Below are 144,179 nucleotides of genomic sequence, written 5' to 3'. Positions count from 1 at the left end.
ATTAATAAGATAATTAATAATTCGTAAAAAACAAAGAATAGCATTCGGCAAGTTACTATATATTATTTTAACCTTTCGTAAAAGAAAATTAATTTAATATTTAATTAAAATACGTTTGAACCCTGCAATAATGCTTGGAATAGAATGGGACGAGGGAAAATTTTAAATGTATTATTAAAAATAATATTTTATTAATTTAAGCGAATCATTTCCAACCGATCATATCATATCCAACCTATCCCACTATAAGCAGTATAAACCAAGAAAACAGGTGTACAGTGTACTCATGCTTTTGAAGAACCTGAGAATGACATATGCTTCTCTGATTTTTGGGAGAGAGAGGATCTTAAAAAGCCATGAGAGAATAAACACACTGAATTTTTTTTTCTTGATGATCTTACAACATAACATATAGAGTAAAGCGTAGACATATGGAGGCTCCAGTTAGACAAGTAGAGTACATTAGGTTAGAGGATAGAAAGAAAAGAAAGGGTAGACCTAAACTGACTTGGAGGAGAGTAGTACAATATGACCTAGAAGCATTACACATTTCGGAGGATTTAATCCAAAATCATTTAGAGTGGAGAAAGAGAATCTATATAGCCGACCCAAAATTTTTGGGATAAAGACTTAGTTGAGTTGAGTTGAGTTGAGTAAATCTTACACCATAACAGACTCCCTCTTATATAGGAGGAGAGGGAGGAAAAGCCAAACTACATATAGTAGGATTCTCTGATCCTTTATAACTTTTTCATGTGATAAAAGCAAACTTCAAACTTTTAGTATAGACACTAACTAAAGTATAAAGCAGACACACTAATAAAAGTAGAGCAGACACTGACTATTCTAGCCCTTGGATAGGAATTAGTAAAGAAATCTAAGAAATACATTCTTTACCCATCTATGAACTTGCCTTGAAAATATTGGTAAAAGAAAGAGTCAAGGAACGAAAATCAGATCTTCCTCCTCCGGTGCTACCCCTTGTAGTCCCGTGTATGATGTTTTTCCAAGAATCTTATGATGACAATTTTCCTCCTCTCAAGCATGGTATTGATCCTGTCTTAGGAATCACCTCCCTACCTTTTGTTAAGCATTCAGCCGTGAATGCAAATGGTAAAACTACACCACTCACTTTGTTGAGAAGTTCTAAATTATATAAAAAAAAATCATTTTATATGAAATGAAATGAATTATAAATCACTTTGAATTAATAAATCCATATTAATTTTATAGAATAAATCAAATTTTGCCATCTGCTTTTTAAAAAATAATAATAAAATTTTGCCATCTATATGTATTAAATGCTTTTTTTTTCTTATTATATTGTCATTGAAAAAATATTCCTTTTTTTATTTTAAATAGGGGCTTGCGGTTTCGGTTTGATTCGGGTCTACTTAGAAATTAGAACTGAACTGATATTTTGATACAATTTTAGTTCGGTTTGTCATTATTTTGGTTTCAGTTCGATACGATTCTCAGTTCTTCAATTTCGGTACGATTTCGATTCAGTTCTCAATTCTAAACACAATTTTATGTAATAAATTTTTTAAAAAGGTAATATTTGAATTAGCATTTAAGTTTTGAATTGGGTTATTAGTGTATAATATATCATGTAATATATCTTTTAACTATTTTTAAATTATACAATCTTTAACTATAAAGTGCATATATAATTTAAGAATAAGTATATTATATAATATAGTAATATAAGTATATAATGTAATATACATTTTAAATATTTATTAATTATGTAATATTTAACTATAAAATACAAATATGATTATGAATTAACATATATAATAGTATCTTTATAATTAAGAATTATAAGGTAATTTAATATATTTATGACTAAAATTATTAAGAAAATATACAGAAATAAAATATATTATTAGATTGTATTTAGTTCATAATTATATATCTGCCCCTTTTTTATTATGACAAACAATTAATGGATAAGAAAAATTAATCATAAGTGAAGTATGTGTTTTTCAAAAGTTCTCCCTCTTAATGTGCTCCCCCTTTCAAAAATAATTTATGCTTTAATAACTAGAATTTAGAGAACACATAAGAGAGATTTTGACTCAATGAATCCTAGATGAATGATGATGCAAAGGTTAAATTACAATCCAATCATATAAATATACAAAAAACATGGATAAAGGTGTTTCTATTCAAATTTTATATCAATAATATGTGTTACATTCACTATCTACATATCTTTCCCTTTTGGCATAATCAAAATACACTATCTGCATATCTCCCTGACAACGGCACCAATTTTAGGATACCAATTGTAGGATCAAACGCTTACTACTGTGCCAAAATCTTAAGCTTAGCATCATTCAAAAATTATTTTAGTTGTAAAAGAGTCAACACATATCAAACTGTATAGTCAATCCAGTAAGTATAACATTATCAAGGTAACAAACTAGTTGGTGAGATTATTAGCATTTTAGGAAAAAAACACAATAGTATGCATAAAATAATATCAATGCCTAAGAAATAATTTAACACAACTAATTGCGCAAGATATTTTCAAACCAACCAACTATTTAAAAAATATATATCTAACCTTAGCAGCTATAAAACTAATTGTGAAGATATAAAAAAACACATGACAATATATGAAGATTACAAGAACACTTTATATAATGACAAACTTATAAGGTGCATTTCCAAGACAAGGCATAACTTATTTAATTTGAATCCTCACATGAGTATAAGTGTATTGATGAGACACTTAAAACAAATATATAGTGAATGCTCAATCTAGAGGCAGTATACTAAGCAACTATTTTCAAGAATATCTTATAATGAGCCAAGAAGATCACAATACAAATTTAGTAATTTCATGTGAATAGGACTTGTAAAACCATCATGGAGTCTATTCAAAGTAACAAATAGAATTTTGGCAAATAACTTTCTTAGAATAATCAAAGAGAATAATCTAAATTAATGAGAAGTAGTGTTGTGATCATGTGACAGCCAAAAAGAATACTAGTATTTGTTCATGTGAACAGTAAATTATAATATGTCTGCAACATCATAAAGCAAGTCCAAGTATGAACCATATAGGAATAAGAATTCTAACTAAAAATAAGAAGGATCAATAATTTAAATTAGGCAAAATCTAAATATTGAATTTTAATGTTCATAAAACTATAAATATAAATATACACATATAGTAGCCGATCAAACAACATTATGCTAACTCAAATCAATTAACATTGTATAACATGAAGATTAATTGAAGAGAGTGCATACTTACCCAAAAATTAAAAACTCAAAATGAAGGACAAAAAGCAAAAGGGAAACAAAAACCTAGTTGAGAGAGAGAACCACCAGTAGAGCAGCCAACACTCTATGAAATTGAGTGAATTAAGGTGTAAAACAAAGAAAAAGTTGAGTGAAAATTGAATATCTAAGAGGGAGAGGAAAGGTTGTTTAGAATAGATGATTTGAAAGTGAAGTGCAAAGGAGAAAGAAATAAAGAGCTGCCAAAAGTGTTGAAGAGAATGAAAGAAAGGTTTTCATAAACTCCAGGTTCGACTGCCCAAAGTGCCTCTGCCTGAAATTTTAAAACACATTTTCAAGATCATTTCTACTATTACAAACTTCTCCTTTTTGAACAGTTAGAACTTGTACCCATAAAGATTTTAAAACATTGAGACAAACTTTAAAAACACAAATAATACATCAATTCAATAAGAATTTTCAAGAAGCATATACACATTCAATCATCACAATTTCAAGCATCAAAGTTATCAAGTATACTTAATTTTCTCTTAATGAAATTAAACCTATCTTCACATAAAATTTTTGTAAATATATCAACTAATTGGTGATTAGTATTAATAAACTCAAGAACAACATCACCATTCAAGACATGATCACGTATAAAATGATGTCTAATGTCTATATGCTTGGTTCTAGAATGTTGTATAGGGTTTTTAGTCAAATTGATTACACTTGTGTTATAACATCTAATAGGAATGTGATCAAGACACTTTGAAGTCCCTTAATTATTATTTGATCCTAATAATTTGGCTACAATAAAGACCTATAGCTACATATTCAGCTTCAGCCGTGTAAAGTGTAACTAAGTTTTGTTTTTTGCTACACCAGGAAACTAAAGAGTGTCCTAGGAGTTAACAAGTACCTAAGGTACTCTTCCTATCAAGGATGCTTTCGACAAAGTCAGCATCCGAGTAGAAACATAAATCAAAAGATGCATTTCTAGAGTACCATTGACCTAAATGTAATGTACCATTTAAATATTTGAGAATGCGTTTAACATCATACATATGAGACTCTTTAGGACATGATTGAAAATGTGCACATAAACATATAAAAAAATATAATATCTGATCTACTAGTCATGAGGTATAAGAGACTACCGATCATACCTCTATAGAGCTTTTTATTAACCAGTTTTCCTTTTTTATCCTTTTCAAGTTTGATGTTTGTGCTCATTGGAGTTCTACTTGGCTTGCTATTCTCCATCCCATACCTCTTGATCAATTCTTTGGTATACTTGGCTTAGTTAATGAAGATACAATCCTTAGCTTGCTTGATTTAAAGCCTAAGGAAGAACTTGAGTTCTCCCATCATGCTCATCTCAAACTCACTGTTCATGGTGTTAGCAAACTCTTCACACAAACACTCATTAGTAGTATCAAATATAATACCATCAATATATATTTACACTATAAGGATGTCATTTTCATAATTTTTAACAAAAAGAGCTGCATCAACTTTCCCTTTTAAAAAACCATTTTGAAAAAAAAAGTTACTAAACTTTCACACCAAGCTCTAGGAGCTTATTTCAAACCATACAAGGCTTTAGTCAATTTAAAAACATGATTTGAAAACTCATGGTTTTCAAAACCAGGAGGTTGCTCAACATATACCTCTTCATCAATAAAACCATTTAGAAAAGCACTTTTAACATCCATTTGAAAGAGTTTAAAATTCATTTATAATGCATATGCAAGCAAAATTTTAATTGCTTCTAAACACCCATGTATGATGCATATGCAAGCAAAATTCTAAACACCCATTTGGTGCCTATGGATGGATGATCCTTTGGCCTAGGAACTAAGGTCCAAACTGATGTGGCCCAACCGCAAGTGCACGGGTCGTACAAGTAATATAGAAAAGATATCGTTCCCACGAGGAGTTGTGTTAATGATTGAATTTTTTATATAAAAAGTTGACTAAATTGAACTATTTTTGAAATTAAAGCAATGAATTAATGGGTATTGGAGTATGAAATATATATGTGCAAAATCAATAATCTATTCAACTATGTAATGATTTAACTAAATTTGCATCAAATTAAAATAAGAAAATTCAAATATGGCAATATTCAAAATGGCAAGTAATTAAATTTGATTAGAAATTAACAATGATAAAAAGGCGATTCCGAAGTTCGGGATTTCATATTCAAGCTATTTTGGGATTTTAAATTGGTTATCCAATCTTGAGAAACTTACGGGTTTTAAGGAGATTAATTCTTAAATCCTTTGAATACCCTTTCGAGTGAGACAAAGAGTGCCTTAATTAATCTAATCCTACTTTCGTGGAGTTAGAGTTAATTAAGACCCATTAGGTTCTTTAATTAATCTGTGAATCCTCTTAATCCTTAGCCTATTTCTAGGTCTAAGTTAATTAAGTCCAATTTCTTGATTATCTATCACAAGGCCTTCTCCTTTCGGTGCCTCAACCATGGATTAAGAACATCACTTAATGGGATCCTACACTAAGCATGTCATTAAGCACACAAACAATAAATAAAACTCATTAAGACCACAAAATATGGATTACCCAATCAAAATCCACAAAATATCTCAAATATTACATCCCTTACTCCAGAATCAAAGGTAAAACTACTCACTATCCATAATGTTTACAAGATAATCTGAGTTTATATGAAATTAAAGCTTTAATCTAAGCTAAGAAACAGGAAACTAAACACTAGAAATGTAGTAAAAATATATGAAAAGAAAGAAATCTCCAAATCTTGGTTGAAAATGGTGTGAAAGGTGAAAGTGACTCTTCAGTTGCTGCCTCCCCTATTCTTTTTCTTCCTCTCCTTGCTTCCTCCTTTCTAAAATGGGAAATGGGACTATATATAGCATTTTCTGACATTGAGCCCTAAAATGGTGTGTTTGAGGAGGGATTTTCTAAGGGAATCTTCTGCCAGCTCATTAATGAACTCTTTGTGGGACTACATAAGTGGACTACATAAGTCATGCAGTCCCTTATGCAGTTTTCGGCTGGTTTCTGGTTCACTTATGCGAAACTGCATGACTTGGCGCATAGGTTATGCACAATTCTGTGAGAGTGCATAAGGGAGGCGTGAATCTGCATAAGCTATGCACTCTCCTTATGCACAATTCGGCAGGTGTTGGAACAGTGTTTCTTCTCCTCATGCGGATCTGCATAGCTTATGCGGCAAGTTATGCGTAATTTTGTCAATGCATATTTCAACTTGAAAACTTGTTTTTGACATCTTTGGCTGTAGAAGTCACTCCTCAATGGCAAAATTTCTTTTCAGTCCTTCAAAAACACCATTTTTCCTACAAAACAAAGTAAAAATTACAAATTAATCCAAAACTGACAATTATGAAAAACTAACTAAATAACTAATGAAATTAGCTAAAAGTAACTAATAATCAAATAAAATGGCTATGAAATTAAACCTAAATGATTATGCAAAATGTATGCATCAAATACCCCCAAACTCAAGGTTTTGCTTGTCCTCAAGCAAACTTTAAAATGTGATGCAAAATTTTTAGGGGTGCTTTATCCAAAGAGCTATGAGAATCACCTATTAAAGTAACTTAACACCCCTTTAGCCATACCAGCAATCCATATACCCATCCTTCAAAATGCAAAGAATCTAATGCTTATCCAAGCTTTCACCGCTTAGCCATCAAGTCAATTATCATTCAAAATTCCCAAACCAACCAATCAAAAGAGAGAGTCATGCTCAAAAGGAATTCTAGGACAATCAATAGTCAAAGTGTCTCTATATGGAATGATGGAATTGAATGAATGAATGAATAGTTTTCCAATCCCATAGGCAAATTTCTTATTCCTATCTCCACTAATGTAGCAAATACTATCAAGACATCAAAGGTCTTTTTAGGGATGTAATGGGGCCATGGGGTTCAAAATGAGGCTAAAAAGAAAGATGGGTAAAAAGGATTCAAAGCATGAGAATATCTTTAATCTTGACAACATAAGGTACACTTCTTATTTTATTATATTTTTTTCTTTTTCTTTTTTTTTTATATATATATGGAGGAGAGAAATACACAATGAGAATTGTCAAGTGCTAGCATAGTTTACAAAACACATAAAAATGGAGGGACATTTTTGATACTTTAAACTTGTATCTTGCATTTTCTTTTGATGATTGTCCCTAAAAATGCCACCCCCAAACTCATTTCTTTTAATACTTTGGGTGGATTTCTTTCATTTTTGAATGACAATAGTGAAAAGCACATATACTAGCATTTTTACAAGATGACAAGCACTTCTTCTCCCTTTTATTGTATATTTTTTTTCTCTTTTTTTTTATCTCTTTATAAAGTGTACCTAATATTCAATTATCCTCATGAAAAGGGTTGGAGTGTTTGGTTCATTGGCTAGGTAGCAATAGGGATTTCAAGAAAAATTAGGGATAAAAAGGCTCAAAGGGGTTTGCAAGGGTCAATTTTAAAATGAGAAGGTTTAAATCAAAGAATGCCTAATCATCTCTCTCATCAAGTACAAGCTGGTATTTCGCCTTGAAAGGTTTAGAAAATTTGTTCTAGGATTGGTGAGATATCATTTGACTACCTTATATCTAATAACTCTCTCTAAACGCTCCAATCTCTAAAGGACTGGTTGGGTGGCTTTTTGGCTAAGAAGATATAGACAAGGGATAGACACTTCAAAACCTTGCACCTCTTAGGAAACTTTCAATCCACAAACCCAACTAAAGGTAAGTCAAATCACTCTCATAGGTAACTTTTCAATACTCAAGGGATTTGGCAAAAGATTTTAATGCATGATGCATGATTCCTAAAAATGAACAATGCATTAACTAAATGGAGGAAATCTATTTGTATGAAATGTGTACAATTTCTAAGTGATGTATAATGTGTGTGTAAATGTGTTATGTATATATATGTAAGGATGTATATGTAAAATATTTACAATATATGTAAATGGAATGGGATGAGATGCTCCTATACTTAAAATGTGAAAAATGAAGCAAAGCGAAAATCAAAATGTGCACCCCCAAACTCAAAATTAGACATTGTCCTCAATGTCTCAAGCAGTGTAGTATAAAAACTCAAAGGGAAAAACCAGGATTAGTGAAAATTAAGAGCAAAAAGAAAGAGTTACTTGGTATAGAGCAGATGAGAATTCAAGCTATAAAGGGATGCATAAGAAGCTGCACAGGTTATGCAGAGTAAAGTGCTGTCCAGAACATGTGCATAAGTAGGGTGCATAAGCCGTGCGGTTCTGCATGAGTGGCAATAAGGGGTGCACAGGCTATGCAGGACATTTGCATAAGGGGATTATAGCCTATGCAGTTCTGCATAAGTGGCATAAAGGGCTGCACAGGCTATGGAAAATATTTGCATAAGGGAGTTCACAGCTTGTGTAGTATATTCAAAAGCTGCTGCATGATGATTAGCAAGGAAAAATATGCAATCACCAGTAGAAGCATGCAAAAATATACAATGTATGGACAATTATGCACAAAAGGGCAGTAAAGGCAATGAAAATCAATGAAGAACTAATGTAATGGCCATCCAATAGAACTTTAAGAAAAACAGAATTCAAAACAAACTAATTCAAAACAAAAAAAAGAATTCAAAACAAACTACAATTGTTTGGACATATTTACAAAGAAAAAGTCCTACAAGTTTGAACAAAAGTAAAACAAAAACTAATCTAGTTCTATTGTTTTGCCCTTGTCCATAGATGTAGCTAAGGGGCTGGTTGCATCTGGCTGCTGTCGAAATGATGGTGCTGGAGGAGGTGATGGAGGTGGAGGTGGCATTCCCAGAAAAATCATGAGTTACTTCATCATCTCCTTCAATTCTTTCTGCTTGTCCCTGGTTTCCATGACAAGGTCAAATAGTTGATCATGACGATCCTTGAGGGTATCATGACCAGTGTCAAGCTTCCTATCCACAAAGTATATATCATCACTAAGCCTTTCAAGATAGGTGAATAAGGCTTTAGTGTTGAAGGCAGGAGGGGCTGTGGATGAAGAAGGTTCAGCTGCAGGAAGTGTAGGTTGTGCAGAAGCTGCTGGGGTGTCCTGTGCAGGCTGAGAGGGTGGGGTAGGTTCAGCAGAATGCTGTTGGACTGGTGGGACAGATGGTCTCTCTGGTTGTGGAGTGGGTTCAGTTTCTGTTGCTGGTTGTGGAGTGTCAGAAGGTGGCAGGCTAAATCCTGTTTTGGATAGGTGTGTAGCATCAAAATATAAGGTGTCTACAAGTGCTGGTATTGGATGCTCTTCAGGATTAAAACCAAAATGCTTGGCTATGACAGTTATGAGCCCACCCAAGACAATGTCACCTATGGATTTGGTGGCAATATGCAACACATGCTCACAAAAGAAATAACCAGGAGAAACCTTGACCTTGTGAAAAGCACACCATAACATGAATAATTCAGATTTCCCAACAAAGACACGTAACTAGTCCCTCTGCCCAAGATAATGCTAGCAATCAGCCTATGAATAAACCTAAGTGCAGGGTCTAGTATTTGAGAGGTTTTTGATCTGCCAGCAGAAAAAGTCTGAGGTTAGTTTGTGATAATTCTCCAAAATTGAGCAGCATTCCAAATACCTTTGTTTGCTACCTCTACCCCTGTATATGGCACTCTAAATAGCCCATCAATTGCAAAACCAAGAATGCTATGAAATTGATCCAATGATAACTCTCTATTTTGCCCCAAACATCTAAATTTCATAGTTGGCTTAAAATCTACATCATGTAATTTCAGGGTGGCAGAGAATGAGGAGATAAATTCCAAAACTAAAGCTGGATAAACAATTTCTTGCTTGTGCACAAATTCCATCCAACCCATACCATCAAGATAGGCAACCACATTGTCAAATAAACTAAGTGATTGGAGAGAGTCAGCAGAAATATACCTAGTGGGTTGCACCCTCCTTTCCTTAAGTCTTTTAAAGGTTGCCTTGTGAGTTGTGTCCTGAAGGGGCCAAGGTAATTTTGATACCTGGGATGCTACTGATGTTTGCTTTTTGCTGGAAGAGGGTGATTTGGCTTGTGTGGTGGTTGAAGTCTTCGGATTTTTGGGTGGAGGTTCTGACATTGGGGTGGTGGGTGGTTCTTTACGCTTTGAGAGAGGAGGTGCAGAAGCAATGGGTCGCATAGATTTCGACCTAATTTTCCGCTTGTAGGTGGCTGTGGAAGGTGGTGGTGGTGTTTCTTGTGGAGGGGAATCAGGGTTAGGAGGCCGCATTGACAGGGGCGAAACTTGGAGAGGGGAAGTTTGAGGGGAATGAGGAGGCGACTCCATTGGTTCCCGATGGTGAAGATGGAGGAGGTGAGGGAGAAAAGAAAAATGCAGAGAGAAATTAGGGCAAATGTGGCGAAAAGTGAAGAAGAAGGGGAGAGGAAGAGTTATGCCGGAATAAAGGTCGTGGGGGGAAAAGGGAATGAACAGGGATATCGGGAAGTGAAGGTGGGAAAATAGTGCCGAAAACTAATTTTGATTTGAACAGGGCATGTGTTAAGGCTGCATAAGTGAAAAGTGAGTGTGCATAACTTATGCACTCTCTTATGCATGTTTCGGTGGGTGATAAAAAAAATGTGAAAAACTGATTATGCAAGAGTGCATAGCTTATGCGCTAACTTATGCACGTTTCGGCCTGTTTTGGATTTCAGAGAAGTAGGTCATGCGGAAGTGCATAAGTCATGCACCCTCCTTATGCACCTCTCGGCAGGTTTTGGTATTCAGAAAATGTGGTCATGCAGTTGTGCATAAGTCATGCACCCTCCTTATGCAGGTCTCGGCAAGTTTTGAAATTCAGAGTTTGTGGTTATGCAGAAGTGCATAAGTCATGCACTCTGCTTATGCACCTCTCGGCAAGTTTTGGGATTCAGAGTTTTCGGTTATGCGGAAGTGCATAAGTCATGCACTCTCCTTATGCAGATTTCGGCAGAGAGAAAAAATGCAGGATTTGAAGTCATGCAAAAGTGCATAAGTCATGCACACACTTATGCAAGTCTCGGCAGACATGAAATTTGACAAAAATGTGGCTATGCAGAGTTGCATAAGCTATGCACTCTCCTTATGCAGTTTGCAACAGGGATGAAAATGGCAAGAATTGTGGTTATGCAGAGTTGCATAAGCTATGCAGTTGCTTATGCACAATTCAACAAGATTGAGATTGCAATGGAAAATGATTTGCAAGTGTGAAAAATACCCTAGAATGAAGAAATATAATTCTATGAAGTATAAATAATGAGAAATTGTCATAAAAAACACATCAGTATATACAAAGTCCATCAAAATTGCATCACACAAGCTTGTAGAAGTAAATCCTGCATAAAAGTCCTTTGTGAACCATGCCATTTTGACTCAAATTCTGCAAATCAATATTTAGCACATTAAGACTCAATAAATTCTGCATAAAATTGAATCTATCCACAAATGAGAAATGACTCCCCAAGTTATGCCAAGAAAATGCAGCATATCCACTTTGAATCCCACAACCCAAATAAGTTCAAAACTGCAAAAATGACTCACTTACCACCATATTAACATTATAAGCACAAATACTTAAAAGTTACACACCCAACCTCACCAAGAACATAAGTCATCTGCTGCAGACCCTTTCTTGCTGCAAAATGTCATTTTTTTGCTCTGCATAAACCAGATAGCAACCCAAGAACATAATTCATCTGCTGCAGACCCTTCCTTGCTGCAAAATGTCATTTTTTTTCTCTGCATAAACCAGATAGCAACCCTGCACAGGTTATGCAGTAAAAATCAATCAGTTTTTGGGAGAGTTTGAAGGACAAAATTTTGAGGTTAAGAATCACTCCCCAGCAGTTCACCAACCTTCCTCCATTGAAATACATCTACAAGGGACAAGATTCAACAATGTCAAAAATTGAATTTGGGGAGATTTAAGATAAAAACAAAAGTAATGTAAATAAAAATAAATCAGCAAAAGCAAAATAGAAGGACTTGGGATGCCTCCCAAGAGGGCTAATTTATAGTCCTTAGCTGGACTTTTCATGTATTTCACTGAAAAGAGGTGAGGGATTGGAGAGCTTGTAACAGCTTGCTCCTTTAATTGGGTCTCCAGTTATGTAATGTTTCAATCTATGCCCATTGACCTTAAAATTCCCAAATTTTTCACTCCAAATTTCAATTGCTCCATATGGGAAAACCTTAGAAATTCTATATGGACCAGTCCACCTTGATTTAAGTTTTCCAGGGAACAATTTCAATCTTGAGTTGAACAACAAAACTGAATCACCCTCTTTGAATTCCTTTTTTCTAAGGTGCTTATCATGCCAAACTTTAGTTCTTTCTTTGTAAATATGAGCACTTTCATAAGCATCCATCCTCAATTCTTCAAGCTCATTAAGTTGCAATAGCCTTTTCTCACCAGCTTGCTTGAGATCAAAATTCAAGGTCTGAATGGCCCAATATGCTCTATGTTCTAGCTCCACAGGTAAATGACAAGACTTACCATACACCAACCTAAAAGGAGTAGTTCCTATAGGGGTTTTGTAAGCAGTCCTATATGCCCATAGAGCATCATCTAGTTTGACAGACCAATCTTTCCGAGAATTGCTCACTGTTTTCTCCAAGATATGTTTGAGCTCTCTATTAGAAATTTCAACTTGTCCTGAAGTTTGAGGGTGGTATGGGATAGCTATCTTGTGCACTACACCATACTTCCTCATTAAGCTCTCAAATTGCTTATTACAAAAATGTGAACCACCATCACTAATTATAGCCCTAGGAGCTCCAAATCTACTCAAGACAAATTTCTTCAAGAATTTCACTACCACTCTAGCATCATTAGTTAGAGTTGCAATAGCTTCCACCTACTTTGACACATAGTCAACCCCAACTAAGATATATCTATTACCATATGAAGGAGGAAATGGCCCCATAAAATCTATTCCCCAAACATCGAATAATTCCACTTCAAGAATATCATTTAGGGGCATTTGATCTCTTTTTGACAAATTTCCACTCCTTTGACATTTATCACATTCCAACACAAATTTTCTCACATCCTTAAAAAGATTTGGCCAAAAGAAACCAGCTTGCAAAATTTTACTAGTTGTTTTAGAGATTCCAAAATGTCCTCCATAATCAGAATCATGGCAATGATGCATAATACTCTGTGTCTCCTCATCAGGAATACATCTCCTTATTAAACCATCACAGCATCTCCTAAAGAGTAAAGGATCATCCCATCTATAAAATTTTACCTCATGCAAAAACTTTTTCTTTTGTTGCCATGTCATACCTAGAGGTAAAACTCCACAAGATAGATAATTCACCAGGTCTGCATACCAAGGTAATTTAGCAACAAGAGAGAAAAGTGTTCATCCAAGAAAAACTCATCAATAGGGATTTCATCCATTTCTTCTTCATCCAATTTCAACCTACTAAGATTATCAGCAACTACATTTTCAGCTCCTTCTTATCTCTAATCTCCAAATCAAACTCTTGTAGCATCAGAATCCACCTAATGAGCCTAGGTTTAGCCTCCTTTTTACGGAGCAAATACCTGATGGCTGCATGATCTGAAAATATAACCACCTTTGAGTCAATAATATAAAGTCTGAACTTTTCCAATGCAAAGACAATTGCTAAAAATTCCTTTTCAGTTGTTGCATAATTTGTTTGAGCCTCATCCAGTGTTCTACTAGCATAATAAATAGCATAAACCTTTTTGTCCTTTCTTTGACCAAGAACAGCTCCACTTGCATAGTTGCTAGCATCACACATAATTTCAAAAGGTAGGCTCCAATCAGGTGGTTGCATGATTGGTGCAGCGATAAGAGCTTGCTTCAACCTGCAAAAGGCATCCAAACATTCTTGATCAAATACAAATGGTGTGTTTTGACTTAACAAATTAGACAAAGGTTTGGCTATTTTAGAAAAATCCTTGATAAAGCGTCTGTAGAACTCGGTATGTCCTAGAAAACTTCGAATTCCCTTGACATTGGTAGGAGGAGCCATCTTCTCTATCACTTCAACCTTGGCTTTATCAACCTCTATTCCTCTGTTAGACACCAAATGTCCAAGCACTATCCCTTCCTGAACTATGAAATGACACTTTTCCCAGTTTAACACTGTGTCAAGATTCGCACATCGCTGCAAAACTTTAGAAAGGTTAGCCAAGCATATGTCAAATGAAGATCCATAAACAGAAAAATCATCCATAAAAACCTCCATTATGTCTTCAATGAAATCTGAGAAGATTGCCATCATGCACCTTTGAAAAGTGGCTGGTGCATTACACAACCCAAATGGCATCCTCCTATAAGCAAAGGTTCCATATGGACAAGTAAAAGTAGTTTTCTCTTGATCATTTGGATGGATAGGGATTTGAAAAAAACTTGAATATCCATCTAAATAGCAAAAATAAGAATGCCTAGCCAGTCTTTCTAACATCTGATCAATGAAAGGAAGTGGAAAATGATCTTTTCTAGTGGCTATATTTAATTTTCTGTAATCTATGCACATTCGCCAACTAGTCACTGTTCTGGTGGGAATTAATTCATTATTTTCATTTTTGACCACTGTCATTCCACCCTTTTTTGGGACAACATGTACTGGGCTCACCCAAGTACTGTCTGAGATAGGATATATGATCCCTACATCAAGCAACTTCAAAATTTCCTTTTTAATAACTTCTTTCATATTTGGGTTCAACCTCCTCTGATGTTCAATAGATGGTTTACAATTTTCTTCCAAACTAATTCTATGCATGCAAAAGTGTGGGCTTATTCCCTTAATGTCATCTATGGTATATCCTAAGACTTTCCTAAATTGTCTCAACACTCTTAACAACTTATCAGCCTCTAAGGTACTTAAATTTGCATTTACAATTACTGGATAAGTGTTATTGGTGCCAAGAAATTCATACCTGAGTTGAGAAGGAAGTTGCTTAAGTTCTACCTTAGGTGCATCTTCTTCTTTGAACGATGGTTGCTTAGATTCGACTTTTTCCTTTTGTGTGAGTTGAAAAACTGGAGCAGAAATGAATGGTGGACTTCCCTCTAAATGTTGAGCATATGCAGCCACATGAGGGTTGTCATAGTCTATGCCTCCTCCATGAACCAAGCAATTTTCAAGTGGATCTTCTGGATATTTCTTTCTGAAGTGTTCTTCAACCAACTCATCAATAATATCAATTCTCAAACAAGTATCAGCTTCAGAATGATGCTTCTTCATAGTATTATTAATATTGAAAACCAATTGTTCTTCACTAACTCTAAGAGTCAATTTTTCTCCCTTAACATCAATCAATGCTCCTGCTGTAGCTAGAAAGGGTCTTCCCAAGATGATTGGGATATTAGAATCCTCTTCCATGTCCAAGATGACAAAATCAACAGGTATATAGAACTTCCCAACCTTCAGAGGCACATTCTCCAAAATCCCTTCAGGATACTTAATTGATCTGTCAGCTAACTGAAGAGAAATGTGGGTTGGTTTAAGATCTCCCATATTGAGCTTCTCATAAATGGAGAGGGGCATAAGGCTAACACTAGCCCCTAAATCACATAAAGCTTTTGTAGAACATGATTCCCCAATGTGACATGGAATTGAAAAACTCCCTGGGTCCTTGAGCTTTGGAGGAAGTTTCCTTTGGAGGATAGCACTACATTCTTCTGTCAAAGCTACAGTTTCATGATCTTCAAGTTTCCTCTTGTTTGAGAGAATTTCTTTCAAGAATTTTGCATAAGAGGGCATTTGTGAAAGAGCATCAACAAACGGCACATTTATATAAAGCTTCTTCAAAACCTCTAAAAACTTTCCAAATTGCTTGTCAAGCTTGGCTTTGTGAAATCTTTGTGGGAAGGGAAGTTGTGGCTTGTAGGGCTCTGGAGGTATATACTTCTCTTCCTTCTCTTCAATTTTCTCTTTACATTTTTCTGCACTCTCTTGTTTTTCACTCTCATCAGTTTCTTTCTCATTTTCTCTCTTCTCACTATTTTCACTCTTCTCATCACTTACAACTTTCCCACTTCTTAAAGTAATAGCTTGACATTGCTCTCTTGGGTTTTCTGGTTGACTTGGAAGTTTTCCAAAAGACTTGGTACCTGAGGAAGACGCTTGTTGTGCAATCTGATTTTCCAGCATTCTGTTATGTGTTTGCATCTGTTCTAGCCTTGTTTTCATCTCTCTCATCTCTTCATCATGCTTAGTTTGGTTAGCAAGAATCTGTTGCAATAAAGCTTCTGTGGTGGAACTTTGTTCTTGTTGTTTTGGTAGAGGATTCATATTTTTCTGCTGAAAATTAGGCAATGGTTGCCTATTTTGCTGATATGGAATTCCTTGTTGCTGTTGTGGTTGAAAATTCTGATTTGGAACTTGACCTTGCTGATTTCCCCATGAAAAGTTGGGATGATTCCTCCAAGTTGGATTATAAGTTTGAGAATAAGGATTCCCCATTTGTTTGTTTCCATAATTACCAACATATGCAGCTTGCTCTCCATAGTCTACTCCACAGCTTGTAGTTCCCTCTGCATAAGCAACTTGTTGTGAACTTCCAGATGATGATGATGAACTAACCAACATACTCAAATCTTCCATCTTCTTAGCCAAAACATTTGTAAGTGCATCAAACTTTGCATTAATCATGTTGAATGGATCAAGGTCATACATTCCAACAGCTTGCCTCTTTTGAGTTGGAGCTGGTCCTCTTGGACTACTCCAAAGATGAGTATTCTTTGCAATTTTCTCCAGTAGCTCATAAGTTTCATCTTCATGCTTCATAATAAATTCTCCTCCTGTTTGAGCATCAATAATCCCTCTGATTGTAGGAGTGACATTGGTGTAAAAATTCTGATTTATCATCCATTTCGGAATGGCATGATGTGGGCATTATCTCTCTAATTCCTTCCATCTCATCCATGACTCATATAGAGTTTCATCCTCTCTTGGTCTGAAAGCTGTCATTTGATTCCTCAATTCTTGAGTTTTTCCAGGTGGAAAATATTGTGCAAGAAATGCATCAGTGAGTTGCTCCCAATTTGTAATGGAGTTGTGAGGTAAAGAATCAAGCCAATCTAATGCTCTATCTTTCAAAGAGAATGGGAATAGCTTCAATCTTGCTGCATCATCAGACACTCCCGGTTGTTTTTGCATATCACAAATCATAGCAAACTTCTTCAGATGTGTGTGTGGATTTTCAGAAGGATGTCCCCCAAATTGAGAATTTTGAATCATTTGAAGAACTCCAAAATCCATCTTGTAACTATTTGCATCAATCCTTGGTCTTGTTATGCTTTCTCTCAAGTCATCAAAATGAGGAAAAGCATGATCCATCATACTTCCCCTAGGCACATTAGCATTTACAACCTCTTCACCTTGGGCTGCATTTTCATTGTTTCGATCATTTCCAGCATTACCACCACCAATTCTAATTCTTTCATCAGCCATGTCTGCTTCTAATTCAGTTTCTCTCAATGCTTCTTTTCTTCTTCTGGTTTCTTTCTTGTTGGCTTTACAAAATTTCTCAATTTCAGGATTAAACAATAAGGATGTGTCACTTGTGCTTCTAGCTCTTCTCATAAAAGATTAAAAATGCCTGAAAAAGAACAAACAAACACAAAATGAAAAGATAACAAAGATAAAACTATAAACAACTAAAATAATCAAGAATTCAATCTTAAACAAACAACTCCCCGGCAACGGCGCCAAAAACTTGATGTGGCCCAACCGCAAGTGCACGGGTCGTACAAGTAATATAGAAAAGATATCGTTCCCACGAGGAGTTGTGTTAATGATTGAATTTTTGATATAAAAAGTTGACTAAATTGAACTATTTTTGAAATTAAAGCAATGAATTAATGGGTATTGGAGTATGAAATCTATATGTGCAAAATCAATAATCTATTCAACTATGTAATGATTTAACTAAATTTGCATCAAATTAAAATAAGAAAATTCAAATATGGCAATATTCAAAATGGCAAGTAATTAAATTCGATTAGAAATTAACAATGATAAAAAGGCGATTCCGGAGTTCGGGATTTCATATTCAAGCTATTTTGGGATTTTAAATTGGTTATCCAATCTTGAGAAACTTACGGGTTTTAAGGAGATTAATTCTTAAATCCTTTGAATACCCTTTCGAGTGAGACAAAGAGTGCCTTAATTAATCTAATCCTACTTTCGTGGAGTTAGAGTTAATTAAGACCCATTAGGTTCTTCAATTAATCTGTGAATCCTCTTAATTCTTAGCCTATTTCTAGGTCTAAGTTAATTAAGTCCAATTTCTTGATTATCTATCACAAGGCCTTCTCCTTTCGGTGCCTCAACCATGGATTAAGAACATCACTTAATGGGATCCTACACTAAGCATGTCATTAAGCACACAAGAAATGAATAAAACTCATTAAGACCATAAAATATGGATTACCCAATCAAAATCCACAAAATATCTCAAATATTACATCCCTTACTCCAGAATCAAAGGTAAAACTACTCACTATCCATAATGTTTACAAGATAATCTGAGTTTATATGAAATTAAAGCTTTAATCTAAGCTAAGAAACAGGAAACTAAACACTAGAAATGTAGGAAAAATATATGAAAAGAAAGAAATCTCCAAATCTTGGTTGAAAATGGTGTAGAAGGTGAAAGTGACTCTTCAGCTGCTGCCTCCCCTATTCTTTTTCTTCCTCTCCTTGCTTCCTCCTTTCTAAAATGGGAAATGGGACTATATATAGCATTTTTTGACATGGAGCCCTAAAATGGTGTGTTTGAGGAGGGATTTTCTGAGGGAATCTTCTGCCAGCTCATTAATGAACTCTTTGTGGGACTGCATAAGTGGACTGCATAAGTCATGCAGTCCCTTATGCAGTTTTCGACTGGTTTCTGGTTCACTTATGCAAAACTGCATGACTTGGTGCATAGGTTATGCACAATTCCGTGAGAGTGCATAAGGGAGGCGTGAATCTGCATAGGCTATGCACTCTCCTTATGCACAATTCGGCAGGTGTTGGAACAGTGTTTCTTCTCCTCATGCGGATCTGCATAGCTTATGCGGCAAGTTATGCGCAATTTTGTCAATGCATATTTCAACTTGAAAACTTGTTTTTGACATCTTTGGCTGTAGAAGTCACTCCTCAATGGCAAAATTTCTTTTCAGTCCTTCAAAAACACCATTTTTCCTACAAAATAAAGTAAAAATTACAAATTAATCCAAAACTGACAATTACGAAAAACTAACTAAATAACTAATGAAATTAGCTAAAAGTAACTAATAATCAAATAAAATGGCTATGAAATTAAACCTAAATGATTATGTAAAATGTATGCATCACAAACCTTATTTCTTTTAAATTGGTTGAGTTCCTCTTGCATTGCAAGTATCTAACCCTCATCATTTATGGCCTCGTCTATGCTCTTAGGTTCTATTTGAGAAATGAATGCAAGGTTATTACATATATTTCTAAGAGAGGATCTAGTTGTTACCTCTTTTGATGTATCACCAGTGATTAGGTCCTTAGGATGATCTTTCTTTAAGGTCCATTCTTTAGGTAGATCTTGTTGAACTCCTTGATGAGAAACTAGTTGACTTTGTTACTCTTGAAGCTTAACTTCATCATCTCCCAAATCCTTTAAGAGATCTTCCTTGAGTTGATCTTGATTTTCACTAGATTGAAGATCTCTAAGAGTCAACTAATCAAAATTACCTACAATATCATCATCACAAGAAATGTCCTTTCTAGGACTAAAGGGGGTTATCTTCATCAAATACAACATGCATTGAATCTTCAATAACTAAAGTTCTCTTATTGAATACTCTATATGCTTTACTAGATATAAAGTACCCTAAGAAGATACCTTCATCTGTTTTGGAGTCAAATTTATCTAGATTAGATTTGGTATTCAGAATAAAACATTTACAATTAAAAAACTCTAAAATAACCTACTTTAGGTTTCTTGCCATTCCATAACTCATAGGAGGTTTTCTTCAAAAAAGGTCTAATCAAAACTATATTTGAAACATAACAAGCTGTATTAATGGCTTCTGCCCAAAAATAAGTAAGCAAGTTATATTCACTTAACATAGTCCTCCCCATGTCTAAAATAGTCATATTTTTTTTTTCAACAATACCATTTTGTTGGGGAGTCCTAGGAGAAGAAAAGTTGTAAGTGATCCCTAGTGAGTTACAAAAATTTTCAAATCTCTCATTTTCAAATTCTCTATCGTGATCACTTCTAATAGAAGAAATTTGAAAACCTTTTTCATTTTGTACCTTTTTTGAAAATCTCTCAAAAAAATCAAAACATTCATCCTTATGAGCAAGGAATGCAACCCAAGTTTACTTAGAGTAGTTATCAACAATCACAAAAGCATAATATGCAACACCTAAGCTAGCTACTCTAGTAGGACCAAATAAATCCATATGCAACAATTAAAGGGGTCTAGAAGTAGATACCTTATGAATAGATTTAAAAGAGCTCTTGACTTGCTTACCCATTTGGTATGCATCACACACCTTATCTTTTTGAAACTTAATATTTGGTAGCTCATCAACTACCTAATCCTTGTTCAAGTTTGCAAGAAGGTCCATGCTAGCATGTGCAAGCCTTCTATGCCAAGTCCAAGAGTTATCACTAATAGAAACAAAGCACTTGACATCTTTGTTAGACAAAGCATGGAAATCAACAACATAAATATTTTCAATTCTTTCACCAACAAACAACATTTTATTATCACACATTCTAGACACAAAGTAAGATTTAGACTCAAAAATGACTCTACAATCTTTATCACATAATTGACTAACACTAAGCAAATTAAACCATCAATCAAAAGTACTTTGTCAAGAATTGAGGAGTTTTCTTATCAATCTTACCTATCCCTATAATTTTACATTTACCATTGTCACTAAAGGTCACTCGCCCACCTCTATCTTTCTTTTCAAGTGAAAGGAAAAGGTTAGCATTTTGGGTCATGTGTCTTGAATATCCACTATCCAAATACCACTTGCTTTAAAGCTTTGAGGATTTCAAACACACCTACACAATATAATTCAATTTACTTTAGGTACCCAAATGTACTTGGGACCTTGGGGGTTAGTAATTCCATCACTTGAATCAAATATTTTACCAAATCCAAGATGGACTTTCCAAATGGCACACTTATAGTTGGTGTGACCAAACTTGCCACAATAATGACAATGACAATTAAACCTTATCGATCTTAGTTTATATGCATGAGAATGTGCATATGGTCTCATGTGACCATTCTTTTTTAGTCCATTATGTGCATGTGAGCATGAGGCATGGTGAGTGTGATGATAGTTATGAGGCTTAGTAGCATATCCCCTATGAAAGTTTGGCCTAGATGCAACTCTTCTAGATTTATATGTCCTATTTACATTTTGTCTAAGACCATATTGATGAAATGAAGTCTTTTTAGTTTCATTTCCACTAGATATCTTTGGTTCTTGTCCTTTAGGATTAGACACCTTTAAACTAGGCACTTGGGGACTAGGCCCACTAGAACTAGATGCTTTAAAAAATGGTCTTGGAAGGAGGTGCTTGGGCAAATTTGCTATAACCAAGTCCATACTTGATGCTAGGAGACCTTTGAGAGCCTAAAATTACATCAAGTTTGTCCTTTCCTTTGGCAAATTTGGAAAGAGAATTTTTTAGCTCAGTAATTTCATTTCTCAACTTCTCATTTTCTAATGAGAGCTCATCTAAGGATTTTTGCGTATTACTATCTAAAGGTCTATCATCCTTAGATAAGGTCTCATTTTCCTTCCTTAAACTAGCAAGCTCACTTTTCAAAAGTTTATTCTTCTTACGACTTAATTCTAGTTCATCATTCATAACTTTAAGAACACTAACTAGTTCATCATAAGAAAATTCAACAACATCATCATTTAAAGTTACCTCATTGAAGCTTTCCTCCATTGCCATAAAGCACATTTGGGTAACTTGATCACTAATCTCTTCATCTGTAGAGTCACTTAATTCATACCATGTTGCTTTAAGTGCCTTCTTCTTGAACTTCTTGAAAGGCTTTTTCAATTTGGGACAATCCATTCTAATGTGACCCAGCTTATTGCATTCAAAGCATATGGGATGATCTCTTTTGCTACTTTCACACTTGTCCTTCTTGAAGTTCCTCTTTCGGATGAACTTCTTGTTTTGGAAGAGCATTTTCCTTATTCTCCTTGTCACTAGAGCCAACTCTTCCTCATCAAACTCATCATTTTCATCACTTGAGTTTTTGGAAGATACTTTGAAGGCAATGTTCTTCTTGGCTTTGTGGGTCCTCCACTTGCTCTCCTTTAAGGGTCATCTCATAGTCAATGAGATTTCCCAAGAGCTCATCAAGTTGTACCTTGCTTAAGTCCTTGAAATCCTTGAGTGAAGTTACTTTGGGTAGCCACCCCTTAGGAAGACTTCTTAGAATCTTTTTTACTAGCTCCTCATTCGTGAATGTCTTCCTAAGGGATTTAATTCCTCCTATAATCTCCACAAATCTATCATACATTTAACTTATGGCCTCATTTGATTTTATCTTGAACAACTCATATTGATAGATGAGAGAATCCATCTTATTCTCCTTCACTTGACTAGTACCCTCATGAGTAACCACCAAAGCATCCCAAATTCTTTGGTAGTAGACTTCACACATACTTTATTATATTCACTTCTACTTATTGCACAAAATAAAATATGAATAGCTTTATCATTTAGAGCTACTCTTTTTTTTTCTCTTGCTCACTCCATTCACCCTTTGGCTTAGTTAAATGCACACTATCTAAAATTTTAGTTGCGGTGAATGGCCCATTCTCTACAATATCCCACATGTCAACTCCTTCTAATTCAAGAAAATAAAACATTCTATTTTTCCAATATAAGAAGTCATTCCCATCAAAGAAGGGAGGTCTTACCACCGATTAGCCTTCTTGTGCATTGAGAGTTGCCATTGATCTTTGCTCCAAGATGATTAAGTCTTTGGAGACATACTCTAATATCACTTGTTGTCCCTTGTAGCAATCCAAGAGAAGGGGGGGGTGTTAATTAAAAAGTTTGAAGGCTAAGAGGGAATTTTGAGAATAAGCACAAGGAAGAGGGAAAAGAAGAATGAACACAAGAAATTTATAGAGGTTCAGTTATCCCAAGCCTACGTCCTCTCCTCAAGGCCCTTCTTGAGAGTTAACTCCAATAAAATTCTTTTTTGAGTGAAGAATAAACCCCTTATAATCATCACAAGAGCAAACCCTTACTCTTTTACAAATCCCTTTACACTTAAGAGCAATTTAATGTTCTATCACACTCAAGTTATAATGAATGCTCGCAACAACCTTGAACTAACTCTCAGAATAAAGAAATTACAGCTCAAAATATCAAACTCTCAATAATCAATTATGGTAGCTCAAGTTCTAGAGAGAGAGAAGAAGGAAAAATCTTTTGAACACAATCAATTATCAAGAAATAGTTGTTATTTTCTTCCTCCAGTCATAAATGGCTTCTATTTATAGTTTTGGCAAGAAAATGACTGTTGAGGGTGCATTAAATGCAAATATGGCTATTCAACCATCCAAAACTCTATTTTATAGAGTTTCAGAAACCCAGATTCGGCTGTCGAAAGTTGGAGCGCTAAAAAACACCATTCAAAAAGTGAACTTCAGCTGCTGAAGTTTCCACTTTCGACTGCCGAAGTTTCCACTTTCGACTGCCGAAGTACTCTTTGGATAAAAAGGGCTTAAACACTCAAAAACCATCATTTAAGGAGTGAATTTCAGCTACCAAAGTTTCCACTTTCGATTGCCAAAGTGCTCTTTGGACAAAATGGCACTTAGGCTTTAAAAACTCATAACTTTTTGACCCATACTTGGATTTTCGATCCCTTTGAACCGTTGGAAAGCTAATGTGATAAATTTTTCAATGAAAGCACTTTCAAAAACAAATTTGCATTTCTCAAAAGTGAAAATTTCATTTTACTCTCCTTGATCAAGAAAAAGTTAAAAATAGAGACACTCAAAACTTTAGAGATTCACAAACTCATAACTTTTTGACTTAAACTCGGATTTTTTATCCGTTTGAACCATTGGAAAGCTAATTTGATAAATTTTTCAATGAAAACACTTTCAGAAATAAATTCGCATTTCTCAAAAGTGAAAATTTCATTTTACTCCCCTTTGTCAAGAAAAATTGAAAATAGAAACACTAAGAAATTTAGAGACATCTAAACTTGAGTCACCATAACCAACCAATTGAGATTCACAAGATAAAAGAAAAATTTACATTGTAGTATCTCCTTGATCTTTGCTTAAATTTCTTACTCTCTTTCAATCTTGATTTGAAACAATTTCTCAATTTTGAACTTGGAACCTACAATCTTAATACAAACACTTACAAAGTAGATTAGTAGCACACTAATTGTTTATTATCATCAACACATGGATTAAGACCCCTAGGTCCAATAATTAATATATATATATATATGTGTGTGTGTGTGTGTGTGTGTGTGTGTGTGTGTGCGCGCGCGCGCGGGTGTGTGTGTGTGTGTGTTAAAGGCATATAATACATCTAGAAAAATAGGAAAAACATATGTATGAATTTGGTTCTTGGTTTGATTTCGGTTCGGTATAATTCTGGTTTGGTTTTGATACGATTCTAGTTTGGTTTTTAATGAAAAACTAGAATCGAACCAAAGTATTAAAATAACTTTGGTTTCGCATGATTCCTACCGATTCGATACAATTCTTTAGTTTAATTCAAAATCTCAAGAGTTGTGCTAAATATGCACTTTTTCTCGCATTTAAATTGGAAATGTTATTCAGGTAAAGGCGGATTCCAATTCCTATCTTGCAGGTAAAAATCGACAATTAATTCAACCACTTGTTGGTAGAAAAAATTTGTTTTAATTAAAAAAAAATCAAAATATCAGCAACGATTACAAAGCACAACCCAAAGACTTCTTAACCAGAATAAAAATGAAGCCTACATGATCCAGAGTAGGGCAACCAAACGAAAGAAGCAAAGAACTCTTGTATCTTTTTCATCTTCTCCACCACTCACTCATCTTCTTGATAGATGACCATCATTCAGTGGTCTATAGCCACAAAATTATTAAAAAAAAAAGGGAGAAAAGATTGAATTCTTAATGAAACATTGCGGTCACTATAGCAACTGTAAGAAATGCCACATTATTGTACCCAGTTGAATTTACTACACCAGAAAGATCCTTAGGAACAGTAGGACTCTCCACAGTAGGAGCCTTCTCGATAGAGTTTTTTGGTCCAGATGCTGGAGCCGGAGCAGGGGCTTAGGGGTAAAAAGGTCCAAAGGAAGTAGTACTTTGTCAACTTGATAAATAGCAAGCTGATTATCTATGTATACTGTTCCAGAAACGCTTGCATTGGTGAGCCCTGTAGCTATGTTCACTAAACTCCCTATTGTGGTGACATTAAGTGATAATCGGCCACCTGTTCCTGCCTGTGTCCTTACAGGGTTACTCACAGTCTGGAACAAAGAACTTGAAATAAAAGTAAGAACTACATGAAACTTGACCAACTCAACCTTCTGTCCATCGCTTAAGGATTTAAGAGTGTTAAGTATCATGTCTTTGAATTTGTCAACAAATTTAGTTTATGTTCTATTCTTTAGGAAAATAAACTAGTCAAATATTAGTTGAGATTAGGTTGATATGTAGCGGATTTTTCTGCATTTTAGTTTCAACATTACGCTATATAAATTGGTGGTTTCAATACTTAATAAAGTATGTGTTTCTAGTAGTTCAAAATATATTTTCAACTCTTATTACTTAAAAATTGGTATTAGAGCTACATCTTGAGGGACCAAAAACACAACCCATAAACTTTCCTCCTGCACAAACACAAAACTATAACCCATTGAAGATGAATTTAGAAACTTCATTCACTGCGATTGCTCCCCCAGTGTTCAAATTATCAGGTATGGGCTATTAGAATGGAAGCCTATCTTGATGCTATTGATGTGTGGGAAGCTGTAGAACAGGAGTATGAAATTCCTCCTTTGCCGAACAATCCAACCGTTGCACAAATCAAAAGTCATAAAGAAAAGAGGCAAAGAAAATCAAAAGCAAGAGCAAGCTTGCTTGCAGCAGTCTCTTCCATAATTTTCAATAGAATAATGACTCTCAAAACAGCTAAAGAAATATGGGATTTCTTGAAGCAAGAATATGAAGGTGACGAGAGGATTAGAGGAATTTGATTAGAGAATTTGAGTTGCAAAAGATGAAAGAATCAGAAACAATAAAAAAATATTCAGACAGACTACTCAGCATAGTTAACAGGGTAAGACTACTGGGTACTGACTTTTTTTATTCTAAAATTGTGTAAAAAATCTTAGTCACGATTCATGAAAAGTTTGAAACTACAATATCATCTTTGGAAAACTCAAAAGATCTGTCAAGCATCACTGTAGCAGAATTGTTGAATGCATTACAGGTGCAAGAACATAGGAGGTTTATGAGACAAGAAGGAACTGTAGAGGGTGCTTTGCAAGCCAAATCACAAAATTACAATGGTAGCAAAATAAGAAAAGCAACAGCAAGCCTGAAGGTTCTGCTGACAACAACAACAACAACAACAAAAGTAACACTCAGTTTTTCTATCTTGTCCTTATTGCAAACAGGACAATCATCCACGAAGAAGATGTTAGTGGAGGCTTAATGTTAAATGCAATAAGTGTGGTCAGTTAGGACATATAGAAAAAATATACAAGGCTCAATAGCAACATGAAGAAGCCAAGGCTGTTCAGAATCAACATGAAGAAGAGAAGATGTTGGTAATATCATGCCTTACCACTAGTAGCTCAACCGAAAGTTGGCTTGTGGATAGTGGTTGTACCAACCCCATGACATATGATTGTGAACTCCTTAGAGAGCTTCATAATACTGCTATCTTCAAAGTCAGAATTGGGAATGGAGCATATATTGCTGTAAAAGGCAAAGGAATTAATTTCAGATGTTTTATATGTTCCTGAAATTAATCAAAATCTTTTGAGTATTGCTCAGTTGTTGGAAAAAGGATATAAGGTGCTGTTTGAAGATAAAAGTTGCATTATTAAAGATGCCGAAGGCAGAGTTGTGTTCAACATTCAAATGAAAAACAAAAGTTTTACCTTAGATCTAATGCAAGAAGCACAACCAGTTATACATGAAGAAGACAACAATACAATGCTTTGGCACAGGAGATTGGGGTACTTCCATCATGCAGCTATACTTTTTATGAAGAAAAACAACCTTGTCAAAGGCTTGCCTCAGTTGGGAAAGGAGCTTTCTACATGTGCTGCTTGCCAATATGGGAAGCAAACAAGGCTTCCTTTTCCACAAAATAAAGCTTGGAGGGCAGTTCAAAAACTACAATTGATACACAGATGTAGCAAGACCCATGAGGACATCATCTTTGAATGGCAATAAGTATTATATTGTTTTCATTGATGATCACTCAAGATTTGCTGGATCTATTTTATGAAGCTTAAATATGAAGTTGCTGACATTTTTTGGAAGTTCAAAGCCTTTGTGGAAACTCAAAGTGGCTACAAGATGCAGGTGATCAGATCAGACAATGGAGCTGAATATAGCTCTAAAAAATTTAACAAATTTTGTCAAGATGCAGGCATTGATCATCAGTTGACAGCACCTTACACGCCACAACAAAACGGTGTTGTAGAGAGAAAAAACAGGACAATTATGGAGATGGCAAGGTGCTTACTTTATGACAAAGAGCTACCAAAAAGATTTTGGGCCGAGGCAGCAAATACAACAGTTTATCTACTAAACAGACTTCCAACAAAAGCTTTGCACAAAAGAACTCCATTTGAAGCTTGGTACAACTACAAACCAGAATTTATTAATCTGAAAACTTTTGGTCGCTTGTGTTTCTCTTACATTCATTAGGTTAAGAGAGACAAACCTGAAATTTTTGTAGGCTACAACTCAAGCTCAAAAGCCTACAGAATCTACTTATCAGAAAATAACAAAGTTATTATCAGCAGAGATGTCCAATTTCATGAGTCAGATAGCTGGAGCTGGGAGATTGTGTGACACCTCTTACCCATCTACAGTGTAGTCGAGTAAGGCATGCCACACAATGTACCGAAGCGTCTTAACTTATCTCATTATATACTTGGTTATCACATTTAATTTTATTTAAATTCATATCTAATTATTTTATCGGAGAAACTGACAGAGTTTTCCCTAATTTCTTAATAATTTAACGATTTTCCACCTGTGTGAAACAATCATTTTCATATATATATATATATTCTCAAATCCATTTTCTCATTCAGACCATCAATAAGTATCACTCACCAGAATCCATATGGCATTTCCATCATATTTTCATTCATACACAATTTATACATGAAATTTCAAACTTCATTAATTTACATCATGTGCATATTTAATGTATAAAAATATATAATTTATATTACATATCCAAAATTTTAATTACAAGGATCAAAAATAAAATACAAACTGGTGGACTCTATCAGAATATGTACTGCTGAGGAGGTGACACTCGAGACCCAAATGCAGATAAAAAACTTCTAACTCCCAGTCTATGGTCTACTGGGCTCTGAGTCCAAATCTTCAGTACCTACGCGTGGCAAAAAGCGACGTGCTAAGCATAAAGTTTAGTAGTGCCAATATAAAATAAAAATAAACTAAAATAAATAAATATGCAGGTATTATATTGATATTTTATGTAACCTAAAATTTTGATAATTATTAATAATATTATCAAGTTGGTACTTGTTATGTTCACTATTTGATAATAATTTATTAAATCTTAATTTAGTTGCCCAAGTAACCTATGCAAATTGACCGGACTGGATAAATGGGTAAACTGGCATTGGATATCAAGTACCTCGGCCCATCACATCATCGGTCACAAAGTGTCTCCAGGTGTACAACAGAACAGCTAATGAGCCGTAATAATCATTGGGCACAAGGCCAAGTGTATCAAGCATAGCAGAATGGCCATAGACCATAATATTATGAAATGGCATTAAATGCCATAAATCATAGAATGGTATAAAACCATATGCAGTACTGCTATCAGAACCCTATTGGCATACCAACTTATCCAAACCAATCATTCTAGGCATACTAGGGCATTTTATAAAGTTAATTATTTAATTTCTTGTTTTTGAGGTTTGATAGTTACTATTCATTTTACTATTTAAACACAATTGTTGAATTTTAAATATATAATAGATTTGTTATTTCTAATTTCACCTAGATACCACATTTTGAACTTTATACTTGTTGGCACTAGTTGCCAAACTCAATTCATATCCCATTGGTTGTTATTTCAAATTTCCAGATTTCATGGTTCATGTTCACTATTCCATTGGACTAAGCTACAGTGGGAATTTGGCTAAACTTTCTTCATGAAAGTTGTTTCTTAATGTGTCTTCTTTAATTCCCTTTTTGAATCACTTCATTTAGAGTTTTGTAACTCAAGTTATGGTATTTTTACCATAACTGGCCAGATGGTCATTACTCAAAATTTCTGGGCAGAAGTGGTGCTGGCAGTTTTGGTGTCCTAATTTTAGTAGACAATTTCATTAGGTTATGGTCAGAATTTGAGTTTATGTTCTTCATGAAAGTTGTTTTAAATTGTCTTAGCTTTCCATTTGCACAAAAATCAGGTCATTTGGACCTTTCTACACAAAGTTATAGCCAAATGAATGTTCATTTGGTCACTTTTATCAAGTCCAGAATTGGTTATCCGGATTTGGTCAATTTTTAGGTCATTCTAAGTTAGTTTTCTGGACAGAGTTTTTTCATCAAAGTTGTGTCATTATATGTCTAGTTTTACCTTCAATTGGCCTTGTACCAATTGAAGTTACACACATCAAGTTATTGTAACCTAACTACACTGGACTCAAGTCTAGTAATTCTAGTACATTAGGGGCAACATACCAAATCAAGTCTTAATGCCACAATTCACTTCAATTTGTAGTCAAACATTACCAAATGGTCATTAATTGACCATTAAAATGTTCATTCACCATTACATGAATAAAACCCTAATTTTTCTCCAAACCTCAATTCCCAAATTCCAATTCATGCAACATATATCACTTAAACATGTTAATTCACTATCAATTCACATCTACACATCAAATACCATCTCTACCCCACTTTAAATCCATCAAAACCATTAAAGTTACCACCCCCATAATGCTGTCGAAATTCAATGAAATCCAAACATGCAAAATTCACAAATTCTAATCTAATTTATGCTCCTAATATGAAATTTAAAGAGAAAGGAGGAGAGAATGGCACTAACCTCTATTTGAGCTAATCCCAAGCTTGCAAAACTTCTTAATTTCTCCTTCTTTTTGCTATCTAGAGGTTGTTCAAGATGTAAAGAGCAGGTTTTGTGAAGCAAGCTTGTGGTTTTATGGTATTTTTACAAGGGATTTCTAGTGAGAAGGAAGAATTAAAATGGAGGTATGAGAGAGAAGGGTGGTTCGGTTGGTTTGGGAAGATGAAGTGCAGATTTTCTTTTCGATTTTTTCTTATTTTATCTCTTTTTAAATTGGTTTATAATGGCTTGATGCAAGGTGATTGGTGGAGAGCTTTTTAATTGCATCATGCTTACTCAAGCATGATGTAATTATTAAGCTTTTCTTTCATTTATCTTATTCTTTCATTTATACTCATTTTTAATTAAATTTTTTTGTAATATTTATATGTCATATAATTTACCTACTTAATTGGACAAGTTGGTCAAAAATCATATCTGAATGTGAAATGACCAAAATGCCGTTCGATTTGCTTATCGGACTAAAATTGTCTATACCGATTTAGAAAATTCTCTGAGCATTTTCTTGGCATTCTAATGCCATCTAAAACTCAATAATTCTTCACTAGAGTCCTAAAAATTATTTTACAGGGTTTTCCCATGGGTATAGGGTCAACAACTATCTTCACAGTCACTTCCCATTAGGGTTACCCATCGCTGTGGCTATGGCTCATTTAACTTTTTTTTAAAATTGTATTACTTAAATTTTTCCTAAATTTTTCTTATCTTCATTTGATTTATTTATGACTCCTCACTCTGGTTTAAATATAGTTTCAGACATTCTAGCTGTCCGGACAAACATTGGTCACCGGAACAGTAGGACATACGAACTATCTAAAGTGCGGGCATTACAGATAGACCAGCAGACTGAGCCTCATGTGGAGAACGATGATGTCGATGATGAACCTGTTAGAGGGACCCGAACACTTTCTGACATTTATCAACGGTGTAATGTTGCTGTGTTGGAGCTTGCAGGATATGAAGATGCAGCAACAGAACAAAAATGGATAGCTGCAATGAAGGAGGAGCTTAAAATGATCGAAAAAAACAAATGTGGGAATTGATGGACAGACCGAAAGATAAGGAAGCTATAGGAGTTAAATGGGTTTATAGGACCAAGCTCAATTTTGATGGTTCTATAAACAAGTATAAGGCAAGGCTTGTAGTCAAAGGGTATGCTCAAATGTTCGGGGTAGATTTTTCTGAAACTTTCGCACCAGTTGCCAAGATGGATACCATAAGGATGTTACTAGCTGTTGCCGCACAAAAGGGTTGGGTTGTAAACCAATACGATGTCAAATCAGCTTTCTTAAATGGGTATTTGGAGGAAGAAATATTTGTGGAGCAACCACAAGGTTTCGTTGTTCAAGGACAAGAAGAGAAGGTATATTGGTTGAAGAAGGCTCTCTATGGCGTAAAGTAGGCGCCAAGGTCATGGTACAGCAGAATTGATACACACTTAGAGAACTTGGGCTTTGAAAAATGTCTAAGTGATTCTACTTTGTATATCAAGAATGTTTATGATGAAATACTTGCGGTGTCTCTTTATGTTGATGACTTGCTTGCAACAAGAAGTAGAAAGGAGCTGATTGACAAGTTTAAAGAAGAAATGAAAGATGTCTTTGAAATGACAGATCTTGGCAATATGACATTCTTTCTTGGTATGCAGATACAACAAAAGCAAAATGAAATTTTTGTGTGCCAGCAAAAATATGCAAAAGAAGTACTCAAAAAACTTAATATGGAGGAATGCAAGTCAACTGCAACTCCAATGAATCAAAAGGAGAAGTTTTGTCAAGAAGATGGTGCTGAAAAAGTTGATGAAAGGATGTATAGAAGCTTAATAGGCTCCTTAATGTACTTGATTGCAACTAGGCCAGATATCATGTATGCAGTAAGTTTGCCATCCAGGTATATGCACTGTGCTAGTAAAATTCATTTTCAAGCAACGAAGAGGATTCTTAGATATGTCAAAGGCACAGTTGATTACAGAATAAAATTCAATCAAGTAAAAAATTTCAGTGTCCATGGTTATTCAAATAGTGATTGGGCTGGATGCATTGATGATATGCGAAGCACCTCAGGTTATTGCTTTAGCTTTGGTTCTGGAATTTTTTTTTGGTGTTCGAAGAAACAAGAAGTCATAGCACAATCCACAGCAGAAGCAGAATGTGTGGTAGCTGTTGCTGCTGTGAATCAAGCACTTTGGATTAGAAAACTTCTTATAGATTTGCAAATGAAGCAAGAAGAAAGCACACAGATATTTGTGGATAACCAAGCTGCAATTTTGATAGCTAATAATTCAGTATTTCATGGCAAAACAAAACATTTCAAAATAAAATTTTATTTTCTAAGAGATGTACAAAAAGAAGGAGAAGTGCAGCTGATCCATTGCAGGACAGAAAATCAATGTGCTGATATTTTAACTAAGGCTCTGCCTAAAGCTAGATATGAATTCTTAAGACAAAAGCTTGGTGTATGCAGCTCCAAAACCAATGAGGAGTGTTATGTATCATGCCATTGAATTTGTCAATAAATTCAGTTTATGTTTTGTTATTCTTTAGGAAAATAAACCAGTCAAATATTAGTTGAGATTAGGCTGATATATAGCAGATTTTTCTGCATTTTAGTTTCAACATTACTCTGTATAAATTAGTGGCTTCGGTACTTAATAAAGTATGTGTTCCCAGTAGTTCAAAATATATTTTGAGCTCTTATTACTCACAAAGAGTTCCTGCTTTGAGGCTTGAAAACGAATTATCAGTTGGAGCAAAGATGGTTACTCCATTGTTAGCGTTGTTGAGCTCTGAAAGTAACTCAGAATTCTCTTGGGTGGCTTTTAACAGGCGTACTAAGATAGTGAAGTGACCAGCTTTTCCGAGGATTTTGACAACGTCGGAGGGCCAGGAGATGCCGCTACCTGTACTCCAGATGGTGCTTGTGCGGGGGGTGCTGGCGGTGGTTGTAATGGGGCAACTGGCGGTGCCTGCACTGGGGCGGCTGCTGGTGATTGAGCCAAGGTTTTGGTTGAGTGGAGGTAGAGAATAAGAAGAACAAGAAGTGAAAATGAGAAAAAAGATTGGAGCTTCATCTTTGTAGTATAGTTTAATGGTTTTGGGCTGCGCTGATGTTAAAATGATAATGAAAATCTTGCCTTTACAAGTGCTTGATGTGTAAAGAGCTGATAGAGTGGGATTTTTATAAATGATAAAAAGAAATTTGGTGTGATAGTCGGTGAGAGAGATATGATTGCTAAAAATGAACTAGTTAGCTTAAAAAGCAGGGGAAAAAAATACAGGAGATATATTTTGAAGTTGGTGTGATTTATCCTGGAAAAAGAAAGATTTCAAGTGCGTGTGTGGGCAAATGAATCTGTGCATGGATGTGAAAAATGGGCTTTGTCCGCATCAAAAAGGAAGGACAACATTTTCACTGGGACGTTTTAGCTGAAAATTAATGTGCACGATTCACTCAGTTTCAGCAGTCATAGTCCAACCCACATGAACAGGTTTGTGATAGATTCAGTTTAGCTCAATCAATCTATAAATGATTATAGATTCAGTTACAATGATTGGCAAATAGCCTAACCTTTTTACCCAAGAGAGATGCTGCGCAATACCTTTCTCAACTGGGGCTTGCTGATTTATATTGTCCATTTTGTATAATTCACTCCAGTTTTCAGCACAGTGTATCTGATGGCTTGGAGGCCTTCTCAACAATAGGAAGTCCTAATGTTTTATATTTTTTATTTTAATTTAAACATATCAACCTCAGTTAAAATGTCAGATTGAATCAGTTAATTCTCAACCCCTTTTTCGCCAAGCTAGCTGCATTAGATGATGATAAATATATCAAATCTTCACCATTACAATATCCCCTTGGAAACAATTTCATGATCTCATTAATCATTAATTTTGTAATGTTCCACATCAGTGGGAATGAGTTTGTGAAAGTGTTTAGATACTCCAGGCTTCAATTGCAAACAAGAATTAATTATTTTTTGAAGTTGATGAATTTGAAATATTACAAATTTAATTATAAATTATCAGCAACTCAAGGATTTTTTTTTATGTATGGTGTGATTCATTTATTAAATAAATAAGTATCACATGTATGTGTCTTGAATTCATAGTAGAACGAGTCTAAATAAGAATTTTCCAGGAAATCAATTTGATTTTTTTTTTAATAAAAGTAGAACTCAGTTTGAATATAACCAATAACATGGAAATGACCACTATAAATTAAACTGCAATTTTGCACTTAATTTTGGTCCATACAGCAAAAACATAGGTTCCACATAATACTGTTGGATTCAATGATGTAATCCTTCATCAACATCTTGCACTTTAATTGGCTTAGTCCATAACTGCTAGAGCTTTTTTTTTACCTCTTGCCCTTTTCCCTGACAAGTAAACCCCACTTTGGGTTAATAGACGAGTTAATTTCAATCTATTAGGCTCCATCAATTTCAATCTACAAACATAAATAATTACTTTTAATTTCATGGTAACAAATTCTTAAAAAAATTTATATAACAGAGATAAGGACTAAAATGAAAAATGATCAAGTAAATTTCATTACATATTCTCATACATATAAAAACTTGAAAAAAAAATGAGAAAAAGGATAAAACCTCAAACTCAATCCTAAATAATCAGACTCAAAACGATACAGATAGGACTGAAAGGAAAAATGGCAATTATTCAAGAGCACTCACAATGCTGATCACCACCATTCAATCCAATTCAAAAAAATGAAACCATCAAAACCCTTTTGTGCATGGTTACAGAGAAAATATTGCAGCAAATATACCAACAGCGAGGAGAACCACATGATAATGCGCACAACTTACTGCACCAGAAGTATTCACAGTAGTAGAAACAACAGGAGTATCAGCTACAGGGGCCTCCTTCTTGGGCTTTTTCTCTGGTGCTGGTCCTGGTGCTGGAGCTGGAGGCTTGGGAGTAAAAATGTCCATTGGAAGTAGCACCTTGTCGACCCTGTAAATGGCTAGCTGGTTATCTGTGTACACGGTGCCAGAAATGCTTGTATTGGTAAGTCCTGTAGTGATGTTCACTGAATTGGGATAAGTAGTAATGTTGAGAGCTACACGGCCACCACTTCCAGCCTCTGTTCCTACTGGGTTACTCACAGTCTGGAACTGGGAAGTTGATAGAAATGTAGGAATTACATGAAACTTCACCAACTCAGACTTCTCTTCATCGGTTAGGGAGTTGAGAGTGCCTGATTTGAGGCCTGAAAACGAGCCATCGCTTGGTGCAAAGATGGTTAGACCATTGTTTGAGTTGTTGAGGACAGTGAGCAAGTGGTTTTCCTCTTGGGTGGATTTTAGAAGGCGGATGAAGACTGTGAAATGGCCATCCTTTTCAAGGATTTTAGTGACATTGGTGGGGGCAGTTACTGAAGCTGGCTGTGCTGGGGATGCAGCTGGTGGCTGCGTTATGGCTGGAGGAGGAGGGGATGCAGCAACCGGTCCCTGGGCTGGTGAAGCAGCCGGAGACTGAGCTAGAGTTATAGTGCAATGAAGGAAGATAACAAGAAGTGAAAAAGAGAAGAAAGACTGTTGCTTCATAGTTGTGCAGGAGTTAGAAACAAATGCAAAAAATGTACAAGGAAACCAGCCCTAGCTAGTGCTTGTGCAAGTGCAAGTGCTTGGGGTACAAAGAGGGGGTAGGGAGGGTTTATATTGTGGTGAGGGAAGATAGCAATCATAGAATCAAGGTGTAAAGTGCAATTTTAGTTACACAAATTAGATTTCTAGTACCTCATCTTACTTCAAAAGGTGAAGGGTATATCAAATTATTAATGGAGAGGGATATACTACCGTTGCAGCAACTAGCTTGCTTGGAAATGCAGAAAGAACATGAGGAGATTTCAAGTGGGTACATTGGCAAATAAGGATTGTGCATAATTGCTAGCTGATACGAGGCTTGTCATGTATCAAGCAGGAAGGATGGCTTTATCATTGAGAGAGTCTCTTCTGTGACGTTTTAGCTAAAGAAAGTGTTCGATTCACTTCAGTTTCAGCTGCCTCAATCCAAATCCCTCAGATTATTTGATGAGTAGCAGAACAAGAAATTAACCCTCAAGTTCTACCTTTTATCCAAATAAGCTAGCACAACCCGTTAACCACAGTAAGTCACAAACTACAAAGCAAAACTCTATAGCAGCAGAGGATTTGGATTGGCAATTTTCCACGAGTTTCTAAGCATGCTGCAACTAAGGCAAGCTAAGAGATTGACTATATATATATCAGCTACCCAATAATTTCTTCTAATGGGTTCTGCCCAGGTGAGCATCTTTCTGTTTATTATATGCCAAATCAAAGATAGAATGTCAAAGCAGTGTTATGATTAATTTCTTATTGGAGCCATCATGCATGTTCTTTCACTTTGATTATCATAATAGCAAAGAGAAATATAAAGTAAATTTAATAATGCTAATGAATTAATCATGCCACAAATCATTTGTTCAATAGATTAATATTACAGCATAATGGAATGCTTAAACACAGCATTTTATTTTAAAAAAATTAATTAAATACAAATAGAAATTTGCTGCATTATTCAGTTTTTATAATCAAACAATAACCTACAACTTTACATAAGTATACTTATGAGGCAGGTAAGTCCTTCAACATTGACAAATTTCTATTATTTTTGGATGAGACTAGATTAATAGTTTCAGTAATTGCATATGGATCCAATCAATCGAAATATATACACATACATATATACATACATACATACATATATATATATATATATATATATATGAAATAAAAATGATATTTATTAGTGGATTAGATTAGATTAACAGATCCAAATGCTGCAATCTCAAAAGTTGCTGCAATCTCAAAAGTTAACTTGGGGTTTTTCTTTTTCTTTCCTCCATAGTTGAGAAAGGGCCTATGGAGAATTTGTGTAATGTTTCCACGTCAGTAAGATAGCAAAGATAAAATGGGTTAATATAACACTTGACTCTAATTACTAAATAACTTGGATTAATCATTTTTAGTGCATGTGCATGATTTAAAGCCTAGAAGTTATTTGGATCAAGGTAGGATGTTGGTCCTTCGGGATCTCACATTGATTGTGAATTGAGTGTGTGAGTGGCTTATATAGAAAAACAGACTGTTAAAACTATCATGATTTTAACAGCAGTTCATTCTCGTCACTGAACCTTTTATGTGTCTTTTGTCTACGTAAAAAAAAATGGAACCTGAGTGAAAAGGAGGGAATCGTAAGTTCGATGTGGTCTGTGGGTTGAGGTCCCCGAGTGAGCCTGTCGTGTCCCATGAACTGATCCTTCGGGATCTCACATTGGTTGTGGATTGAGTGTGTGAGTGGCTTATATAGAAAAACGGACTCTGTTAAAATTGATATAGTTTTACCACCGGTCCATTCTCGTCATTAAGCTGTTGTATATCTTAAGTCTACATATAAAAAAAAAAAGCAGGATGTTAAAATTTGAACACAAGAGCTGTTTTTTCCTTGTATAAATCATGTTAAAACTATTAGTTTATTTATTGCGTTATTTAAGGCACACCTCTACTTCCTTCACAGGCTGGGTGGAGTCTAATATACTGAAATATGGCAATTATTTTGGCCCTCTGGCCTATGACATTGTAGGAGCTAGTATGCAAAGTGCAACAAATTTATTGATAAGGCTTTGCGGTTCTGGTAAGAAATTCACCGTCATAGTTAATGATTCCAAATGATGTGTACCAAATAAGAAACCAACAATTCTATGATTGTGTCCTCAATAATTTATGCTTCTCGAGTCAACGAGGTATACACAACCAGCTTTGTGAACCGAATTCCCTTTAATAGTCTGAGTAACCCTGCTAGAAATTTCTTCTAATCACAATAGTTTTCTCCATATATTTTCTAAGAGTTATTATTATTATTATTATTTCTTAAAATTCGATTCCATTCATATTCTATTTTTTTTTAAGAATACAAATGAATTGTATAGGTATGTTTTGTGTAATTTGATACCTCAAAAATTTTTATTAAGAAAAGAATTATCAGACTATTAAGGTTTGAATTCATATCCTTTTACACTATACAATATATACATTTAATTATTAAATTACTAGCCTAATGGCTTACATGGTTTATATGTAACAAATAATTTGTATGACTTGGGAAAAATAATTTATATATGAAATATTTTTTATAAAAAATAATTTTAAAAAAATTATGAAAATATTTTTTTATTATTTGATTGTAATATTAAACAATGATATGTATTTATATTATATATATGTATAAATGTTTTCACATTTTAATAATATTATTAAAATTTTAAAAATGAAAAATGATTTTTTCTTATTGAAAAGAGCGAGTCATTTTTTTTAAAAATGATTTAGTTTTCACTTTGTCAAAAAAAATATATTTTTTATTTGCCTATTTTCTTGAATATCTCAAATACTAGAAAATAAAATATTTTTCAGAATGAACAATTATGGGAAAAAAAGGGCAATTGATGCATAATCTTTTTCAAACTAACTGAGTTACAAAATTCTCAAAGAACATTAAATATGAAAATGAAAATTGGGAATAATTAAAATCCCAAGAGAATAGAAAGAAAAAAGAAAACATAGAAATTCAATCTTGATCACCAACTTAAATGATACAATTGATTGGGGAAAAAAAATTATACAAAAGCACTCACCATATCTTGATCATCATCACCACCATATTCATCAACCCAACTCAGCAAAATCATAAACCACTGGGAAACTGACCTTACCCCAACATGCCTCATCAAAAGCCTTTTGCGTCACAAAGAAAGTATTGCACTAACTATACCAACTCCAAAGAAAACCACATTGTTACTCACTATAAAGCTTACTTCTCCAGAAATATCCTTAGGAACAATTGGACTCTCTGCACTCTTAGCCTTCTTCTTCTTAGGAATCTCCGGTGCCGGTGCTGGGGGTGGAGGTTTAGGGGTAAAAATGTCTATAGGAAGTAGCACCTTGTCCACCTGATAAATGGCAAGTTGGCCATCAGTGTAGACAGTTCCAGATACACTTGTATTAGTAAGTCCTGTAGAGATATTCACTGCATTTCCTGTGGTGGTCACATTAAGCTGAAATCTGTCGCCTGATCCTGCCTGTGTGGTCACAGGATTGCTCACAGTTTGAAACTGGGAGCTCGATAGATATGTTGGGATGACATGAAACTGCACAAGTTCAGCCTTTTCTTGATCATTTATGGAGTTGAGAGTGCCTGTTTTCAAGCTCTGAAAGGCACTATCACTTGGTGCAAACATGGTTATCCCATTATGAGTGTTGTTGAGCTGACCATTCAATGTGACATCCTCTTGGGTTGCTTTCAGAAGCCTAATAAAGACAGTGAACTGGCCGGCCTTTTCCAGGATTTTCGTAACGTTGGTGGGGCCAGCTGGTGCCGGAGCAGCTGCCGGACCCTGAGCAAGGGCGGTGGTGCAATAGAGGAGGAAGAATAGGAGAAATTTTGCCACCATAGTATTTTTTGGCTGTGGTGGCCTATATTACTAAAAAGAATGCAAAACTATATGTAGTCCTAACTTGCAACACTACAAGAGTTTGATATGTAAAGAGGGCAGAGCAGAGGGTTTTTATAGGAGAGAAATAAGTTAGGTATAATGTATCATTTTTTGTTAGAGAAACTTAGCTGGAAGTAGCCTTATCTTTCTTAGAAAGGTGGTGGGGGGGAATTAGTAGAGAGAGAGAGAGAGAGAGAGACTATTGGAGCAACTAGTTTGCTTGGAAAAGCAGAAAAAACAGGGAAGATGTGTGTGTGGGCAAATAAAGACTTTGCATGATTGCTTTGCTTTTACTTTGTTAATGTATTTTGGGTAAATGCCTGATACTGCTTGCCACATTCCTACGAAATAAGCTGTTTTGGAGTTTTTCCCTTTTGTAATGATATAGTTATTTTGATGAAGACCCTAATTGGTGGTTTGTCAGTCGGGTAGGTCCTACTGGCCCACCAAAAACCTTCAAGTGTATCCTCCGACCCATGTTTCATCCTCTCATTTCTCATCGATATTGCGGGCTCCCTCTGCTCCATAGATCGATTGGAATCATAGCAATTGGAATAAAGAATGTAATTTAATTCCCCATAAGTAAATAATGATAATAATGATCATAAAGAGATAATCAGAGGCTTTGGTAAGTGTATCCGCGGATAATTGCAAGTGAAATTCATAGAGCAGGAACAAATGACCCCCGTTAATTAGTCCCCTCCTGTACAGAGGTGTCCAGCCAACTTCATCCTACACACCATCACCAAGGACCCAGATATTAGTTGGCCAGATACTGGGATACTAAATCTAATCTTAAAGCTAATTTTTTCAGGGAAATTAGTACTTCGAAACACTTGGGTGGCACTAAATTTCATATTAACATGAAAAGGATGTCATCTTAATACCGACATTGGTTGGCCATGCAGGAAGTGTTAGGGACCAGAGACCCGCTAATCCTAGAATGTGCAGCTTGTCCAGAAGCAGTCCTTACGGCTAAAGCCAAAGGAATCAGGAGTTACTTTTGAAGATTTATTTCCCAACATGATTAATTTAATTAATAAAAAGCTAATATTTAATTGGACTATATTAGTATTTATCTGTTAGCATTTCAATCATGATTTTAAATCACTAATCATCCAACACTATTAATTTGAATTTTGAGCAGTAGTCCAAACTTTTGTATATTTATCAAATGCTCCAAACCAACAATTGAGAGCTCAAACAACCATCTAACAAGCTACTAAACGACTGGGTTTGGATGAAAGTATAACAGATTAGAGGCTTAAATTCCATTCTCCAGGCTGTTATTAACATGCACTATAACTTTTAAAAAAAGCACTATACCATTTTTTTTTTTTTTTTTTTTGAGGCTATTACCATAGGGAGAAAGGGAAAAAGAACAGAATGAAGGCAATGATTCAACAATTTAAGATTCAGTTGAAACAGAAGGAAATTCCATCAGAACAGTTGTTATATATATGGAACTAGGGTACCCCATGGCTTGAGATCAACTGCAGGGCATCATTCAGCAGTGGGTCATATCAGAACCAATTCATCGCAAGACTTGGGTGCATGCTTCAGCAAATAAAAGAGAATTACACAATTTTTCACCAACCAAACATGAAAAGAATTCAATTCACAGACAACAATGGTTTATGCTGCATCAACCCTTCTTCTTTTGTAGCCTGAAGAGCAAGATGTGCATACACATGGATCCCATTGAATCACTAGGAATCAATACCATTACCTGCTAAATACACGGCCAATTGAAAGCAAAAGGAAAGGCCTAGAAAATAAGAATGACTGTCCAACCTAACTTGGTAGCAAGGAATTGTTTTCATCAACAAAATACAATGCCAATTGAAAACAAGAGGCAAGGACTAGGAAATGAAAGAGAATAACCAATCTGAGTTGTCAGAAACTGATGCCTTTCCCCTCTATAATATACAACCAATTGAAAACAAATGGAAGTCCTATGAGATAAGCATGATTTACCAAGGAAAATGAGTAAGAGCAAGGATTATAATCTTAGCGTGTTACCAAGGTCCTATCCTTGCCTATTCTCCACCAATTTTCTCTGTGCCAAGGCATCCTCAGCTTTTAGTTTCTCAGGAACAAAATCTAAATGCACAAAACATTATAGATAGATAAATAAATGCAGGGCTGTGAAAGTAATAGCATCATCAAATAATGATAATACCAGGCAAGATAGGTAATAACTCGGTCCATGCCAGAAAAGTTTATGTTTAGGCATTAAACAAGAAAAATGCAACAAAGCATGGGGAAGAATTGTAAAACGTACCTGAAAGAAAATCAAATCTTCTCTGCTTACTAACAGCTGATGCTGAAACCAGAAACAAAAAGCCAAAAAGAGAGCATCTCAATACCATCTCGATTAATGAGGGAATACAATTTCGCAAAGTGTAGTATAATCATTTTATGGTCTTTGACTTTAACTATGTAAGCCACGAAAGTAGTACACAGTAACTATGTAAGCCACGAAAGTAGCACACAGTTCCTTAGGATCTAATGTTATAGTAAAGCCAAAACATAAAATGATTTACTGGTGGGTTGAATGGCTCTACCACTACATGTAGACAACCAAAACATCTATGAATTTTCAAGCTGCATACAGGTTGCTAGTATCTTTCTACAAGGAAGACTTCATACCATGGTAGCTCTTCCATGGCAAAATTTCCTTCAACAAATTAAATCAGGATAACAAAATAATAGTACCAAATACCATAAATGACCCAGAATCCCATTATAACACACAATAGCATGAATTCCCTACAGTAAGGAACCTCAACAGATGAAAATATCAGAAGAACTCATTACTACAAACTCAAGGTACCTTCCTAAACTTTAGTTTTTAGCGATCACAAATTGCAAACTGTTTCTGACAGAGTATTAAAATTATGATAAGACACATAGCCAAAGGCGCTTAATAGAGCAGATAAGAGTTCCCAACTTCCCAATTCTCATGCACATTCTATATCACCATTGCAAACCATTCACCAAAAACAATTAAAATTTTATGCTTGACAGGGAAAAAGTTGATGTGAAAGAGAGATTACACAGGTGCTTGTATGCAAGATAGTTCTTTCGATCTCGAACTGAACATCCATATGCTTCCTCGCAAAATTGTTCGATGAACTTCTCCTGTAACCAACCAACAAACTTATAAAGACATTTTTTGTTAAAAAAAAAATTAAAAGAAATCTTCATATGCATACCATAACTGAAGAAAATAACTAATTTCATTTCTCACAAGAAGTTTAATTACACCTCAAACAATTTCCCTAACCATCAACACGATTAGTCCTAAATCATTTCCTACCAAATCAATAAAGTCAAAAACCAAGAAAAAAGGAACTCAAACCCTAACCCTAAACCTAACCCTGCAACATATCAGAACCCCAAGAGACCGAATTGGGAAGCAAAATGATAATGTACCGTGGCTTTATTGACGAGAAAGACGACATCCTGAGTGAGTTGCAAACCAGGGTCTTCGCTCTTTATTATCCTCTTTATCCTGGCCATTGGGAACCGACACATCGTCCCGTCTTCTCCATCCTCATTATCAGCTTCTGCTTTTTTTTTTCTCTTGTTGCTTTTCTTGGGTTTGGGGCTTTTGCTGCTTTGATTCTTGGGCTCGAGACTCTTTGCATTTTCTTCACCAGTCTCATCTTGTGATTCTTGAGAGTCGCAGCTCGAGGACGGGATCATCAAGACCTCAACTGGTTCGCTTATTGTACCATTGGCAGTTTTGTTGTGCTTCTTCTTCTTCTTCTTTTTCTCCTTCTCTTGCCTAGGTGATTTTTCAGGTGTTTTCTTGATGGGTGATTTTGAGGTCACTGCTGCTTCTTTGTTCTTCTTCTTCTTCTTCTTCTCTTCTTCGTGTTCAGATTTCTTGGTGGAGGCCATTGCTCAGGAGTTGCAAGCTCCCAGTTCCAGGGCGGTTTCTTTGCTCGCTCCGAGCGAGAGATTCTATATATATGGGCTGATTGTCCTAATTATACGGATTCTCCGTGGGCCTTGGGTTGTATGGAATGGGTTTCAATACTAGCTATCAGTTAGTGGGAATAATGTCCAATTTACATCCCGCATTTATTAATAGGGTTCAATTTAATTTATTTTTTATTTTTAATCAAATTAATTTTTAAAATTTTCATTAAAACTCAAAATATTCTAATCATATAAAAATGACATACACACTAAATTAAATAAATATTTAATAATTTTTTATTTTTAATAATAAAATATTATTTTAAAACATAATTAATTGCAATTAAAAAAAAGGCTATTTTTATATTCTCATATAATTAAGTAAATTTATAAAATTAAAATTGAAATTTAAAATCAAATTTGTTATGTTAACAAATAATTAAATTAAAAAGCATAAAAATATTATATTTATATTTGCATATAACTAATTAAAATTCAAAAAATTATAATAAGTGTTAACTAACTAAAATTAAAAATATAAAAATATTATTTTCAATATAATTACTTAAAATTAAATAATAAATAATATTTTCATACTTTCATATAATTAATTCAAAATTAAAATTTAAAAATTTAAAATTAATTATAATTAAATAAAATAAAATATAACAATTATTTTTATATTTTCATATAATTAACTAAAATTAGAAAAATAAAATAATTGTAATTATAATTATAATTATAAAAAGCACTATTTTATATTTTATATAATTTTTTAAAATTTAAATTTAAATTAAAATTCATTGTAAATTAAAAATATAAATTAAAATAAAAGAAAAAAAAAAAGCTTCTCATGCGCCTCTAAAAGTTTGTGGATTTCATGCATATCCATTTTTGGACAATTTGAGTTTTGATGAAAACTTCAGGGTTTATTCGGTTTAAAAATAAAAAATAGGTTAAATTAAATTTTTTTTAATAAGTATAAGAGGTAAATTGAATAATATTTCGTTAACTAATTATTGAAATTTTATATATTATATTTAGAGTATGTGTGTATGTAAATTATATAAGAATAAATAATTAATTAAAATTGATATAATTTTAATAATAATTAATATTTATTATTAATATTTGTGTGCGTATGTTTTATTTATTGACAAAAAAAAATTCAATGACAATAAAGGAGATTTATCCCTTAATTACTTCATAAACTTCTATAATTAAGTCAAGCTTGCATTTTTTTCAATATTTTTTTTTATAGTTTGGCTTCAATTTTAGAGAGAATTTAATTATCATTAAATTAAAATTTATTAACAGGTTTAAATAATTATCAATAATTTTAAAGTTAGATAGTGAATTATTAATCATATGGCCTTACAATTTTTTCATGTGATTCATATCCTTATGATTTCTCTATAAAATAAAATTTATTATTTTAATTAGAGTGAGTTCATAAATTCATTCTTACCTTTTACTAAAAAAAATTTAAAAACATTTTTAACTTTTAAAAGTTCTAACCCATTTGATCGGTGAGAGGGAAAATAAAGAAAAAAAAATTATTAAATTATTAAATTGACTTATATTTAGCTTTTAAATAGCAACTTATTTTTTTATTAAAAAAAGCAATTGAATTTTAATTTGTCAATATAAAAATTAAAATAATTAATTTTTTATTTAATTTTCATATATATTTAATGATAATTATGTAGTTTTAATGTTTCACATGAAATCATAATAAATAAATTATAAATTATTAAAATTAATATAAAATTTAAAATAACTAAGCAACAACAAAATTAAAATTTATATTTATTTAAATTTTTTTTAAATATTTAGAGGTAACTTTTTATTATCCCTCGTCATCTTCTTATATTTATTCGTGTTTAGAGTCTTACTCAAAAAAATTTTACCCATACTCAACATATAAATAAATATATGAAATTTATATATTTAATAGTTAAATTCACATACATCATATGTTTTGAGTTCTGTTATAAATCAAGTCTTGGCAAGAAAATTTCAAAAACTTATATATATATATATATATATAGAGAGAGAGAGAGAGAGAGCAAAATAAACTATTGATTGGGACCATGAAAATTTAGAAGAAGAAGATATTAAACTGAACTGAAATTTCTGTTGAGTCGAAACGAGAATGATTGTCCCACAGATAAATCATTCAGCAAATAGCAATAAACAGAGCATCATTCTTTTTGAACCAAGCAAAGCAGAAAAATGTGTACCACAAATATCAAAATTGAGCTTTCCATGATTTCTGCCAACGTTTTCTTGCTTCTTTTCCCTTGGGACTTCTCTACCGACATATTGCATTCTTTCTTTAATAGCGGACCACAAAGGTTGGGATTGCCCAGATAGCTGGAATCATCAAATGTGCTGAATTGTGCCACTAGTGGTGTTGGCCCAGTCAGATTATTGAAAGAAACATTAAAAACTTCAAGAAAGTCCAAAACTATGAGCTCGCTAGGTATGTTACCAAAGAACGCATTATGGGAAAGATCTAACCTCTCCAGGATTTTTAATTTACCCAGAGATGCCGGAATTTGTCCAGTGAGCAGGTTATTAGACATGTTTAAGAATCTGATCATTTTCAACTCCGCTACTTGTATGGGAATTGTTCCTGTCAATTTGTTCCTAGAAAAGTCTATTGCATACAAGTAGTTGAGTATCGATCCCCTATAGCAGTATAATGAACCTCTTATCGTCAAATCAACGAAAGATGAAGAACCTCTTAGATTGAAATCAGTGCTAGAAGATTCTTCTGTCAAAGAAGTAATGTTGTCGAGGCAAGTGGGAATCTCACCTGAGAGATCATTTTCTGAAAGATCTAAAACATGCAAATGTTTCATTTGGCACAACTGGAGGGGGATGCTCCCTTTCAAACGGTTCCTTCTAAGACTAAGCCCTCTTAATTGAGCAAGAACAGGAAAGCTTATCGAAAGATCACCTGACAAATCATTATGGTGAATTTCAAGAAATAGTAAGGAAGAAAATTTTGATACGCCGTCTGGAAATGATCCCGTGAAGCCATTTCTGTCGAGATATAGCCATTTCAAGTTAGGCAGACTGGAATTCCTAGGAAGTGCTTTCCCTTGCAAGTTGTTCCTGGATAAACTCAAATATTCCAGATATGTCGAATTGCTCATTATTTCATGGGGTATCCCTCCTTGAAAATTATTATTTGACAAGTCCAGATATCGAAGTTGACTCAATTCACCAATAGATTGGATGGTGCCATCGAACATATTGTGGGAGACATTTAGGCGTGCAAGATGGGGAAAATAAGATCTGATATCTGCAGGAAATAGCCCAAATAGATTATTGTCAGAGATGTCTAGCGTAGCTAACTGCGAGCTCATGTTTCTTCCGATTTTGGGAAATGGACCGCTCAAATTGTTGCCTCTTATCCACAATTCTGAAGAAATATTGTAGGGCAGCCACGAAGGAAAGCTCCCAAAAAGTGAATTATAAGACAAGTCTAGGGATTGCAAATGGTTCTGCATGGATAAGAAGCTGGGAATATTTCTACCACTTCGCCTATTGAGGTTACACCCGCCTAGTCCAAGCTGATTTAGGCTGAAAGATGGAGACCACGATGGAGACTCTGTTTCAATTTCTAAATCAGGATTATATGAAATGTCAAGATAAAGGAGTTTCGATAGATTGGCAAAAATAGAGAATGAAATCACATCTTTGAACCGATTATTCGAGATGTCCAAAGATTCGATATTTGTCAGGTTGTGAAACAGTAACGAAGGAAATGTTCCATAGAAGCTGTTATCAGACAGAGATAGATGTTTTAGAGAAGTCATATTACTGAGGCACCCATCGATGTTTCCTTCCAGTTCGTTGTGAGAAAGAATTAGCTCAGTCATAGACTGACTGTCACAAAGGCACTGTGGAATATAACCTTGTAGTTTATTTCTTGACAGATTGACGTAGTGAAGAGTAGGTATATTTCCCCAGCAGAGAGAACTGTTATCAATCACATTGTCCTGGAGATCCAACTTTTGCAGGTGCTTGAGTTTGTACAGTGCTGTAGAATTTATTTTGCAAAAGCATGTGTCAGAATGCAATATTATATGCCTAAAAGATAAAAGATGTTAATATTATGTTAATCTGGAAGCAATTATTAAGTTCAGCCAGCTGGTGCTACTATAGGCAAGCTATTTCAGAACCTGAGCAGCCTCAAAGGAGTATAACAGTATAACAAACAGAGGAAAGAAAACCAAAATTATAACAAGACACAAATCTAAGGTACACAATCACAATATAGAAAAAGAACAAAGATCAACATATATGATTTACATGGCTTAACTATAAAGTCTATGTTCACATGCCAAAAAAATTATTATAATGAAAAGAACAAGCTACAATCTCTTTGAACTCTTTAATTTCTGAGCAAGCTACAGTAAAAAACATATTTGCATACAAGCCACATCATAACACAAAATTTAGACTTCGCCTGCGGTAGCTATTGAACTACGGATAACATTGACATAATATAGATAACGAGGGGAGAATTATGTGCCAAACAACTAAAAAGGGAAACAAAGAAGTCATTTTTTTAAATGAAAATAGCAAAACCTAAACTTTCGTGAAAAAAAAAATCTTTGTTTTACCATTAAAATTGAAGTTCTATACCTGAGTCCAATAATATTCATCTCAAGAGATTAATAATAACAGAATATGGGGATCAATGTCAAGTATGAATTCAGTTGATGAACGTGACTGTTTACTCAATTGTAAAACACTAAACGTGACTAGTTTTAGTGAATAAATCTGGAGCAAGTGGCAAACCAGTTTTGTCAAAACTTCTTATTGAATTGTTGATTGCATTGAGACCATGCAGAAAACATCATATATAATTATGATTCCAAATAGCTAAATGACTAATTAATACAGTCGAAAATATCTTAAGAGAAATATTGGGTATGGAGTAATATCTACAATAAACAGCAGCAAGGTCAAAATATAAAGTGAAGTGTTTACCATTAGATGATATGAATCCGCCAATTCGATTCCCTGGGAGATAGAGTTCTTGCAAGTCTTTGAACTGAGTGAATAAGGTTGCATTTGGATACCATGCTTCAGACTTTAATTCCTGTGCCGTCCTGAGATACTGGAAAATGATCCGGATGACACGAGAATTTGATTCATCGCATTCTACACCCTCCCACTGGCAACAGTCTTGTCCATACCAGCTCGAGAAAGCAGTTCCCACTGGGCTGTTTATTGAGTTTTTTATTTGGAAGAGAGCGTCTCTTTCTTCTTCATTGCACCCTTCACAGTTGAGAAATAACAGAAAAGCCGGCAAAGCTAAGTAGAGAATTACGATCCTCATGGTTGGATTCTTGTCTGCCAATGACTTAATTTTCTGCACAATAACTGGAAATCCAAGGCTTTTTATTGCAGCACAAATATTTCGGGTAATCTTCCTCGAAAAAACATGGATTGTTATTGATTTATCAGATTTCATATGTTATTTAATATTTATTTGATAAATATTGGCCACATTAATTTCAAGGAAAACCAACAACATAGAAAAATTGCTTTAAGAAATTTCCCAGAAGTCTATTTACTTTGAAAGAAGACACAAGTGTTTCTATTCACTTTGAAAGAAGATGTAAGTAGAGAAAAACGATCCTCATGGCTGGATTCTTGTCAGCTAATGAGTTAATTTGCTGCACAATAACTAGCAATCCTATGCTTTTATTGCAGCATACGTGAATGTTTCAGGTAACCATCCTCGAAAAAACGTGGATTGTTATTGTTTTATCAGATTTCATATGGTATTTAATATTTATTGGACAAATATTGGCCACATCAATTTCAACGAAGACCAATGACAAAGAAAAATTGCTTTCAGAAATTTCCCAGAAAGCAACCAAACACATAAATTTTTCAAGGGGGACCAGTCATTATTCACTTTGCAAGAAGATAAGAACTGTGGGCTTGCCTTTAGTTACACGATATCACCTTCAATTAAATTTACTTGTGGAAAATCAATCTTTTGACATAAAACCTTCAATCGACTCAACTTTACTTGTTTTATCTCACATCAAACAGCTTGAATTCCCAAAGAGAGGGAAGTTATGTTAGAACCTAATTCAAATACGATTGATTTAGTATTCACCAGTATCCTACAAGATTTTTAAGATAATAGTTTTTAATGTTGTTGCATTTCAATTTGAAAATAATAATTTAATCTTGACTAGTGGTTGAGATTTAAATAAGATTTTATTTTATTTAGTTACGCTTCAATGCTATACAAATAGTACAATTAATTAGTTTTTGAGTCAATGGAGTTGTATAGATAGTTTATTTCTGTTCAATAAAAATGTTATTTATTCTTTTGCATTAATATTTGTTCCAACAATGGTATCAAAGCCTCAATGATCATATGGTTTGTTGAAGAGAAGTGCTTCAAGAAAAGTTTTGATGGAAAAAAAAAAAAACATAAAAAGATCGAGAAGTGCACCAATAATGAAAAGATTAGAGAGAAGGGCTCCAAAATGATCAACACTATGAAATTGGTGAGAAGTGTACAAAAATTTTCAGTTGGAGAGGAATGCTCCAACACACAAAATTGTCAAGTTGAAGAGAAGTGCTCCAACGCAGAATTGTCAGCATTTCTATTTTAAATTAGTAATCTAATCTTGACTAGTGATTGAGATTTACATAAGATTTTATTTTTTTTTTACACACTTTAATGCTATATAAATAACACAATTAATCAGTATTAATTTTTGTTCCAACAAGTTCAAATTGCTCTTGTGAAAGTTGTGCCTTTCTGATACGGTGTGTCCGCAAGTGCACGGGTCACAGTAGTATAGTTTTAAAAATTGATATCGATCCCACAGGGAATTGTACTTAAATTGGAAATAAAAGTATAAGCAAATTAGAATGACAAAAATTAAAAGATATTAAAAATAAAATCTAAAAATTAAAATTAAGACAAAAATTAAAGATGTAAAATGAAATTTGGAATTAAAATTGGTATTTGAGGAATTAAAACTAGATCAATCAATTAACTAAAATTAATTAAACTAGATTACCCAAAAATTAATTTGAAATATCTATTTATGAAATTGAGAGGAATTAAATCTAAATTCAATAAAAATAAAAATAAAGTGATTATAGAAATTAGATTTAAATTGGATTTAAATTTAAATTGCTATTTATGAGGTTTGGAGGATTTATATCTAATTTCAATGAAAAATAAATTGATTCTAGAGATTGGATTTTCAATATTGTTTGCATGTGATTTTTCCCTAATTTAGCCAAACACATGAGAATTGCAATTTTGAGGGAAATCAATTCTTAAATTTTTGAAACCTTTTTCAAGCATCTCAAAATTGGTTTTCATTAAATCAAACCCTGTTTTCACGGTATTTCAAATCTAACAAAAACCCAATTAATGCTCTAATTGATTTTTGGAAAGTTCCCCTTAATCTTCTTAGCTTATTTCTAACACCAAGAAAATAAAGTTTATTGCAAGATTATCCATCCCCAATATTCACTTTTCAGTCCATCTATTAAGGATTAAAACTTAACTTAATGAGGGCCCATTCATCAAGCAAGGAAATAAGCACACAAGCAATAAATCAAAATATAACAATCTTCATTTAAATGGCTAAATCAGTTCAAAACCACAAAACAAATCAATATTTACAAACCCATCTCTAGAATCTCAATCAACTACTCACAAATCATTGTTTAAAAATAAACCCAAATGAAGAAATGAAGAAATAATGGAAATGTAAGCTAAAAGGAGTAGAAAAACCCAGCAAATTGCAGCAGATTCTGCTGCACAAAAGTGCAGAAAACGTGATCTGCAGCTGCTGGAAAAAGATGTAGAAGATGCTCCTCCCTTTCCCTCTTTCTATCTTTCTAAAAATGACTCCCTTGTTCTCTATGGAAAGAAAGTGATAAAGGGCACTTTATATAGGCAAGGGGACTGTTCTAGAATGGGTAAAAGGGGGAAGGATCCAGAGAAAGTGAGGTAAAAAGGCTGGAGTAACGGAAATGCCACGTCAAAAATTTTCCAGTAAAAACGACATAAGCCGAGTCAGTTGTGTCGCGGGTTGTGTCGCTCTCGGCGTGAATATCTGACGATCGACACAACCTGCGACATGAGCTAATTCGGTTGTCTTTGCGGTTGTGTGTCGCTCTCGGCCATTTTTTTTTTTTCTCAACTTCAAAATTTTTGCAATTCGATTTTAATCTCCTCCAAATGGCTACTCTGATCAAAATACATCAAATTTCTCCAGATTTAACCTACAAAACAAATAAATTCCAAAAATTAAACTAAGAAATGTGAAAATTGTAAAATTGACTAAATATATACTAATATCTAAAATAATAGCTATGAATAAGGGTAAATTATGTGCAAAAATTACTCCTAAATGATGATCTAAAATGCATGCATCAAATTCCCCCATACTCAAACTCTTGCTTGTCCTCAAGCAAAATTTCATTAAAACTCATTTGGAAGGGAATAGAATCAGTCTTTGAAAACTCAAAAATTCACTAATCCAAACTACCAACTTACCTCTAGCCACCAACATTCCAAATTCCCACCAGCAAAAGCACAAAGAATGAAGCAAGCACTCTCAACTATTACAGAATAGCTAAGAATTAACCAATCAACCCAAGCAACAAATACCAACCAACTACAAGAGTCAATTGTGCCAAAACAAACCTAAATGAAATAGATAGCCAATGTGTCTCAAATAGATGGTGAGTAATGTATGGAAGATTATATTGCCAAACCCATATGCAAGCATAAAAGATCTAACTCTACTAATGTAACGAGCATTTTTCAAAGAATCATTAGGTCTTTTTAAGGGTTGTAATGGGGTCTAATAGGGTAAAATTGTGGTTAACAAAGAAAGGGAATAAGGTAAACAAAATATGAGAATAATATTAATCGTGAAACTCAAAGTGCATCCATTTTTTTTTTTTTTTTCAAGTCAAGAGGAAAGAAATTCACAATGAATCTCAAGTGCTAACACAATAAAGGGACTACTTTTATAATATATTTTTTATTTTGTATGTGTCCCTATTTCATGTCACACCCAAAATTACCTTTGGGATATTTTGGTGACCTTTTCAACTTTTCACAATTACTCTAGCACTTTTCAAGATGTTTCAATCCTCCGAAATTTTTTTTTTTTTTATGCATTTAATTGCTAAAATATTATTCTCATAGATAGGTGGTAGTGTTTAGGTTTTATGGCTAGGCAAATGATTTGGGTTCCAAAGAAATTAGGGAATTAAGGTTCAAGGGGGTTTGCAAGGGTTAAAATGAAATTAAGGTAGGTTAAGGCTAAATGCGAGGTTTAAAATATGAAGAAATGCCTAAATCATATTCTTATCAAATGCAAGTTAAAAATTTCGCTTTGAAAGATCTAAGATGCTTGTTCTAGGAATGGTGAGACGACAATGAACATTTTCTTTCTTAAAGGCTTATCGGACACTCAAAACTCAAAATAACTAATCGAATGCATACCTAGATGAATGTATTAAATTTCAGCTATTAAGTAAGAGAAAGAATAATGCTTAAGACTTTGTACCCAGCTGGAACTTTCATTCCACTAACCATCTAAAGACAAGTTGGATTGCTTGAATAAGTGGCTTATGGAATCCAAAAGTAGTTTAAAAATTCAAAAATTTTAAATGAATGAATGAAATGCATGAGTGTAAATGAATAGTCAACCTATATGTAACTAAGTATGCTTAACTAAGTATATATGAAGCTATATGCAGTGTATATATGTGAATATGTACAAGTATGAAGTAATGAATGAGTATGTCACTATATGCAAATGAAAAAGGAAAAATAATTTTTGCAAGGAAAAATAATTTTTGCAAAAAATTTACCCTCTCCCCCATACTCAGAATAAACATTGTCCTCAATGTTAAAAGATTGCAAGGAATGGGATAATTTGGCTATATGTGCATAAAGAATTATTACCTGTTGCATAGCGATAGCACAACTTGTGTTGAAAATGACACAAGCTGAGATAAGAAGTGTTACCTCATTGAAGTGCAGCCAATTTAATTAAATAAAATTTGGACAGCTGCTGCACTCATTACAAAAGAAACAGTGCAATGGAATCCATTAAATCAATTAAACTCAAAAAGTTGAAATAGGAAGATAAGCGCAAAAATATAGCCATCAAGTGTAAATCCGAAATAGCAAATCAAAGCAAGTGAGCAATTGTACTAAAGATATAAAAGAAAAATGTATGTTATGAGGAACTAAAAAAAAACTGAATAAGTAAATGGTTAAAATAAAAACAACACAAGCAAAATATTAACAAGTTCAAAATACTAATTAACGAAATTAAAGACATGAAATGTAAATGGAGAATAAAAGCTGGTCAGTCGGGTATGAGAAGTCCTTTGCCCTTGCCATCTTGTGACGGTGGTGGTGCTTGTGGTGGCTGCTGTGGAGAGAGAATGTTCAAAATCAGTGCTTGGGTTGTTTCGATCTTCTCCAGCTTAGCTCGCACGACTTTCAATTCATCTTGCATTTCAGCACTTCGATCCAAATATATGTCAGCTAAATCTCGTAGTGTCTGAAAATTGACCTCTGTAATTTGCCGAAAAGAATAGATCTCATCACTGAGATTCTCCATGAATGTCAAAAGAGTTGCTATGGATGGTCCAGAAGCTGTTGATGAAGCAGGTTGAGCGGCTGGTGGAGCTCGGCGTGAAGGTTGTGTGGGAGGCTGCACAAATGGTCGCTCAGATGCTGAGGAGGAACTAATGGCAGTGGGAGAACCAGGTGGTTTGTGCATTAGTGCAGAATCTCATCGCTTGGTAGTTTCATTTTTGATACAAAATTTTTGGTTGGCTAGATGAGGTCCATCCAAAAATAACAAACCAGTTGGAAGAGCAGGACACTTGTGCATTTGAGGATTAAACCCAAAATAATGTGCAATAGGTGTGACTAATCCTCCAAAGACAATATTACCAGTACCCCTAGTGGTCTGGCGAATCACATGGCGGCAGAAATAATAACCAGGGGAAGCCTTTCTGCCAGTTTTTGCACACCACAAAAAGAAGAGATCATATTGTGACATTGTGCCAACACTGGATCCTCTGCCTAAAACTGTATTTGCAATTAGGCGCTGAAGCAATCTCAAGGCATGATTCTCAATTTTGGAGGCCTTACTGTGTCCTGGTTTGAAATTGCCTGCTGAAGGTGCAATGCGCTTCCAAAATTCATACGCATTATAGTCCCATTGGTTAGTAGGTATTTTGAACAGACCATCAGGTGGAAAGCCAAATATATGGTGAAAATTATCCATAGACAGCACCCTATCTTGACCAAGGCATCTAAAATGGATCGTCAAGTCATTGTCCAAAGCAATTTTATGCTCATTAGTGGACAGGGAGGCCAGAAATTCCTGCACTAAAATGGGGTAGACCAGTTCCTGTTTATGTGCAAATCGCACCCAACCTAAAGCATCTAACAGAGACTGCATTTCATCATAAATCTTCAAGGTTTTAAGTGTAGACACATCCAAATACCTTGTTTGAATCATTTGTCGGGCTGCAACCCTTGCCTTATTTTTCTTCATTTCGGCAGTAGGTAGTGTCCAATGTGTAGCAGTAGGCAAAGAGGAAGGGAATGCAAGGTTACCTCTAGATGTACCAGGGCGTTTGACCGCAGATTTCGGAATGCCACGTCGTTCAGCAGGCGCGGCGGGCATTGGAGGCGGGCTTGGGGGTTGTTGTGCGGCTGGTTCGGGTTGTTTCAGCTTGACGCCGGCCATCGATTTGTGAGGTTTGATACTTTTCGCCTTTTTCTTTTTGAGTGTGGCGATCGGAGCATTAGCAGAATGGGCCGGCGATGGGTCGGCGTGCATGGGTGGGGAGGTTTGGGGGTTGTTGTGTGGGGAGTGGGGAGGCGAGTTTTCGAATGATAATGGAGAGTCGGTCATGGCGAAATGGAGGGTCGTGATCGGGGAAAGAGAAATATGGGAAGAGTTGCGGCCGGTGAAGGTGACGGGAAAAATGGAGGTTACGGCAGGGAGGGTTGTGTCGGGGGCGATGTCGAGAGGAAGATGAGGGTAATGGGCTATCGGGTTAGGGTCTTTAGGTTTGGGTTGTGGGCTTGGGTATAGGCTTTTGGGTTTGCTGCTGGTTTTTAGGTTTAATTTCGGGCTTGGGCTGGTGGGGTACGGTTTTTAGGGCTTTGGGTTTGCTGCTGGCCCATTCCGGTGAAGAGAGTTTTTATTCCAAAAGGGTGCCCAGCGAACACAAGCGGCGACACAAGCAAAATCCGGTTATGTAATCTGCTGCCCAATTTGACCAAATTTCATAGCACCTAAAAAAAATTGAAACAAAATTAGATTTCAAATGATTAAACCTTCATAACATGAATTCTAATTGTTCAACCTGTTATGTTCATTAAATACTTACACAAAATAATTTTTCAAAGCACCAATTCACACACCCATTTTCAAATAATTTTCTTGTTAAACCAAGATGTTAAAATTTGGAAAAATTTTCTCTTAAAATTAACCAAAAGGGCAATGAATCCAGCAATATGAACCAGCAAATACTCAACAAAAGAGAGATGAAAATTATAAGTGAACAAATTAAAAACCTAAAATTTAAAGCTAAAATTTAAAGCTAAATAAAATTTTTATTGCTCATTTGCTTGCAATGAATTGCATCCCATCTGCACAAGGAAATTAGAACAATGTTAAACTCTGAATAAGGAGTATAGAAAAACTTAAAACAAATGAAAGAAAAATTGGGAGTTATGCACAAAAATGCTAAGTTTAGGTCTTTAGCTTGACCATACTCACTCAAGATGTTATGGAGAATGAGAGAGATAGCAAGTTGCTATCTTCTCGATTGGCTCACCAACTGAATAGTGCCTCAATCTTTGTCCATTTACCTTGAAATTACCAGATTTTTCACCAAAAATTTCCACAGCACCATGAGGTAAAACTTTCACAATTTTGAATGGACCGGACCACCTTGATTTTAATTTTCCTGGAAAAAATTTTAACCTTGAATTGAATAAGAGAACCAAATCTCCTTCTTTAAAGTCCTTTTTCTTGATAAGCTTATCATGCCATTTTTAAGTTCTTTCTTTGTAGATCCTAGCATTTTCATAAGCATCAAGTCTCAATTCTTCTAATTCATCAAGTTGCAAAAGTCTTCTGTGTCCAGCAGCTTGTAAATCAAAATTGATTGCTCTAATGGCCCAATAAGCTTTGTGTTCTAACTCTACGGGCAAATGGCATGATTTCCCAAAAACTAACCTATAATGTGTAGTTCCTATGGGGGTTTTAAATGCTGTTCTATATGCCCAAAGAGTGTCATCTAATTTAAGGGACCAATCTTTTCTGGACTTATTGTGATTTTCTCCAAGATTTGCTTGATTTCTCTATTTGTGATTTCTACTTGGCCATTTGTTTGAGGGTGATATGGTGTGGCAATCCTATGCTTTACCCCATATTTTCTCATCAATTTTTCAAATTGGTGGTTGCAAAAATGGCTACCACCATCACTGATTATAGCACGTGGGGCACCAAACCTGGTCAAAACAAATTTTTTCAGAAATTTCACCACAACTTTTGCATCATTGGTAGGTGTAGCAATAGCTTCTACCCATTTAGATACATAGTCCACCCCTACCAAGATATATTTATTCCCATAAGAAGATGGAAATGGCCCCATGAAATCAATTCCCCATACATCAAACAATTCAACTTCTAATATGGACTGTTGGGGCATCTCATCTCTTTTGGAAATGTTGCCTACCCTTTGGCACCTATCACACTTGCTTACAAAGTCTCTCACATATTTAAACATATTAGGCCAATAGAAACCTGATGTCAAGACTTTTCAACAGTTTTGAGACACTAAAATGACCACCATATTCAGAGGAATGACAATGGTAAATAACATCATTTATTTCTTCCTCTGGTATACATCTTCTAATTATTCCATCATTGCATCTCCTAAACAAAAGAGGTTCTTCCCAAGAATAAAATTTAACATCATGCAAGAATCTTTTCTTTTCTGCCAAGATAAATCAGTGGCAAGACACCACAAGACAAGAAATTCACAATATCGACCAAACCATGGAAGTCAGAATTCAACACATACAATTGCTCATTCATGAAAAATTCATCAATTGCCACAATTTCAACATCTTTATCTACAGTTTTTATCCTATAATCGTGATAACCCACCACTTTTTCAACACCATTTTTATCTCTTATTTACAAATCAAATTCTTGAAGTAACAATATCCATCTAATCAACCTAGATTTAGCTTCTTTCTTGCTCATTAAATACTTTATTGCTGCATGATCAGTGAAAACAATTACCTTTGAGTTGACCAAATAAGAACGAAATTTATTGAGTGCAAATACTACCGCAAGGAACTCCTTTTCAGTTGTGGCGTAATTGACTTGAGCTTCATCAAGGGTTCGGCTTGCATAGTAAATGGCATAAGGTTTTCTATCTTTTATTTGGCCAAGGGCGGCTCAACGACAAACTCACTTGCATCACACATGATTTCGAATGGCAAAGTCCAATCTGGGGGTTGCATGATAGGAGCTGTTGTTAAGGCCGTCTTTAACCTGCAAAAAGCAACCATACAATCTTGATTAAAATCAAATTTAACATCATAATTCAAAAGATTTGTTAAGGGTTTAGCAAGTTTAGAAAAATCCTGAATAAATCGCCGGTAAAACCCGGCATGTCCAAGGAAACTTCGCACTCCTTTGTGATGGTTGGAGGGCATTTTTCAATAATTTCTATTTTAGCTCTATCCACTTCAATTCCCCTATTGGAGATCAAATGCCCTAAAACGATCCCCTCTTGGACCATAAAGTGGCATTTCTCCCAATTCAACACCAGATCATTATCAGCACATCTCTGCAAAATTTTAGACAAATTAGTCAAACATGAATCAAAATTAGTGCCATATACTGAAAAGTCATCCATGAAGACCTCCATAATTTCTTCAATAAAATCCGAGAAAATGGCCATCATGCACCTTTGAAATGTGCCAGGCGCATTACACAATCCGAATGGCATCCTTCGATAGGCAAAGGTGCCATAGGGACAGGTAAAGGTAGTTTTCTCTTGATCATCAGGATGTATTGGAATTTGAAAGAAACCAGAATATCCATCTAAGTAACAAAAGAATGAATGCTTGGCTAATCTCTCTAACATTTGATCCATAAAAGGAAGGGGAAAATGATCTTTTCTTGTGGCATTGTTCAACTTCCTATAGTCTATGCACATTCTCCAACTGTACTTGATTCTAGTGGGTATCAATTCATTATTCTCATTTTTAACAACTGTCACCCCACCTTTTTGGTACAACATGCACAGGACTAACCCACTCCTTTATCGAAATAGGGTAAATAATTCCAAAGACTAGTAATTTTAGGATTTCCTTTTTCACAACATCCTTCATTGTAGGATTCAATCTTCTTTGGTGTTCAATGGAAGGTTTACTATTTGGCTCAAGGAAAATCCTATGCATACAAACTGTTGGACTAATTCCCTTTATATCATCAATTGCATAACCCAAAACTCTCCTATATTCTCTCAAAACTCTCAACAATTTGTCAATCTCAATATCAGTCAAACATGCATTAATTATAACAGGATATGTTTCATTGGGTCCAAGAAAAGCATACCTGAGGTTGGAAGGAAGAGGTTTAAGATCTACCTTTGGGGCATCCTCTACCTTTAATGATGGTGGTTTGATCTCCAAATTTTGCACTCCTTCAAGTTGAAAAATTGTGGCTTCAGGATGTGGTGGAGAACTCTCCAAGTGTTGTGCAAAAGCAGCTATGTTGTGATTATCATCATCAATGCTCCCACCATGGACTAAGCAATTTTCAAGTGGGTCTTGTGGATAACTTTGTCTGAAATGCTCTTGAACAATCTCATCAATAATGTCTACCCGCAAACAAGACTCAACTTCTTCATGTTTTCTTTTCATGGCTGGATTGATGTTGAATATCATTTGATCATCTCCCACTCTAAGTGTCAATTGCTCACCCTTCACATCAATTAATGCACCAGCTGTTGCCAAAAAGGGTCTTCCCAATAAGATAGGAACTTTTGTGTCTTCTTCCATATCTAAAATGACAAAATCCACCGGAATGTAGAATTTCCCAACCTTGATAGGCACATTTTCAAGAATGCCTTCCGGATACTTAATTGAACGGTCAGCTAATGAAAGATACATGTTTGTGGGCTTCAATTCTCCCATATTCAACTTCTCATATATTGAAAGAGGCATTAGGCTGACGCTAGCTCCAAGGTCACATAAAGCATTTGCCACACAATTATCACCAATATGACAAGGAATGGAAAACACACCCGGATCTTTGAGTTTGGGAGGTAACTTTTTCTGAATTATAGCACTGCATTGCTCTCCCAAGTTGATGGTGTCATAATCTTCTAGCCTTCTCTTGTTGGAAAGAATCTCCTTCAAAAACTTGGCATAACTTGGCATTTGGGATAGTGCCTCAGTGAATGGCACATTGATATACAACTTCTTTAGCACTTCAAGGAATTTGCCAAATTGTTTGTCTAGTTTATGCTTGATGAATCTTTGAGGGTAGGGAAGGGTGGGTTTGTAAGGTTCAGGTGGGATGTATGGTTTCTCTCCTTCATCTTGCTCACTTTTGCTTTCTTCTTCTTTTTCATTTTTCTTGCTCTCGACTGAATTTTCTTCTTTTGTGCTCTCTTTTTCTTCTCTCTTGTTTTCACTCTCTTGACCAACTTTTTTACCACTTCTCAAGGTTACAACCTTACATTGCTCATGAGGGTTTTGTGGTTGGCTAGGTAGTTTCCCATAGGAATTGCTTCCTGATGAGCTTGCTTGTTGCGCCAATTGAGTCTCCAACATGCGGTTGTGGACTTGTAATTGATCCATGGTTTGTCTCATGTGTTGCATTTCTTCCTCCAATTTGCTATTCATCTTACTTTGTTCAGCAAAAAATTTCTCCATCATGCTCTCCAAGGTTGGCTTCGGTTCATGAGGTGGAAGGGATTGTTGTGCTCTTGCTTGATATCCAGGTGGTGGCTGCCTTGTGGGCTGAAATTGAGGCTGAAATTGAGGCCTATTTTGCTGCATAAACTGCTGGTTATGAGCATAATTTGAGCTTTGGCCTTGTTGAGCAAAAGTTGCTTGTGGTCTCCATGTTGAGTTGTTCACATTAGAATAAGCATTTCCCATAGGTTTCTGTTGATAACCTCCTGCATAAGCAGCTTGTTCTTGCAAATAATCATCACTATAAGAAGAATAATCAACTCCACAACTTTGAGTTCCATTTGTGAAGGCAACTTGTTGCATAGTTGTAGGAGTTGAGGTTGTTGCCTTTGTGCAAAAATCACTAAGAAGCTGAGTCAACTGATCAAATTTTGCATTCATGTAGTTAACTGAGTCAAGTTCATAGATCCCAGCTTTCTTTGGCTCAAGTGCTCTAGGATTTCCCCATAAATGGGTATTATGAGCAATCTTCTCTAATAGATCATAGCATTCTTCACTTGTCATTCTCATGAAATCTCCTCCTGCTTGTGAATCAATTGTGTTTCTTATGGCTGGAGTAACTCTGGTGTAGAAATTCTGAACAATCATCCATTTGGGTATTTCATGATGAGGACATTGCCTTTCAAGCTCCTTAAATCTCATCCAAGATTCATACAAAGTTTCATCATCTCTTGGTTTAAAAGCTACCATCAAATTCCTCAAATGAGTAGTTTTCCCAGGTGGGAAAAATTGAGATAGAAAAGCTTGAGATAGTTGCTCCCAAGTAGCTATAATAGCTTGTGGAAGTGAGTCATACCACTCCAACGCTGAATCCCGAAGAGAGAATGGAAATAAGGTAAGCCGAATAACTTCATCAGAAACTCCAGGTTGTCTTTGTGTACCACATATCATCAAAAATTTCTTCAAATGAGAATGAGGATTTTCAAGTGGGCTACCTCCAAATTGTGAATTCTGAACCATTTGAATAAGACCAGTTTTTAATTCAAATTGATTAGCTCCAATAATAGGTCTGTTATCTCTCACATCAGTACATCTAGGAAAAGCATAATCTAACATGGATCTTCTTTGAGGATCATTTTGATTAACCACAGCATTTTGCCTGTTTTGCTCGTTTCCTCCATTGTTTCCACCAATAGCTCTATTTTGATTCTCCATATTTTCAATGGTCACCTCTTGCTCAAATCTTTGTTGTTCTTCTTTTTCTGCTTCTTTTCTTCTCTTGAATTCTTTTTTGTTGGCTCGTGAATTTTTCAATTTGAGTTGAACAACAATTGATGTCACTTGTGCTTTTCGATCGTCTCATAAACAAGAAAAGTACCTGAAAAACACAAGGAACAATAGTGAAAATAAAAGAAAATAAAAATTCTAATTAGCTTAAAACAATTAAAATCCAACTTAAAAACAAACAATTCCCCGGCAACGGCGCCAAAAACTTGATACTGTGTGTATATCCGCAAGTGCACGGGTCACAGTAGTATAGTTTTAAAAATTGATATCGATCCCACAGGGAATTGTGCTTAAATTGGAAATAAAAGTATAAGCAAATTAGAATGACAAAAATTAAAAGATATTAAAAATAAAATCTAAAAATTAAAATTAAGACAAAAATTAAAGATGTAAAATGAAATTTGGAATTAAAATTGGTATTTGAGGAATTAAAACTAGATCAATCAATTAACTAAAATTAATTAAACTAGATTACCCAAAAATTAATTTGAAATATCTATTTATGAAATTGAGAGGAATTAAATCTAAATTCAATAAAAATAAAAATAAAGTGATTATAGAAATTGGATTTAAATTGGATTTAAATTTAAATTGCTATTTATGAGGTTTGGAGGATTTATATCTAATTTCAATGAAAAATAAATTGATTCTAGAGATTGGATTTTCAATATTGTTTGCATGTGATTTTTCCCTAATTTAGCCAAACACATGAGAATTGCAATTTTGAGGGAAATTAATTCTTAAATTTTTGAAACCTTTTTCAAGCATCTCAAAATTGGTTTTCATTAAATCAAACCTTGTTTTCACGGTATTTCAAATCTAACAAAAACCCAATTAATGCTCTAATTGATTTTTGGAAAGTTCCCCTTAATCTTCTTAGCTTATTTCTAACACCAAGAAAATAAAGTTTATTGCAAGATTATCCATCCCCAATATTCACTTTTCAGTCCATCTATTAAGGATTAAAACTTAACTTAATGAGGGCCCATTCATCAAGCAAGGAAATAAGCACACAAGCAATAAATCAAAATATAACAATCTTCATTTAAATGGCTAAATCAGTTCAAAACCACAAAACAAATCAATATTTACAAACCCATCTCTAGAATCTCAATCAACTACTCACAAATCATTGTTTAAAAATAAACCCAAATGAAGAAATGAAGAAATAATGGAAATGTAAGCTAAAGGGTAGAAAAACCCGAGAAATTGCAGTGGTCTGCTGCACAAAAGTCTTGAAAACGTGATCTGCATGCTTTGGAAAAGATGCAGAAGATGCTCCTCCCTTTCCCTCTTTCTATCTTTCTAAAAATGACTCCTTGCTCTCTATGGAAAGAAAGTGATAAAGGGCACTTTATATAGGCAAGGGCTGTTCTAGAATGGGTAAAAGGGGAAGGATCCGAGAAAGTGAGGTAAAAGGTCGAGTAACGGAAATGCCACGTCAAAAATTTTCGATAAAAACGACATAAGCCGAGTCGGTTGTGTCGCGGGTTGTGTCGCTCTCGGCGTGAATATCGACGATCGACACAACTGCGACGACATGAGCTAATTCGGTTGTCTTTGCGGTGTCGCTCGGCCATTTTTTTTTTTTTTTTTTTCAAATTCAAAATTTTTGCAATTATATTTTAATCTACACCAAATTGCAACTCTGATCAAAAAAAATAAAAATTATACAGATTTAAACAACAAAAAAAATAAATTCCAAAAATTAAACTAAGAAATGTGAAAATTGTAAAATTGACTAAATATATACTAATATCTAAAATAATAGCTATGAATAAGGGTAAATTATGTGCAAAAATTACTCCTAAATGATGATCTAAAATGCATGCATCAAATTCCCCCATACTCAAACTCATGCTTGTCCTCAAGCAAAATTTCATTAAAACTCATTTGGAAGGGAATAGAATCAGTCTTTGAAAACTCAAAAATTCACTAATCCAAACTACCAACTTACCTCTAGCCACCAACATTCCAAATTCCCACCAGCAAAAGCACAAAGAATGAAGCAAGCACTCTCAACTATTACAGAATAGCTAAGAATTAACCAATCAACCCAAGCAACAAATACCAACCAACTACAAGAGTCAATTGTGCCAAAACAAACCTAAATGAAATAGATAGACAATGTGTCTCAAATAGATGGTGAGTAATGTATGGAAGATTATATTGCCAAACCCATATGCAAGCATAAAAGATCTAACTCTACTAATGTAACGAGCATTTTTCAAAGAATCATTAGGTCTTTTTAAGGGTTGTAATGGGGTCTAATAGGGTAAAATTGTGGTTAACAAAGAAAGGGAATAAGGTAAACAAAATATGAGAATAATATTAATCGTGAAACTCAAAGTGCATCCATAGAAATATGAGAATAATATTAATCGTAAAACTCAAACTGAGATTTCCTTGGTAAATATATCTGCAACTTGCTCGTCAGTCTTGCAAAATTGCATAGAAATTTTCTCCTTTATCAACAAGCTCTCGGATGAAGTGGTGTCGTAATTCAATGTGCTTTGTTCTGTTATGGAAGATTGGATTCTTCGTCATTGCAATAGTTGACATGTTGTTGTAATAGATCATTGGAGTCTTAATGTCTTGTTGTAAATTGTTGCACTCATTTCATATAGATATTTTAGGATAGTTTTGCATTTATTTTGTCCTTATATTTTATTATATTTTATGTTTTTAACTTTATTTTATTTTGTTTATTAATTTTAGTTGCTTTATATTTGATTTTTATAATTTTAATGTGTTTAATAAGTTTTGTGGTAAATTGAAGGTCAATGAATGCATTAGGAGGTGATTTAAGAAATTTGGAGCTCTTTAAGCATGAAGAAAAGTTGAAGAAATTAAACCTTGAAAAATTAAATTGGTTGAAATTTGTTTGAGATCTTACTTATGATGTTGTTTAGGGTATGTCATACTGCTTAACCTAAAACCTCGAGCAAGTCACAAGTCAAGTGCAACTTAATTGCAACATATTTTGAGTTTTCATCTCTAAACTTGTCGAGATTTACTTAAGGTCCTACTTGAGATCCTGCTTAAGGTACGCGACTTAGGTTAATCTAAAAGTCAAGCATGAGCAAAAAAAACTCATTTCAATGCAAACCTTTTGAGATTTGCTGAGGGTACTGCTTACCTTATGTAGACAGGCTATGCATAAGTTTAAATTTGCTTAAGATGTTACTGAGGGTAAGCATTACCCTAAGCAGACAGCCCAGAATGTGAAAAACTTTGCTGACCTAAAAATTTTTATACTTCATCTCCTATCCACTTATTGGCTCTTATCCATTTTTAGACCTACTTTTGGGCAACTTTTGGGATCATATAAAAGCATCATTATCTAGTTTTTTGCCCTAAGAAGTAACAAGAAGAAAGAGGGAGGAAAAATCATAAAAATAGAAAGGAGAGGGACGCCATCAATTCTAGAGAGAGGAGTTACTGTTGCTATTTTTTGAAAGCTCCAAGATTAAGAGATTTTAGGTTTTCTATCTAGGTTTTTCTATTTTCAGCCCCTTATCATGTTTCCTTTATTTTTTCATCATTTTCTCCTGTAAATATCAACATGAGTGATCAGAATCTTTAGATTTCAGAGTTAGGAAATATGTTTTAAATTAGTTTGTGGATTTGGATTGGTTTATCCCAGATTTTATTTAAATAGGAGTTTTGATTCTTTCCTTATACGCCTATTTTACTTGCCAAATATTAGTACCCATTGGGTATTATCTTAATCTTTCATTGAATGATCGAAAGGTGAAAATCACTGATAGATAATCAACGATGAGAATTTAAAATCACCTAGATTTAGAAATAAACTAGAGCTTTAAGAGGATTTATTGATTAGTTATAAAACTTAATAGGTTTTAAATTAATCAAATATCGTACGAAAGTAGGCTTGATTTTTTTAAAATACGTTTTGGTTTACTTGAAAAAGATATCAAAGGATTTTAAAATCAATCACCCTTCAAACTTTATTTTCCTTTAAAATTAGAAAAATCAAGACAAATCCCAATTAATTTATGCATAAACCCCCAACTCTGGAATCATTTTTACCATTAATTAGTATTTGATTTAAATTACTCATTGTTAATTTAGTATAATTGCATCTAGATTTAGAGTTTCTTTGCTTACTCTTTACTTATTCTGTTTAGCTTTATCAATTTCACTTAGTTTATTTACATTTGCACTTTACTTTCATTAATCATTAGCCCAAATAATTGCTTCATTCATAGTTTGGTAATCAAACACCAAATTCTCATGGAAACGATACTTGACTTATTACTTTATTACTTGATACAGCCCATATACTTGCAGATCACACGCATCATAAATCTTGTAGGATCCTTCTTAACCAAACTACTTCACATACGATGCTCGTAGTTGCAATATATTCGGCTTCAGTTGAAGATAATGCCACTGTCTTTTGCTTTCGAGATGACCATGAGATGATTTTTGTTCCAAGGAAAAATGCATATCCGCTTGTGCTTTTCCTGTCATCAATGCTTCTAGCCCAATCACTATCTGTGTAGCCGACGAGATTTGAATCTTCCTCAAACTTGTAGAGAATGCCAAAATTCTTAGTTCCTTTGATGTAGCGAAGTATCGTCTTTACAATAGTGGAATGTGTCTTGCTCAGTTAACTCATATATCTTGAAACGATGCTCACAGCATGGATTATGTCAGGTCTTGTGTTGGTGAGATAGACAAGTGATCCAACTAAACTTTAAAAGGTTGTCTCACTTGCTCTTTCTTAATCGTCATTCTTTGTCAGCTCATCATTTTGTGCCAGAAGCATTGCTAATGGCTTGCAATTCTCCATGTTGTATTTCTTAAGTAGATCTTCTGCATATTTTTATTGCTTCACTTGTAGCTTCCCCTGAAACTATACTGCCCTAAAAAAAATACAATCCTAAAATCAAACTGCTCATTCATGAGTACCATAGAGTCCTTGCACAATTTGAGAACTTTATTCTCTGCATGGTATCTGAATCCATGAGAGTCAAGTGTCCCAAGAGAAATTAGGTTCCTCTTTAGTCCTGGAACATGCTAGAACTTTATAGTTCTGACAACGTCATCAAACATCCTCAATCTGATGTTACCAATTCCTTCCACAGATAATGCGCGATCATTGCCCAGAAACACTTTACCACTCATTTGTTTGTAAGAAATAAACCAGTTTCTGTGTGGACACATATTATAAGTAGCAACAGTATCAAGAATCTAGGAATTTTGTCCATGATCTGAACTCATGGATAAAATTTTCCCAGCACTGTCATCATTATCAGAATTGATAAAACGATTAACCACATTCGCAGAACTGTTTGGTTGCTTTGCCCTTTTATTTTTTAACTTGGGACAATCTCTCATGTAGTGAGCTTGCTCTCCACACTCAAAACAGTTAGTCTTTTTCATTCTTGACTTAGATCTAGCCTTAGAATTCTTCTTGCTGGAAGAACCCTCCCTTGCATGTGTTCTTCCCCTACTCACCAAACCTTCTCCCTCAAACCTTCTCTATTCTCTGGAAAATTCTTTTTTTACTCCTTCAATAGTGAAATATTGTCTTCCCATACAACAGAGTATCAACAAAAGTCTCATAGGAGGGTGGCAAAGAACATAACACAATAAGGGCCTGATACTCATCATCAATCTCAACATCAATATTCTTTAGGTCCATAATGATTGAATTAAATTCATCCAGATATTTTTTTAATGGGCATACCTTTTCTTCAGATACAGGCGGTTGGTCAATGATTTAGCAGAGTACAACTCCTCTAATTTCTTCCATACCGTAGACGCTGAGCTTTCACCAGCAATATCACATAGGACATTATCAGTTACACTTATGAAAATCACACTCAAGGCTCTTTCCTCCAGATTAGCTTTCTTTGCCTCTTTCATACCTTTTGAAATGTTATCCTCAATTGCCTTCCATAAACCTTGTAGGATCAAGGAAGATTTGATTTTAATCTTCCACATACTGAAACTTGATCCATTATTAAACTTCTTCATCTCATACATCATTGAAGATGACGCCATCTGTAAACCCTAGGTTTTTCGCATAAAGCTCTGATACCAGTTTGTTATAACAAGCACGCAAATCTAAGGCACACTTGAATCGCACAATCACACAGTATAGAAAAGAGAAGGAGAATAACACAAGATTTAACGTGGTTCAACCATAAAGTCTATATCCATGGGCAAAATAAGAGAAAAAAGTTTACTATGATAAAAAGAGCAAGATATAATCACTCAGAACTCTCAAACTCTAACTTAAGTATGTTTTTCAAATATCTCACCACTTTACCGTAAATGGTAGAATATTACAATATTTATACCTATCGGCCTGTGCCCTTCGCTATCACCACAGATCTCACTTTTTATCTTAATCGGGTCGCAGCGCTAAACTTTAAGATCGGATCACAATTCGGGTCCATAAAGACATATCCAAAATTCAAGCCACATAAAAAAAAATAACAAGTAAGGAAGAAAATTTTGATACACCGTCCGGAAATAATCCCATGAAGCCATTTCTGTTGAGATATAGCCATTTCAAGTTAGGCATACTAGAATTCCTAGGAAGCACTTCCCCTTGCAAGTTGTTCCTGGATAAACTCAAATATTCCAAATATGTCAAATTGCTCATTATTTAATGGGGTATCCCTCCTTTAAAATTAGTATTTGACAAGTCCATATATTAAAGTTAACTCAATTCACCAATAGATTGGATGGTGCCATCGAACATATTATGGGAGACATTTAAGCATACAAGATAGGAAAAATAAGATTTGATATCTGCAGGAAAATAAAATTTCATATCTGTAGGAAATAGCCCATATAAATTATTTTCAGAGGTCTCTAGCGTAGCTAGCTGTGAGCTCATGTTTCTTTCACTTTTGGGAAATGGGCCACTCAAATTGTTGCCTCTTATCCACAATTCTAAAACAAAGGAAAGCTCTCAAAAAGTGAATTATAAGACAAGTCTAGGTATTCCAAATGGTACTGCATGGATAAGAAGCTAGGAATATTTCTACCACTTCGCCTATTGAGGTTACAACCACCTAGTCTAAGTTGATTTAGGCTAAAAGACGGAGACTACGATGGAGATTCTGTTTTAACTTATAAATCAGGATTATGTGAAATGTCAAGGTAACTGATTTTTGAAAAATTGGCAAAAATAGAAAACAAATTCACATCTTTGAACTGATTATGCGAGATGTCCAAAGATTTGATATTTGTCAGGTTGTGAAACAGTAATGAAGGAAATGTTCCATTGAAGCTGTTATGAGACAGAGATAGATGTTTTAGAGATTACTAAGGCACGATCAATGTTTCCTTTTAGTTCGTTGTCAAAAAGAATTAGCTCTATCATGGACTGACTGTCACAAAGGCACTGTGGAATATAACTGTTATAAATCTGGGGAGCCCAAAGTACCTGAGGAGAATCCTTCTTGATGGGTCTTACAAAAGAGCACACTCATGGGCTTGACACCATATCCAACCTAAAGCCTTAAGGCAATGAGTCTATGGGTCATTCTCATTTTTATGTCTCTCACTCATCTCATCTTTTTCTGGTGTGAGAATTCCACACTTGTATATTCCCAACAATCTCCCCCTCAAGTGTGAATTTATTCTACATTGGCCTTACCGGGCCTGCTCCCCCTTAAATGAAAGCCTTTTTTCTTAACTCAAGTATTACGGTGTCACTAAGAGCTCCAATTACTCTACCAAACCCACTCGAGCATGCACCTTTAAGAGACATGCCATAGCCATCACATGTTCCACCATCACATGTACCGAGAGTTCCTACTCTATCGATATGCTCTTCCCCAGAAGAGTACCTTCCTGCTCCATTGGGCCTACCAGGAGTCACCTAACTCTTTCATCCACATGTCAAAGCATCACAAGAATCATTAACCACCAATTTTATACTCGTCCCTTGCCAAACCAAGGCTCTGATACCACTGGTTATAAATATGGGGAGCCCAAAGCACCTGAGGAAAATCCTTCTTGATGGGCTTTATGAAAAAACACACTCATGGGTTTGATACCACATTCAACCCAAAACCTTAAGGCAATGAGTCTATGGGTCCATCTCACTTATATGTCTCTCACTCATCCCATCTTTTTCCGATGTGGGAATTCCACACTTGTATATTCCTAACAATAAACTTATAATTTATTTCTTGACAGATCCACATAATGAAGAGTAGGTATATTTCCCCAGCAGAGAGAACTGTTATCAATCACATTGTCATAGAGATCCAACTTTTTACAAGTGCTTGAGTTTGTACAGGTGCTTGAGTTTGTACAGTGCTGCAAAATTTGTTTTGCAAAAGTATGTGTCAGAATGCAATATTATATGCCTAAAAGGCTAAAAATACTATGTTAATCGGAAAGCAATCATTTAGTTCAACCATTTGGTGCTACAATATAACAAATAGAGGAAAGTGTCAAAGTCCAAGTTAAATTGGAATTAGGATATTAGATAAAATAGAAAGTTTAGTAGAATTTAAATTATAAAGTTTAATAATTAGAGTTCGCAAAAAACTAATTTTTTTAGTAACATATCATAAAGAACTCACGAAGTGGTGAAGTGTGTATAATTCTGTGAGTTTTGTTTGAATGGTTTTGAGAGTGAGAAAAATAATTAATAGTTGTATAATTATTTTTTCTTTGATAGTGGATTTGTTGATAGAGTATACTTACTCCAAACCACGTTTGTGTTCTTTAACTTGTGTGGATGTGGTTTTTCACAACAATTGATATCAGAGCTATGATTTGAGATGTCAAAGATGGTAAATACAAAATTTGAGGTGGAGCCATGCGATGGGAAAAATAATTTTAGTCTGTGATAAAGTACTGTGAATGATGTCTTTGTACAACAAGAATTAATTAAAGCATTGAACGAAAAAAAATTGGCGATCATAAAAGATGATGATTAGGAGGAGTTTTAATAAAGGGCGGTGAGTATGATTAGATTGATGAGCCCCCTGATGATGATTAGATTGACAAGCCCCCTAAGGTGAAGTACAATGTCTTAAAAAAGACTTCGCCAATTGTTTTGTGGAAAAAATTAAAGAGCTTGCACATGTTAAAGTCACTCATAAATCACTTGTACTTGAAAAAGGAGTTGTAACAACTTAGAATGGATGAAAGTACTGATATGAGGGATCACCTGAATGTTTTTATAAATTAATTACCCAATTGGATAGTGTTGTTGTGAAGGTTGATAAAAAAGATAAAGCCCTCTTACTGCTAACATCTCTCCGATAATCTTATAAAAGCTTGATAACAGCCTTAACAATTAGGAAGAAGACTTTGAAAGTGGGGGAGGTTGTCGTAGTTATTTTGGATGATAAAAAATTCAAGAAGACAAGTAGTAGCAATGAAGGTTGACATTTTGTTGCTAGTTCTAGTCATGGTAGAAGTAATCCATACGAAAACAATTAGAGATAAATAGTAGATCGAGCCCGAGACCACGGGTAGACCTTGAAGATAAAGAATACTACTACTATCATGAGAAGGGCCACATTCAATACTATTGTATGACGATGAAGGAAGATCTTACAAAGTTTAAATAATTTAAGAAGAGTCGCAGAAAAGAAAAAGAAGGAACTATTGTAATTACAATTGATGATGGTACTTACATTGAATTTTTGAATGTAGATGATGATAAAGAAAAGGCAAAAAAATCTATTACAAGATGAGTGGTTAATGAATTCTACTTGCCTATTCCATATTTGCTAAAACAATGAGTGGTTTGTTGTGATTGAAGAAAAGAAAAGAGAAAACGTGAAGCTAGTCAATGGAAACAAAATGGAAGTTAAAGGTATTGGAAGAGTGAAAATCAAGCTACATGATGATTGTATGAAATTGTTTGATGAAGTGAAGTATGTTCCTAAATTTGAAATGAACTTAATTTCCTTGGGTAAGCTGGTGATTATATGAAATTGTAACACCCCCGTTTGCATAGCCTGATAGATTTCACTGTTCCGGTGACCGATGTCGGTCCGGATAATTAAGGGGATTAGAACCACACTTAAGACAACTTGAGAAGCCATAAACACAAATAATTAGTAATGTTTAATTAGTTAACTATAAATAAGAAAAACAGAACATAAGAAGTTAAACGAGCCGAGAGTCACAGCGATGAGTGACCTCCTCGGGAACGACTGCGAAGTCGTTTTAAACTCAAATTTCGAACCGTAAAAAGTGACGCTGCGGTCCTTAAGACCCTTATGGACACAGTGGAAAAGAGAAAATCACGAAAAAGAACTGTTAAGTCAGTCAAATAATTAGGTCAGGGAACCGAAAGAAATATGGAATTATTTGCAAACCGGGATGAACCGGCGAGGGGCAATTTGGTCAATTGACCCCGAGAGCTGACTTCTGACCTAACTGTCAAATAAAATCGGAGAAAAGAAAATTTCGGAATCGAGAATTAAATTAAAGAACTAATAGAAAAATTAATGAAAAAGAAAAAAAAAAGCTTTATTTCATCATCTTGATGACATCACAAATGATGTCAAAATAAAAATTAATTTTGCCTAATAATTGACCAAGTCAAATGGCTAATTTAAGAGATAAATAACATAAAAAAACTAAAAGAAATTCATTTTGCTTCTTTCTTTCTCCTTATTGCCGATTCCTCTCTTTCTCTCATCTCTCTCATTTTCTTCCTCCACCATGAAAGCTTGTGTTAAGCTCTCACAACCCTAAAAACCTCCATTAATTTCACAACTCCCTTAAGAAAAAAATTTCCCTTGAGCTTTGATTTGAAGATTGAAAAAAAAAAGATAAGGAAAATTGAAGGATTGAAGAAGTGGAAATTCACAAATTTAGGTAAGTCCATTTTCTCTTTTAAATTAAGTATTATGAATGGATATGAGGTTGAATAAGTGTGAATTGCATGGAAAATATGAAAAGAAAAACAATTGTTGAGGAACTATGTATGAAATTGGACAGCTAGGGTTATGTTTGAAATGGATGTTTTGATGCAAACAATAAAGTTGTTAAGTGTAAATGAATGGATGAGTATCACATATACAATTAGAATTCAAGTAAATGCAAAAATTAGTGAAGTTAGGGTTTGAATGCTAGGGTTGTGAACCAAATTTTGGAGAAATGTTTAAATGATGATTTTGGTCTATTGTGAGATGAAAAATGGTCATTAATGACCAAAAGAGATGTGTGGAAATTGTGAAAATGAAAACCAAATTCGTAGGTCCAATGGTCATGCTGCTGGCAGCATGACCAAACCCACTTTGAAGGACCAAAACTCAAATTTTACAAGTCCAATTGATATGCCACCAATTGGAGATGAAAATAGACATAAAAGAGCACAATTTTCATTAAGGAACCATGCCCAAAAACTGACCAAAACTGGGTGAACAAATTGACCAAAGTGAAATGAGAGCAGGCTGCCACTGCACCAAACTGACCAAATGAATAGTAACTGTTCATTTGGTCATAATTCGAGCTAGACAGGTCAAATTGACCTGAAGTTTTACCAGCAATTAGATAGGACATAGGTCTAAAACTTTCATGAAGAACACCACCCCAAATTATGCTATTAACCCATTCAAATTATTGAGCAAAGTTGAGTTACCAAACCTGCAACTCTGCAGAATTTCTATTGAGCAGTAATGTCTGAAGGGTTATAACTCTCTCTACAAAAATCCGATTTAGGCGATTCTTGAACCGATGGAAACCTAAGACATAGTAGAACATTTCATATGAAGAAAGTTAGACCAAATTATGAACTTAACTTAATCAAATTACTGACCAAAGTTGGATCAAAATCTGCCAGAACCCAAAATCTCAGCATGAACAGTGCACGTGAACAGTAATTTTATTTTGGCCATAACTTGAGCTACAAAACTCCGATTGAGGTGATCCAAAAATGAGAATACACTTAAGACAATAAGGAACATTTTCTATGAAGGAAGTTTTGTCAAATTCCAACAGTAGATCGACTAATAGAACAGTGCAACTTCGGAGCACCAAAATCGAAAATTTGCAATTTTGCCAAAATGACCTAAGCTTTGAGAAAATGACCAAAACCAACAAGTTTAATGACCAAAATGTGGTATGTGGGTGAAGTTGGAGTTCCCATACCTATTAAGTCTTAGAAAGTCAACTATTTGACTTGAATAGTGCAGTGAATAGTAACCCGAAACACAAAAATTTCGAGAACGTCGAATTTAACACGTTAGAGCTAGGTAATTGTGAAGCTAAATTTATTTTGGATTTGTGTTAAGTTCTAGTACTGAAACATTATAAAATTGTGTGTTTCAGTTGAAAAGAATATCGGGAAGGAACCCGAGGAACCGAGTCGAGGCTAAGGGACGACACGTTTGAGGTTTGTGCATAACATCACTATGCTTTAAAATCCATTGATAAAGTGAATGAAATATGCATTTTACTTTTGCTTTGAATTGTGAAAGTTTATTGTGACCTTATTTATGATGTTTTGCTTTAAATTGTGAAAGTTATTGTGTATATTTGAAATGACAATGTTTAGCAAATTGTTAAGATAATTTTTGAAACTACAGTATCATGACCATATATTTGAACACCTCACTAGCATGACTAGTGGGGGTAATTTGTTTCGAATTTTGATTCCTTCTCTGGAGAAGTGTTGAGGTGTGCCAGTAGAAGAGGATGTGAATGGATATCCATATATTTGAGCTAGCTAACCTTGTGATGTGATTTCTCTTTAGCCTCTGGCTATTGAGATTCTATTTGTTTCGAATGGCGTGATCTAACTGTGGGTTTTATGAAATGTGTTTTGATACTTTGAAATGAACCTGGTTTGCATTAAAATCTCATAATTTATGTTTTGTGTTTAATGCTCATGTTTAGTCAAATTTTTGAATAAATGTGATTTAAGTTTTGCATAAAGATTATTTTAGTATGTTGTGCACCACTGAGTCCTAGTACTCAGCGATAGCTTCTATTGCTGTCGTAGATACAGATACTAGAGGAGCAGCAGACTGAGCTGCTGAGGATTGAGGATCGTTCTGCTTTGAAGCTATCAAGTATAATTTATACCCTGATCGTAAATATTTATTTTGATGTATGTAATGCACAGAAATGTATGGACATGTGAAGATGAGTTTTGAGCAGCTTGTACAAAATCTGTATAAAATTTGTAATAAACTTTAGTTTGAATTTTCTTAATGTAAATTTTTGTATGATGTATACATAAATTATTTATCTTTAAAGAAATATGAATGTATGAAATTGATTGACTGTACCTTGAGGACTATTGAATTTTGAACTTGAGAAATTTATTGAAATGATTGTGAAATTGATTGAGTTTGATTGTGAAACCGAAGCAGTTGTTGAGAAAAATTTTTAGAAGTGCTTTTTACAGGTATTTGAAGAACGGTTTTCTCAAAACACAGAGGAAACTCTGTCAAAATTTTTATAGAATTTGCGGAAAACTAAATGGACCAAAAATATTAACTAGTTTTAATTTTAACTAAATGTTTTAAGTACTTACTAGAAAATGCTCACCACTTGTCAAAAATAAGAAAATTGTTTTAAAATCCCTTGTAGGGTACCTAATGAGTTATCGGTAGATGAAGTTCGGTAGTTCATTAGGTATTCTACGAGATCATGTTATGCCTTACAGAGGGGTAAGGTGTGACATGTTTTAGTGGTATCAGAGCAAAATTTTGAAGTATGTTTTAAATTGTGAATTTGTGTATTTCCTTGTTAAGTACAACTGCTCAATGTCCATAATTGTTACATACAGTGCATTACATCATGAATATGAACTAACGGAGGGAAATCTCCATGTGTTACTTGTTCAGGAGATACCCTAATTTCAGACTGAAATGGAAGAAGGGGATCGCTCAGTTGAGCAGTCTGTTGAAGTTAAGGCACAAGGGGAAGCCCCAGCTTTGCAGAATGTTAGTGGGTCAGCAGCACCAGCCCCAAAAATGCCGCAGTTTCCTGCACAATTCGCACAGAAGATGGCAGCGATGTTTCAACAAATGGCTGGGGGTATGCCTGCTCAAGCTCCACCCCAACCACGTGTGGCACAACCACTGCCTCCAGCCAGACAATATGATAAATTACTGAAGTATGGGGCTGCAGAATTTAAGGGTACAGTGGACCCTTTAGAGGCAGAGCAATGGCTTGAAAGAATGGACAGAGTGTTTAAGAAATTGCACTGCCCAGATGAGCTGAAATTTGAATACTCTGTGTCGCTACTGCAAGGGGATGCGTATGACTGGTGGAAGACCATCCCCACGCCTTGGTGAACCACTCTTGACACAGGGATGACTTCATCGAGAGTTCGCATGTAAATACATCCCAGACGCATATGTTGATCAGAAGTTGCAAGAATTTTTGAGTTTGAAACAAGGAAATCGATCAGTGCCAGAGTATGAGAGGGAGTTCTCCCGCTTGAGTCACTATGCGGAGAGTCTCCTTACTACCAGTAAGGCAAGGTGCAAGAGATTTGAGACAGGTTTGAAGCCCAGCATAAGGATGCAAGTTGTGGGATTTCGACACAGCAACTTCTCAGAACTTATGTCTCAAGCACTTGAACTGGAGAGAATTGAATCAGAAGCAACCCCAAGGAAAGAAAAATCAGAAAAAGCTGAGAAATCAGAAAAAGACAAGGGGGAAAAATCAGTTGAACAGAGTTCTGGTGCTACCTCTGGAAAGAGAGAAGTTTAGTGGACCCAGCAGGGGTCGGGGTGGAAGATTTAGTAGAGGCAGATTTTCCGGACAGAGACCCCCTAGGTCTGGTCAGCAGTCGAGCAGGGGTTCACATTCTGCCCGCCCCTGTGAGACTTGTGGCAAGATTCATAGGGGGGAGTGCTCGGGCCACCGGAGCCTGCTTTTAACCGGTGGTGGCAAGGGCCATATAGCTAAAGACTGCACTAGTGCTCCGAGATATAGTCCAGCTCCTACTCGCCGAGGGATCTATCTGCAGTCCCGCTCTGAGGTTCACGTCATTTGGCAGAGGAAGAGGCAGAGGTAGAGACACCGCTTGTGCAAAGAAGGGTACAGATTGGTCAATCAAAGACAAGGAAGTGCTTCACCAGAGTCTACACAATGAGACAAATGAGAAGAGGCTGAGACTTCTGATGTGGTAGCTGGTACATTCTCTATCTCTGATCAAGAAGTATTTGTATTGTTTGATCCGGGTTCAACCCATTCATATGTTAGTGCTAGCATAGTCAGTTCACTTGCTGTTCCATGTGTGCAAATGGGTTTTGAAGTGCTAGTAACTAGTCCGTTAGGACAAGAGGTCCAGGTTAACAGAATTTATAGAGACTATCCTTTGGTGATCCAAGGACATGTTTTCCTGTCAGATTTGATTCAAATGCCCTTCAGAGAGTATGATATCATCTTGGGCATGGATTGGTTAGCCAGGCATCATGCCATGATTGATCAGATCAAGATACAGTCACTTTTGGTCTCCCTTTGTACGGTGATGTGGTAATACACTGGGAGAGGCATTTACTGACATCAAACATCATTTCGGCTGCATTAGCCAGAAGAATGATCAGAAAAGGGTGTGAAGCATATTTGGCACATGTGATAGACACCCAAGTGGGGAGTCCAACACTAAGGGACATTCCTACTGTATGTGACTTTCCGGATGTGTTTCCTGATGAATTGCCAGGATTACCTCCAGAAAGAGAGGTGCAGTTTGAGATTGATATTATGCCTGGTGTGGACCCAATCTCCATAACGCCATATAGAATGGCACCTGCAGAATTAAAAGAGTTGAAAGTACAATTGCAAGAGCTGCTTGACAAGGGCTTTATCCGCCCTAGTGTGTCACCTTGGGGAGCACCAGTGTTGTTTGTAAAGAAGAAAGATGGCACTCTCCGCTTGTGTATTGATTATCGGCAGTTGAATAAGGTGACAATAAAGAATAGATATCCATTGCCCCGCATTGATGACTTGTTTGATCAGTTAAGGGGTGCAGCTGTGTTCTCCAAAATTGACCTGAGATCAGGTTATTATCAGTTGAAAGTACAAGAGCAGAGTATTGCCAAAACTGCCTTCAGAACCCGCTATGGCCATTATGAGTTTTTGGTTATGCCATTCGGGTTAACTAATGCTCCGACTGCTTTTATGGATCTGATGAACACTATCTTCAGACCATACCTCGACCAGTTTGTTGTGGTATTCATAGATGATATATTGGTCTATTCGAGGAATGTAGAAGAGCATGATAGACATCTGCGGATTGTACTGCAGACTTTGAGAGAGAAACAGCTATATGCCAAATTGTCGAAATGTGAATTTTGGCTGAAAGAGATATCCTTTTTGGGGCACATAGTATCAGCAGAGGGTATTAAGATAGATCCAAGTAAGATTGAAGCTGTCCTTAATTGGAGGCCACCCAAAAATGTCACAGAGATTCATGGTTTTTTAGGTTTAGCTGGATACTACCGTAGATTTGTGAAGGGATTCTCCATGTTGGCATCTCCATTGACCAAGCTGCTTAGAAAAGATGTGAAATTTTAGTGGACGGATAAATGCCAACAGAGTTTTGATGAATTGAAGAAATGTTTGATTGAAGCTCCAGTCCTGACTTTACCTACACCGGGTAAAGAATATACAGTTTATAGTGATGCTTCTCACAATGGGTTAGGTTGTGTGTTGATGCAAGATCGAAATGTCATTGCCTATGCATCACGCCAGCTAAAACCGCATGAGAGAAACTATCCAACACATGATTTGGAGCTTGCAGCTATTGTGTTTGCTCTTAAGATCTGGAGACACTATTTGTATGGGGAAAAGTGTTACATTTATACAGATCATAAGAGTTTGAAGTATTTGGGCACCCAGAAAGAGTTGAATTTGAGACAGAGGAGATGGTTAGAGTTGATAAAAGACTATGATTGTCTGATAGACTATCAGCCAGGAAAGGCTAATGTTGTGGCTGACGCCTTAAGTCGCAAGACTATGGCAAGTCTACGGGTTACTCCTTTGTCTTTGGTACATGAGTTGAGATCATTACATGCCAGCTTAGAGATTAATGATGATGGGCAGACAGCAGTTGCATGGCATGTACAGCCAGTGTTGATTGATCAGATTAGAATGGCTGCTCAGAATGATCAAAAGTATCAGAAGTTGATGGAAGAAGTCCGGCAGGGCAAGAAACCAGAGTTCTCAAACAGAGATGATGGTTTACTGCTACACCAGGGCAGAATATGTGTTCCTAATGATGTTGAATTGAGGAAGATCATTTTGAAGGAAGCACATGAGTCTCCTTTTGCCATGCACCCTGGTGGCACAAAAATGTATAGAGGGCTCAAGGAACATTACTGGTGGATGGGTATGAAAAGGGATGTGGCAGAGTTTGTATCTAAATGCCTAACTTGTCAGGAAGTGAAGGCAGAGCATCAAGTACCCTCTGGGTTGTTACATCCACTACCAGTACCATAGTGGAAGTGGGAGAGAATAACGATGGATTTTGTGATGGGACTTTCGAGGACACAGAAGAGTCATGATGCAGTTTGGGTTATTGTTGACAGACTGACTAAATATGCTCATTTTCTACCAGTTCGGATGGACTACAGTTTAGAAAGATTGGCCAAGTTATACATTGATGAGATTGTGAGACTACATGGAGTGCCAGTATCTATCGTATCAGACAGAGATCCTAGGTTCACTTCTAGATTCTGGGGTAGTCTTCAGAGAGCCCTAGAAAATAGATTGAACTTCAGTACTGCATTCCACCCACAGACAGATGGCCAGTCTGAGAGGGTAATTCAGATCTTGGAGGACATGCTACGGGCTTATGTGATTGAGATTGAGGGTAGTTGGGATATACACTTGCCTTTGATTGAGTTTGCTTATAACAACAGCTATCAATCAAGCATTGGGATGCCTCCATATGAAGCTTTGTATGGCAGAAAATGTAGAACCCCGTTGTGTAGGGATGACGTGGGTGAAAGAAAAATGATTGGACCCGAAATAGTTCAACAGACTGAAGAGAAAATCTGGGTGATCAGAGGTCGACTTAAAGTTGCATCAGACCGTCAGAAGTCCTATATTGATTTGAAAAGAAGGGATATTGAGTATACAGTGGGTGAGAAAGTGTTCCTCAAGGTTTCTCCTTGGAAGAGGATTATGAGATTCGGCAGGAAGGGGAAACTAAGTCCTCGTTTCATTGGGCCATATGAGGTTCTGGAGAGAGTGGGTCCTTTGGCATATCGGTTGGCACTACCTCCAGAGTTGGAGAAGATACATAATGTCTTCCATGTGTCTATGTTGAGGAAGTATCGATCAGACCCATCTCATGTACTACCAGTAGAAGACATAGAAGTGAATCCAGACCTCACATATGAAGAAGAACCCATAAAGATTCTGGCTTATGAGGTGAAGCAGCTACGGAACAAGCAGATACCGTTGGTGAAAGTGCTGTGGAACCATCATTCGGGCCAGAAGGCTACATGGGAACGAGAAGAGGACATGAGGAGACAGCACCCACAGCTGTTCAGAGATTGATACCAAGTAAATTTTGAGACGAAATTTATTTAAGGGGGGGAGAATTGTAACACCCCCGTTTACATAGCCTGGTAGATTTCACTGTTCCGGTGACCAATGTCGGTCTGGACAATTAAGGGGATTAGAACCACACTTAAGACAACTTGAGAAGCCATAAACACAAATAATTAGTAATGTTTAATTAGTTAACTATAAATAAGAAAAACAGAACATAAGAAGTTAAACGAGCCGAGAGTCACAGCGATGAGTGACCTCCTGAACATCGCAAAGTCGCTTTAAACTCAAATTCGAACCGTAAAAAGTAGCCATGCGGTCGTTAAGTCCCTTATGGACACATTGGAAAATAGTAAATCACGAAAAGAACTGTTAAGTCGGTCAAATAATTAGGTCGAGGAAGAAAGAAATATGGAATTATTTGTAAAGGATGAACAGCGAGGGGCAATTTGGTCAATTGACCAGGAGTGACTTCGACCTAATCACAAATAACATCAGGCAAAAGAAAATTTCGGAATCGAGAATTAAATTAAAGAACTAATAGAAAAATTAATGAAAAAGAAAAAAAAAAGCTTTATTTCATCATCTTGATGACATCACAAATGATGTCAAAATAAAAATTAATTTTGCCTAATAATTGACCAAGTCAAATGGCTAATTTAAGAGATAAATAACATAAAAAAAACTAAAAGAAATTCATTTTGCTTCTTTCTTTCTCCTTATTGCCGATTCCTCTCTTTCTCTCATCTCTCTCATTTTCTTCCTCCACCATGAAAGCTTGTGTTAAGCTCTCACAACCCTAAAAACCTCCATTAATTTCACAACTCCCTTAAGAAAAAAATTTCCCTTGAGCTTTGATTTGAAGATTGAAAAAAAAAAGATAAGGAAAATTGAAGGATTGAAGAAGTGGAAATTCACAAATTTAGGTAAGTCCATTTTCTCTTTTAAATTAAGTATTATGAATGGATATGAGGTTGAATAAGTGTGAATTGCATGGAAAATATGAAAAGAAAAACAATTTTTGAGGAACTATGTATGAAATTGGACAGCTAGGGTTATGTTTGAAATGGATGTTTTGATGCAAACAATAAAGTTGTTAAGTGTAAATGAATGGATGAGTATCACATATACAATTAGAATTCAAGTAAATGCAAAAATTAGTGAAGTTAGGGTTTGAATGCTAGGGTTGTGAACCAAATTTTGGAGAAATGTTTAAATGATGATTTTGGTCTATTGTGAGATGAAAAATGGTCATTAATGACCAAAAGAGATGTGTGGAAATTGTGAAAATGAAAACCAAATTCGTAGGTCCAATGGTCATGCTGCTGGCAGCATGACCAAACCCACTTTGAAGGACCAAAACTCAAATTTTACAAGTCCAATTGATATGCCACGAATTGGAGATGAAAATAGACATAAAAGAGCACAATTTTCATTAAGGAACCTGATGCATGCATTTTAGATCATCATTTAGGAGTAATTTTTGCACATAATTTACCCTTATTCATAGCTATTATTTTAGATATTAGTATATATTTAGTCAATTTTACAATTTTCATATTTCTTAGTTTAATTTTTGGAATTTATTTGTTTTGTAGGTTAAATCTGGAGAAATTTGATGTATTTTGATCAGAGTAGCCATTTGGAGGAAATTAAAATCGAATTGCAAAAATTTTGAAGTTGAAAAAAAAAAATAAAAAATAACAAAAAAAAAATAAAAAAAAAAAAATAAAAAATGGCCGAGAGCGACACAACCTGCAGCACAACCGAATTAGCTCATGTCGCAGGTTGTGTCGATCGTCAGATATTCACGCCGAGAGCGACACAACCCGCGACACAACTGACTCGGCTTATGTCGTTTTTACTGGAAAATTTTTGACGTGGCATTTCCGTTACTCCAGCCTTTTTACCTCACTTTCTCTGGATCCTTCCCCCTTTTACCCATTCTAGAACAGTCCCCTTGCCTATATAAAGTGCCCTTTATCACTTTCTTTCCATAGAGAGCAAGGGAGGCATTTTTAGAAAGATAGAAAGAGGGAAAGGGAGGAGCATCTTCTGCATCTTTTTCCAGCAGCTGCAGATCACGTTTTCTGCACTTTTGTGCGTGAGAATCTTTGCAATTTCTTTGGGTTTTTCTACCCCTTTTAGCTTACATTTCCATTATTTCTTCATTTCTTCATTTGGGTTTATTTTTAAACAATGATTTGTGAGTAGTTGATTGAGATTCTAGAGATGGGTTTGTAAATATTGATTTGTTTTGTGGTTTTGAACTGATTTAGCCATTTAAATGAAGATTGTTATATTTTGATTTATTGCTTGTGTGCTTATTTCCTTGCTTGATGAATGGGCCCTCATTAAGTTAAGTTTTAATCCTTAATAGATGGACTGAAAAGTGAATATTGGGGATGGATAATCTTGCAATAAACTTTATTTTCTTGGTGTTAGAAATAAGCTAAGAAGATTAAGGGGAACTTTCCAAAAATCAATTAGAGCATTAATTGGGATTTTGTTAGATTTGAAATACCGTGAAAACAGGGTTTGATTTAATGAAAACCAATTTTGAGATGCTTGAAAAAGGTTTCAAAAATTTAAGAATTGATTTCCCTCAAAATTGCAATTCTCATGTGTTTGGCTAAATTAGGGAAAAATCACATGCAAACAATATTGAAAATCCAATCTCTAGAATCAATTTATTTTTCATTGAAATTAGATATAAATCCTCCAAACCTCATAAATAGCAATTTAAATTTAAATCCAATTTAAATCCAATTTCTATAATCACTTTATTTTTATTTTTATTGAATTTAGATTTAATTCCTCTCAATTTCATAAATAGATATTTCAAATTAATTTTTGGGTAATCTAGTTTAATTAATTTTAGTTAATTGATTGATCTAGTTTTAATTCCTCAAATACCAATTTTAATTCCAAATTTCATTTTACATCTTTAATTTTTGTCTTAATTTTAATTTTTAGATTTTATTTTTAATATCTTTTAATTTTTGTCATTCTAATTTGCTTATACTTTTATTTTCAATTTAAGCACAATTCCCTGTGGGAGCGATATCAATTTTTAAAACTATACTACTGTGACCCGTGCACTTGCGGACACACCGTATCAAGTTTTTGGCGCCGTTGCCGGGGAATTGTTTGTTTTTAAGTTGGATTTTAATTGTTTTAAGCTAATTAGAATTTTTATTTTCTTTTATTTTCACTATTGTTCCTTGTGTTTTTCAGGTACTTTTCTTGTTTATGAGACGATCGAAAAGCACAAGTGACACTGAATTGTTGTTCAATCCTGAAATTGAAAAATTCTGTCGAGTCAACAAAAAAGAATTCAAGAGAAGAAAAGAAGCAGAAAAAGAAGAACAACAAAGATTTGAGCAAGAGGTGACCATTGAAAATATGGAGAATCAAAATAGAGCTATTGGTGGAAACAATGGAGGAAACGAGCAAAACAGGCAAAATGCTGTGGTTAATCAAAATGATCCTCAAAGAAGATCCATGTTAGATTATGCTTTTCCTAGATGTACTGATGTGAGAGATAACAGACCTATTATTGGAGCTAATCAATTTGAATTAAAAACTGGTCTTATTCAAATGGTTCAGAATTCACAATTTGGAGGTAGCCCACTTGAAAATCCTCATTCTCATTTGAAGAAATTTTTGATGATATGTGGTACACAAAGACAACCTGGAGTTTCAGATGAAGTTATTCGGCTCACCTTATTTCCATTTTCTCTTCGGGATTCAGCATTGGAGTGGTATGACTCACTCCCACAAGCTATTATAGCTACTTGGGAGCAGTTATCTCAAGCTTTTCTATCTCAATTTTTCCCACCTGGGAAAACTACTCATTTGAGGAATTTGATGGTAGCTTTTAAACCAAGGGATGATGAAACTTTGTATGAATCTTGGATGAGATTTAAGGAGCTTGAAAGGCAATGTCCTCATCATGAAATACCCAAATGGATGATTGTTCAAAATTTCTACACTGAGTTACTCGACCATAAGAAACACAATTGATTCACAAGCGGGAGGAGATTTCATGAGAATGACAAGTGAAGAATGCTATGATCTATTAGAGAAGATTGCTCATAATACCCATTTATGGGGAAATCCTAGAGCACTTGAGCCAAAGAAAGTGGGATCTATGAACTTGACTCGATTAACTACATGAATGCAAAATTTGATCGATTGACTCAGCTTCTTAGTGATTTTTGCACAAAGGCAACAACCTCAACTCCTACAACTATGCAACAAGTTGCCTTCACAAATGGAACTCAAAGTTGTGGAGTTGATTATTCTTCTTATAGTGATGATTATTTGCAAGAACAAGCTGCTTATGCAGGAGGTTATCAACAGAAACCTATGGGAAATGCTTATTCTAATGTGAACAACTCAACATGGAGACCACAAGCAACTTTTGCTCAACAAGGCCAAAGCTCAAATTATGCTCATAACCAGCAGTTTATGCAGCAAAATAGGCCTCAATTTCATCCTCAATTTCAGCCCACAAGGCAGCCACCACCTGGATATCAAGCAAGAGCACAACAATCCCTTCCACCTCATGAACCGAAGCCAACCTTGGAGAGCATGATGGAGAAATTTTTTGCTGAACAAAGTAAGATGAATAGCAAATTGGAGGAAGAAATGCAACACATGAGACAAACCATGGATCAATTACAAGTCCACAACCGCATGTTGGAGACTCAATTGGCGCAACAAGCAAGCTCATCAGGAAGCAATTCCTATGGGAAACTACCTAGCCAACCACAAAACCCTCATGAACAATGTAAGTTGGTGACCTTGAGAAGTGGTAAAAAAGTTGGTCAAGAGAGTGAAAACAAGAGAGAAGAAAAAGAGAGCACAAAAGAAGAAAATTCAGTCGAGAGCAAGAAAAATGAAAAAGAAGAAGAAAGCAAAAGTGAGCAAGATGAAGGAGAGAAACCATACATCCCACCTGAACCTTACAAACCCACCCTTCCCTACCCTCAAAGATTCATCAAGCATAAACTAGACAAACAATTTGGCAAATTCCTTGAAGTGCTAAAGAAGTTGTATATCAATGTGCCATTCACTGAGGCACTATCCCAAATGCCAAGTTATGCCAAGTTTTTGAAGGAGATTCTTTCCAACAAGAGAAGGCTAGAAGATTATGACACCATCAATTTGGGAGAGCAATGCAGTGCTATAATTCAGAAAAAGTTACCTCCCAAACTCAAAGATCCGGGTGTGTTTTCCATTCCTTGTCATATTGGTGATAATTGTGTGGCAAATGCTTTATGTGACCTTAGAGCTAGCGTCAGCCTAATGCCTCTTTCAATATATGAGAAGTTGAATATGGGAGAATTGAAGCCCACAAACATGTATCTTTCATTAGCTAACCGTTCAATTAAGTATCCGGAAGGCATTCTTGAAAATGTGCCTATCAAGGTTGGGAAATTCTACATTCCGATGGATTTTGTCATTTTAGATATGGAAGAAGACACAAAAGTTCCTATCTTATTGGGAAGACCCTTTTTGGCAACAGCTGGTGCATTAATTGATGTGAAGGGTGAGCAATTGACACTTAGAGTGGGAGATGATCAAATGATATTCAACATCAATCCAGCCATGAAAAGAAAACATGAAGAAGTTGAGTCTTGTTTGCGGGTAGACATTATTGATGAGATTGTTCAAGAGCATTTCAGACAAAGTTATCCACAAGACCCACTTGAAAATTGCTTAGTCCATGGTGGGAGCATTGATGATGATAATCACAACATAGCTGCTTTTGCACAACACTTGGAGAGTTCTCCACCACATCCTGAAGCCACAATTTTTCAACTTGAAGGAGTGCAAAATTTGGAGATCAAACCACCATCATTAAAGGTAGAGGATGCCCCAAAGGTAGATCTTAAACCTCTTCCTTCCAACCTCAGGTATGCTTTTCTTGGACCCAATGAAACATATCTGTTATAATTAATGCATGTTTGACTGATATTGAGATTGACAAATTGTTGAGAGTTTTGAGAGAATATAGGAGAGTTTTGGGTTATGCAATTGATGATATAAAGGGAATTAGTCCAACAGTTTGTATGCATAGGATTTTCCTTGAGCCAAATAGTAAACCTTCCATTGAACACCAAAGAAGATTGAATCCTACAATGAAGGATGTTGTGAAAAAGGAAATCCTAAAATTACTAGCTGCTGGAATTATTTACCCTATTTCTGACAGTGAGTGGGTTAGTCCTGTGCATGTTGTACCAAAAAAAGGTGGGGTGACAGTTGTTAAAAATGAGAATAATGAATTGATACCCACTAGAGCATTACGAGTTGGAGAATGTGCATAGACTATAGGAAGTTGAACAATGCTACAAGAAAAGACCATTTTCCCCTTCCTTTTATGGATCAAATGTTAGAGAGATTAGCCAAGCATTCATTCTTTTGTTACTTAGATGGATATTCTGGTTTCTTTCAAATTCCAATACATCCTGATGATCAAGAGAAAACTACCTTTACCTGTCCCTATGGCACCTTTGCCTATCGAAGGATGCCATTCGGATTGTGTAATGCGCCTGGCACATTTCAAAGGTGCATGATGGCCATTTTCTCGGATTTTATTGAAGAAATTATGGAGGTCTTCATGGATGACTTTTCAGTATATGGCACTAATTTTGATTCATGCTTGACTAATTTGTCTAAAATTTTGCAGAGATGTGCTGATAATGATCTGGTGTTGAATTGGGAGAAATGCCACTTTATGGTCCAAGAGGGGATCGTTTTAGGGCATTTGATCTCCAATAGGGGAATTGAAGTGGATAGAGCTAAAATAGAAATTATTGAAAAAATGCCCCCTCCAACCACTGTCAAAGAAGTGCGAAGTTTCCTTGGACATCTTTGGGTTTCTGCGATTTATTCAGGATTTTTCTAAACTTGCTAAACCCTTAACAAATCTTTTGAATCATGATGTTAAATTTGATTTTAATCAAGATTGTATGGTTGCTTTTTGCAGGTTAAAGACGGCATTAACAACAGCTCCTATCATGCAACCCCCGGATTGGACTTTGCCATTCGAAATTATGTGTGATGCAAGCGAGTTTGCTGTTGGAGCTGTCCTTGGCCAGGGAAACGATTGAAAACCTTATGCCATTTACAATGCCAGCCGAACCCGTGATGAAGCTCAAGTCAATTACGCCACAACTGAAAAGGAGTTCCTTGCGGTAGTATTTGCACTCAATAAATTTCGTTCTTATTTGGTCAACTCAAAGGTAATTGTTTTCACTGATCATGCAGCAATAAAGTATTTAATGAGCAAGAAAGAAGCTAAATCTAGGTTGATTAGATGGATATTGTTACTTCAAGAATTTGATTTGGAAATAAGAGATAAAAAGGGTGTTGAGAATGTGGTGGCTGATCACCTTTCTAGGATGAAAACTGAAAATAAAGATGATGAAATTGTGCCAATTGATGAATTTTTCATGAATGAGCAGTTGTATGTGTTGAATTCTGCACTTCCATGGTTTGTTGATATTGTGAATTTCTTGTCTTGTGGTGTCTTGCCACCTGATTTATCTTGGCAGCAAAAGAAAAGATTCTTGCATGATGTTAAATTTTATTCTTGGGAAGAACCTCTTTTGTTTAGGAGATGCAATGATGGAATAATTAGAAGATGTATACCAGAGGAAGAAATAAATGATGTTATTTACCATTGTCATTCCTCTGAATATGGTGGTCATTTTAGTGTCTCAAAAACTGTTGAAAAAGTCTTGACATCAGGTTTCTATTGGCCTAATATGTTTAAATATGTGAGAGACTTTGTAAGCAAGTGTGATAGGTGCCAAAGGGTAGGCAACATTTCCAAAAGAGATGAGATGCCCCAACAGTCCATATTAGAAGTTGAATTGTTTGATGTATGGGGAATTGATTTCATGGGGCCATTTCCATCTTCTTATGGGAATAAATATATCTTGGTAGGGGTGGACTATGTATCTAAATGGGTAGAAGCTATTGCTACACCTACCAATGATGCAAAAGTTGTGGTGAAATTTCTGAAAAAATTTGTTTTGACCAGGTTTGGTGCCCCACGTGCTATAATCAGTGATGGTGGTAGCCATTTTTGCAACCACCAATTTGAAAAATTGATGAGAAAATATGGGGTAAAGCATAGGATTGCCACACCATATCACCCTCAAACAAATGGCCAAGTAGAAATCACAAATAGAGAAATCAAGCAAATCTTGGAGAAAATCATCAATAAGTCCAGAAAAGATTGGTCCCTTAAATTAGATGACACTCTTTGGGCATATAGAACAGCATTTAAAACCCCCATAGGAACTACACCTTATAGGTTAGTTTTTGGGAAATCATGCCATTTGCCCGTAGAATTAGAACACAAAGCTTATTGGGCCATTAGAGCAATCAATTTTGATTTACAAGTCTTTGGACACAAAAGACTTTTGCAACTTGATGAATTAGAAGAATTGAGACTTGATGCTTATGAAAATGCTAGGATCTATAAAGAAAGAACTAAAAAATGGCATGATAAGCATATCAAGAAAAAGGACTTTAAAGAAGGAGATTTGGTTCTCTTATTCAATTCAAGGTTAAAAATTTTTCCAGGAAAATTAAAATCAAGGTGGTCCGGCCCATTTAAAATTGTGAAAGTTTTACCTCATGGTGCTGTGGAAATTTTTGGTGAAAAATCTGGTAATTTCAAGGTAAATGGACAAAGATTGAGGCACTATTCAGTTGGTGAGCCAATCGAGAAGATAGCAACTTGCTATCTCTCTCATTCTCCATAACATCTTGAGTGAGTATGGTCAAGCTAAAGACCTAAACTTAGCATTTTTGTGCATAACTCCCAATTTTTCTTTCATTTGTTTTAAGTTTTTCTATACTCCTTATTCAGAGTTTAACATTGTTCTAATTTCCTTGTGCAGATGGGATGCAATTCATTGCAAGCAAATGAGCAATAAAAATTTTATTTAGCTTTAAATTTTAGCTTTAAATTTTAGGTTTTTAATTTGTTCACTTATAATTTTCATCTCTCTTTTGTTGAGTATTTGCTGGTTCATATTGCTGGATTCATTGCCCTTTTGGTTAATTTTAAGAGAAAAATTTTTCAAATTTTAACATCTTGGTTTAACAAGAAAATTATTTGAAAATGGGTGTGTGAATTGGTGCTTTGAAAAATTATTTTGTGTAAGTATTTAATGAACATAACAGGTTGAACAATTAGAATTCATGTTATGAAGGTTTAATCATTTGAAATCTAATTTTGTTTCAATTTTTTTTAGGTGCTATGAAATTTGGTCAAATTGGGCAGCAGATTACATAACCGGATTTTGCTTGTGTCGCCGCTTGTGTTCGCTGGGCACCCTTTTGGAATAAAAACTCTCTTCACCGGAATGGGCCAGCAGCAAACCCAAAGCCCTAAAAACCGTACCCCACCAGCCCAAGCCCGAAATTAAACCTAAAAACCAGCAAACCCAAAAGCCTATACCCAAGCCCACAACCCAAACCTAAAGACCCTAACCCGATAGCCCATTACCCTCATCTTCCTCTCAACATCGCCCCCGACACAACCCTCCCTGCCGTAACCTCCATTTTTCCCGTCACCGTCACCGGCCGCAACTCTTCCCATATTTCTCTTTCCCCGATCACGACCCTCCATTTCGCCATGACCGACTCTCCATTATCATTCGAAAACTCGCCTCCCCACTCCCCACACAACAACCCCCAAACCTCCCCACCCATGCACGCCGACCCATCGCCGGCCCATTCTGCTAATGCTCCGATCGCCACACTCAAAAGAAAAAGCGAAAAGTATCAAACCTCACAAATCGACGGCCGGCGTCAAGCGGAACCAACCCAAACCAGCCGCACAACAACCCCCAAGCCCGCCTCCAATGCGCGCGCTTTGAGCAGCGTGGCATTCGAAATCTGCGGTCAAACGCCCTGGTACATCTAGAGGTAACCTTGCATTCCCTTCCTCTTTGCCTACTGCTACACATTGGACACTACCTACTGCCGAAATGAAGAAAAATAAGGCAAGGGTTGCAGCCCGACAAATGATTCAAACAAGGTATTTGGATGCGTCTACACTTAAAACCTTGAAGATTTATGATGAAATGCAGTCTCTGTTAGATGCTTTAGGTTGGGTGCGATTTGCACATAAACAGGAACTGGTCTACCCCATTTTAGTGCAGGACTTTCGGCCTCCTGTCCACTAATGAGCATAAAATTGCTTTGGACAATGACTTGACGATCCATTTTAGATGCCTTGGTCAAGATAGGGTGCTGTCTATGGATAATTTTCACCATATATTTGGCTTTCCACCTGATGGTCTGTTCAAAATACCTACTAACCAATGGGACTATAATGCGTATGAATTTTGGAAGCGCATTGCACCTTCAGCAGGCAATTTCAAACCAGGACACAGTAAGGCCTCCAAAATTGAGAATCATGCCTTGAGATTGCTTCAGCGCCTAATTGCAAATACAGTTTTAGGCAGAGGATCCAGTGTTGGCACAATGTCACAATATGATCTCTTCTTTTTGTGGTGTGCAAAAACTGGCAGAAAGGCTTCCCCTGGTTATTATTTCTGCCGCCATGTGATTCGCCAGACCACTAGGGGTACTGGTAGTATTGTCTTTGGAGGCTTGGTCACACCTATTGCACATTATTTTGGGTTTAATCCTCAAATGCACAAGTGTCCTGCTCTTCCAACTGGTTTGTTATTTTTGGATGGACCTCATCTAGCCAACCAAAAATTTTGTATCAAAAATGAAGCTACCAAGCAGTATGAGATTCCTGCACTAACAGACAAACCACCTGGTTCTCCCACTGCCATTAGTTCCTCCTCAGCATCTGAGCGACCATTTGTGCAGCCTCCCACACAACCTTCACGCCGAGCTCCACGGTAGCTCAACTGCTTCATCAACGACACGGACCATCCATAGCAACTCTTTTGACATTCATGGAGAATCTCAGTGATGAGATCTATTCTTTTCGGCAAATTACAGAGGTCAATTTTCAGACACTACGAGATTTAGCTGACATATATTTGGATCGAAGTGCTGAAATGCAAGATGAATTGAAAGTCGTGCGAGCTAAGCTGGAGAAGATCGAAACAACCCAAGCACTGATTTTGAACATTCTCTCTCCACAGCAGCCACCACAAGCACCACCACCGTCACAAGATGGCAAGGGCAAAGGACTTCTCATACCCGACTGACCAGCTTTTATTCTCCATTTACATTTCATGTCTTTAATTTCGTTAATTAGTATTTTGAACTTGTTAATATTTTGCTTGTGTTGTTTTTATTTTAACCATTTACTTATTCAGTTTTTTTTAGTTCCTCATAACATACATTTTTCTTTTATATCTTTAGTACAATTGCTCACTTGCTTTGATTTGCTATTTCGGATTTACACTTGATGGCTATATTTTTGCGCTTAACTTCCTATTTCAACTTTTTGAGTTTAATTGATTTAATGGATTCCATTGCACTGTTTCTTTTGTAATGAGTGCAGCAGCTGTCCAAATTTTATTTAATTAAATTGGCTGCACTTCAATGAGGTAACACTTCTTATCTCAGCTTGTGTCATTTTCAACACAAGTTGTGCTATCGCTTATGCAACAGGGTAATAATTCTTTATGCACATATAGCCAAATTATCCCATTCCTTGCAATCTTTTAACATTGAGGACAATGTTCATTCTGAGTATGGGGGAGAGGGTAAATTTTTTGCAAAAATTATTTTTCCTTGCAAAAATTATTTTTCCTTTTTCATTTGCATATAGTGACATACTCATTCATTACTTCATACTTGTACATATTCACATATATACACTGCATATAGCTTCATATATACTTAGTTAAGCATACTTAGTTACATATAGGTTGACTATTCATTTACACTCATGCATTTCATTCATTCATTTAAAATTTTTGAATTTTTAAACCAGTCTTTGGATTCCATAAGCCACTTATTCAAGCAATCCAACTTGTCTTTAGATGGTTAGTGGAATGAAAGTTCCAGCTGGGTACAAAGTCTTAAGCATTATTCTTTCTCTTACTTAATAGCTGAAAATTAATACATTCATCTAGGTATGCAGATTCTGATTAGTTATTTTGAGTTTTGAGTGTCTGGATAAGCCTTTAAGAAAGAAAATGGTCATTGTCGTCTCACCATTCCTAGAACAAGCATCTTAGATCTTTCAAAGCGAAATTTTTAACTTGCATTTGATAAGAATATGATTTAGGCATTTCTTCATATTTTAAACCTCGCATTTAGCCTTAACCTACCTTAATTTCATTTTAACCCTTGCAAACCCCCTTGAACCTTAATTCCCTAATTTCTTTGGAACCCAAATCATTTACCTAGCCATAAAACCTAAACACTACCACCTATCTATGAGAATAATATTTTAGCAATTAAGTGCATAAAAAAAAAATCTCGGAGGATTGAAACATCTTGAAAAGTGCTAGAGTAATTGTGAAAAGTTGAAAAGGTCACCAAAATATCCCAAAGGTAATTTTGGGTGTGACATGAAATAGGGACACATACAAAATAAAAAATATATTATAAAAGTAGTCCCTTTATTGTGTTTGCACTTGAGATTCATTGTGAATTTCTTTCCTCTTGACTTGATAAAAAAAAAACAAAAAAAAACAAAAAAAAAAAAAATGGATGCACTTTGAGTTTCACGATTAATATTATTCTCATATTTTGTTTACCTTATTCCCTTTCTTTGTTAACCACAATTTTACCCTATTAGACCCCATTACAACCCTTAAAAAGACCTAATGATTCTTTGAAAAATGCTCGTTACATTAGTAGAGTTAGATCTTTTATGCTTGCATATGGGTTTGGCAATATAATCTTCCATACATTACTCACCATCTATTTGAGACACATTGGCTATCTATTTCATTTAGGTTTGTTTTGGCACAATTGACTCTTGTAGTTGGTTGGTATTTGTTGCTTGGGTTGATTGGTTAATTCTTAGCTATTCTGTAATAGTTGAGAGTGCTTGCTTCATTCTTTGTGCTTTTGCTGGTGGGAATTTGGAATGTTGGTGGCTAGAGGTAAGTTGGTAGTTTGGATTAGTGAATTTTTGAGTTTTCAAAGACTGATTCTATTCCCTTCCAAATGAGTTTTAATGAAATTTTGCTTGAGGACAAGCAAGAGTTTGAGTATGGGGGAATTTGATGCATGCATTTTAGATCATCATTTAGGAGTAATTTTTGCACATAATTTACCCTTATTCATAGCTATTATTTTAGATATTAGTATATATTTAGTCAATTTTACAATTTTCACATTTCTTAGTTTAATTTTTGGAATTTATTTGTTTTGTAGGTTAAATCTGGAGAAATTTGATGTATTTTGATCAGAGTAGCCATTTGGAGGAAATTAAAATCGAATTGCAAAAATTTTGAAGTTGAAAAAAAAAATAAAAAATAACAAAAAAAAAATAAAAAAAAAAAATAAAAAATGGCCGAGAGCGACACAACCTGCAGCACAACCGAATTAGCTCATGTCGCAGGTTGTGTCGATCGTCAGATATTCACGCCGAGAGCGACACAACCCGCGACACAACTGACTCGGCTTATTTCGTTTTCTTGGAAAATTTTTGACGTGGCATTTCCGTTACTCCAGCCTTTTTACCTCACTTTCTCTGGATCCTTCCCCCTTTTACCCATTCTAGAACAGTCCCCTTGCCTATATAAAGTGCCCTTTATCACTTTCTTTCCATAGAGAGCAAGGGAGGCATTTTTAGAAAGATAGAAAGAGGGAAAGGGAGGAGCATCTTCTGCATCTTTTTCCAGCAGCTGCAGATCACGTTTTCTGCACTTTTGTGCAGAATCTCTGCAATTTCTTTGGGTTTTTCTACCCCTTTTAGCTTACATTTCCATTATTTCTTCATTTCTTCATTTGGGTTTATTTTTAAACAATGATTTGTGAGTAGTTGATTGAGATTCTAGAGATGGGTTTGTAAATATTGATTTGTTTTGTGGTTTTGAACTGATTTAGCCATTTAAATGAAGATTGTTATATTTTGATTTATTGCTTGTGTGCTTATTTCCTTGCTTGATGAATGGGCCCTCATTAAGTTAAGTTTTAATCCTTAATAGATGGACTGAAAAGTGAATATTGGGGATGGATAATCTTGCAATAAACTTTATTTTCTTGGTGTTAGAAATAAGCTAAGAAGATTAAGGAACTTTCCAAAAATCAATTAGAGCATTAATTGGGTTTTGTTAGATTTGAAATACCGTGAAAACAGGGTTTGATTTAATGAAAACCAATTTTGAGATGCTTGAAAAAGGTTTCAAAAATTTAAGAATTGATTTCCCTCAAAATTGCAATTCTCATGTGTTTGGCTAAATTAGGGAAAAATCACATGCAAACAATATTGAAAATCCAATCTCTAGAATCAATTTATTTTTCATTGAAATTAGATATAAATCCTCCAAACCTCATAAATAGCAATTTAAATTTAAATCCAATTTAAATCCAATTTCTATAATCACTTTATTTTTATTTTTATTGAATTTAGATTTAATTCCTCTCAATTTCATAAATAGATATTTCAAATTAATTTTTGGGTAATCTAGTTTAATTAATTTTAGTTAATTGATTGATCTAGTTTTAATTCCTCAAATACCAATTTTAATTCCAAATTTCATTTTACATCTTTAATTTTTGTCTTAATTTTAATTTTTAGATTTTATTTTTAATATCTTTTAATTTTTGTCATTCTAATTTGCTTATACTTTTATTTCCAATTTAAGCACAATTCCCTGTGGGATCGATATCAATTTTTAAAACTATACTACTGTGACCCGTGCACTTGCGGACACACCGTATCAGAACCATGCCCAAAAACTGACCAAAACTGGGTGAACAAATTGACCAAAGTGAAATGAGAGCGGTCACATCGCATAAGCCCGACCAAATGAACGAGAATCGTTCATTTGGTCATAATTCGAGCTAGATAGGTCAAATGACCTGAAATTTTACCAACAATTAGATAGGACATAGATCTAAAACTTTCATGAAGAACACCACCCCAAATTATGCTATTAACCCATTCAAATTATTTAGCAAAGTTGAGTTACCAAGTAATGTTTGAAGGGTTATAACTCTCTCTACAAAACTCCGATTTAGGCGATTCTTGAACCGATGGAAACCTAAGACATAGTAGAACATTTCATATGAAGAAAGTTAGACCAAATTATGAACTTAACTTAATCAAATTACTGACCAAAATTGGATCAAAATCTGCCAGAACCCAAAATCTCAGCATGAACAGTGCACGTGAACAGTAATTTTATTTTAGCCATAACTTGAGCTACAAAACTCTAATTGAGGTGATCCAAAAATGAGAATACACTTAAGACAATAAGGAACATTTTCTATGAAGGACGTTTTGTCAAATTCCAACAGTAGATAGACCAATAGAACAGTGCAACTTCAGAGCACCAAAACCAAAAATTTGCAATTTTGCCAAAATGACCTAAGCTTTGAGAAAATGACCAAAACCAACAAGTTTAATGACCAAAATGTGGTATGTGGGTGAAGTTGGAGTTCCCATACCTATTAAGTCTTAGAAAGTCAACTATTTGACTTGAATAGTGCAGTGAATAGTAACCCGAAACACAAAAATTTCGAGAATGTCGAATTTAACACGTTAGAGCTAGGTAATTGTGAAGCTAAATTTATTTTGGATTTGTGTTAAGTTCTAGTACTGAAACATTATAAAATTGTGTGTTTCAGTTGAAAAGAATATCGGGAAGGAACCCGAGGAACCGAGTCGAGGCTAAGGGACGACACGTTTGAGGTTTGTGCATAACATCACTATGCTTTAAAATCCATTGATAAAGTGAATGAAATATGCATTTTACTTTTGCTTTGAATTGTGAAAGTTTATTGTGACCTTATTTATGATGTTTTGCTTTAAATTGTGAAAGTTATTGTATATATTTGAAATGACAATGTTTAGCAAATTGTTAAGATAATTTTTGAAACTACAGTATCATGACCATATATTTGAACACCTCACTAGCATGACTAGTGGGGGTAATTTGTTTCGAATTTTGATTCCTTCTCTGGAGAAGTGTTGAGGTGTGCCAGTAGAAGAGGATGTAAATGGATATCCATATATTTGAGCTAGCTAACCTTGTGATGTGATTTCTCTTTAGCCTCTGGCTATTGAGATTCTATTTGTTTCGAATGGAGTGATCTAACTGTGGGTTTTATGAAATGTGTTTTGATACTTTGAAATGAACCTGGTTTGCATTAAAATCTCATAATTTATGTTTTGTGTTTAATGCTCATGTTTAGTCAAATTTTTGAATAAATGTGATTTAAGTTTTGCATAAAGATTATTTTAGTATGTTGTGCACCACTGAGTCCTAGTACTCAACGATAGCTTCTATTGCTGTCGCAGATACAGAGACTATCTGAGGATTGAGGATCGTTCTGCTTTGAAGCTATCGGGTATAATTTATACCCTGATCGTAAATATTTATTTTGATGTATGTAATGCACAGAAATGTATGGACATGTGAAGATGGGTTTTGAGCAGCTTATACAAAATCTATATAAAATTTTTAATAAACTTTAGTTTGGATTTTCTTAATGTAAATTTTTGTATGATGTATACATAAATTATTTATCTTTAAAGAAATATGAATGTATGAAATTGATTGACTGTACCTTGAGGACTATTGAATTTTGAACGAGAAATTTATTGAAATGATTGTGAAATTGATTGAGTTTGATTGTGAAACCGAAGCAGTTGTTGAGAAAAATTTTTAGAAGTGCTTTTTACAGGTATTTGAAGAACGGTTTTCTCAAAATACAAAGGAAACTCTGTCAAAATTTTTATAGAATTTGCGAAAAACTAAATGGACCAAAAATATTAACTAGTTTTAATTTTAACTAAATGTTTTAAGTACTTACTAGAAAATGCTCACCACTTGTCAAAAATAAGAAAATTATTTTAAAATCCCTTGTAGGGTACCTAATGAGTTATCGGTAGGTGAAGTTCGATAGTTCATTAGGTATTCTACGGGATCATGTTATGCCTTACAGAGGGGTAAGGTGTGACAGAAATTGTTTGATGAAGTGAAGTATGTTCCTAAATTTGAAAGGAACTTAATTTCCTTGGGTAAGCTAGATTTTTTGCGTTATGAATGTTCAATTCATGATGGAGTCATAAGAGTTAGCCGAGGTGCTCTCTTGATCATGAAGGATGAGAAGATTGATACAAAAAATCTCTAAAAGCCGAAAGAAAACACATTGATTGGAAAAATACAAGTTAACGCATGAGACAATATCAACAATCAAGAGTATAAAAAAAGTACCTAAAAAAATTTGACTTTTGCAGAAATGTTGAAAACTAATTCCATTTGACATGAGGGTGGAAATTGTTAGAGTCCAAATTAAATTGGAAATAGGATATTAGATTAAATAGGAAATTTAGTATAATTTAAATTATGAAATTTAATAATTAGAGTCTCAAAAGGACTATTTTTTAGTAGTCTATATATATGAGTAGTTAGTTGACTATTATATCATGGAGAGCTCATAAAGTGAAGATATATGTCGAATTTCGTGAGTTTTGTTTGAATGATTTTGAGAGAGAAAAATAATTAATGGTTGTATAATTAGTTTTCTTTGATACTGGATTTTTTTGTAGAGTTAGCTTACGCCGAATCACGTTAAATTTTGTGTTCTTTAATTTGTATGTGCGTGATTTCTCAACAGAAAGAAAACAAAAAATTATAACAAGACACAAATCTAAGGCACACAATTACAATATAGAAAAAAAAAAAAAAAAAAAAAACAAAGATCAACATACAAGATTTATATAGTTTAACTATAAAGTCTATGTCTACTAGCCAAAAAAATCTATTATAACGAAAATGACAAGTTACAATCTCTCTGAACTCTCTAAATTCTAGCCCCATTAGGTTTTTCAAAATCTCATACTCTCTTAAAAAAGACAAAATTTATAATTTTATACTGGTTCATGGCACAAGGAGCATTACCTCCCACACCCCAATTAGATTAATGGTAGGCTCTGATCCTAGGTTTATTGGCATTGCTGCCACCATATATTTCATAAAATATCCTATTAGAATTGCACTGCAGGCTTTTTTGGTTGGTTCATGATTCAAGCCAATAAAAAAACATATTTGAATACAAGCCACATCATATATGACACAAAATTTAGACTTTACCTGGGGTAGCTATTGAACTACAGATAACATTGACATAATATAGATAATTAATTAGGTGCCAAACAACTAAGAAAGGAAACAAGAAGTCATCTTTTCTAAATGAAAATAGCAAAACCTAAATTTTCAAGATAAAAAATCTTTATTTTACCATTAAAATTGAAGTTTTATACCTGAGTCAAATAATATTCATCTCAAGAGATAAATAACAACACAATCTGGGGATCAATTTCAAGTATGAATTCAGTTGATGAATGTGACTATTTACTAAATAGTAAAACACTAAATGTAACTAGTTTTAGTGGATAAATATGGAGCAAGTGGCAAACCAGTTTTGTCAAAACCTTCTTATTGAATTGTTGATTGCATTGAGACCATGCAGAAAACATCATATATATTTATGATTCCAGATAGCTAAATGACTAATTAATGTGGTCAAAGATATCTCCAGAGAAATATTAGGTATGGAGTCACATCTATAATAAATTGCAGCAATATATAGAAGTAAGGTCAAAATATAAAGTGAAGTGTTTACCATTAGGTGATATGAATCCTCCAATTCGATTCCTTGGGAGATAGAGTTCTTGCAAGTATTTGAAATGAGTGAATAAGGTTGTATTTGGATACCATGCTTCAGACTCTAATTCCTGTGCCGTCTGGAGATACTAGAAAATGATCTTGATGACATGAGAATTTGATTAATCGCATTCCACACCCTCCCACTGGCAATAGTCTTGCCATACCAGGTTGAGAAAGCAGTTCCCACTGGGCTGTCTATTGAGTTTTTTTATTTGGAAGAGAGACACCTCTTTCTTCTTCATTACACCCTTCATAGTTGAGAAATAACAGAAAAGCTGGTAAAGCTAAGTAGTGAATAATGATCCTCATGGTTGGATTCTTGTCTGCCAATGACTTAATTTTCTGCACAATAATTGGAAATCCAAGGCTTTTTATTACAGCATGTTGTGAAAAAATCACACTCACACAAAATAAAGAACACAAAATTTAACGTGGTTCGGCGTAAGCCTACTCCGTCAATAAATCCACTATCAAGGAAAAATAATTACAACCACTAATTAATTTTCTCACCCTTAAAATCACTCAAACAAAACTTATAGAATTCAGCACACCTCTCGACTTTGTAAGCTCTCTACAATGCATTCCATATAATAACCTACCAACTATACATATATAGGCCACTGAAATTTAGTCCTTTTAGGACTCTAATTATTAAATTTCATAATATAAATTCTACTAATTTACTAAACTAATTATGCTTCCTAAACTAACTATACTTTCTAATTCCAATTGGACTTGAAATTTAACAATCTCCACCTCTAAGTCAAATAGAATTAGTCTTTACAACTTCTGCAAAAGTTAATTTTCTCTAAGGTACCTCATTGCACTCTTGATTGTTGATGTTGCCTCTTGCCTCAACTTGCATTCTTCCAATCAATGTGCTTTCTTCCAATTTGTAGAGATTCTTTGTACCAATCTTCTCACCCTTCATGATCATAAGAGCACATCGGCTAACTCTTATAACTCCACCATGAATCAAATACCTGTAACCCAAAGAATTTAACTTACCTAAGGAAATTAAGTTTCTTTTAAATTTAAGAACATATCTCACTTCATCGAACACTTTTACTCGATCACCTTACAGCTAGATCTTCACTCTTCCAATCCTTTAACTTCCATCTTGTTCCCATTGGCTAGCTTCACTTTTTCTCCTTTCTTTTCTTTAATCACATCAAATCACTCCTTCTTTGAGCAAATATGGAATGGGCAAGCAGAATCCATTAATCACCCATCTTGTAATGGATCTTTTGCCTTCTCCTTATCATCATCCATATTTAAACATTCACCATCAACACCATCATCCATTGCAATTGCAGCAATTCCTTCTTTTTCTTTTCCACAACTCTTTTTAAATTGTTTAAACTCTGTAAGATCTTCCTTCATCTTCATACAATGGTATTGAATGTGATCCTTCTCATGACAGTAGTAGTATTATTTATCTTCATGGTCGACTCATGGTCTTGACCTTGATCTACCATTCCTTCTCCATTTGTTTTCACATGGATTGCTTCTACCACGACTAGAACCGGCAACAAAAGCTCCACTTTTATTGCTACTATTTGTCTTCTTAAATTTTTCATAATCCAAGATAACTGCAGTAACCTCCTCCACTTTCAAAGTCTCATTTCCAACTGTTAAGACTGTCACCAAGTTTTTATAGGATTGTGGGAGAGAGGTTAAAAGTAAGAGGGCTTTATCTTCATCATCTACCTTCACACTAACACTAGCCAATTGGGTAATTATTTGTTAAAAATATTAAGATGATGCCTCACATCAGTACCTTCATCCATTCTGAGTTGGTACAACTCCTTCTTCAAGTACAAGCGATTTGTAAGTGATTTTGATATGTACAAGCTCTCCAATTTCTTTCACAAAACAACTGGCGAAGTCTCCTCCAAAACATGATATTTCACATCTAGGGCTAACATCAATTTAATCGTACCCATGGCTCTTTGTTGAAGCTTCTCCCAATCATTATCTTTCATGGTAGCTGGTTGCTTCTCGTTCAATGCTTTAATTAATCCTTGTTGTACAAGGACATCTTCACGGTGTTTTGCTATAAACTGAAATTATTTTTCCCATCGAATGGCTCCACCTCAAATTTTGAACTCGCCATCTTTGACATCTCAAACCACAACTCTGATATAACTTGTTGTGAAAAAATCACACTCACACAAAATAAAAAATACAAAATTTAACGTGGTTCGGCGTAAGCCTACTCCACCAATAAATCCACTATCGAAGAAAAATAATTACAATCACTAATTATTTTTTTCACTCTCAAAATCACTCAAACAAAACTTATAAAATTCAACACATCTCTCGATTTTGTAAGCTCTCTGCAATGCATTCCATATAATAACCTATCAACTATACATATATAGGCCGTTAAAATTTAATCCTTTTAGGACTCTAATTATTAAATTTTATAATATAAATTCTACTAAACTTAATAAACTAATTATACTTCCTAAACTAACTATACTTCCTAATTCTAATTAGACTTAGACTTTAACACAGCACAAATGTTTCAGGTAATCTTCCTCGAAAAAACATGGATTGTTATTGATTTATTAGATTTCAAATGTTATTTAATATTTATTTGACAAATATTGGCCACATCAATTTCAAGGAAGAACAATGACAGAGAAAATTTGCTTTAAGAAATTTCCCAGAAGTCTATTCACTTTGAAAGAAGATACAAGTAGTTCTATTCACTTTGAAAGAAGATATAAGTAGAGAATAACGATCCTTATGGTTGGATTCTTGTCAGTTAATGAGTTAATTTGCTGCACAATGACTAGAAACTCTATGCTTTTATCGCAGCATATATAAATGTTTCAGATAATCTTCCTCGAAAAGACATGGATTGTTATTGTTTTATCAGATTTCATATCTTATTTAATGTTTACTTGACAAATATTGGACACATCAATTTCAACGAAGACCAATAACATAGAAAAATTGCTTTCAGAAATTTCCCAGAAAGCAACCAAACACATAAATTTTTCAAGGAAGACCAATCAGTGTTCACTTTGAAAGAAGATAAGAACTGTGGGCTTGCCTTTAATTACGCGGTATCACCTTCAATTAAATTTACTTGTGGAAGATCAATCTGTTGACATAAAAGCTTCAATCGACTCAAATTTACTTGTTTTATCGCACATCAAACAGCGTGAATTCTCAAAGAGAAGGTAGTTCAAATTGCTCTTCTGAAAGTTGTGCCTTTCTAATGAAAATGTTGGATGCCCATGGTGGCTTATCTTTGCTTATCATGTTATTCATCAGTTTCAACATCGGTTGGTCCAGAGGTTGCTCGGATGAAGAGAGAATAGCTATCCAAGAAATCTTAAATTCTATGGGCTACCAATCTATATCTTCTCTACCAGAAAGCTACACTGATGATTGTTGCCAGTGGGAGGGAGTTTTTTGCAGTCTCACAAGTTCCCACGTGGTCAGAATTTTCTTTGACCCTTTAGGGGAAGGAGAAGGAGTGTTATGGTATCCTGATATGAAACTTTTTGCTCAAATCAAAGAACTGCAAGAATTACATCTCACAAGAAATCGCATTGGTGGACTGCTTAACCCTGAAGGTGAGAGACTGAGAGCTCTTTGTTCATTAAGTAAAATCTTCTTTGCTTTTGCATGACTTTTCTTTTTATCATTAGGATTCCATTGTCTACGGTGATCAAACTATATGCTTCTTAAAAACTGTGATTTCTTTACGTGTTCATTTTTATATTCATAATTCCCGAGTCAAGGATTTGCTCGTTTCATTTACATGTTTAATTCATAATTATGCAGCATTGTGCACACTCATGAACTTGAAACATTTGGATCTCTCAGTTAACTTTATTGAAGATGATATGCCCTCATGTTTGGCTAACATGTCATCGCTTAGAATTTTGAAGTTGTCAAAGAACCAGTTCCAGGGTGACCTCACCATTTTTAGCAACCTATCAAACATCGAGGAGATTGATGTTTCTTATAACCTTTTTCAAGGCCTGATCCCACTTTCCACTTTTGCCAATCTCTCAAAGCTTATTTTTCTTGATCTTTCATACAACACTCACTTAGAAGTTGAATCTGAATCTCCAACTTGGCATCCTTCTTTCCAAATACTACATTTGTTTCTGGCAGGATGCAATCTCAACAATAGAAATAGCAACCGTGTCCCTCTATTCCTTTCCACTCAGTACAACTTACAGACTTTAGATTTATCTAACAACTTCCTTGAAGGACCCTTTCCTGCTTGGATGCTCCATAATGTTTCTTCTGCATTGAGGTTGAGGGGCAATTCATTTGTTGGTCACTTTCCTGATGCTTACCATAATAGAGAACTGAAGCTCGCTGAGCTGGACGTCTCCTGCAACCTTTTTTATGGGAAATTGCCCTCAAACATAGCCATCTTTCTTCCGAACCTGTATGCATTCAATGCATCCTCATGTGGATTGACTGGTATCATCCCAGCATCATTAGGAAAATTGAAAGCTCTAGAGCGCTTGGACTTGTCTAGTAATCACTTCGATGGATTTATACCAAGTGGCCTAACCAAAAACTCAGCCCTATGGTACTTAAATTTGTCTAACAATCGCTTAGGTGGTGGGTTGCTTCCAGAAGATTGCAATATGACACAACTGAGATGGTTGCTACTGCACCATAATTCCTTCCTCGGAAATATGCCCCATTGCTTGTCAAACAGTCGATCTATGTTGATGCTGGATATCCGACACAACAATCTGTCAGGAATGATTTCAAGTGGAATGCCAATTTTCTCAGAATTAGGTGCACTCCTATTGAGAGGAAACCATTTCAGTGGATACATTCCAAGACAATTATGTCAAATGCCAAAGTTGCAGTTCTTGGACCTCTCCAACAATCACTTCTCTGGGATCATTCCTTATTGCCTCAGTAACAATTTGTTTTGGACAAAGAAGTTACAGGCAAACTCTTGGGTCCCAATTGATTTTACCACCAAAGGATATGCATATTCTTTCCAGGGCATTCCGCTAACTTTAATGACAGGCATTGATCTATCAGCTAACCAATTGGCAGGTGCCATTCCATACCAACTGGGCAAATTACATGAACTTCATTCTTTGAACTTATCCAATAATCTTTTGACTGGCCATATTCCAAAATCCTTCGAGAAAATCACGAGCTTGGAAAGCCTAGATCTTTCCTACAACAGGTTAACAGGGCAAATTCCTCAGGAAATTAGCCACATGAGTTCTCTTACAACTCTTCGCCTCGCGTTTAATGATCTTTCAGGCAGGATCCCATTTGAAGGACAACTTTCGACATTCTCTGAGAGTAGCTACGTTGGCAATCCGAAGCTGTGTGGAGATCCGTTAGAGAGAAAATGCTCAGAGAACACCAATGATGTCAACCAAGATGATGGAAATGAAGAAAAAGAAGAAAAGAACTTGGAGGAGGATCATAGAGTCATCGACGAACCTCTCTTCTTCTATTCATTTGTGTTCATGTCTTATGCTCTTGGATTTTGGAGTGTCGTTGCCCCTTTATGCTTCAGCAGGAATTGGAGGGAAAAATATTACACTGCCATTGATGGATGCGTGAATTATGTGAGATGTTCTAAATAGTTGGACTGACTGTGTTTTATGCTATGGCTGGGCTTCTTTTTCAATCTTAAAACAAGATACTATTCTCATGTGTACTGTCGAATTCCGTGTAAAATGATAAATGACTACAAGCTAATTGCTGAACAATAAATATATGAATGAATAAACAATTCAGTGGTTGTGCTATAATCTTTGTTCATAAGATCCAAGAAAGCTCCGCTTTTGACACTTAATTCACCATTATTAGTTCATAATACTTAATTAGCCAATTGCTTAACTACCCAGAATTAAATTTGTGTGTGAAGCCTGGCAAGTTCCTGAATTGGGTTTCATTCAACACAGAGTGTTATCAAAACTAGACCATTTGCCTAAGGTCATACTTCTGTTTAAGACAATGATGTCAATTCCCTTAATAGAGTTGTGTAAAGTTGTTGGATTTTCGGGCAAAAAGATAGATTTTCTTCCCAATTTTAAAGTGGGGAAGTGGAAATTATTGCAAGACCACTTTTTCTCGTGGCGCAGCCCATGCCCTGTCCAAGAACCACATGTCCAAAACCATAGCACAGAGGGTCAATATATGTGTGCATTTGATTAGGGTCGAATTTATCTTGTGTTCACATTTGTGTAGAAACTTATTTTAGATATAAATCAAACCTATTTTCTCTAAGCTGCGTGGAGATATTCATTGTTAGAGTGGACATCAAACTAGTTTTGGATCAGAATTAATAATTAACAATTGCTAAGTTAAAGACCAACGGCTCTACCTCCTTTCTAGCTATGCATAATTTTCTGGATTTGGCATATAAGAATTTCCCGGTGAGTGTTTGTTGATGGGTTAGGGGTGTGAGTGTGACAATCATCATCCCCTTCTCCTTCATGGATCAGGGAAAGCGAGTGGGGGATGGTGGAAATAGCCACCGCATGCACTACCGTATACCAATTATCAATTGCTGCCTTTTTATATTTTTCAATCGACAACACCCACCATGCCTTGTGCCTAATTTTTATTAAATTACTAACTAGATAATTTATTATATTGAATTTTAAATTATTTGGATTTATTTAAAAGCTTTTTTTTAAAATGTTATTAAAAAAATTATTTTAAAAATTTATTTTAAAGTCATTATCAATAAAATATAAATTAAAATTAAAATTAAATTTAAAATTTCTTAATAAATATTTTAAGATAATTTTTTAATAGCAATTTAAATATTAATATTAAGTAGACCTTTAATACATATACGTTGTATGAAATTTCACTTATCATCAAAATGTCTTGATTTTGTAATATGGTGTATCCTTTTTATAACAAAAAAATTATATAAAAATTTTGAAATAAATAGTAAATATATATATATATATATATTTTAAAAAAATATATATTTGACATAAATTTTCAATCAATAAGTCTCAATTTAACAATTGAAACCACTAATTAAATCATGAAATTTCATCATGACATTAACTAATTAAAAGAAATTTACTATGCTTCTCTTCCACACTTAAAATTGCACTTTTCTTCATCTTTGTCAGACACCCTTTGTTGGTTGTTAAGGATGTGATTGTGAATTCCCACAAAAAGTGCACTTTAAGTTGAGCATCTCATTAGCACCATTATGAATATAATTCCTTTTCCTCCTAGTTACAACCACTAAAGGTGTTGAGAAAAAATATATTTTTAATTTATTAATTAAAGGATATTAAAAATTAATTTAAAATTAAATTTAATAAATTTTAATTATAATAATATTAAAACTCTATTTATTTCGTGTAAATTAATATATATATGAAAATTATTTTATATGAAAAATTATTTTTTAAGAAAATATTTTTTATAAATTTTTTTAAATTATTTGATTATACTGTTAAACTAATGATATGTATTTATATTATATATATATATATATATATAAGTATTTTTACATTTTAATAAGATATTAAAATTTAAAAATTGACTTTCTCTTTTGAAAAAATGAAGTTATTTTCTTTAAAAATAGCTTAATTTTTTCTTTAATTAAAAAATTATTTTTCATTAACTCATTTTTTGAATGCCCCAAACATTAAAAAATATAAAAATATATTTTTTAAAAATATTTTTCGCAAAATAAATAAAATATAAAATAATAAAACATATTTTTTCAAACTGATTTTTTAGTAAATTTTTTTTTAAAAAAAGGTCATTAAAAATAACCTCTATGCATTTTTTTTTCATCTTAATAAAATAGCTAAATAAAACCATCTAATTTTATATAATATTCACATAGAACTCATATGCCTCTAAGGTAGTGTATTCAATTACAAACCATATTACATAATATGCATGCAACTCAAATAAATTATATCAGATCATTAATTGAATGAAATAATTTCTTTAATCAATACATAAATTTATTCTCTTATATTTAAAAGAAATAAAATATTTTATGAACTTGACATGCAATGATTTTATAATGCGGTTAGTATGCTTTTTTTTTATTTATTTTATAGAAAATAACTCATATGTGAAAAATATTTTTTATAATAAAATATTTCTTAAGAAAATATTAAAATATTTTCTGTTTTTTAATTATTATGATAAATTAATAATATGTATTATTAATATGTATAATTATTTTTATATTTTAATAAAATTATTAAAATTTAAAAAATATTTTTTTTATTAAAAAAAGTTATTTTATTTAAAAATAATTTAATTTTTTCTTTAATTTTCTGTTGAGTTCTTTTTGTTAGTATCTCAAACAATAAAAAATGTGGAAAATATTTTTTAATATTTTCCACATTTGTGAGCTAAAATATCAAAACAAAATCTCATTGGCCATAAATAATATCTCAAAAATTAATTAGCACGCATCACATTTACATTCTTAATAATTTGATTTACTGAATATTTCAATTTTAATTAGTAAATTATTTTAAAATTAATATACATAGAGTACAATTTAAATTAATAATAATAATAATAATAATCCATTTAATAAAATTTTCCTCTATCCCGAGACCTGGCGCAAAATAATTGGCAGGAGCACCAACAGTTTCGTGATTCGAGCAGCACCGTTTCTTTCCCCGTCACGGCTTCATTATCCCCGGTACCCCTGCTTTTTATTTTCCATTTTATTGTAAGCTTGAACATATGAACTGATGAGAAAGAACTGAGGTCTACAAGTCAAGAAACAAGCAGAATCCAGAGCTTTAATGCCGTGCCGTCCCAGGCTCAAGATTGTGCAGCTCTGCACTTCTCATCTTCAATTCCCTTCAAAGTTTTACAAAACCATATAACAAAGCAAAGCTAAAGAATAAAGCAATTTGTTTTAAGAAAGCTAACAAAAACTGTTTTTAAAGGCATTAATCCACAGCTTGAAGAAAGTTAATAAAAGAACAAGATTAACCCAATACATATACAAGGAAGGAGATAATAAGAAATATTGGAAGAATTCGAGAAATCATGCGAGGGAGAGAGATTCTTGCTGTGGTAATATTGTTCTTTGGTGTTCTTCTAACGACATCGTTTGCTGCCAATGTGACGTATGATCACAGGGCCTTACTGATCGATGGCAAGCGCCGTGTCTTGATCTCCGGCTCCATTCATTATCCTCGCAGTACTCCCGAGGTAAGTTCATTTCTTCTCTCTCTCTCTCTGAAATATTTTTTGTATTTATATGCGTATCGGTTGTTGTAGATGTGGCCAGACCTTATACAGAAATCCAAAGATGGAGGTCTAGATGTTATAGAGACTTATGTTTTCTGGAACGTGCACGAACCAGTTCGAAACCAGGTTCTCTAGTGCTCTGTTCTCCCTTTTCTTTACCTTCTTAATAATATAATGCTCTGTTTGATTGCCAAGAAAATGCGGGAGAAAGTTACTAAAATCACTGGGTTTTCATTGTTATATGTAAATGTAAAGAGTTTTAATCAGCACAAGTTCTTGGGTCAGTTGGGTTGAGTTTTTCAGTCTTTGCTTAACTAAAAAGAAAGTGGAAAGCCCAGGAAGCTACTTTTGCTTTAGCAACTAAACAGAGAAATCTTTGTTTCTTAATTATGTCTGGTAATGATAACATGTGCAGTACAATTTTGAAGGAAGATACGACCTGATGAAATTTGTGAAATTAGTAGCAGAAGCTGGACTTTATGTTCATCTTCGCATTGGTCCATATGTTTGTGCAGAATGGAATTATGGGTACTTATCTTTATGCCATTTACTCAAATAATTAACTGAAAAATGATTGCTTCCTTCTCTTTTTAATCTTGATAACCACATGAACTCGATGCATAATCATGTTTTCATTGACTTTTTTTTTTCTTTCCCTTTGGGGCGTTTGAGCAGCGGCTTTCCTCTTTGGCTACATTTTGTACCTGGAATCAAGTTTCGAACTGATAATGAGCCATTCAAGGTTTTTACTGTTACTTGGTTGTTCTTGTAATTGTTTTCAGTAATAATTGTTCATTAATCATGGTTGCATTTCTGTTTCAGGTTGAAATGCAGCGATTCACGGCGAAGATTGTGGATATGATGAACCAGGAGAAGCTTTATGCATCTCAAGGAGGACCCATCATTTTATCACAGGTTGAAGTGTTTTATGAATTGTAGTGTTTGGTAGTATCTAAACTATGCATATTCTATTTGTGGGTTCTCTTTCATCATTAGCCAATAAATCCCTAATGTTCTCTGTTTTGACTTTTTGGTCATTGAGGAGGAGAAATGTGTTCTAGAAGAATAAAAAAAGCTTTTCCCAATTCTTTTTGAATTGCTCTTTTTTTTTTTTAATTAGTTCTTTTATTTCTTTAAATTTCAGATTGAAAATGAGTATGGGAACATTGATTCAGCATTTGGTCCTGCTGCTAAGATCTATATTAATTGGGCAGCAAAAATGGCTGTATCTCTTGATACTGGTGTGCCCTGGGTCATGTGCCAGCAAGCAGATGCTCCTGATCCTATTGTGAGTATCTTTTAATATCATTTTTTCCCTACAAATTTCCACTGCACAATCAACTCAGAATGACAGAATCCCATTTACTCTACACTATTCTTTTTCTGCTAATTATTGCATCAACTCTGTACATGATATGATATTTTTCTTTTTGATTTCTTCGACAAATTTGCAGATAAACACCTGCAATGGATTCTACTGTGACCAATTTACCCCAAATTCCAAGAACAAACCCAAAATGTGGACTGAGAATTGGAGTGGGTGGTCAGTACTCAATCTTAAATTTAACAATTGTGATATTTTATATGGGATAAGATGCCCCTATATAACTGCTTTCTTTTTTTTTTTTTTTAACTCATGTCCTTCCTGATAATTTCAAATCTAGGTTTCTATCCTTTGGTGGTGCTATTCCCTACAGACCTGTTGAAGACCTCGCATTTGCTGTCGCACGATTTTACCAGCTAGGGGGAACTTTCCAAAACTATTATATGGTGTGCAAATTCTTCTCCCTCAATCTGAATTATTTGAACTGAATTATTAAATTTAAATTCGGACACTGTTGTGCAGTACCATGGTGGTACTAACTTTGGCAGGACTAGTGGTGGACCCTTTATTTCTACAAGTTATGATTATGATGCCCCTCTTGATGAATATGGTATGCCTTCTTCAATTGCTCTATGCAACCTAATCAATAGTTGCAGCCAATTTGATAGTTTTAATGGTCATAGATGTGCTTGCTATGTGCTGTTATTTTAATATGGAAAAGGAATTGTGAAAGGGATATGGTAACCTGTAATTGCTAAGTTTGATAATTTAAGATTGTCTTGCAAGTTCCATCTTTTAGAAGACTTTGACTCATTTAACATGTATTGCAGGACTTCTTAGACAACCTAAGTGGGGCCACCTGAAAGATCTTCATAAGGCCATAAAGCTTTGTGAAGAAGCATTGATAGCAACTGAACCAACAACTACTTCTCTAGGTTCAAACTTGGAGGTACTTCCCATTTGGATGTATTGTTCACTTCACCTCTTACTGGAGAACATCACTTTGTGTGGACTTATAGGCCCTTTAATGAACTTCTTCAAGGCCTCAAAATCTTCCAATCACATTAAAAAAAGAATAACATCTAGTTTTTATTCTGTAATTTGCCTTACATCTGGGAGTTTCATGGTGTTTACCCTGCCTTAAGTGAGTGTTAAAGAAGAAATTCTTCAGTCACATTAAAAAAGAATACCATTTGAACGCCTAAAGTGAGTGTTGAAGAAGAAAGCATGTTCTTGTCTTTCTGGCTCTGAAATTTTACTCATGAAATGATATAATTTTGATGCTAGGTCTTCCTCCCTTTCTTCAACATCTTCATCCTTGGGATGTCAGAGTCCCTTTTTCTATTCTAAATCTTGCTAATTGGGATTGAGACTAAATTAGTTAACTTTTGAGAGATTTTCATTTTTCTCCCTTTTGAGTATGACCAGTTTCATCTGTGTATATAACTTTCATATGGGAATGCAAAATTAATATTAAGTTTTGAGAAGGTCACAAAAAGGAAAGGGAAGCAAATTCAAGGGTGTTGATAACTCATTACGATAACTAGACTTGCTAATTTATAATTGTGTTTCCAGGCAACAGTCTATAAAACAGGATCAGGATTATGTGCTGCTTTTCTTGCCAATATTGCTACTTCCGACAAAACAGTAACTTTCAATGGAAACTCATATATTTTGCCTGCCTGGTCTGTGAGCATCTTACCAGACTGCAAGAATGTAGCTCTCAATACTGCAAAGGTTTGTCTCAGAAGATTGTGCCATATATGTTTAGCTTGTTAGTTCTTGTCATTTATGTCCAAAAATCCGGATGCATATACTGTTGAATATTGTGGGCTAAGGAGTGGATCCATGATTTCTGTTCCTTAGTCTGATTAACATTGGTAGCTAACTCCAGAGCCATATGTCCGGTAGCTTAAAGCTAGGTCACATTCAGACAGCATTTCACCATTGTATGTTAATTGGCTCTTCTTTTTCTCTCTTTCAACGGATGTCTGCGATCATACTTTAAAAATTTCCTTGTTATTTTAGGTATTAAGAAGAGTAAATGTCTTTATAATGGGACACTATAAGCAGAGGGGGAAATTATGCCCTGCCTTGCATTAGTTTCTTATTGCATGTTCACACATGGCCAATAGAAAATTCTGGACCTGTTAATAGTATTATAAAGACAATGTTTTAAGGTTTTCAATCTGATGTACTCTAGCTGTCTAGCATTCGTATTAGAAAAGTAATATCATTTTACTTTGTTGTTAACTTCACTTATTCATTTTGTTACAGATGCTTGTAAATACATCTTAATTATTCACAAGACATACTCTTTGGTTCCTACTAGTAGCATAAACAAAGGTTTTTAACTTTCATATGACAGATTAACTCTGTGAGTGTTATTCCGAGCTTCACTCGTCAATCTCTGGTGGGTGATGTTGCTTCCTCCAAGGCTCTCAGCTTTGGCTGGAGTTGGATAACTGAACCAGTGGGCATCTCAAAGAAGGATGCATTTGTAAAATCTGGACTATTGGAGCAAATAAACACTACAGCAGATAAAAGTGACTACTTATGGTACTCATTAAGGTATGCAAGTCTATTGTTTTAAGGCTGTTTCTGTAAGGCATGGTTTGTCTGCTCCAATCATATTGATGAGTTTCATAAAAATGTTTTCATGTCTGAAAATCATTCTATTTATTTTTTTCAGCACTAATATAAAAGGTGATGAGCCCTTCCTTGAAGATGGTTCTCAAACTGTTCTTCATGTGGATTCTCTTGGCCACGCTCTTCATGTTTTTGTTAATGGGAAACTTGCAGGTGACAGAAAATAACAATGAGCATAAAATTTGCATTTTTTTTAGTTCCATAAATGATTTCTTATTTCCCTCTCTAGATTTCTTGTTACTCATCATTAAGCAGGCTGACAGTGTATGTCATTGGAACATCCTCTGTTCCTGGCTACACCATTTTTATGTGTGTGTGACTAATGATAAGATTCCTAGTTTTTCCTTTAAATAACCATTTTAGATAAGCAAACTCAGAAAACAAGTAATAAGTACACCAAGGACTTCAGCGGCAAAATGATTCTAACTCCTCTCTGGGTGCTTCAATTATAAAACTTTTTCTCCTGTTGAGCTTTACTTTTTGTTGTTTGTTAGTCCTGGTCTTAGCTTGACCAATTTTCTTCTCTACTTTCTCCCTTTGGAGTAGCTCCAATTAGACAAGTAGAGCACATTGGGTTAGAGGATAAAAAGAAAAGAAGGGGTAGACCTAAACTGATTTGGAGGAGAGTAGTACAACATGACCTAGAAGTATTACACATTTCTGAGGATTTAACCCAAAAACGTTTAGAGTGGAAAAAGAGAATCGATATAGCCGACCCCAATAAATATTTTGGATAAAGGCTTAGTTGAGTTGAGTTGAGTTGAGTTAAGTTTTCTCCCTTGGAGTAAACCCCTTCCCTATGTGCCTGGCATTGAAAATGTGTTATCTTTTGCAAGATAAATTGCATCAGAAGCTCTAAAAAATATGCCCATCATCCAGCCCCAGGTGCACGGTGTTAGCTCTACGTGCCTTTCAGCTTATAGCCTTTAGTTATTTACAGTGTGTATACGTAAACAAATGATCAGGAACATAAAGATTAAGTCTGATCCAAAGGAAAATTTTATCCCATCTCATCATTTATGCTTTTCAAATTTGTGAATTGTAATAATTTAGGTTTGAACAGTTGAAGTAATTCTGATCGTATTGAAAAAATGGGGCATGTACAGGGAGCGGAACAGGCAAGAGCAGTGCCAAGGTTTCAGTCGATATTCCCATCATAGTTATACCTGGGAAGAACACTATTGATCTCCTAAGTTTGACTGTTGGACTATCTGTAAGCAATTAATAGAGAAGGATAGCTGTTACTATTTGCTTTGTGTTTTGCTGCAGTAGTCTCCTTTTGAAGAATAAGATATCTGTCAGATGAAGAAATTCCATCATTGATTAAAACATCACTAGATATGATCATTATTTGATGGAAATATATTACTTCTTGTATCAGAATTATGGAGCTTTTTATGATTCAATTGGTGCTGGAATAACTGGTCCAGTAAAGCTGGTAGGGCAAAATGGCACTACTGTTGATCTTTCTTCACAGCAGTGGACATATCAGGTAAGTCTTTGTTCTCCATGCTCTTTGCAATCCAAAATATATGGCAGAATGAAGGGAAGAAAATTCCACTTCAAATAAAGCAGAAATACCTGCCTCCAAAGGGATCAAATGCTGCATTTGTTTGATTTAGATGAAATGCTATGTTCTTCAAGTTCCATTCTTTATATGTTGTATTGTGAGTACAGATTGGACTTCAAGGTGAAGAATTAAGTCTTTCTAGTGGAAGTTCTTCACAATGGATTTCACAGCCTAACTTGCCTACGAAGCAGTCTTTGATATGGTACAAGGTAACCTTTAAATCTTTACCATTTATTCAAATTCAATTTAAAATAGAAGCCATGATATAAACATGCCATTTGCCTTCTATTATTGGTTTAATGCTATTGACATTTGGTCTAATTTCTGATAATTGCATTGCAAAACAAGGGATTTTCTCAGCAATCAAAAGTTCCATTATCAGACTAAAAATTTAAATGACTATTTGTTGTGGAAGTTTAGTTGAGCCTTTTGAAGGATTATTCTAATGACATTATTAAACGGTAATTGGTATAAACTGTCTGATATGGGATGTTTCTTTAAAAGCTAAAACATGTGGATTTTGTGTAGGAAGAGAGGATCTGTGTATTCCAGATACTTGAGACAAGCATAAATCAACTTGAGAATTTCAATTTGTAAAAGAAAACCGTAAAATGCTTTAGAAATTATTTTATTTGATAAACCAGAATATAAGTGAATTCCTTGTGAAATTTTTGAAGTATATGATGCTTTGTAATTGAAACTTCATTCTTTGGGTCTTTCACTCTACAGCTTTGCATATTGTAGGAGAATGCATTTGGTCTCTATATTATGGTGACCTTCCTGGTTTAATGATGTCGAATCAATTTCTTTGAAATTAAGAACTTGTGGTACTTGTGATCCAGACCAGTTTCAATGCACCTGCTGGCGACGATCCTGTTGCAATTGATTTCACAGGAATGGGAAAGGGTGAGGCATGGGTGAATGGACATAGCATTGGACGTTATTGGCCAACCAATGTGTCTCCAAATAGTGGTTGCACTGACTCTTGCAATTACAGAGGACCTTACAATTCAAAAAAGTGCCGGAAAAACTGTGCAAAGCCTTCTCAGACATTGTAAGTGCTGAAGAGTCTAATGAAGAAAGCTTGACAAACTCTCTCAGAAGTGTTGGTTCTAATGTGAACATATTTTGCAGGTACCATGTACCTCGTTCATGGGTGAAATCAAGTGACAACACTCTTGTATTGTTTGAGGAAGTGGGTGGGGATCCGAGACAGATAGTTTTTGCTACAAAACAGATTGGAAGTTTGTGCTCGCACGTTTCAGAGTCCCACCCATTACCTGTAGATATGTGGAACACAGATTCAGAAGCAGGAAAAAAATCAGGACCTGTACTATCACTGGAATGCCCACATCCTAATCAGGTCATTTCTTCAATCAAGTTTGCAAGCTTTGGAACCCCACATGGAACTTGTGGGAGTTTTAGCCATGGCCAATGCAGCAGCAGTAATGCTCTTTCCATTGTACAGAAGGTATGACCCTGTTCACTCTTTCTATAGAATTTTGATGAATCAGTTTAGAACTTGTACTGGTTTTAAACAAATGAATTCTAATTTTTTTACAGGCTTGTGTTGGATCAAAGAGTTGTAGCATTGGCGTGTCGATCAATACACTTGGGGATCCATGCAGGGGAGTTAAAAAGAGTTTAGCAGTAGAAGTTTCCTGTACATGAGATGTTGCTCAAAGCATTCACTTTGGTTGGGACATAATCAAAGCATTGTCCCCAAGTAAGCGCAAGGGAAGCTGCCTCGTCCTCCCACGTTGTAATGCTTGCATAATAAATAGTAATTGAAAGTGCTCTAATCAAATGTTCAATAGTGGTTGTGCTGTTTGATGAAGCATCTTCAATATCTTGAAAATATCCGAAGCTAGAAATTTAGGATCTTGATCCATTCTTATAAAAGCTGGATCAATCTTGAATTTCTTCAAATATAATTATGCAAGACCATTGATGCAACAACAATATTTATTTGAGTTGCATATATAAAAGAAGGCATATCTCACGATATCTTCCATCTTTGTTTCTAAACACTGAATGGTCGTTTAACACAACTCCTAAGCGACGAATGTGCACTATTAAATATTTCTTCACAGCTTTTTGGTGGTTCAGCATGTCGATTTTCTAGAAGATGATATCTTACACTGTATAAGGTCTAAGATAGCCCTTCATTTGTGGAAACCTGCATCTACCAAGTAATATTTACCTGGATGGACATGTGTATTCAAAAAAATAATATATATATATATATATATATATATATATATATATATATATATATATATATATATATATATATCTTTTCTTTTTTTTTTTTTTTTTCAAGTTTGGCTCGAGTTTAGTATACAATTCTTCAATTATAATTTAATTCTTGATGAAAAACTAGAATGAAACCAAAACAGTAAATTATTTTTGCTTTGATACGGTTTAGTTTCTAGAGTAACGGTTCCTTTTCAATTCTAATTCGCTACAATTCTTCTATTCATTTTGGGTCCCAGAAATCATGCACACTCCTACAATTCTCAAGACTTGAGAAATTTTGAATTCAATGGGACTAATCTAAACTCAAGATGAAATTTTAGAGCACCCACAACCCATCTGATCTATTCAAATAAGGAATTATTAATATTAATTAGATCAAATATTGACCTGAATGTAACATTTGTAACTTCATTTTTGGTAAAATGATCCTTCATAGCACTTCTCTATGTAGAAAATTTGCTTCATTTCTATGAAATCTCTCAGAATTTTAAACATAATATGTAATAGGCAACTTTTATAGCTCTTGTTATTGTTGTATTGAATGATTATATATGAAATATGAACCCTTTTGAGCAACCAAAATAAAAGTATCTTGATACAAGCGTTACATGCCTGATTTGTTTCCAAACACAAAGAATGATATTGTTTTATTAGCTTATTTATTTATTTGCTCTTTTTTTTTAAGTTTATAATGTAGATATATTAAAATGCATGATTAGATTGTAGCAATCCCTGGAGCTGATTTACCCTGAAACCTGCAAGCGTTACAAAGAGGTGACAAGAGAGATGGAGTTCGGTACTTGTCTTCACCACCCATCATTGGCATAGGCACACCAATCTTGACAGGACTAACATAATCAGCCCTGTAAGTCTTTCCCAGAACTCCTTCGACAAGATCCGACAATTTCTTGAATCTGAATTGTGTTTCCAGGTGAGCAAAAGCATCATCATCAGGTAACTGGTAGTTGTGAACTATATTTTCCCTTTTTCCAATAGGCCTGACCTTGATGTCCATTTCTAAAAGACCTGCAGCAATCACTCTAACGCTGTTAGTATCATCAGTTCTTTCCACTATAACCTCTCTTTCTTCTTTGTTGGCTCTCCACTCGGCTGCTTCATCATTAGGGACATTGATATCCTGGCCGTCCCACCTCACAGTCAGGGCATCAATGTTATCATTCCATTGTGATACTTTCTTGGCAGCAATGACAAGATTGTGAGTATCAAACATGACAGAGAGTGCCTGCACCCAGGTGAAGTCTCGTGTCCTTCCTTGGGGTCTAGTTCCAATAAAGTGGGCATTGATGTGAAGGTTATCGTCTGAAACTATTGCAAAGTTACCTCCCTTTTCTCCATGAAAGTAGAACATCACTCCATCACCACCAATGAACCGAGGGTCATAGCAGAGAGAGCCATATCCATTACAGTTGGGTTTTCTCCCTGCCAGTGGGCATAAATGCAAGTTAAAACTGGATATAGTTGCCTGGTTTGATTTGAACTCAAAATAATATCATTATGACCAATATTATTAAATAGTATTCATATATACTCATCATATAAATCAAATGTTCTGCTGATAATACTAAATATTATAAAAAAATTAAAGCATCATGTGACTGTCCAAGTGTTCATTATTATTTATATGGACAATGCTCATTGAGTTAATAGCCTAATGTTGGTCTTGTAATGCATAAGGTTAGGTTCAAACTCTAATAGCTCCATTATCCTCTCTCCCCTTTAAGAATTTCTGTCACTTTGTACTAAATGACAGTAAGTTGGTAAGGAAACTTACTGTTGGAGTTGATGAGATTTAGTTGGTAAAACTCTATGTGTAAAAGCAAAGAAATAGCCATACCCAAGCATAGTGCAAGTATGGACTATGTTAACTAAAGAAAGCATTCTTTCCATATAAAAGGGAGAGCAGAGAGTGCTGCTGCTGGAAATAGGGAGTGCAAAGAGAACTTGGGAAGACTGGAAAGAGTGTTTGAGAGATCTAGCAAAATGAGGAAGAAAAGAAAGAAAAAAACTTTAAATTTGTGTTTGTAAATCCTCTGTTTTTAGTAATGAATTTATGTCTTTTCTCTTCTACTTGTTCTAGCATAAATATGTTCTTAGTTTTTCTTCCTTTAAATCCAACACTTACATTTGCAAGTGACCTCGCACTTGCTGCTGCAGTCAACATGGCATCCCTTCTTCTTCTTGTTATTCTTGGGTTTCTTCTGTGGGCACTGAGCCGGACACACAAGGGTCTTCTGGTGACAACCTCCCTTTGCCTTGCAGTAAGCTCTTTCCTGTCCTGTTGGTAGAGGTTCTACGTCATCAAAATCATCATTTTCACCGTTACCTTTACCATTGCCACCATTTTGATTGCCATTGTCATTACCCTCGTCGCCGTTACCGTTGTTGTTGCCGTTGTTAACATTCCCATCATCATGGCCCTCATTGCCATTGCCATTGTTACCATTCCCATTGTCATTGCCTTTGTTGCCATTCCCATTTCCATTGGCATCACCTCGAACAATTGTGGCTTCAGCTGCAATCAGCACAATAAAGAGAGCTACCAAAACATATGACCTTATTTGAACCATCTTTGCTTCCTACGATCAATCAATTCAATTATTTTTTTGTACTCCCTTTTGTTGATTTTCAACAACAGAGAAGATGAATGATTATTTGAGCCATGTTTGCCTTTGATCAGAGCATATTTATAAGGACTGCTAATCTACTAGGCCTTATAGTTTGGCTTAATTCATAAGAATCTGTTGCTTCCCCCTGTGTCAAATGGCTGACTCTGTAAAGCAGGGTATCTCTTCAAATATAATCTTTTGAAATCTTTATGTTTGCTTCAGTTCATCATAAAGGACCTTAAAAACTTGTACAAGTAAAAAATTTGAACAAACGTATCAGATTATACTGAAGGCTTGCTTTCAACGGTCAAGCTTTCTCAAAACTCAGCAATCATCTCCCGAAAGATAATGTTTTTGCTGTGCAAGTACCTTGCAGAACCCTCCACCAATCCATCGCACGTGCACATACACATGCATATACTAGGGATAAAAGTTAACCATTGAATTAGTATCTCAATCATCATGTACCTAGAATGGCAATGCGGCAAGGCAGGGCGGGATTGCACTCCTATCTCGGCCCCACATGAGTTTAAGGCCGGGTTAAGAACTTCTCCATCAAGGACGGGTTAAGAACTTCTCCATCAAGGAGTAGGTTGAGACGGGTTTCCCATGGAAACTTCTTTTTTATTTTTATTTTTTTTTCATTTTATTTTATTTTTATTTATTAAAAAATAAATTATAAGATAAAAATATAAATTTTAAACATAATCTTAATAATATACTTATATTTTTTTAATTATAATATTTAAATAATAAATATAAAAAAATAAATTATTTTTAATAAAAAATAATAATATATTAAGGACATTCAGGGCAGAGAAAAATTGATGGGTTAGTGAGATTAAATTATTCGCCCTCGTCTCACATCAGATTAAGATGGGGTCGAGAAAATTTGATCGAGTGCGTGGCAATTCAAATAATGCTCCTTCCCTTTTAAGAATTTATGCTACTGCTTCACACATTTTCTTTGGAACTTCACATCACCAGAGCTGCCATTAAATCCAAACCCGGCCACGGTCCATTTTAAATCTAAAATATGACTGAAACCAACCTGGTTTAATCCAGAATCAGAGCTTCACGGGTCTAAATCAAACCAAAATCATTTCCCTCTAGGATTGTACCAAATCGGACGGTTTAAATCTGAATTGACTTAAAATATTTTTCCTTAAAAAAATAAAAAAATTTTAAGAAAAATTCAACCATTAAATTAACTCTTAACTGAATAAAACCAAAACTGGTCAAACCCTATAATCTAGTTTAAGATCCTCGGTTCCATGAACCGAAACCTCCAGTTCCAAGAATGTAGCCCAATAAATGTGCCTCCGTTGCCTTACATTTCTTAATGAAGAAATCAGAGGTTCCTAGACAAGATTGATTTGCAAGTTCTCAATGGAAGGGTCTCATTTCAAGAAAGCCAACTTCTATGCGTGTGTATGCATGCATTGCCTCCTCATTAATTACTAATCACAAGGATTGAAAACTCAAAAACACATATAAAAAATGCCTTCTTGATCCTTACAATCCGCTCAGGCCCTATATAATATGTTAACTCCAGCAACCGCTAACCCTTGGGCGGCTCTGATATTCATGTGATTGATAACTCCTTCGAAAAGAATAAGTATGATACAATCATACAATAATAATAAATCAATTGTTCTAAGAGATGCTTACAGCTATAACCAGCAAAGATGGCCAGATTCCTTTCTTATTATTGATATGTTCCCTTGAGCCAAAAAGGCGAAGAAAAAATGAGTGATGTTAATATGCTTACAGTTTCCTGTTATACACAAGGTTCGATCCCCGCACAACAAAATCATTTTCCAAGCACGGTAATCGACACAAAAAAAGGGTTCATAATAATCCAAATTCCATCAGAAGATAAAGAAATAACATGAGTCGTACTTGAATGATAATCTTATACCTTGATACAGCATCATTCATTAGATCTAAACACTCATTCCTGAATCCATAATGAAATTTTCAGGTGTGTCTGCTCAAATTTTACAAATGTAACATTACATAAGCATGCATGCACCTGTGTTTATTCCAATCCCAAATATTGAATTTGAAACCATATACCACATATTTCTATAAATAGAAAAGCTTACTTCATTTGAACATTATATTTACAGGTGGGATGCATGAATGTGTATCTATCATCTGATTTGTAATCTCAACTTACAACCTAAGAGAATAGACTGACCTCCAACACATACCTGATATCAAAGTAACAATTGACTTTAGGCAAAAGGAAAATCAATTTCTTTCTGCGTCTTCAAAAGGAAAATACCAATTAAAAAGATGATAAAGATGCTCATATTTGTATCTCATTGCTACTATTGATAGATAGGAAGATCAATCCTTGCTTTTTCGTTGAAGCTTGGATCTACTCCTCCAACTGGGACAATGCTGCTTGGAGATTCTTCTTGAGCCTCACTTCCCATTTTCATGAAGTAACTATGCCTGTACAGACAAATACTTAGAACCTCAAATGATACAACAATAAAAACTGGCCACTGCAAAACAAACATACCATCGAGTATCTGATGTCAGTTCAGGATGGAAGGCAGTCCCTAGCAAATTCCCTTGCTTTACAGCTACGATGACTTTCTTTTCAGGTAAAGCATTTTCCTGCATATCCAGACATTATCATTCAGGTAAGTCATTGATAGAATAAACAAATGGTATATTCTTTCAGTAAGATAGCATGCTCAAGGTTAGCAGATGCTTCAGCTTTTGCAAAACCATATAACTCCCCACAGTTGCATGTATGATTTTCTTCTTGCCTTTTTAGTAAGAGAAAATAATTAAAAACACAAGGAGGACAAGCAGTTCACCTGAACAATAAAGCAAAATATAAATGAAATGAAACCAACCAATACATTTACCACAGAAACCTATGTTCTTTAATATTCCAGTAGCCACGCTCACTTCTCCAAGAAGTATGTCTGACTGCTCAGTGCTCACTAACCTACACATTCAATCAGAATCAAAAGATCTACCATGTTTATCCAGCCATTTTTTATTGAAACTTGTATGGCTTCATCCACAGTTTATCACAAGAGGAATTCATCTGATCATATCAAAAGTAACAAACCATAGAAAATGCAGTTCACAGAGAGCCTCGAAGGCTCAGAGATGTCCTCCAGACTGTCTTAATGGATTACCAGAAAATGATGTCCATATAAAATTCCAAGTTTCATCTTCTATCTTCCATAAACCATCAATAAATTCCTTTGTCAGAAAGCCCAAATTATAATACTTCACCCAGAGATGGTAAGTTATCAATTCAATCATTTTAGATGTTATACGGCCACACTTTATGATTTGCATAAGTTATGGGTCCAGACAAAGCAGATATTGATCTGTACAAAATTAAAATCCATCTAGACATCCTTCTATTTAATATTAATCGCTGACATATAGAGCAGCACAACTGGACAATTAAAGGCTATAGAGAAATCATTAGGCACATAGTTCTCTCTTAATTTCAGTCCTTAGCTTACACTTCCTAAGCCATCAATCCATCTTATGCACATAGTAATCACACATAATTATATCTCATAATTTAGAAGGAAGAAAGGTTATAAAATTTATTTCTCCAATTATAGGAATCTGAGTTATCTGACCGTGTGGAAATGGGAGAAAGGGGTTCAGCTACAGCTAGATCATAAACATATCTTATCCAAGAATAGAAGTCAATGAAATCTGAGTCAGCCACATGTATTTATTCCTTTCTTAATTCATATTATCCTAGTATCAGTTTAGCAGGAAAACCTATGACCTAGCCACAGACAGGAGTTTCTGATGTTCTCCTCCATATGAGAGAACCATAACACATTCAGGCCACAAAAGAATTTCCGGGAATTGGGAGATCATGACAGTAGTAACCTCTAAACCTATTCAGCCACTCCAACAGGATCAAAATGCAAGTTGACCTAACTATAACTGGCCTCTGAAACCAATTTGATATTGAACAAGAAGAACACTCAAAGAGGATGAGAAACAAATTTTCAAATTTTTATTAATTCTCAATATCAATTGTCAAATTGTCAATAATAAAGTCTCTCTAATAAAATACCTAGTATAATATTGATCTACTACTATTAGGACTAGAAATCCTAAAATTAAAAACGCTAAACCAATCTAAGCAATTAAGGATATAAAAACTGCACAAACTAGGAAAATACTAAACCTAATAGAACTCTTTAACCCTTTGTTTGGATCCTTAATTGTGCAAGGGAAATTAAGAGAAATTAAACAAGGAAAATGAAGAGAAAAGAAATTATTGGAAATTTAATTTACTTTGTGTTGTTTGGATAGCTTATTAGAATAGAAGAGAAAATAATTTCTCCCTTAAAATAAAAAAGGGAAAATAACTATTATATCCTCATTTTCTCTTATACCCATTATATAGTAGAAGGACATTTAAGTATTTAAACACTCATTTCTCTCCATTTTCCACCAATTTGGAGGGAAATGTTTTGGGTTAAATACAAGGAGTTGAGAAATAGAATTTCTCCTCCTTTCCCCTCATTTCTCTTCTTTCTCTCCTCTATTTGACATCCAAAAAAGAAAATTTAGAGAAATCAAATTTCTTTCCTTTCTCTTGTCTCCATTTCCCTCAATCCAAACTAACAGTAAATATTCCTAAATAATTAAATTTCCTAAACAATAGAAAACTAAACTTCTTATTTTTACAATGAAAAATTAAATCAAAGTAATGCCTAAATCTAGGCTTCCTTGACTGCACCATAATTATGAAAATCAGGTACAGTATACACCAGTTATATGTTGCCCAAAACTTAATATATTAGATGCCATATCTTCCCCAAAAACTTGAACCAATGAATTGCAGGTCAATCTCAACCAGATATTTGTATTCCCATCTTGCTTCCTACTTCCCTACCCTAAGGTGGGACATGTAACACCTGATCACTCACACATGAATTTCAAATATTGATTTTTGGATCAAAAATGTACTCACAATTACAAATTTTGCAATCACCTATTGTCCAAGTTCAATTGTTCAAGATGTATTGGTCAATTATAATAGCTTGATTTCACGATTTCCATATGTTAACACAACCATGAGTGAAATAGAGCAGCAAAGGAACCAAGTTCAAATAAAGAAATGCCACCTCATAAAAAATTCTAATCCCCCAAGGACAACTCTCTCACAAAAGAAACCACTTCAAAATACCAAACTACTAGCATAAAATGTTACTTTAGACATAAAATATCTTGGATAAACCACACTCTAACCTAATGCTATTTTTTTTACCATGGCAATCGATGATGTTCCCGCCAAGCATTAAAAAAATGTGTACACATTCAGCAAATACAGCCTCATTAAATAACAATATCATCAATAAAATTTGATAAGGAAGACTGGTATCAGACGAAATTTCAATACAAGGAAGAGCCCAAAAAAGAACCTCCTGAATTTGAACAGCAGAACTTGAATACAGAACACTGGTAGATGAGACCGGATACTCAGCCAGCACTTCAACTCCAGGCCCAACTTCAAGTACTGCAGGAGCACGGATGAAAACTCCACGGAATGTTTCAGGCCCACCTTCCTTAGATACAAGTTCTGGTACTGAAAGCTCTGCCTCGAAGCTTTGAATCTGAGTAGACATGAGTTTAATGAATAATTAAAGTTTCTGAATTTCCAATAGTTCAAATTGAGTTCCAATAGCATTAGTAACTATAAATGAGATGGCTCCAATAAGCTTTAATTTTCTTAGTTTGAAAACAAAAAGGGAACAAAATAATTGAAGTGAAAGATACTGTTGACATTAACTCTGACATGTTATGCAGATAAAATTGCATGCTACCAATGTATCCATTTAGCTGTGCAAAGCATTTTACAAAAATTTGCAAGAATATTAATCAATATGAATGCCAGCATAAACAAACTCACAGGAAGAACTGCAAACAATAATTCCATACACACTCACACAACATATGCAAATTCACAATATCCTAAATTATAGATCCCTATGCTGAAATAGAAAAATTGAAATGCCGATAGAATGCATTATATTATAAACCTAACACCAAATTTTCTATGGTTACAAAATTCAGAACTTCAACTTGTTTCGAAGGACAACTGAATATGCCATTGCAATGGAGGCACGCAATAGAAATTCCTAAACATGTTTTATATACTATTTACGTGCTTACTGTCCTGGTTAATCGCATTGAATGCAGGGTACAAAACGCACACATTTTACCTGACTGCCAAAGTAATTTCTATGGACAGTGCAATCTATGCCACCAATCAATTCTTGTCCTCCTGTTTTCTGCCCTACATGCCACACATTTTACATTCAAAATCAAAGAGCATGAACTTAAAACCAAATAACATTACTAACTCGCATTCAAAATAACTTCACATAGACCCCTAAAAGTTAATAAGGAACAAAAACCAACCAATAGCCTTGTCTGCCAAGAAGATGAGACCTGCACATGTGCCCCAAACAGGTTTACCCGTCTTAACAAACTCGCGCAACGCAGGGAACTGCAATTGAGAAATGAACAGATAAACACATTAGAGAAAATAGCAACAAAAGAGGAATTAGAACATTCATTTCCATGGGTTTCCATTGACTGTGACCTGATATAACCCAAAAAAAAAAAAAACCCACTCTAACATGCTTAACATGTCTGTTAACCTAAAACTATAAAAAGCATTCAAATTTTGCAAACCAAAATCAAAAGGAAAATAATAAGAGCACAAAAATGTTCATTAACAGAATCAGAAATTAAGTGAAACTGTATAAAATTGCATCACTCCAAAACGAAAAGGACCCATTTCGCATGCATATACATATGTAAGAGAGAGAAAGGGAAGAACCAAGTTATGGTACTCGGCGAGCTTAGCCATAGTAGTGCTTTCGCCACCAGGAATAATAAGAGAACTGACATTCTGAAGCTGCTCTGGCTTCCTTATCTCCACTCCCTTCACTCCCAATCTTCTAAGCGCTGCAAAAACACATGCAAGCAGGGAATGGTTCAAATCAGTGAACGTCTTAACATAAAAATGAAGAAGAAGAAAAAGAAAGGAAAAAGATAACAAGTGGTTTGAATATAAATGTTAATTGAAAAGATATGTGGAGAGAAAGAAAGAGTGCCTGCAACGTGTTCGTTGAAAGAACCCTGAAGAGCGAGGACGCCGACAACCATTGGTCCTGCAAGGGCTTACAGAGCTGGCGGCTAAATTTGTTAAAAACTTAAAATAAAAATAGATGGAGAGAGAGAGAGAGAGAGAGAGAGAGAGAGAGAGAGAGAGAGGTGAAATTTTGGAATTCTGGGGCCTTTCGTTTCCAATGGCACTCGAGGACTACCTAACCTACCCCACTTTCTCCCACTCCCACTCTCTCTCTCCAATCTCTTCCCTATTTTTTTTGTTATTAAATATTTTCATCGTCCAATTTTCAAGCCCACAGACCCCAAAAGGCCCAATGTAATTTTAAGAAAAATATTTTTATTTTGGTATGTTAGATTTAAGATACGATTTTTATTGTGTTCCATTAAAAAAAATGAGTTTTGTTATATTTCATTAAAAAAAATATGAATTTTATTGCAAATGTCATTTGGCTATTTATTAATAAAAATGATCTTTGATCAAAAAAATATATTAATTAAGTGTTAAACCACTTAGGGTGCGTTTGTTTTAAAGGTAACGGGTTAAGAGTTATTTTTGTAATATATTACCTTTCATTAACAGTGTTTGGTTTGTCAAGGTTAACATTTAACCCGATTAACCATTCACCTCAATTAAACGTAATTCATTAACTTAGGAGGGGGTGGGGTAATGGCCTGAAACATTAACGAGGTTAAAGCAACGTGATTCATTCTACAGGAAAATCATATCTGCTATTCACTCATCAAGAAAATCATCTCGACTTCACTTACCCACCAAATCAACAATCAATTTTTTTTATCACTGATCTATCAAAAAAAGCACATCATCTTCACCTTCTCCTTACCAATGTACGTCTTTTATTCAACAAATTAGGTTTTGTTCATAGTGAAATTAGGTAGTTTTATTTTGATTTTCCATACGAGATTTAGATCCCATATATTATTTCATTCATTTTGATTTTGTCTTTTTACAATTACTGCATCATTTGTTAGATTTCTTAGTTTCATTTGAATTGATAGTCAATCTATATGTCAATTTTGTGTTTTTTGGTTATGGGTTTCTTGGGTTGTTTCTTTTTTTATGGGCGAATTTATTTTTCTATTTTCTTTATGTTGGATTCTTTCTTTTTCTAATACTATTAAGTGATTTGGGTTATAAAATCACATAAATTATTTCTTTTAAGTATGGTTTCATACATTTTAGCTGTCTAAATAGATCTTAGTCATCGAAACTGTAAAATTTATAGAACTGCTTATAGTAAGGATGTTACAATATGACCGTTTAGAAGTTGCATTAAATGATGTAATGGAGCAAAATGCAGGACAAGGAAATGATGAAGAAAATTACATTGATGTGATAGAGCCTTCAAATGAGTGGCAGATATGGAAAGATAATTTGGCGAATGAAATGTTTGAAATTTGGAGAGCGCAAAGGGCTATTAATTAGTTTTGCATGTTGTTGTATTTGATACTATATTCAAATAACTACACTTGTTCATGTGATCCATTTAATGTTGTTTTTCATTAATGAAATTAGACTATATTATTTGAATATAGGTTCTTTTAGCATGTTAATTTTTTTATCTTGTAATTTATATTAACATGCTTTTGGTTCATTACTTTAATTGGTTATAATTCTGAATAAGTTGGAAGCCAAGCCAAAGATAAAGCTCCTAGAAGAATATGGACTAAAGAGGAGGATAAATGCATGGTTGAAATTTTACTAGCAATGCACCGTGAAGGAAAGTATAAAGAAGGTAAATTTAAACCAGGTTATTTGTTTGAACTAGAGAAATGAATGGCTCAAAAAATGCCTGAAAGTGCTTTGAAAGCTACTAACATAGATTCTAGATTGTCTTATTTAAAAAGACAATTTTATGCTCTTCATGAAATTAAGGAGAAAAGTAGTGGATTTGGATGGGATGATGAGCGAAAAATGGTCACAGGTGACGGAGCAGTATTTGATGAATGGGTGAAGGTAAATTTTTTAATAATATATTCATCATTTAAAATTATTTGGATCTCAATGTTTTAGTGCTTCTGTTATGACTTGTTGCTTATTGCTATTTTTTTTACTGAGTCCTAAGGATGCAAAAGGACTATTCAGGAAACCCTTTGCATTTTATGATATTTTTGAAGAAATTTATGCTAAAGATAGAGCAACTCGAGTGCAAAAAACAATTAGTCCACTAATTGCATAAATGAAAGTAATCCTGCAGATGATGATACTAATGGACAATTTATTTGAACATCTAAATATCTACCTTCTAGAAGCAAAAAGCAAAAGAGAAAATTTGAAGAAATTGAGAAAGTGCAAGGACAATTCATAGACATGATGTAACAAATTATGAAACATGATCAAAAGGTAATGACTCAATTAGTAAGCACTCTTTCACGAGATGAGAGGACCGATAGAACTAAACTTCAACAAGCAATTCGTGAGATTCCTGGATTGACAACAACAGAAATTCTACATGCTATGAGAGCAATTACTTCTGATGATGTAGCCATGTTTTTGAGTTTGGAAGATGTGGATGAAAAGTCTGAATTTGTCCGCATGATACTTGGTTATTTTTTATAATATAGTAATTATATATCCGTTGAAACTTTATGGTAGTCACATATGCTTTTTTGTAGCTCAGGTCATATTAATTTGTATGTATTTGTAATAGACAAATGACTATCTCCAATAGTTATATATGCTATTTTGTGACCTAGGCTATAGTACTTTGCATGTGTATTTATATATATGTGTGTGTGTATGTGCTCTGTAACACCCCAAAATTTTAAATTTTATGAGCATTTTTGGTATTTTAATTTTATTTAAATTATAGGAATTTTTTTGAGATTTTTCGGATTTTAAAAATCGGGTTCGATTTTTCGAAAATATAAACTTTGATGATTTTTAAAAATTAATTTAAAGACCACGTGGCAAAACTAAAAATATAATTGGAGTCTACGTATTTTTTTTAGTTTTCTGGAATTTTTTTCGGAATTTTTGGACCTCGTTTTCGGTCCCGAGGCAGAGTAAAAATTCAAAATTTTGTATCTTGAATCGTGGCGAATCAAACCGGACGGATTCGACTGGCCGAATCGGACCGCCTTTTCCTTTTTCTTCTTTCCTTCATACGCGCGACCTCTCTTCCTTCTCTCTCTTTTCTCTCTCCTACCCTCGCCCGGCCAACCACCTCCCTGGCACCCAGACCCAGGCCGCCACCCACCTCCCCACCACGGCCGCCCCAAACGGCGGGAAAACGCGCGCGAACTCCCTCCCTCGCGCGCATGGCATTTCGACTTCTCCGGCCAAAATTCGGCCGATCCGACCACCAATTGGACCGGGTCTTGTGTCTAAAATCATATACTCGATGAGAGCTTTCCATAGACACCAAGAACACCGAAATCCATTGAGCGGTTTGTCCGATTTTTGCTCGGGAAGTTTTTAGCCCATTTCAAATTTTGGGCTAGATTTCTCGAAAATCGTGAATCCCACGAGAAAACCGAGGGTACCAGCATGCTCCACTCGTCGAGAGCTTCGCGGCGACATAAATTTCGAATTTTTTCGACACCGTTTTTCGGTGGGTCCCACGGAACTTCGCAGTATTTTTCCGAGCATTTAATGAGCTTAGAAAATTCTGAAAAATTTATGTACTAACCCCCGTGTTATGGGCTTCGTGTAGGTATCCTCAATTCGCGGAAATTCGACAGTTGTCCGGGTCTGTGAATTTCCGGCCAGACAGACCCGTTACCTGAAAAGTCTCCGAATTGGACCGAGGTTTTAGCTAGCCCCCCATTGTCAGACGTCTTGAGCGCGTCCCCGAAATCGAAATCGGCAAAGGTAAACCCGAACCTTGCTTTTTCGTAATTTTCTAGTGCTTAAATAGGATTAAAAATCCATAAAACATTCGTGGTAGTTCAGAAAATTATGATTCTTTTTGCAATAGCCTAGTAATATTGCTAAGGACCGCGGGGCAAAGTTTTAGAATTTTTAAAACTTGTTTGGGGAGTTTTTGCAAAAATGATCAATTATAAGGGCTAAATTGAAATTTTACATATTGTGATGGATGACTGATTTGATGGGCCCAGGAGGGGCTGTGTGATGTGATTGAGTTGTGGATATATGGATTGTGAGTATAGAAGTGTGTTTTGAGCCCTTTTGCAGGTTTGGTAGGTCCTAGGTATAGGGGAGACTCTGCCGGATTTTTGGCACGACTTAGGACGTATTGGTCTTTTTCTTTATTTGCATTGAGTCAGATTTATTAAATGATTGTAATAAAATTGTCAGGTGAGTGAATGACCTTCTTCCTCCGCTCACCGCCAAAGTGACATCGCCCATCTGTGAGTAAAATATTAATTTTAATTGTAATTTCACTATTATTATATTTTCAAGCATGCCCATGCATCACTTATATGCATATATCTATGTAGATAAACTTTAGGCACGATTTATGTTGCATTCATAACTGTGAAAGTGCCATGTATGTTGCTGTGGTAATTTGGAGCAGTGTGCGTGCGTTGGCGTGCGTGTGATGGGGTGTGGACTATGGATAGGACGGGTAGTCACGGCTTGAGTTCTTCGCTGGGACCCGATCCTTCGGGGGGTAGTCACGGCTTGAGTTCTTCGCTGGGACCCCCGATTTGGTTTATTAAGCGAAAGTCCGGCTTGAGTTATTCGCTGGCACCAGGTTGGATTTAAGAGGGCTGTATAGGGGATCAGCTCCCATATATTATGATTGATGTTACAGGGTGCGTGAGTGCTCCAAATTACCTTTTTGATGTTATGATGTGAAAATGTTGTTGATGTTGCATTTCACTCTACAGGGTGCATTAGTTTTAGATAGTTATAGAGATTATGGTTAAAATTGATATTTTACTCTCTGAGTCGAACGCTCACTCCTGTTCAAAAATTTTTCCAGGCCACAGGAGGATGTTTTTGAGGTTAACCTGCTTTCTCCCTCGCAGGTCGATTACTAATGTTTGTATAAACTTGATAAATCTTAGAATTTCCGCATGTGTTAGAAATGTTTATTTGATTTGGGTCTGTAAACTAAATTATTATTTTGGACCTGTAAACTTAATATTCTATACATGTTTGATGGATTGGATGAGGGAGCTGAGCTCCCATTTATTTTTATGCTGATGAGTATGTGGAGGGTGAGCTGAGCTCCCCGATTGAGTATTTATTGTGTTTACAGGTCGGGTGAGTCGAAAACTCCCCGTTGGAAAGTTCATTTTATGGCCGGACTCTGTCCGTTTGATTTCTTGACATTGGGCCCAAATGGGCTTTAGAGTTGGGTTAATGAACAGTTAGGCTTACTACGGGCCTCGGGAGCTTTAGGCTGGCCCAGGTCCTAGTGCCGGTCCGGCCCATAGGTTGGGTCGTGACATGCGCCAACGACAGTGACTATATTAATTATCAACATCTTTATTATGTTTATTGCAATGACGTCATTTATTAGATTTAGTTAATATTTATTTATAAAAATTTCATAATAATAAACAAATAAATTAAGAAATATTCATTATTTCTTAATTAACGTCTAAAATGTTTAAAATGGATAATTCTTTTTTATTTCTTTATATGACTTTTTATTAAATTAAATTATTAATATTTGTTTCCAAAATAAATAACTATATAATATAGTTTTATTTTTAATAATCTATTCTTTAATTAAATTGATAAAAGTAACTTATATCTTTCATTCATATAGACATACCAAACACACTTAACTATTTCAAGTGTAATTGTTACTCTTCATTCATAGGTAATGCCAAATATACTTAATGGTATTGATTGTTGCATCTGTAAAAATTACACCCTTAACTATTATCCCCGTAATCTTTAACCCCCATTCTGTTTACCCCATACCAAACGCACTCTTAGAATTAAAACTAAAAGATTAACAGAATTTGGGTTATGATGGGAAATACCTAAGCTTAAAAATGCAGAATATATAAGTTTATTCTTAAATTTTATTAAAAAAATTTCATATCATTCCAAATTTTTAAATATTTTATGAGACACCTCAATTAAACTTCTTACGAGGTGAAATTAAAATTCCTTCAAGTATGTGAAATGATGTACTTGGTCGGTAAAAAATATTTTCAATATATTCTAGAAGGGGAAAAAGAGTAATAGAATGAAAGGAAAATCAGAGAAGAAAACGTGAAGGAAGATATGGATAGGAATGACAATGAGTAGGATACCGTGAAAATCACTCTATCTAAATTCGATTAATATTTTCAAAATTCGAACACATTTCAAACCTGATTATTATTACTTGAAAAATACCCAAACCCATTCAATATATATATATACACAAAAATTATATTTATTAATAATTTATATTTTAAAATTTTAATAATTCTATAAAATATTTAAATTATATTTATATAAAATAAAATATATAAATACTTATAAATATTATTATAAGCAACATTTGAACTCGATCTAAATCCGTGACGGATATTAAATTTTAAATTTGAATCCATTCCAAATCTGATTATATATTATTAAGATTTCATCGAATCGAATACCCGTAAAAATTTGATTTATCATCACCTCTAAACGTTGGAGAAGGGATTGGGGGGAATTGGCACATGAATGGAAATAACTAAAGAGAAGGGTGGATCGTAGGCCATACAAGGAAGAATAAAAGAAGAAAGGTATGAATGTTTATAATCTTTTGGGCAAAATTACTGTCTGCACAAGATTAGATATAGGAGCAAATCCTCAAGAGAGGGAGAGATAAGATAAACAAAACCCTAAGAGAGAGAAACAAATGAAGAGAGAATAGGAAGGAATGAGAGAGAGAGAGAGAAAAAGAGGAAGCATTAATTAATTAGATAGGGTTATTTTGGGCATTTTGATTCTCAATAATGTAAATTTGCATTAAATTTAAATGAAAGAATTAAAATGTTGATAGAATAAGATTTGACAGACCAAATTGTTACACTTTAAAATAGTGAAAATGAATTTGTAATTTTCGATAAATCTCGAGGATCATCATGTAAATTAAACTATAGACTTCCATTTCCTATATGGCTATGTCAATGCCTAAGACTCTAAATTCCAAAAACAAAATCAAAAAATTCCAAAATAAACAAAAAAGCTGATATTAAATTATTACAAATAAATTAAAATAAATGTCAAATGTTAATATTAAATTATTAAAATTAAAATTAAATTTTTTTTGCCAAAATTTTAAAAAAAATGTGTAAACCTCTATTTAAAAATAATTTCCTAAAGATATCATATAACTTAGTGTTTTATTATTAAAAATAAAATTTTTTACTTTTATTAAAATGATATCCTAAATTTTTATAATGTAAAATTATCTTTTAATTAATTTTTTTATGTAAATTAATTCAGAAGTTTCATTTTAAATTTAATTTATTTCAAAAATTAAAATTTATGGACCAAATTTCTTAATTTATTGATCTAAATCAAAAATCAAAAAGTTTAATTTTTTAAATTTGTGATTAAATTTCTTAATATCTTGATTTAAGTCAAAAAATTAAGAAATGATTTTCTTTATTTTTTTGACTAAATTGAATTTAAATTGAAAATTTTAAACTAAATTTAATAAAAAAATTAAAAATTAGTTAAATTAAATTTTGCTAATAAATGCATGATATAATTGAGCTTTAATCCATTTCTTCGTATATAACATTAATAATTCATATTTTAATAGGTCCATTGTTTTAAGAAAATTAAAATAAAAAAAATAAATAAATAAAAGAAAGCACGAAAACTCATAGTGGGATTTATTTGTTTTGTGATTTAAGTTACATTTATTTTCATGTACGTACAAAATTTGTGATTTAAGTTCCATTTTCATGAAAAATATTGTTTTTCATGAAGCCATGTATTGTGTTTTTTAAGTGTAACATTTTGTTTGGGAGAGGTTTTTTTTTTTTTTAATAATGAAATTAAAAATCCTGACTTTGTGCTGGAAAGAATATGCAATTTTTTAAATTAAAGTAAGGTTTTTAAAATTTTTTAAAAATATTCATTTTTTTTTTACTTACTTACTAAGTTGGTTGGTTAAAATCACCTAGCGTAATAGTCTGATAGTTATGAGATGGCTTTACCTCATCTTAGTTCGACTCCCTGTATTAGTATGATAACTAAATATTGTCTCTACTTATGATTAAAATAAAAGGAGGTAATGAGTTATCCAATAATTCATCTCATTGGGTGCTATCTCAGATTTAGTGGTAGTCCCATTACCTCATCTTAGTTCGACTCCCTGTATTAGTATGATAACTAAATATTGTCTCTACTTATGATTAAAATAAAAGGAGGTAATGAGTTATCCAATAATTCATCTCATTGGGTGCTATCTCAGATTTAGTGGTAGTCCCATTCCTACAGATTGAATTAAATCGCAAATATCTACTGGTGACTCAAGACCTCAGGTCTATAGGGACTATGACCGTCATACTTAGATAACCTTATATTTTTACAATTCAAAATAAGTAAATAAATAAATGAGTTAAAAATGATTTTTTTCAATCTTAAAATACTTTAAAAATTTTCTTTTTTTCTAAACATTAAAAAATTGCTAAGGTTTAAAAAAAAATCATCTTATTTTCAAAAAGTTGCTTAATTTACTCTGCTGCACTTAAACAAAATTGAATTTTAAATATGGTCTCATATTAAAAATCATTATAATTATTTCTATAATTTCATAAATATTTTTTATTCAATCATTTTTATCAATTTTAATAAAATAAAAATTTTGTTGCCCATTGAATGATTGTAAATTAATTTAACTACGTTTGAATGATAATTCCATTATCTATTTTAACTACTAGTCAAGTAACAAGCCATAGAACTCTAAGTTACCAATGAAATTTCGCCGTGCGCCATGACGTGCTAGATGGTGACTTTGGGTAGTTGAACTAATCCTTTGCTTAAAGCAAAGCATTTTTTTGTTGGTAGCTGCCTTAAATTAGAATATAATATAATCAAAGTCAAGTTTTTCTTCCTCGTATGAAGTATATGATTTGAAAAGAGATTGGGGAAGAACCAATTATATTTATTTTATGAAAAATAATTTATATATAAAATTAAATTAAATATATATATATATATATGATTTTTTTTAAATTTTATTAAAAAATTTTATAAATATCTTAATTTTTAAAATACCTTATTACATTCTTTAATTTTTATAAACGCTTTATTATATATTTTATTTTTAATTAAAGTAAAATTAAAATATTTTTTAAATTTTAATAAGTAAGTAATTATGTTAGCGAATTAAAAAAAAATTATAAAATTTTATTTTTATAAAAATTAAAATATATAATAATATATTTTAAAAATTTAAAATATCATGAGCGATTTTCAAAATACCAAGAGTAAAAATGTATATTTAACAAAAAAATATTATTTAATATTTGAGGGCCTACCCAAACACCCAGTTAAATTTAGTTACGCACACCTGTCCTTGTTTTCAACTTCCAAAATCCCCCTTCTGAAAACTGCCTTTTTTTTTTTCTCTATAATTCTCTCCCTGGGTTTTTTTTCTTATTCTTCAAGGCCTCCTTTTGCTTCCTTCAAACTAGGGTTTTAGATTCTATTTACTTTCCCTTTGGATCCAAATTCCTCAATTAAGGATTTTCAATGCCTGACTCTTGAATGATTCATCGATTTTCTCACTTGAAGGTGTGATTTTTTTTTTTTGCTTGTGTTTTGATGTAATTGTTGCTCTAGCTTGTGCTTGATAACGTCTTAGAATCTATATAAGTTTGACTTTTTGTTTCTTTAATTAACCTGATACTTATCTTGTTATATTACAAGTCATTATGAATTTCTTTTTTTTTTTTGGGTTTTTTTATATAATATATTGATGTAGAAAGGTCAACGTGTGCTGGTCGTGATGTTGCAGGTATAATCTACGTCTGTTTGATATAAAACTGGAGTTATCAGCATGTTTAGCTCCAACATTAGCAGATTTCATATCATAAGTTTTTTCTTCCATTTGGCTGAATGGCATCCTTTGAAATAGCAAAGTTGAAAAGGGCTTGAGCCCTCTCTATGCCACTCTTGTATTTCAGGTTTTATTTTTTTCCCCTTATCTTTTTTGCTCATTTTTGCAACTTGATGAAGCTCAGTTGTAAACAATAATCTGTGTATTCGTCCAATTTCCGTACCTTACATGTACCTGAAGTGAAAATAATGATGCAAAGCAAAATGCTTTGCATGCAAGAAATCCTTACAGGAAAAGCATTATATGTGTTTTGCCATCTAACTTTTATGGTATGACACTAATTGTGGATTTAATGTAAGAAACTTTTGTAAGATTTGTTTGTGTTTATAGCATTAAACCTATTTCATGTCTTGAGGAGGATTTTTTTCTGTTTTAGGTAGCTTTTTTAGATGTGGTTTGATGCAAATTTTTTTCTTTTAACTTAAGGGGAAAGTGTTCTTTGCAGAATTAGTAGTTGATTTTTCTTTTGTGGCTGAGAATTCTGGTAACTGCTGCAAAGTTTGAGCTTTTGATGTATCATAAGATCTATTCACTTGCTAGAGTGATGGGCTGTTGTAGTTGTTTTGGGTTCACCTCGAAGCCCAAACAGAGAACAGCGCCCATTTCTGTGAGGAATCATAATCTCTTCCAGGAATTTTTGTTGAATGAAGAAATTGATGATGATTATGATGGCTCATATAATGGTGAGGTCACTGACACTGCCTATGGGGAGGATGGTGAGTTGCCAAGCCGTGTCAAACGTTCAGAAGAAATTTTAAGATTAAGAGAGCAGAATGGAATGATTTGCAGGCAATTTCCTGTCAAGGAAACCCAGAAACTTGTTCGCTCAGAGGTAATAGGAATTAATTGCTCATAATTGCTTCTACTCTTCGCTTTATTGTATTGTTTTGATATGTCAAATCACTAAGAATATATATGAATTGTTCAAAACTAGTGTAGTCCAATCCTCAGATACATACCCGTATTTGATATTTGTATCTAATGCCATTACCAAGTAACATATTAATAAAGTAACATATTAATAGACTTACTTGCATAGGACTTGATGAATAATACTGTAAGACTGTAACATTTTTTTGTCTCTCTTTCAGCTTCCTATTTGCTTATTTCACTGCTGTGTCTTATACTTCATGTCTGGGCTTGAGCTATGGCATGAGTTATTCCTTTTTTATTTGAATTTAAGACATTCCCACCCTTTCATCACCATGGACTGGTCCCTACATTCAACCATTATGTAATTTTTTATTTAATATAATAATGTCAGGTTTAACATCTGAAGGTCATATGCATGTCTGATTGCTTGTAATCTTTGTGTCTCACAAATGCTTTTGCATGCATGGCATCACATACCTGTGACTTAGGAGTATGCTTTGTTGTTTCATTGGCCATTTATCCATCATAACAATGAAAATTGTTTGTTTGGCTGCTTTTGCAGGATAAGGATGGTAATAAGATGGTCAATGAATATGTTCGTGTGTGTAAGATTGGTGCTGGTAGCTATGGCAAAGTGGTAAGTGCAGCACCAGAAGACACCATATTGCTTGAATTTGCTGAAGAAATTAATCTTTTAGTTTTTTGGCCTTGCTCATCCCACAGGTGTTGTATCGGAGCAGTGTAGATGGAAAGAATTATGCAATTAAGGTGGTATTTTTGCCTCAATGCAGAAATTGCTTATTTTTCCAGTGAAATCCAATATATAGGGGAAGGAAAGAGGAAGAAAGTGTTTACTTCTGCAGTGGTGAAATTGTTTTTGTTTGGGGTTGTTGGGGGGGAGGCGGCGGGGGAGGAGGGAAGGGAGGTATCGCATTTGGAAAGTCTTATTTTTCCTCATATATGAGGGCTTATTTGAGATTTGGTTTAACAAGTGTGTGTTTCATGTAGGATCTCTTATGGAATTATTAATGTTAGCATAATCAGAATCCATTTTCTATATTAAGGCAAAGGGCTAAAAAATTAGAGGAATGCTAGAATGGATATTTAAGACAAAAAGAATATCAGTGTCCATCTCCTTATGAGTGAGGGCAATGATATTATGCGTTTCTTAGAATTCGGTTGGAAAAAAAAAATAAGGGAAGAAGAAAGAAGAAATAAATGAATTAAAAGGAAGGAAAACAGAAAGACACTGGAAAAAAAAGAGCCAAAAATAGAGGTCCCTAATCTAATTGAAGAACATGGAGATTGAAGTAGTAGTGTTGAATTGCAGATATAAATTCAACAGTCAACTTGATGTTTGGGATGATTGTTCTAATTTTACACTATTGAGAGGTTTCACTTGATTACCATATGATTTTAAATTTTTAATTGCAGGCTTTTCATAAATCTCATTTATTGAAACTTCGTGTTGCTCCTTCAGAGACTGCAATGAGTGATGTTCTCCGTGAGGTATCTGCTGACCATCTTGTTGTCTGATAACAATGCACTGCCAAGTTGCATTGTGAATGTATCTTTTGGCAATATCTTTTTTTTTTTTTTTACTGCTCTGATAGTTGCTATACTATAGTTCATTGGTGTAGACAATGTTGAGAAAAAAATGCTCCTTGATGTACTCTCTCTCTCTCTCTCTCTCTCTCTCTCTCACCGCATTCTTATTTTGCATTTAGCCATTACATGTGTGTGTGTATCCAGTAGATGTATTTATGCTGCCTCATATTTGACATTCCATTTTCAAGAGCTTAGTACTTACCTTTCTATAGCTGTTCGTTTCTTGTTCATGGTAGATTTGATAATCGGTATGGTTATTTCATTTGCGGTTTAAATTACTGTTATCATGAAGTTACAGAATTTCAAGTTTTTCTGCTTTCTATCATTGCAGGTTTTAATCATGAAAATGCTAGACCATCCTAATATTGTCAATCTCATTGAGGTGATTGATGACCCAAACACAGATCACTTCTACATGGGTATTTAAAACTGCATTCTTTGAACTTTGTTATGTTTTTATTTGAGCATGCTTATCATCTGTCTGCTCAGTTTTATGATCCTTATTTTTCTTCATTAATTCATATCTATGAAGAATTATCTTATTAGTCTTGTGATTGACTGCAAATGCATTTTCCTTTTCCAGTTCTTGAATATGTTGAAGGAAAATGGGTTTGGGAAGGTTCTGGTCCTCCTGGTGGAATTGGAGAAAGTACTGCTAGAAAGTACTTGCGGGATATTGTATCTGGACTAATGTATCTCCATGCGCATGTATGATCTTGATACACTTCATGCAATATCGTGTTTGATTGGATATTTACTTGTCTGCATGCTTACTCTTTGCAGAAGCAACCTTTTTGTGAATTTGCATGCTATCATATGTCTGATTGTTTGTCATGGGGTAAACATATACTAATTACTAAGAATGATGGCATTGGCTTAAGAATCTTGAAAGTATTTACGGAATGGTTTTAGAAGCCTATGCCTATACATATCATTATGTTTTAGTTAGCCATGTAGGCCTTTGCTGTATTCTTCCAAGTAGCTCTCGCATCTTCATGTTTGAAGTTTCAAAATAAATATATGAACTTGTTGCCATGGAAGCATGTCTCTAGAAGGTCGTCTGATTTTTCAATTCTCTGATATTGAATGAGCCATAGTGTTGCTTATCAAAGAAAGAAAAGGAAATTAATCTGAAGTCTTGATTATTATGTGAAAAATTGGCTTATTCATACTTTATAGTGGTCCTAAATGATTGCTAGGGCATTAAAACAAGTCCATTCAAATTTCTTAATTTTTATCACAATTAATGATAAAGTTGGCACGTGAAGGTCAAGTCTCCTTATATGGACGTGAAGAGTAAAGCATGAACTTTGGTATTAATTTACGAGCAAGTTAAAGAATTTGGATCAGGTAGTTTTAATAAAAGTTTCTCGAGTTACAAGATTAACAGTCAAAATCTCTTTATTTGAGTTTAAGAATGGCAATGGGGAAGGGGCAAAGGGCAGGTATGGGGATCCTCGTTTTAAATTTATAATTTTATAATTATGAAAAGTTATAATTTTCTACATTTTCAAATAATATATACATTTGTGTTAAGTTTTAAATATTGTTATTTGGTGTTTAAGGAAAACTAACAGAACTGAGTAATAATGGTGTGTTTTTAAAGCGAAATCGAATTTATAAAATGCAAAAGTTTTAATATAAAAGTTATTTATTAAGTTATGGTAAATCAAAGTGGGTATCAGAGCGGGGATGGATTCCCTGTCGAGGTGGATTGGTTTTTGCCAACTTTGTTTGAGGTGCTCAAATCCACATGTATATATATATATATATATATATATATATATATATATATATATATATATATATATATATATATATGAAGGGTTTTTCTTACTGTTTTGCTAATTTTCAATATATTGCTTATCATGTTCCCTGCATCTATGGCATTGGCTTGCTGACCAATGTTTGGTAATTTTAAAACCTAATTTTATTTGGTTCTGATCAGTGAATATTTATGTGGCTCATTCAGGTTATATTTTAGGACTGAAATTGGGTATTACCAGATGCAGTCTATTAAGCTATAGATTTCAGCAATAGCAATATTATCCTCTCCATTAGAGCACTGACTTGATTAAATTATTGTTCTTAGTAAAACTTTGCAAGAGAGGAGACTACAAGTAAACAATTCTTGTCTATCACTTTGATGATTTCATGAACTCTGTTGGAGATAATATAGAAATTATGTATGTTAATTAGCTTTGTTACTTATTTCTATGCTTCAGTCCAGATGTTTTGACAAAAATTGTCTTTGTATTTCCTTTTTATGTAGCATCTTCTCCTCTGCAAACTGAACTGCTATTCTTGTCCTTGTTAATTAACAGAATATAGTGCATGGTGATATTAAACCTGATAACCTGTTGGTTACTCGTTCGGGTACAGTGAAGATTGGAGATTTTAGTGTTAGCCAAGTATTTGAGGTAATAGCTCTTAATTTAGTAAAAAAAACAAATGATTGTGATGGAAACAAGATCCGTGACAATATTGTATAATATTTTCTACAGAAGAAATTACTTTTTGATTTTTTTTTTTTTCTGTCTCTGTTCTTCTTCTTGTTGTTATCAAAGTTTAGAAACCCAAACTGGACTGGCCAGGTTTCTGGTTCAGGTGTGGTACAAATACAAACCCAGAAATGGCCAAACCAGGGTGTTTGACCACATGAACCAGCTGGTCTCAACAGGTGAACCAACTAAATCTGGACGGGTCTAGTTGTTTTAGATAAGTCCAACCAGTTGAGAGGCTAGATTCTTTGATCTTCATACGAAAAAGAATTTTTGAAATTGGAAACGCTGGATTTTGAATCCAACACGACTACCATTTGTCATAAGCTCACATGCCACAAAGACATGAGAACTTGATGCCGGAACGTGGATGGGATGATTTATCTTGTGACTATTAGTATAAATCTTTATATGTTGGCTTGATTGACATTACTTGATCTAGACATGTATTTTACACTAATTAAAGACCTGCTTCTTGCTACTGCAGTGCCAAAGTGTCAATGCTTAAATAAAAAATGCACTGTCTTCATATAACTAAAGTCTTTGGCCCAGGTATGGGGTGTTTGTTTTAGGTGTACTGCAGTCTGCAGCTACATTATCGCTTAGGTTTAGTCTTAAGTATGGAGCTGCAATTTCTGGCTACACTGGAGCTAATTGGTATTTGGCCATTACCACCATAACTCCATATCAATATTATGCTTATCATGGATGCATGTATATTAGCTGACAACAAATTTTTCTCATCCAGTTCACTGGAACAGTGATTATCGCTTGCTCCCTGTGTTGTGGGAAATGCGTAATGGGATATTATTGCAATTAATATACTTTTGTTCTTTTCACAAACAGTGCTATTTCTTTTTCTTTTCATTTTTACATCATGTGGTTCTGCAGGATGATAATGATGAGCTTCGCCGATCTCCTGGGACGCCTGTTTTCACAGCACCTGAGTGCTGTCTAGGTTGGGTTTCTAAGCTGATAAATGCTTTTAGTGATGCTTAAACTTGTAGGAAAGAAATATTTATGATCATTCCTGGATTTTTCTTCCAAACAACAGGACTGACCTACCATGGCAAAGCAGCTGACACATGGGCAGTGGGAGTGACTTTGTACTGTATGATTCTTGGACAATACCCTTTTCTTGGAGAAACGCTGCAGGATACATATGACAAGGCAAGCAAATTGTGCATTCTTTTTCCCTTGCAGAAGTTGGCTTTTTCATCCATGCTATTGTTTCACAAGAGATTCTGTTCCCTTTTTTTTCTTTTTTTTTGTTGTCCTCCAGATTGTTAGTAACCCTTTAGTACTCCCAAATGAAATGAACCCACAGCTAAAGAACTTGCTTGAAGGACTTCTTTGCAAAGGTGGGTGATATTTATTCATAGTCAAAATAAGCTGGAGCCAGTAGATTTTCTGGATTTCTCATTACTTCCTTTGCAGCCATGTTTGTTATTCTTTTTCCTTCGATCTCTGCCCTGAATTGAAAATTGTCTTGTGCAGACCCAAAACAAAGGATGACATTAGATTCTGTAGCAAGTCATAGTTGGGTTATTGGAGAAGATGGGCCCATTCCTCAGTATTTATGCTGGTGCAAGCGTAATAACCTTCGGATGAAACCCGAATCACACATGAACCTTACTGAATCTGATGATTCTCCTACTGACTAAATTCTTTTTCTTTTTGGAATTCTTTTTAAATTTTTTCTTCCTGCCACGACACCTGTTGTCAGCAAAGTTTTCTGGAGTAAATGAGATTTAAGACCCGGTTTGCTCTGAGATTAAAACAAAAAAAAAAGAATGTGAGCTGGTGATTGAGCTTTTGAATGAAAATGAAGAAAGAAAATGGAAATGGTGTGCAAGTCTTTGGGAAAAGTTGTTATGAATATTTGGTAGATAACTTACTTCTGTATTTGAGCTGATATTGTGAATATGATATTTAAGAGGTGAGCTTTTGTCTGAAGCAAAGCCTTTGTATTTTTTTTTTCCCCTTCTTTTTGGACTATATTATGCGATGATATTTTAGCTTTATTTACGTCTCAGAAACTTTCATGGTTTTTAATTATAATGAAAAGTGTTTGTCATGTTCAGCAGAAAAAAGTGTCATGATCCAAATTATGAGAGCCAGACTGACACTAAAATTTAGATCAGCATAAATGTAACACCCTAGTTAAATTCCACATCGGCAAAACACGGGAGATATGCTGGATTTATAAGTTAGTGGTTCGTAACTTCTAGTGACGTGTTTTAAAACCGTGAGGGTTTTAGCCCAGAGCGGATAAGCCCAGAGCGGATAATATCACTAGTGGGTCGGGCCGTTACATTTGTGGTATCAGAGTTGCTCCGCGTGCAACCTTGAGTGATGGTGGGGCAAACCTCAGCGTGGACCTTGAGTCCTATAAGGGAGTGGATTGTAACACCCTAGGCAAATCTCACATCGGTAAAACACGGGAGAGATGTTGGGTTTATAAGTTGGTGGTTCGTAACCCCTAGTGACGCGTTTTAAAATCTTGAGGGGCTTCGGCCCAGAGCGGACAATATCACTAGTGGGTCGGGCTGTTACAATAAGACTGTCAAAATCCGTAGTAAGCTTAATTGTTTTTTAGCACAATTGTAAAGTCCATGTTTTGAGCTCGTTTTCAAGAAAACAATCGAACAGAATCCGGTCATAAACTGGACTACTCAACGGGGTTTTTTTTAGCTTATTTGA

At 34.5% G+C, this 144,179-nt stretch overlaps 9 protein-coding genes, 1 long non-coding RNA gene, 3 other non-coding genes and 1 pseudogene across 17 annotated transcripts; 6 read left to right on the top strand and 8 right to left on the bottom strand.

The window, feature by feature from the left end:
* Positions 1 to 17,110: 17,110 nt before the first annotated feature.
* Positions 17,111 to 17,217, top strand: LOC131169824 (small nucleolar RNA R71). The gene has a single exon (XR_009140753.1). It is a non-coding gene; the product is annotated as a small nucleolar RNA R71 (small nucleolar RNA).
* An 8,171-nt stretch (positions 17,218 to 25,388) lies between these two features.
* On the bottom strand, positions 25,389 to 33,909 carry LOC110645431 (fasciclin-like arabinogalactan protein 12; annotated as a pseudogene).
* A 1,227-nt stretch (positions 33,910 to 35,136) lies between these two features.
* On the bottom strand, positions 35,137 to 36,279 carry LOC110645429 (fasciclin-like arabinogalactan protein 12). The gene has a single exon (XM_021798596.2). It carries the CDS (start codon positions 36,179 to 36,181, stop codon positions 35,372 to 35,374), a length of 810 nt encoding a protein of 269 aa, XP_021654288.2. The 5' UTR covers positions 36,182 to 36,279; the 3' UTR covers positions 35,137 to 35,371.
* A 2,797-nt stretch (positions 36,280 to 39,076) lies between these two features.
* Positions 39,077 to 40,253, bottom strand: LOC110645432 (fasciclin-like arabinogalactan protein 12). Its single transcript, XM_058142163.1, has one exon. The coding sequence runs from the start codon at positions 40,102 to 40,104 to the stop codon at positions 39,397 to 39,399; it is 708 nt and encodes a 235-aa protein (XP_057998146.1). The 5' UTR covers positions 40,105 to 40,253; the 3' UTR covers positions 39,077 to 39,396.
* Positions 40,254 to 41,545: 1,292 nt separating this feature from the next.
* LOC110645433 (DNA polymerase II subunit B3-1) lies at positions 41,546 to 44,139 on the bottom strand. Its single transcript, XM_021798597.2, has 4 exons — positions 43,585 to 44,139; positions 43,206 to 43,290; positions 42,431 to 42,472; positions 41,546 to 42,249 (listed from the first exon to the last, which is right to left on the bottom strand). Exons 1-4 carry the CDS (start codon positions 44,053 to 44,055, stop codon positions 42,176 to 42,178), a joined length of 672 nt encoding a protein of 223 aa, XP_021654289.2. The 5' UTR covers positions 44,056 to 44,139; the 3' UTR covers positions 41,546 to 42,175.
* Positions 44,140 to 46,140: 2,001 nt separating this feature from the next.
* Positions 46,141 to 49,675, bottom strand: LOC110645428 (receptor-like protein EIX2). Of its 2 annotated transcripts, XM_058142115.1 has the most exons (3): positions 49,087 to 49,674; positions 46,898 to 48,130; positions 46,141 to 46,528 (listed from the first exon to the last, which is right to left on the bottom strand). In XM_058142115.1, the coding sequence occupies exons 1-3, from the start codon at positions 49,571 to 49,573 to the stop codon at positions 46,281 to 46,283; spliced, it is 1,968 nt and encodes a 655-aa protein (XP_057998098.1). In that variant the 5' UTR covers positions 49,574 to 49,674; the 3' UTR covers positions 46,141 to 46,280. The 2 variants fall into 2 exon arrangements, with proteins under 2 accessions (XP_057998098.1, XP_021654286.2); XM_021798594.2 differs by having other exon boundaries at positions 46,141 to 48,130; positions 49,087 to 49,675.
* Positions 49,676 to 61,751: 12,076 nt separating this feature from the next.
* On the top strand, positions 61,752 to 61,858 carry LOC131169738 (small nucleolar RNA R71). Its single transcript, XR_009140648.1, has one exon. It is a non-coding gene; the product is annotated as a small nucleolar RNA R71 (small nucleolar RNA).
* A 22,863-nt stretch (positions 61,859 to 84,721) lies between these two features.
* On the bottom strand, positions 84,722 to 84,828 carry LOC131169734 (small nucleolar RNA R71). The gene has a single exon (XR_009140634.1). It is a non-coding gene; the product is annotated as a small nucleolar RNA R71 (small nucleolar RNA).
* A 17,856-nt stretch (positions 84,829 to 102,684) lies between these two features.
* Positions 102,685 to 105,458, top strand: LOC110638836 (receptor like protein 21). 2 transcript variants are annotated; one of them, XM_021789526.2, is made up of 3 exons: positions 102,685 to 102,881; positions 102,976 to 103,280; positions 103,492 to 105,458. In XM_021789526.2, exons 2-3 carry the CDS (start codon positions 103,046 to 103,048, stop codon positions 105,288 to 105,290), a joined length of 2,034 nt encoding a protein of 677 aa, XP_021645218.1. In that variant the 5' UTR covers positions 102,685 to 102,881; positions 102,976 to 103,045; the 3' UTR covers positions 105,291 to 105,458. The 2 variants fall into 2 exon arrangements, with proteins under 2 accessions (XP_021645218.1, XP_057997970.1); XM_058141987.1 differs by having other exon boundaries at positions 102,685 to 103,280.
* A 2,874-nt stretch (positions 105,459 to 108,332) lies between these two features.
* LOC110638835 (beta-galactosidase 8) lies at positions 108,333 to 116,472 on the top strand. The gene is made up of 19 exons (XM_021789524.2): positions 108,333 to 108,876; positions 108,946 to 109,041; positions 109,331 to 109,443; positions 109,591 to 109,657; positions 109,738 to 109,830; positions 110,060 to 110,203; positions 110,370 to 110,458; positions 110,580 to 110,685; positions 110,762 to 110,849; positions 111,070 to 111,188; positions 111,815 to 111,976; positions 112,608 to 112,810; positions 112,932 to 113,041; positions 113,995 to 114,101; positions 114,270 to 114,380; positions 114,566 to 114,667; positions 115,301 to 115,512; positions 115,593 to 115,929; positions 116,022 to 116,472. Exons 1-19 carry the CDS (start codon positions 108,712 to 108,714, stop codon positions 116,127 to 116,129), a joined length of 2,532 nt encoding a protein of 843 aa, XP_021645216.2. The 5' UTR covers positions 108,333 to 108,711; the 3' UTR covers positions 116,130 to 116,472.
* A 363-nt stretch (positions 116,473 to 116,835) lies between these two features.
* On the bottom strand, positions 116,836 to 119,674 carry LOC110638833 (uncharacterized). The gene is made up of 2 exons (XM_021789523.2): positions 118,861 to 119,674; positions 116,836 to 118,157 (listed from the first exon to the last, which is right to left on the bottom strand). Exons 1-2 carry the CDS (start codon positions 119,303 to 119,305, stop codon positions 117,433 to 117,435), a joined length of 1,170 nt encoding a protein of 389 aa, XP_021645215.2. The 5' UTR covers positions 119,306 to 119,674; the 3' UTR covers positions 116,836 to 117,432.
* Positions 119,675 to 121,403: 1,729 nt separating this feature from the next.
* Positions 121,404 to 126,671, bottom strand: LOC110638844 (probable pyridoxal 5'-phosphate synthase subunit PDX2). 2 transcript variants are annotated; one of them, XM_021789541.2, is made up of 7 exons: positions 126,484 to 126,671; positions 126,207 to 126,334; positions 125,783 to 125,870; positions 125,584 to 125,657; positions 124,783 to 124,974; positions 121,878 to 121,975; positions 121,404 to 121,807 (listed from the first exon to the last, which is right to left on the bottom strand). In XM_021789541.2, the coding sequence occupies exons 1-7, from the start codon at positions 126,533 to 126,535 to the stop codon at positions 121,681 to 121,683; spliced, it is 759 nt and encodes a 252-aa protein (XP_021645233.2). In that variant the 5' UTR covers positions 126,536 to 126,671; the 3' UTR covers positions 121,404 to 121,680. The 2 variants fall into 2 exon arrangements, with proteins under 2 accessions (XP_021645233.2, XP_057997773.1); XM_058141790.1 differs by having other exon boundaries at positions 125,584 to 125,652; positions 126,484 to 126,633.
* Positions 126,672 to 126,800: 129 nt separating this feature from the next.
* LOC110638845 (uncharacterized) lies at positions 126,801 to 128,048 on the top strand. The gene is made up of 2 exons (XR_009146691.1): positions 126,801 to 127,345; positions 127,819 to 128,048. It is a non-coding gene; the product is annotated as an uncharacterized LOC110638845 (long non-coding RNA).
* A 7,910-nt stretch (positions 128,049 to 135,958) lies between these two features.
* On the top strand, positions 135,959 to 143,437 carry LOC110638842 (serine/threonine-protein kinase GRIK2). 2 transcript variants are annotated; one of them, XM_021789532.2, is made up of 13 exons: positions 135,960 to 136,169; positions 136,393 to 136,561; positions 136,940 to 137,326; positions 137,930 to 138,004; positions 138,091 to 138,135; positions 138,802 to 138,876; positions 139,307 to 139,394; positions 139,559 to 139,683; positions 141,300 to 141,395; positions 142,368 to 142,434; positions 142,531 to 142,646; positions 142,759 to 142,837; positions 142,974 to 143,437. In XM_021789532.2, exons 3-13 carry the CDS (start codon positions 137,006 to 137,008, stop codon positions 143,138 to 143,140), a joined length of 1,254 nt encoding a protein of 417 aa, XP_021645224.2. In that variant the 5' UTR covers positions 135,960 to 136,169; positions 136,393 to 136,561; positions 136,940 to 137,005; the 3' UTR covers positions 143,141 to 143,437. The 2 variants fall into 2 exon arrangements, with proteins under 2 accessions (XP_021645227.2, XP_021645224.2); XM_021789535.2 differs by lacking the exon at positions 141,300 to 141,395 and having other exon boundaries at positions 135,959 to 136,169.
* Positions 143,438 to 144,179: the final 742 nt, after the last annotated feature.

Source organism: Hevea brasiliensis, chromosome 1, assembly GCF_030052815.1.
Source record: "Hevea brasiliensis isolate MT/VB/25A 57/8 chromosome 1, ASM3005281v1, whole genome shotgun sequence".
Taxonomy (NCBI): domain Eukaryota; kingdom Viridiplantae; phylum Streptophyta; class Magnoliopsida; order Malpighiales; family Euphorbiaceae; genus Hevea; species Hevea brasiliensis.
The sequence above is the reverse complement of the archived record's forward strand: the minus strand, read 5'-3'. Positions and strand labels throughout refer to the sequence as shown.

What these genes read in the sequence shown, in the direction of transcription:
- LOC110645429 (XM_021798596.2), bottom strand. Translation starts at nt 36,181, where the DNA reads ATGAAGCAACAGTCTTTCTTCTCTTTTTCACTTCTTGTTATCTTCCTT.
- LOC110645432 (XM_058142163.1), bottom strand. Translation starts at nt 40,104, where the DNA reads ATGGTGGCAAAATTTCTCCTATTCTTCCTCCTCTATTGCACCACCGCC.
- LOC110645433 (XM_021798597.2), bottom strand. Translation starts at nt 44,055, where the DNA reads ATGGCCTCCACCAAGAAATCTGAACACGAAGAAGAGAAGAAGAAGAAG. An exon ending in TTCTCGTCAATAAAGCCACG is followed by an intron (nt 43,291 to 43,584) that starts GTACATTATCAT and finishes GGTTGGTTACAG; the next exon opens with GAGAAGTTCATCGAACAATT. An exon ending in AAGATTTGATTTTCTTTCAG is followed by an intron (nt 42,250 to 42,430) that starts GTACGTTTTACA and finishes TTGTGCATTTAG; the next exon opens with ATTTTGTTCCTGAGAAACTA.
- LOC110645428 (XM_021798594.2), bottom strand. Translation starts at nt 49,573, where the DNA reads ATGAAATCTGATAAATCAATAACAATCCATGTTTTTTCGAGGAAGATT. An exon ending in CGGATTCATATCATCTAATG is followed by an intron (nt 48,131 to 49,086) that starts GTAAACACTTCA and finishes TAAATTCTACAG; the next exon opens with CACTGTACAAACTCAAGCAC.
- LOC110638836 (XM_058141987.1), top strand. Translation starts at nt 102,920, where the DNA reads ATGAAAATGTTGGATGCCCATGGTGGCTTATCTTTGCTTATCATGTTA. An exon ending in TGGACTGCTTAACCCTGAAG is followed by an intron (nt 103,281 to 103,491) that starts GTGAGAGACTGA and finishes ATAATTATGCAG; the next exon opens with CATTGTGCACACTCATGAAC.
- LOC110638835 (XM_021789524.2), top strand. Translation starts at nt 108,712, where the DNA reads ATGCGAGGGAGAGAGATTCTTGCTGTGGTAATATTGTTCTTTGGTGTT. An exon ending in CTTTCCAAAACTATTATATG is followed by an intron (nt 110,686 to 110,761) that starts GTGTGCAAATTC and finishes ACTGTTGTGCAG; the next exon opens with TACCATGGTGGTACTAACTT. An exon ending in TGCCCCTCTTGATGAATATG is followed by an intron (nt 110,850 to 111,069) that starts GTATGCCTTCTT and finishes CATGTATTGCAG; the next exon opens with GACTTCTTAGACAACCTAAG.
- LOC110638833 (XM_021789523.2), bottom strand. Translation starts at nt 119,305, where the DNA reads ATGGTTCAAATAAGGTCATATGTTTTGGTAGCTCTCTTTATTGTGCTG. An exon ending in GTGCGAGGTCACTTGCAAAT is followed by an intron (nt 118,158 to 118,860) that starts GTAAGTGTTGGA and finishes GCCCACTGGCAG; the next exon opens with GGAGAAAACCCAACTGTAAT.
- LOC110638844 (XM_021789541.2), bottom strand. Translation starts at nt 126,535, where the DNA reads ATGGTTGTCGGCGTCCTCGCTCTTCAGGGTTCTTTCAACGAACACGTT. An exon ending in TCGCCGAGTACCATAACTTG is followed by an intron (nt 125,871 to 126,206) that starts GTTCTTCCCTTT and finishes TCTCAATTGCAG; the next exon opens with TTCCCTGCGTTGCGCGAGTT. An exon ending in CTGACATCAGATACTCGATG is followed by an intron (nt 121,808 to 121,877) that starts GTATGTTTGTTT and finishes TTGTCTGTACAG; the next exon opens with GCATAGTTACTTCATGAAAA.
- LOC110638842 (XM_021789532.2), top strand. Translation starts at nt 137,006, where the DNA reads ATGTATCATAAGATCTATTCACTTGCTAGAGTGATGGGCTGTTGTAGT. An exon ending in GAAAGAATTATGCAATTAAG is followed by an intron (nt 138,136 to 138,801) that starts GTGGTATTTTTG and finishes TTTTAATTGCAG; the next exon opens with GCTTTTCATAAATCTCATTT. An exon ending in GTGTTAGCCAAGTATTTGAG is followed by an intron (nt 141,396 to 142,367) that starts GTAATAGCTCTT and finishes GTGGTTCTGCAG; the next exon opens with GATGATAATGATGAGCTTCG.